Genomic DNA, 117,628 nt, shown 5'->3' on the forward strand with positions numbered 1-117,628 from the left:
AATTTGTTGCACTCATTTCATATAGGCATTTTAGGGTAGTTTTGCATCCATTTTTGCCCTTATATTTTAGTATATTTTATGTTTTTAGCTTTATTTTAGCCTATTTGTCAACTTTAGTTACTTTATATTTGATTTTTGTAATTTGGTTGTTTTTGATAGGTTTTGGTGATAAATTGAGGGCCAATGAGTGCATTAGGAATTGATTTGAAGAAATTTGGAGTCCCTTAAGCATAGAGGAAAGTTGGAGAAATCAAGTCTTAAAAGATCAAGTTAGCCGAAATTTGCTTGAGACTTTGCTTATGATGCTACTCAGGGTATGCCATATTGCTTAACCTTAAGCCGAAAGTCAAGCACAGCTTAAATCCTACACATTCAAGCTTTCATCCCAAAACCTGCCGAGAATTGCTTGAGGTCCTGCTTAGGGTAAGCAGCAGTGCTTAAGATGTAACACAGGTCAAGCTAAAAGTCAAGCATGAGCAGAAAAACTCATTTTATTCTAAACCTGCTGAAATTTGCTAAGGGTCTGCTTAACCTTAAGTAGACAGTGCAACCACAGGCCCAAAATTGCTGAAGAAGCTGCTTAGGGTAAGTAGTACCCTAAGCAGACTGTCCAGAACATGGATAACTCTGCTGACATGGATATTTTTACACCTCATTTCCTATCCACTCCTTGGCTCTTATCTATTTTAAGGGCAACTTTTGGGACCGTATAAAAGCATCATTTTCTAGTTTTTGAGACAAGAAGAAAAGAAGAGAAAACAATAAGAAAGAAAAGGAAAGAAAAATTACAAAGAGAAGGAAGGAGGATGCCATCAATTCTGCAGAAGAGGAGCTACTGCAGCCATTTCTGGAAGCTCCAAGACTCAGAGTTTTAGGTTCTTCTACCTGGGTTTTTCTATTTTTAATCCTCTTATCATGTTTATTTTTACTTTTCCATCAATCTCTCTTATAAATACCAAAATGAGTGAGTAAGCTCTTTGGATTTCAGAGTTGGGAAATATGTTTTAGATTAATTTGTAGATTTGGACTGGTTATTTCCATATTTTATATAAATATGAGTTTTGATTCTTTTCTTGTGTGCGTGATTTACTTGCCTAATGTTGGTACCCATTGGGTATTGTGTTAATCTTTGATTGAAGTACCGAAAGGTGAAGATTATTGATAGATAATCAAGGGTTGAAACTTAAAATTACCTAGATTTAGAAATAAACTAGGGTTTAAAGAGGAATTAATGATTGGTTACAAAACTTAATGGGTTTTAAAGTAATCAAATATCATACGAAAGTAGGTTTGGTTATTTTAGAATACACTTTGGTTTACTTGAAAAAGATATCAAAGGAATTTAAAATTAATTACCTTCAAACTCTATTTTTCCTTAAAATTGGAATAACCAATACAAATTCCAATTAATTTATGCATAAACCCCTAACTCTGGAATTATTTTTATCATAATTAGACTTTGATTTAAATTACCCCGTTATTAATTTAGTTCAATTGCATCTAGATTTAGAATTTATTTGCTTACTCTTTACCCATTCCAATTAGATTCAGTAATTTACTTTGCTCATTTACATTTACCATTTATTCATCAATCATTAGCCCAAATAATCGCTTTATTCATAGTTTGGTACTCAAACGGCAAATCCTCATGGGAACGATACTTGACTCATCACTCTATTATTTGAGACGACCGGTATACTTGTAGAGACACACCATCACTTCATTTCTAAACCACTTCCAATTTATTATGATAATAGTGCTACTGTGTTCTTTTCAAAGAATAATAAGAGTAATAGTGGTTCTAAACATTTAGAGATCAAATATCTCACCGTTACAAATTTAGTGAAAAACGGGGATATAGAGATAAAACATATTGATACTGAGTTAATGCTTATTGATCCACTAACCAACGGTCTTAGACTTCTAATCTTTAAGGGATATGTTAGTAATATGGGTGTGGTGGAGTCTTTTAATGTTTTTGGCTAGTGGGAGCTTGGTTTTGTAACCAACTCTTTTGAGCAATTATATATTATTTTATCCATATAATCAATATTTATTTTAGATGGAAATATGTGATTATTTGATGATCATCATTTGTGATATTATATTTGTTTATATTTGCTCATTAATTGATGGTATGCATGAGATATGTGTTAAATTCTTAAGATATATGTGGCTTAATCTTAAATATTATTTATAGCCAATATGTACTTTTCCATTGGTGTTTCTAGAAATAAGTGGCTTAATATGGATTTTTCTTACTTATTTCTAAGCATTTGTGTTAAAAGAGAAATCATTAAGGACCGACAATAAAATAGCAAATTGATCACACTTAAGTGCTATTTTCTTGCTACACTACCATACTGTAATCTATGTCGATTAAATCATTTATATTTGTAACCGAGGATTGGTCTTATGTCAATAAAGGGCATAATTATCGCTATGATTTGATATTAGCGATTTAATGTGGACGAGATTTGTAGAGGTGTTATTTCTTAAACTGTATGTTTTCAAAATTAATGGCCACATTTGTGATTTACTATTCGGTCTGAGAGTCATTTTTAAATTTTTAATTAAAAAAAACACACAATTAATATTGCCCAACTGGGAGAATGTAAAAATTTATTATATGGGCTACTATTAATAATGAGTTATTTTAGTCTGTGAAAACAGATCAAATAAATACAGTTTAAGAATATGTGTATGGAGCCCAATTTATTATTATTATTATTATTTTGTGATTACTTGTGTAATGAGCTTGAGCACCTCTGTTGGGCCAGTATGGTAAGGTGGTTAAGAATATAGGCCTAATCCTATAAGGACTAGTGATGGGAAGGTTCATAAAATTCTCTATAAAAATAAGCTCGGTCCTCTCTCCATCCTTAAGAGATAATAAATTGCTTGACTAGTCCTATTGAAAAACCACCAACGTGAATAAAGAGAAGAAGAGGAAGATCTAGTTTTCATCGCACAAGATCTAATTTTATTTTGAGAGGTTTTGTAATTGCAGAAATACAATAAATTAAATCACTAACTCTACTACAAATCTGAAATCAGATATATAAAATTGTTTTTGCTTAATTTTGTATATATATATATATATTGGGTGTTTTAAATACATGTACTAAATCCTCATCATTAATTTTACATTTCTTGTTTTTTTGCAATCCAAATCTCACACCAGTTTAGATGTGCATTAATGCCCACTTATTTGGGTTTCCTGCAGCTATGTGGGAAATGGGCATTTTCAGAAGAAATGTCTATTATTAGAAGAATTATTTATATATACTTGGACTTTATTAATTAATTTTATTTCTCAATCATAAATACTTTTTTACAAAAATTTTATAATTAGAAATGATAACCTTTTATGGAGTTCATCCTAGTGTGGGATTGTTTCAACTACTATATAAAATGTTAATCCTAGAGTCTCACGTAGGTTATTAGTTTTTTATTCATAAGTTTAATGTACGAAGGTAGAGGGATTTTGTCATTTAAAGAGGTTTGCTTGTTTATATCTCCTTTGCAACTTTTTACAAATGATTTAGGGAAAATTATTATTTATTCTCCATATTTTAACAAAAATTAATTATTTGATCCTTATATTTTAAAAAATATATTATTTAGTTTCTGTATTTTGATTCCGTTAAATCATTTAGTCTCTTCGTTAATTTATCTATTATTCATGTTTTTCAAACTACTATTTGGTCCTTCTATTTTAAGAAAACTATTGAGTTAATTCTTATATTTTTAAAAATACTATTATTTAGTCTTTCTATTTTAATGAAATTAATTAGTTAGTCTATATATTTTAAAAAATATATTCTTGGATAAAAAATAAAAATTTTACTATGTAAGATTAAATATGAATTTATATATATATATATATATATATATATATATATATATATATATATATATTTTAATTTTTAATTCCTTGGACATTATTTTTTTATTTTCTTTAATGTGAAATAATTTTTCTTGATTATTTAGAAATTTAAGGAAACTAATTAACTTTTTTGTATAGACAGCTTTTGCCATTTTTATCAAGAGATGAAAACAAAGAGAAAATGAAGGGGAGAATGGTGTGGTATAGAGGAGAAGAAATATGAGGAGAGAAGATTACGATAGTTTAAGTATAAAAAATAATTATGAGACTAAATAGTTAATAGCGTCAAATAATAGGGATTAACTAATATATTTTTCTAAAATATAAGAACCAACTAATTAATTTCACTAAAATAAATTAATTAAATATTAGCTTAACTAGTATTAACTAATGGAAATTTTGACAAAGGAATTAAGCAACTTAATGAAAGCAAAATATAAAAATTAAATAGTATATTTTTCAAAATATAAAAATCAAATAATTAATTTTATTAAAATATAATGCATAATTTACCTCATGATTTAAGATATATGTCTTAAAAGTGTTTCAAAATGGTAAACTTTTGCTAGCAGCAGCTAAAGGTGGCAAGTTACTTTTGCTTCAGGTCCTAGTGCTCTTTGGCATTTCAGTAGAGAAGAAAAAGTGGCCAACTACAATTTCTAAAAGTAGCCAACTACTTTCATTTCTGCCTTAAGCAGGCAGCAGGCATAAGCAAAAGTAAAACATACTTCTCCATCATGACAACTCCTTTTTACTTAAAAAAATAAAATAAAGGCTAGTTTTTTTATTCACTTTTTTCAAGGGTCTATTTTATTATTTCAAAAGGACATATACACTCCATATTTTAGCCCTGTTTCTCTATTACAAAAGCCATTCATTTTAATGAGAGTTATTGCTTAACATTTAGGAGTTTTCATCCTTTTTCTTAACTTCAATCTTTCTCTTTTTGGCAAATTATCTATCTCATCTTTAATAGAGCTTCAATTCTATAATTGTGAGTTGATGGTGACTTTAAGTCCAAAAGTAAATGTAGCACTGTGTGAAGGTTGAGAAAAGATTAAGTGTAGGAAAACGATTGTAAGAGACTGATAAGTACCTTTGTGAAACTTGTTGGTGTTAAAAGTTTATCTTGCCAATGAAAAGAGAACACATTTCAAAAATGTTCTTTGAGAAGTGAATGTAGGTTTTGAGAGCAATTTTTTGTTTTGTTTTGTTTTTTTTTTTTTTTTTTTTTTTTTTTTTTTGTTTCCTATTTGTTTTTGGCACTTAAATTTATTTGTAGTGATTTTATATGTGCTAAGTTGCTTGATTGATATTTGGTTAATTATTTGAAATGTTTTTTTTTTCTTCAATTTCATATTGTTTTTCTAGTTTAAATTGGTCTCTTTGTTCAATTTTCGCTCTCCCAAGATTTAAAAGAACAGATTCATTATTGAATCTATTGGTTATCTCCTTCAGCTTGATTCAAGTTATGGTTTCTCTTCTCAACATCACTGACTCTCAATAAGAACCTGTCACAACCCAACCTATGGGCCAGACCGGCACTAGAACCTAGGTCAGCCTAAAGCCCTCAAGGCCCGTAGTAAGCCTAACTATTTCTTAACCCAATCCTAAGGCCCATATTAAGCCCAATTTCAAGAAATCAACTGGACAGAGACCCGCCATAGCATGGACCATCCAACGAAGAGTTTTTTACTCACCCGACCTGTAAACACAATATATATAACAATTTGGGGAGCTCAGCTCACCTTCCACATACTTATAACAATACTATTTTAAATGGGAGCTCAGCTCTCTCATTCAATCCAATAATCATCCATGCATACTCATATATCATGCTTATAATTCCAGTTGATACATATTTTGCACATATTTTGGGGGTATTTGATGCACATATTTTGCATAGTCATTTAGGTCTAATTTCACAATCATTTTATTTGGTTATTAGTCATTTTTAGCTAATTTCATTAGTTATTTAGTTAGTTTTCCATAATTGTCAACTTTGGATTAATTTGTAATTTTTGCTTTGTTTTGTAGGAAAAATGGTGTTTTTGAAGGACTAAAGAGAATTTTGCCATTGAGGAGTGTCTTCTACAGCAAAAAGATGCCAAAAGCAAGTTTTCAAGCTAAAATATGCATAGACCAAACTGTGCATAACTTGCCGCATAAGCTATGCAGTTCTGCATAAGGAGGAAGAACACTGTTCCAGAACCAGCCGAAATGTGCATAAGGAGACTGCATAGCTTATGCACATTCTCACCTCCCTTATGCAGATTCACGAAATTGTGCATAACCTATGCACCAAGTCATGCAGCTTCGCATAAGTGACCCAGAACCAGCCGAAAACTGCATAAAGAGTTCATTAATGAGCTGGCAGGAGATTCCCTCAAATAATTCCTCCTAGAACATACCATTTTAGGGCTCCATGTCAGAAAAATGCTATAAATAGTCCCATTTTCTCATTTTAGAAAGGGGGCAAGGAGCAAAGAAAGAAAGGAGGAGGCTAAGCAGAATTTGAGGAGTCATTTTCACCTTCCACACCATTTTTAACCAAGATTTGCAGATTTCTTCCTTGCTTTACATTTTTCCATATTTCTAGTGTTTAATTTCTTACTTCTTAGCTTAGATTAAAGCTTTATTTCCATTTAAACTCATCATAGCTTGTAAGCATTATGGATAGTGAGTAGTTTACTTTTGATTCTTGAGTAAGGGTTGTAATATTTGAGATATTTTGTGGATTTTGATTGGGTAATCCATATTTTGTGGTCTTAATGAGTTTTATTCATTTCTTGTATGCTTAATGACATGCTTAATGTAGGATCCCATTGAGTAATGTTCTTAATCCATGGTTGAAGCACCGAAAGGAGAAGACCTTGTGATAGATAATCAGGAAATTGGACTTAATTAACTTAGACCTAGAAATAGGCTAAGGATTAAGAGGATTAACATTAATTAAAGAACTTAATGGGTCTTAATTAATTCTAAGTCCACGAAAGTAGGATTAGTTTGATTAAGGCACTCTTTGTCTCACTCGAAAGGGAATTCAAAGGATTTAAGGATTAATCTCCTTAAAACTCATAAGTTTCATAAGATTGGACAACCAATTTAAAATCCCAAAATAGCTCGAATATGAAATCCCGAACTCCGGAATCGCCTTTTTACCATTGTTAATTTCTAATCGAATTTAATCATTTGCCATTTTAAATATTGCCATATTTGAACTTGCTTATTTCAATTTGATGCAAATCTTAGTTTAATTAATACATTGTTGAATAGAATATTAAATTTGCACATTTAGATTTCATACTCCATTACCCATTAATTCATTATTTTAATTTCATAAATACTTCAATTTAGTCAACTTTTATATCGAAAATTCAATCATTAACACAACTCCTCGTGGATCGATATTTTCTATACTACTTATGCGACCGTGCACTTGCGGTTGGGACGCATCAAGTTTTTGGCGCCGTTGCCGGGGAGTTGTTTGTTTAAGATTGAATTCTTGATTATTTTAGTTGTTTTTTTTAGTTTTATCTCTGTTATCTTTTCATTTTGTGTTTGTTTGTTCTTTTTCAGGTACTTTTAATCTTTTATGAGAAGAGCTAGAAGCTCAAGTGACACATCCTTACTGTTTAATCCTGAAATTGAGAAATTTTGTAAGGCCAACAAGAAAGAAACCAGAAGAAGGAAGGAAGCTTCGAGAAACCGAAATTGAAGCAGATATGGCTGATGAAAGAATTAGAATTGGTGTTGGTAATGCTGGAAATGGTCAAAATAATGAAAATGCAGCCCATGGTGAAGAAGTTGTTAATGCTAACGTGCCTAGGGGAAGTATGATGGATCATGCTTTTCCTCGTTTTGATGACTTGAGAGAGAGCATAGCAAGACCAAGGATTGATGCAAATAGTTACAAGATGGATTTTGGAGTCCTTCAAATGATTCAGAATTCTCAATTTGGGGGTCATCCTTCTGAAAATCCACACACACACCTGAAGAAGTTTGCTATGATTTGCGACATGCAAAAACAACCTGGAGTGTCTGATGATGCAGCAAGATTGAAGCTATTCCCATTCTCTTTGAAAGATAGAGCATTGGATTGGCTTGATTCTTTACCTCACAACTCCATTACAAATTGGGAGCAACTAACTGATGCATTTCTTGCACAATATTTTCCACCTGGAAAAACTCAAGAGCTGAGGAATCAAATGACAGCTTTCAGACCAAGAGAAGATGAAACTCTCTATGAATCATGGATGAGATGGAAGGAATTAGAGAGATTATGCCCACATCATGCCATTCCAAAATGGATGATAAATCAGAATTTCTACACAAATGTCACTCCTGCAATCAGAGGAATTATTGATGCTCAAACAGGAGGAGAATTTATTATAAAGCATGAAGATGAAGCTTATGAGTTATTAGAGAAAATTGCAAAGAATACTCATCTTTGGAGTAGTCCAAGAGGACCAGCTCCAACTCAGAAAAGGCAAGCTGCTGGAATGTATGATCTTGATCCATTCAACATGATTAATGCAAAGTTTGATGCACTTACAAATGTCCTTGCTAAGAAGATGGAAGATTTGAGTATGTTGGTTAGTTCAACATCATCACTGGAAGTTCACAACAAGTGGCTTATGCAGGAAACTACCGGTGTGGAGTAGATTATGGAGAACAAGCGACATATGTTGGTAATTATGGAAACAAGCAAATGGGGAATCCTTATTCTCAAACTTACAATCCAAATTGGAGGAATCATCCCAACTTTTCATGGGGCAATCAGCAAAATCAAGTTCAAAATCGAATTTTCAACCACAACAGTGAGTCAAGTACCATATCAGCAAAATAGGCAACCATTGCCCAATTTTCAGTGAGAAAAATATGAACCCTCCACCAAAAGCGGCAAGAACGAAATTCCACCATGAAGCTTTATTGCATGATTCTTGCCAACCAAAATAAGCATGATGAGGAGATGAGAGAGGTGAAAGCAAGGCTGGAACAAATGCAAACACACAACAGAATGCTGGAAAACCAGATTGCACAACAAGCATCTTCCTCAAGTGCCAAATCTTTTGGAAAGCTTCCAAGTCAACCACAAAATCCAAGAGAGCATTGTCAAGCTATTACTTTAAGAAGTGGTAAAGTTATAAATGATGAGAAGAGTGAAAGCAGTGAGAAGAGAGAAATGAAAAAGGAACGTGAGAGTGAAAAACAAGAAAGTGCGAGAAAAATGTAAGGAGAAATTTGAAGAAAAAGAAGAGAAATATATACCTCCACAGGCCCTACAAGCCACAACTTCCCTTTCCACAAAGATTTCACAAAGCCAAGCTTGATAGGCAATTTGGGAAGTTCTTAGAGGTTTTGAAGAAACTTTACATAAATGTGCCTTTTGTTGATGCTCTTTCACAAATGCCCTCTTATGCAAAATTCTTGAAAGAAATTCTCTCAAACAAGAGAAAACTTGAAGATGATGAAACTGTAGCTTTGACAGAAGAATGTAGTGCTATCCTCCAAAGGAAACTTCCTCCAAAGCTTAAGGATCCAGGGAGTTTTTCAATTCCATGCCACATTGGAGAGTCTTGTTCTACAAAAGCTCTATGTGATTTAGGGGCTAGTGTTAGCCTTATGCCCCTTTCTATCTATGAGAAGCTCAACATGGGAGATCTAAAGCCAACCCACATTTCTCTTCAGTTAGCTGACAGAACAATCAAGTATCCTGAAGGGATTTTGGAGAATGTGCCCCTGAAGGTTGGAAAGTTCTATATACCTGTTGACTTTGTCATCTTGGACATGGAGGAAGATTCCAATATTCCAATTATATTGGGGAGACCCTTTCTAGCTACAGCAGGAGCATTGATTGATGTGAAAGGAGAAAAGCTTACTCTTAGGGTTGGTGAAGAGCAATTAATTTTCAATATTAATAACTCTATGAAGAAGCATCATTCTGAAGCTGATACTTGCTTGAGAGTTGATATTATTGATAAGCTGGTTGAAGAACACTTCAGGAAGAAATATCCAGAAGATCCACTTGAAAATTGTTTGGTTCATGGAGGAGGCATAGACTATGACAACCCTCATGAAGCTGCATATACTCAACACTTAGAGGGAAGTCCACCATTCATTTCTGCTCCAGTTTTTCAACTCATACAAAAGGAAAAAGCAGAATTTAAGCAATCATCATTCAAGGAAGAAGATGCACCTAAGGTAGAACTTAAGCAACTTCCTTCTCAGCTCAGGTATGAATTTCTTGGCACTAATAACACTTATCCAGTAATTGTAAATGCAAACTTGAGTACTTTAGAAGTTGATAAGTTGTTAAGAGTGTTGAGACAATTTAGGAAAGTTTTGGGATACACCATAGATGACATTAAGGGAATAAGCCCACACTTTTGCATGCATAGAATCAGTTTGGAAGAAAATTGTAAACCATCTATTGAACATCAAAGGAGGTTAAACCCAAATATGAAAGAAGTTGTTAAAAAGGAAATTTTGAAGTTGCTTGATGCAGGGATCATATATCCCATCTCAGACAGTACTTGGGTGAGCCCAGTACATGTTGTCCCAAAAAAAGGTGGAATGACGGTGGTCAAAAATGAAAATAATGAATTAATTCCCACTAGAACAGTGACTAGTTGGCGAATGTGCATAGATTACAGAAAATTAAATGTTGCCACTAGAAAAGATCATTTTCCACTTCCCTTCATTGATCAAATGTTGGAAAGACTAGCTAGGCATTCTTACTTTTGCTATTTAGATGGATATTCAGGTTTTTTTCAAATCCCTATCCATCCAAATGATCAAGAGAAAACCACTTTTACTTGTCCATATGGAACCTTTGCTTATAGAAGGATGCCATTTGGGTTGTGTAATGCACCAGCCACTTTTCAGAGGTGCATGATGGCAATCTTCTCAGATTTCATTGAAGACATAATGGAGGTTTTTATGGACGATTTTTCTGTTTATGGATCTTCATTTGATATATGCTTGGCTAACCTTTCTAAAATTTTGCGTGATGTGCGAATCGACCTTGTGTTAAACTGGAAAAAGTGTCATTTCATGGTTCAGGAAGGGATAGTGCTTGGACATTTGGTGTCTAACAGAGGAATAGAGGTTGATAAAGCCAAAGTTGAAGTGATAGAGAAGATGGCTCCTCCTACCAATGTCAAGGGAATTCGAAGTTTCCTAGGACATGCCGGGTTCTACAGACGCTTTATTAAGGATTTTTCTAAAATAGCTAAACCTTTGTCTAATTTGTTAAGTAATGACACACCATTTGAATTTGACCAAGAGTGTTTGGATGCCTTTTGCAGGTTGAAGCAAGCTCTCATCACTGCACCAATCATGCAACCACCTGATTGGAGCCTACCTTTTGAAATTATGTGTGATGCTAGCAACTATGCAATTGGGGCTGTTCTTGGTCAAAGAAAGGACAAAAAGGCTTATGCTATTTATTATGCTAGTAGAACACTGGATGAGGCTCAAACAAATTATGCAACAACTGAAAAGGAATTTTTGGCAATTGTCTTTGCATTGGAAAAGTTCAGACCTTACATTATTGACTCAAAGGTGGTTATATTTTCAGATCATGCAGCCATCAGGTATTTGCTCCGTAAAAAGGAGGCCAAACCGAGGCTCATTAGGTGGATTCTGATGCTACAAGAGTTTGATTTGGAGATTAGAGATAAGAAGGGAGCTGAAAATGTAGTTGCTGATAATCTTAGTAGGTTGAAATTGGATGGTGAAGAATTGGATGAAATCCCTATTGATGAGTTTTTCTTGGATGACCAACTTTTCTCTCTTGTTGCTAAACTACCTTGGTATCTGAGACTTTGTGAATTATCTATCTTGTGGAGTTTTACCTCTAGGTATGACATGGCAACAAAAGAAAAGTTCTTGCATGAGGTGAAGTTTTATAGATGGGATGACCCTTTACTCTTTAGGAGATGTTGTGATGGTCTAATTAGAAGATGTATTCTGAAGAGGAAATCCAGTATTTTGCATCATTGCCATGCTTCGATTATGGAGGACATTTTGGCATCTCTAAGACAGCTAGTAAAATTTTGCAAGCTGGTTTCTTTTGGCCAAATCTTTTAAGGATGTGAGGAAATTTGTGTTGGATTGTGATAAATGTCAAAGGAGTGGAAATTTGTCAAAAGAGATCAAATGCCCCTAAATAATATTCTTGAAGTGGAATTATTTGATGTTTGGGAATAGATTTTATGGGGCCATTCCCTCCTTCATATGGTAATAGATACATCTTAGTTGGGGTTGACTATGTGTCAAAGTGGGTGGAAGCTATTGCAACTCCAACTAATGATGCTAGAGTGGTAGTAAAATTTTTGAAGAAATTTGTCTTGAGCAGATTTGGAGCTCCTAGGGCTATAATTAGTGATGGGGGTTCCCATTTTTGTAATAAGCAATTTGAGAGCTTAATGAGGAAGTATGGTGTAGTGCACAAGATAGCTACTCCATACCATCCTCAAACTTCAGACAAGTTGAAATTTCTAACAGAGAGCTCAAGCATATTTTGGAGAAAACAGTGAACAATTCTAGGAAAGATTGGTCTATCAAACTAGATGATGCTTTATGGGCATATAGGACTGCCTACAAAACCCCTATAGGAACTACTCCCTTTAGGTTGGTGTATGGTAAGTCTTGTCATTTACCTGTGGAGCTAGAACATAGAGCATATTGGGCCATTCAAACCTTGAATTTTGATCTTAAGCAAGCTGGTGAGAAAAGGTTGTTACAACTTAATGAGCTTGAGGAATTGAGGATGGATGCTTATGAAAGTGCCCGTATTTATAAAGAAAGAACTAAAGTTTGGCATGATAAGCATCTGAGGAAAAAGGAATTCAAAGAAGGTGATTCAGTTTTGTTGTTCAACTCAAGATTGAAATTGTTCCCTGGAAAACTCAAGTCAAGGTGGACTGGTCCATATAGAGTTTCTAAGGTTTTCCCTTATGGAGCAATAGAAATTTGGAGTGAAAAATCTGGGAATTTTAAGGTCAATGGGCATAGATTGAAACATTACATAACTGGAGACCCAATACTAGGAGCAAGCTGTTACAAGCTCTCCAATCCCTCACCTCTTTTCAGTAAAATTCATGAAGAGTCCAGCTAAGGACTATAAATTAGCTCTCTTGGGAGGCATCCCAAGTCCTTTTATTTTACTTTTGTTGATTTACTTTCATTTTCATTAATTTTGTTTTTATCTTAAATCTCCCCAAATTCAATTTTTGACATTGTTAAATTTTGTCTCTTGTAGATGTAATTCATCGAAGAAAGGCTGGTGAACTGTTGGGAAAGTAATTCTTAACTTGAAAAAAATTTTTGTCCTACAAAAGAATCGATAAGTTTTTCTTTGCATAACTTTGTCACGGGAGGCTGCGATCACAGTTTATGCAGAGGAATGTACATTCTGCAGCAAAATGGCTTATGTTTTTGATGAGGCTGGATGTATTTAAATGGAGGAAGGTTGGTGAACTGCTGAAAGCTGCAATCTGGTTATTGCAAAGGAAAACTAAGTACATTCTCGCAGAGAAAAATAGAATCTGTGCAGATCACTTGTGTTTTTGGTGAGGTTGGGTGAATAATTTTCTAATATTTGTGCTTCAAATGATATTATGGTGGTAAGTGAGTCATTTTTTGCAGTTTCGAGCTCCTTTGGGGTTGTAGGATTCAAGGTAGAAATGTTGCATTTTTCTTGGCAAATCTTGGAGACTTCATTTCATCATGTGTGGTTAGATGCAACTTCATACAGATTTTTTTTTATGGAGTTTTATGTACTGAATGTTGATTTGCAGAATTTGAGTCAAAATGGCATAGCTCTCAAAGGTCTTTTACGTAAAATCCATTTTACATGCTTGTGTGATGCACTTTTGATGAACTTTGAATATATTGATGTGTTTTTGATGAAAATTTCTCATGGTATGTGTTTCCTAGAATTATATTTCATCATTCTCGGGTATTTTTCACACTTGCAATTCATGTTCTATTGCATTCTTGATTTTGTTGAATTGCGCATAAGCAACTGCATAGCTTATGCGATCCTGCATAACCAAAATTCTTGCCATTTTTCACCTTTATTGCAAGTGCATAAGGAGAGTGCATAGCTTATGCAACTCTGCATAACCTCATTTTGTCAAATTTCATATCTGTTAAAACTTGCATAAGGTGAGTGCATGACTTATGCACTTCTGCATAACTTCAAATCCTTCATTTTCTCTCTCTGCCGAAGTTTGCATAAGGTGAGTGCATGACTTATGCACTTCTGCATAACCAAAAATCCAAAACTCCAATTCTGCCGAAGGGTGCATAAGCAGAGTGCATAACCTATGCACATCTGCATGACCAGAAACCCAGAAAAATCACTCTTGCCGAGGGGTGCATAAGGAAGGTGCATAAGTTATGCACTTCCGCATAACTAAGAACTCCAAAAATACAACCTTGCCGAGACCTGCATAAGCAATGTGCATAACCTATGCACTTCTGCATAACCAGAAATCAGAAAATCCCAAAAGTTGCCGAGACCTGCATAAGCAATGTGCATAGCCTATGCACTTCTGCATAACCAAAATTCTGAATTTCAAAACCTGCCGCAGAGTGCATAAGCAGAGTGCATAGCTTATGCACATCTGCATGACCACCAACCAAAATTCAAAAAAAAATTGCCGCAGAGTGCATAAGCAGAGTGCATAGCTTATGCACATCTGCATGACCCAATTTTCTGAAAAACCATTCTTGCCGAGAGATGCATAAGGGGAGTGCATAACTTATGCACTCCCGCATGACTTCGCTCCTCACCATTTCAGGGTCACCGAAACATGCATAAGGACAGTGCATAACCTATGCACTTGTGCATAAGCATTTCTCTGAAATTTAAATCCTTTTGAAACATGTACAAAAGAGTGCACAGGTTATGCATAAATCATTTTCCCCTTATGCAGTCTCCTACAACCCGATTCAAATTCATTTTCAGCAAAGAACATTCCCACCACCTCCACTTCCCGACTCTTGAACCCCACGACCGCCCTTCAACCTTCATTCTTTCCGGCATTCTCGCCGTCTCTCTCCCATCTTCTCCACCAGCGCTCTCATCACGAAAACCCTAAATCCCCCTACATTTCCATTTCCCCCTATCTCTTCTCCAATCGACCATGGATTCCCCTCCACATTCCCGCCCCGCCTCTCCTCTCGAAGTCTCTCCATTGTCTTCGATACACCCCCCTTCCAATCCTCCACCACAAACGACACCACCACCACCTCCACCAACCACATACAAACGCAAAATTAGGTCCAAATCCGTGCGACCCATGTCCTCTGCTCCTCCTCTGTCCAAACGCAAAGACCCACCCACCCCATTTTCGGAGCCACCTCCTAAAAAGCCAAAAGCTCCAGCCTCTACACCTTCTTCCAGTAAAAAGACAATTTCAGCAGCCCCATTTGTATCAAAGCTACCCTGGCCTCTCCCTGATACAATTCAAAAAGCCGCTTTCAAAAGACTCAAAGATAGAAGGGTACAACCTACTAGGTATATATCTGCTGATGCTCTACAATCTCTGGGTTTATTTGACAATGTAGTTGCATTACTTGACGGTATGGGTTGGACAGAATTTGTGCATAAGCAAGAGGTAGTTTATCCAATTCTAGTTTTGGAGTTTATTTCTTCATTCTCTGCTACCCTCAACTTGCATGATGTAGACCATAAGCCAATTATGACATTTAGATGCTTGGGGCAAAATAGAGAGCTGTCATTGGATCAATTTCATAGCATTTTTGGTTTTGCAATTGATGGGTTCTTTAGAGTACCACATACTGGAGTAGAGGTAGCCAATAAGGGCATCTGGAATCCTGCCCAATTTTGGAGAATCATAACAAACCAACCTCAAACCTTCTCTGCTGGTAGGTCCAAAACATCCCAAATCCTTGACCCTGCACTTAGGTTTATTCATAGGCTGATGGCTAGCACCATATTGGGCAGAGGGACTAGTTCTGGTGCTGTGGGCAAATCTGAACTATTTATGTTATGGTGTGCATTTCACAAAGTTAGGGTGTCTCCAGGTTACTTCTTTTGCGAACATGTGCTGCATATTGCCACCAAATCCATTGGTGACATTGTTTTGGGTGGACTCATTACTGTCATAGCCAAGCATTTTGGCTTTAATCCTGCAGAGCACTCAATCCCAGCACTTGAGGACACTTCCTATTTTGATGCTGCACACTTAACCAAAACAGGGTTCCATTTATCATATTTTGATACTGGCCACCCTGCAGCAGAAACTGAGCCTATTGCACAACCAGAAACCCAACCTTTCACACCAGTCCCACAGCACCCTACTACACCTACCCCACCCCTCGGCCTACTCGGGACACTCCGGCTACCTCACTCGGCCCATTCCTCCTACAATTTGAACCTACCTCATCCACACCTCCTCCATTCAACACTAAAGCCTTATTCACCTACCTTGCGGGCTTAGTGATGATATCTACTTTGTGGATAGGAAGCTTGTGATGGTCTTGATACACTAAAGGATCGTCATGATCAACTATTTGACCTTGTCATGGAAACCAGGGACAAACAGAAGAAGCGAAGGAGATGGTGAAGCAACTCATGATCTTTACGGGCATGCCACCCCACCTCCATCACCTCCTCTGCACCATCATTTCGACAGTGAAATGACCCTTAGCAACATCCTTGGACAAAGGAAAAACAATAGACATAGATTAGTGTTTAGTTTACTTTTGTTCAATCTTGTAGGACCTTTTCTTTGTAAATATGTTCAAACATTTATAGTTTGTTTTGGATTTTGTTGATTTGTTCTAAATTAGTTTCTTTTAAATTCTGTTTCCTTTGAAGTTTTATTGAATAGCTATTACATTAGTCTTCTTTGATTTTTATTGCACTTATTGCCTTTTTGTACATATTTGCCCATACTCTGTCTATATTTCCATACTTTTACTGCTGGTTGTACATTTCCCCTTGCAAATTCCCATGCAGCAGCTTTTTGTATACACTGCACAGCTATGAATTTCCTCATGCATAACCTTTGCATAGCCTGTGCAACTCTTTCTGCTACTTCTGCAGAACTGCACAGGTTGTATTTCCCTTATGCAACTGTCCTGCATAGCCTATGCAACATCTATTGCCTCTTATGCAGCACCGCATGGCTTATGCACCTTACCTATGCACATGTTCTTGATGAAGACTTAACTCTGCATAACACATGTGCGACTTTTATGCATCCCTTTAACTTGAATTCTCATACCAGGTAACTCTTTCTTTTTGTTCTTATTTTTACAATTCCTGGTCAATATTATTTGCTTTGAGTTTTGGATATCTACTGTTTGAGACATTGAGGACAATGTCTAATTTTGAGTTTGGGGGTGCACATTTTGATTTTTTAGCTTTATTTTTCACATTTTGAGTATAGGAACATCTCATCCCATTTCATTTACATATATTGTAAATATTTTACATATACATCCATACATACATATACATAACACATTTACACACACATTATATATCACTTAGAAATTATACACTTTGCACACAAATAGACTTCTTCCATTTAGTTAATGCATTGCTCATTTTTAGGAATCATGCATCATGCATTAAAATCTTTTGCCAAATCCCTTGAGTATTGAAAAGTTGCCTATGAGAGTGATTTGACTTACCTTTAGTTGGGTTTGTGGATTGAAAGTTTCCTAAGAGGTGCAAAGTTTTGAAGTGTCTATCCCTTGCCTATATCTTCTTAGCCAAAAAGCCACCCAACTAGTCCTTTAGAGATTGGAGTGTTTAGAGGGAGTTATTGGATATAAGGTAGTCAAATGATGTCTCACCAATCCTAGAACAAATTTTCTAAACCTTTCAAGGCGAAATATCAGCTTATACTTGAAAAGAGAGATGATTAGGCATTCTTTGATTTAAACCTTCTCATTTTAAACCTTTGACCCTTTTTCCTAATTAAAATTGACCTTTGAAAACCCCTTTGAGCCTTTTTATCCCTAATTTTTCTTGAAATCCTTATTGCTACCTAGCCAATGAACCAAACACTCCAACCCTTTTCATGAGAATAATATTGAATATTAGGTACACTTTCTAAAAAAAATAAAAATAAAAATAAAAAAAAAGAAAAAAATATACAAAAAAAAAGGAGAAGAAGTGCTTGTCATCTTGTAAAAGTGCTAGTATATGTGTTTTTCACTATTGCCATTCAAAATGAAAGAAATCCACCCAAAGTATTAAAAGAAATGAGTTTGGGGGTGGCATTTTTAGGGACAATCATCAAAAGAAAATGCAAAATACAAGTCTAAAGTATCAAAATGTCCCTCCATTTTTATGTGTTTTGTAAACTATGCTAGCACTTGACAATTCTCATTGTGTACTTCTCTCCTCCATATACAAAAAAAAAAAAAAAAAAAAAGAAGAAAAAAAATTATAATAAAATAAGAAGTGTACCTTATGTTTAAAAATTGAAAATATTCTCATGCTTTGAATCCTTTTTACCTATCTTTCTTCTTAGTCTCATTTTGAACCCCATGGCCCCACTACATCCCTAAAAAGACCTTTGATCTCTTGATAGTACTAGCTACATTAGTGGAGATAGGAGTAGGGAATTTGCCTATGGGATTGAAAAATTATTCATTCATTCATTCAATTCCATCATTCCATATGGAGACACTTTGACTATTGATTGTTCTAGAATTCCTTTTGAGCATGACTCTCTCTTTTGATTGGTTGGTTTGGGGATTTGAATGATAATTGACTTGATGGCTAAGCGGTGAAAGCTTGGATAAGCATTAAATTCTTTGCATTTTGAAGGATGGGTATATGGATTGTTGGTATGGCTAAAGGTGTGTTAAGTTACCTTAATGAGTGATTTTCATAACTCTTTGGATAAGGCACCCTTAAAAACTTTGCACCACATTTTAAAGTTTGCTTGAGGATAAGCAAAAGCTTGAGTTTGGGGGTATTTGATGCACATATTTTGCATAGTCATTTAGGTCTAATTTCACAATCATTTTATTTGGTTATTAGTCATTTTTAGCTAATTTCATTAGTTATTTAGTTAGTTTTCCATAATTGTCAACTTTGGATTAATTTTTGCTTTGTTTTGTAGGAAAAATGGTGTTTTTGAAGGACTAAAGAGAATTTTGCCATTGAGGAGTGTCTTCTACAGCAAAAAGATGCCAAAAGCAAGTTTTCAAGCTAAAATATGCATAGACCAAACTGTGCATAACTTGCCGCATAAGCTATGCAGTTCTGCATAAGGAGGAAGAACACTGTTCCAGAACCAGCCGAAATGTGCATAAGGAGACTGCATAGCTTATGCACATTCTCACCTCCCTTATGCAGATTCACGAAATTGTGCATAACCTATGCACCAAGTCATGCAGCTTCGCATAAGTGACCCAGAACCAGCCGAAAACTGCATAAGGGACTGCATAACTTATGCAGTCCACTTATGCAGTCCCATAAAGAGTTCATTAATGAGCTGGCAGGAGATTCCCTCAAATAATTCCTCCTAGAACATACCATTTTAGGGCTCCATGTCAGAAAAATGCTATAAATAGTCCCATTTTCTCATTTTAGAAAGGGGGGCAAGGAGCAAAGAAAGAAAGGAGGAGGCTAAGCAGAATTTGAGGAGTCATTTTCACCTTCCACACCATTTTTAACCAAGATTTGCAGATTTCTTCCTTGCTTTACATTTTTCCATATTTCTAGTGTTTAATTTCTTACTTCTTAGCTTAGATTAAAGCTTTATTTCCATTTAAACTCATCATAGCTTGTAAGCATTATGGATAGTGAGTAGTTTACTTTTGATTCTGGAGTAAGGGTTGTAATATTTGAGATATTTTGTGGATTTTGATTGGGTAATCCATATTTTGTGGTCTTAATGAGTTTTATTCATTTCTTGTATGCTTAATGACATGCTTAATGTAGGATCCCATTGAGTAATGTTCTTAATCCATGGTTGAAGCAGAAAGGAGAAGACCTTGTGATAGATAATCAGAAATTGGACTTAATTAACTTAGACCTAGAAATAGGCTAAGGATTAAGAGGATTAACATTAATTAAAGAACTTAATGGGTCTTAATTAATTCTAAGTCCACAAAGTAGGATTAGTTTGATTAAGGCACTCTTTGTCTCACTCGAAAGGGAATTCAAAGGATTTAAGGATTAATCTCCTTAAAACTCATAAGTTTCATAAGATTGGACAACCAATTTAAAATCCCAAAATAGCTCGAATATGAAATCCCGAACTCCGGAATCGCCTTTTTACCATTGTTAATTTCTAATCGAATTTAATCATTTGCCATTTTAAATATTGCCATATTTGAACTTGCTTATTTCAATTTGATGCAAATCTTAGTTTAATTAATACATTGTTGAATAGAATATTAAATTTGCACATTTAGATTTCATACTCCATTACCCATTAATTCATTATTTTAATTTCATAAATACTTCAATTTAGTCAACTTTTATATCAAAAATTCAATCATTAACACAACTCCTTGTGGGATCGATATTTTTCTATACTACTTGTACGACCCGTGCACTTGCGGTTGGGACGCATCAATTAAGATAGTATTTTGCATAAAAAAAAAAAAAAGGTTTCCACCATTGCACTTCGCATGAAAAAGGTTAAAAAAAAAAAATCAAGAATTTTTAGCTAGAAAAGTGACGATCGTATATTCAACGGTCAGTAACCTTTAAATGACGACTATGACAATCTTTATAATTATAAATTTAAAAATTCAGTGGAAAGTTGTTTGAAACCATCGTATCATTAGAGAAAGGGATAAATAATAGATGCAATAATTAAACTGTAAAGGAACGAATAAAATAGTAGGACACTCACTTTGGTATAATTCAAAAGTGAGAATGGATATTTATGCTATAGTCATATGATGGATGAATGTATGGCATTTCTTACAGAATTGTAACAATTGTTCCAAGGTTCGAAAGCCCTACACACACACGCATTTCAAATGAAAGCAATGAAATAGCTAAGGTATGAGTGAAGCAAGAAAATGGAATAAAGAAACAAGAAATCTGCAACTAGTTGAAAATGGCTTTGACTGTAACTGACTATATTGCATTGACCCATTGAGTCTTTAACTCGAATTCCAGTGTGTAAGGTGCCTTGAACTTGTGTATTCTCTACTACTGTTTGAATTAACATTAAGTATCTAGTTGCATCAGAAAGATTCCTGCAAAACATAGCACTATTTCATTATTTCTAGTCCAACTGAATAAAGTGATTTTGATCAGTATAATATATACACACATACCCTACTGAATAGATTTTCACATGATGACGCAAATCTTTTGATTCCATTCAGCCTACAAATAAAGAAAAGACATTTCATTTCAAGATATCTAATTATCATTGTGACAGGCCGATGAAATAAGAAGATAAGAATGAAGAAACATAAGACACAAGGTGAAGCGACGAAATTACCTTTTGCCATTGCGCTCTTGCCCTTGCCATCGTTTCCTCTTTCGTTGAGCAGTCTTCAAATCCAGGTAACTTCCGGACAAGGTAATATGGTAGTGTCTCCAGCTTCAACTTTGGGCATTCGAAAATATTGAAAGAACGAAGACATGGCAGGATCGTTACATTAGCAATATCTTCTTCTCCATCCGTGTTCATTCCATCATCCCACTCTTCCCACTCCTCCAACTTTCTTAACAAAAGTCTTGTCAATTTGGGGAAGGCAACGGCTGATGATGAAATCTCATGTTGATTTGAAGTTTCTATTCCCAAAAACTCAATGCCCAACTTTTTCAGGCGATAATTTCCCACCAAATCAAGTTCTTCAAGGAATGGCAACTTTCCCAAAGGAGGTAATTTCTCACAGTTGGTAAAAGTGACCAGCTTAAGATGCCTCAAATTAATCAATGACATGATCCAACCTGGAAAAACTGTGCCTTCATACCTAACTATATTTAAAACCTCCAAATTAGGGTGTGGTTCTAAGACTTCAAGTAATTCTTCATCGTGATTTATTCTCCAATTCCCTTCTTCTCCATGAAAATATAAATGCATTGTGTCGATTCCTTTCTTTTTCTTGAGATGTGCTTTCTTACCCTCATCCACGTTGCTCACTTTCCCTAGGAACATTAAAGCAAGCAATCCTTGAAGAAGGTTCAGGCTTTCTAGATCGTCAAGAGAGAATGCTTCTTCTCTATCATCACCAGCATTCACCCACTCTAAAGTCCTAAGGCAACTCAGTTTTTTAATTTCTCTCGGCAACAGAGCATCGATTGTATAACTATTATGCAGATGTCTTAAGTTGACTAGTTTTCCAATCCCATCGGGCACCTTTTCCAAATTATTACAATCTCCAATATCTAAGGTCTGCAAATTATATAATTCACACAATGCTTCAGGCAATAGCTTCAGTTCAGAATTCGTAGACAAGTCAAGTTGCCTCAAATGTATCAATTGTCTTATTGTTGGTGGGATTTCTTCGATATCACAACAGCTTAGATCCAACGATCTCAAACAAGTTAATTCACTGAATAAACTAGGTAGCACTGCTTTGATCACCGAACCTCCTTTGGATTGAATTACGAGGCCGCGTAGTTTCTTTACATCATAAAAATAGTCCGGCAACGAGCCTTCTTCTGCAAGCACTATCCTTGAATAACGTGCTTCTTTACGGATGTATTCCGTACTTTGCTCAACAGAACTACGAACCTCCATGCTAAAACATTCATCCCTCGTAATATACTGGGCAAAGTCATGCACTATGTCATGCATCTTACATGTACATGAAATGCCAAACAAAATGGCTTCGAGAGGAATGTTATTATCAACTCTGTTGATATCTTGGAAGAAAGAGCGCGAAGCTAAATGCTTGAAATACTCTTCACCAAGTGTCTCCATGTCCATTCTTGGTGTTTCCTTAAGATAACCATGCGCCATCCATGACTCAATCAATTTTTGTTTGTCTATCAAATGGTCCTTGGGGAAAATGGCACAATAAGAGAAACATTGCCTCAATGGTGGGGACAAGTCATTGTAACTAAGCAATAAATGGGGAAAAAGATCAACTTCAGCCTTTTCTAGTTTCCACACCTCATTATCCATTATGGATTGCCACTCTTTTTTCGATTTTTTACTCTGCAAAAGACTTCCTAAAGTCTTCACTGCAAGAGGCAAACCTTTACACTTACTTGCAATTTTCCTGCCAATGTCTTCTAATTGCTTACGCTCTCCATCGCTCCAACCAAAAAATGCAATTTGACTAAATAATGACCAAGAATCTTCTACGGACAATTGTCCTATTTCGTATATGTCAATGCAACCCATCGCACTTGCAACAATTTCCTTACGCGTGGTCACCAAAATTCTACTTCCTGGTGAACCACAACTGAGACAATCTTTCAATTGTTCCCATTTTGCAGAATTTTCTTCCCACACATCATCAAGTATGAGAAGAAACCTCTTTCCCCCAAGAAATTGTTGTATGTTTTGCAATATGGTTTGCAATTCATGTAAATTTGGGGCCCCATTTGTCAGAGATTCAAGGATTGCCTTGGCAATCTTAATCTCATCAAAGGGATCTGAGACACAAACCCATATTCTCGTTTCAAAATGGGTTTTCAGCTTATCTTCGTTGTAGACTAATTTGGCCAAAGTAGTTTTTCCAATCCCGCCCATACCTACTATAGAGATGATGTGGGGGCTTGGTGTTTGGCTACTCTCAGTCAACAACTTCTCCACTATTGCATTTTTTTCTTGGTCTCTACCTTGGACCTTTGTCATATCGATAAAAGATGCACTTATAGGTCGCTCAACTTCTTGTTTAGTTTCCTTTTGAAAACTAACAAAGTTGAACACACGCTGCTCATCAAAAATGATATCTAATCTTTCACTAAGATCTTTAATCTTGACAGCAATATCATGACGTACACCAACTTCTCTAAAACGAAAGCAAGAGAAGCAGATTAGGCAGCGTACCTTCCACTTATTCTTAGCTGAAACACGTTCATCTCCCATAATTTGGGATTTCTGAATTGCAGTGGTCCACTCGTCTAGCACATCATCCATATCGTAGGAGATGTTTTTGAGCTTCTGCATCCAAAGTTTGACTGCATCATTCTTCAGTTGTTTATTCTCGGCATCCACCAGAACGGCCTTCATGAGCTGGAATTGGGTGGTCAGCATTTGAACTTCTTTCTTCACACCCACAACGAGGCTCACCTCTTGTTCTATCTCACTAGCAATGATTGAGATTAATTCTTCCAAGACTTTGGAAACAAGTGCGTCAGCCATAGTTGAAAGCTGTTGTGTAATTGATTGATCAGAAAGGAGATTTAAAAAAATAAAGGGTGCTTATGTTAGGACAATGCTGCTATGCTTGCACATTTATAGTGCATGAGAAAGTGAAAGAATCCTTTGTTTGTTGTCTGCACGCAAAACCTTGCTTCTGTGCTGGTTTTGGCATCAACCGTACTCTAAGAAATGCCCATATTAATTCTTTCTTTACTTTTCCCAGTTAACAATCATTCCATGTCATATCTTGGAATTGCTTTCTGAATTCAAATCAATATTCGGCAAGAGATCAAGTTTGAGAGACAGATCGAAGACATTAAGGAATTACTTGGAGCTAAAGAGAATAAGTTGTTCCCTACTTGTACATATATATTTATCCCCTCCTATGCCCATAAAAAAAAGGTGGAAATGCTTGCATTACAAGCTCTTTGTTTAGCATAAATGAATTCAATAAGCTTTAGATGTTAAGAGATTTAAAATTTAAGATTTATTTAATTTTTCAATTAGTGCAAACTATATTTAAGAATTAGATTTCAATAAAACATAAAAAATATATGGTTATTCTAAGATTCTGTCTTTGAAATTACATGTTTTTAATAGTTATTCCAAATCCATATTAATTTATTGTCAAATGAATTGTAATAATTAAACATTTTATAAATTTAGTTATTTCCAGCTAGTTAATGGACCTATCTAATAAAAAAAAAATCAAATGTTTTTTTTTTTGGGGTTTGACTCTATTTTTCTTTGTGCTTCATTGTGTTTGTTCTCTTTTTTGGCTTTCGTATCCGCCTTCATCTGCCTCTTCTCTGGCTTGCTGCTTTATCTGTTTCGTAATTTCTGCTGCATGGAAGCTGAAGGTGTTTGTCCTTGTTAGCTGTCTACTGCTCTTTGGACTGATCTGTTTCCTTTGTTGCTGCTATTTTGTTAGCCCTTGTGCTAGCTTTGTTTTGCTGTGCAGTTCCTGCTCCTCCTTGTGGGTCTGTATCTTCTCTTTCATTTGCAATAAAATTTACTTTGCCTTAAAAAAATCAATTATCAACACCAAAACCAATGTACTAATTAAGAGATAAGTTTGTGCGAGGACGACAAAAGGTAAGGAATTGCTTGTGACTGAGGGCAATAAAGCTACGTAAATTAATTTTATTAAATATTTTAAAATTTTTTATTTATATATAATTGCCATCGGGTTAAAATCTCAAATTTTCTCTTATATTATAACTTTTATATTATAACTTTTCATAACTGAAATTAATAATTATTTAAAAGAATATTTATCAACAATTATAAAAAATAATTATATTTATATAAAACAAATAAATAATACATCTTAAAAAAAATTTAATAATAAAATAAGTTCTTAATATATTTTATAATGATTTACTTTTTAATTATAAAAAATATGAATATTTTTTAAATTAAAAAACTGTTTTATATCATTCACAGATGATTTTTTTTTAATTTCTTTTACAAAAAATATAAATTAAAATTAAAAAAAAAACAAAAAAATGAAATTCCATAGTTAAACATGCCCTTATTGATTGAATTGGCCGGCATCAGCTAATCAAATTACTAATTTACGATATTATGCTAATTACTAATCCGTATTGGGGGTGGTGGCGATCAATATACGGAGTGCAATTTTTTTTCTTTTTTTTTTTATATATTGCAATGATATTCACAGTCTAACGAATCAGAATTAATTTATTTATCAGAGCTAAACTAACTCATTAGAGGGTAAAGCGCTCATTTTTATATATGAGAATCGAACACTCAACTTTACTCAAAAGATAAGAGTGCCGAATCACTTATACTAGAGCTGTGCAAGATTTTCGGGGTCCCAAACGAAACTAAAAAAATCATACTAAACCTGAATTGAGAATTGAAATTATATATGTATTTTTTTATATTTTTTTTAAATATATTATACAATTTCAATATAATTATATATATATTACATGTATATATAAATATGCAATAAATATAACTGAATATTATATTTTATTTCTCTCTTTCTTTTAATAATTTTAATTATAAATATATTAAATTATTTTATAATTCTTAATTATAAGCGTACTATTATGCTACATATATTTTTAATCCATAATTATATTTTCATTTTATAATTAAATATTCTATAATGAATAAATAGCTAAAAGGTATGTTATATAATATATTTTTATCATTATATTATATATTTTATGATTAAAATTTATATAATTTAAACATAGCTAAAAGATATATTTTATAATATATTATGTATTAATAACATATTTAAATACTAATTCAATTATGATTTTTCATAGAAATAATGATGCAAAATTATTTTAAGAATCGAGGACCGAATTAGAATCATATTAAACTGAATCGGAATCAAAATAATAAAGAATTAAACTAAAACCGTACCAAAATTTCGATTTAATTCCTGTTCCTAGGCAGACTTTAAACTAGAACCAAAACCACACATTCCTAACTCATACCAAACATCCATTGGCTGGAGGGAAATGTTTTAAATGAGTCCCCTCTTGATTAAAAGGAAGATTTTCAATAACATAGAATTTTTCTTATTCATAGCTTAGTAAGTCGGTTCTCTTGACGTATACTAGGGATTTAGTTTACACAAAAATTTTCATTAAATATAATTTAATATATAAATATTAAATTATAATAAACATATATATCAACTAATAAATATATTATTATTAATTTAAGAGAGAGAATTACCCTATTATTTTCTTTTATAAAAAAAAAATTATTCAATACTCTCAAATATATATACATGTGGATTTATTGTTCATATTTTAAGGAGAATTTATATTTCTTTGAGTATTTGATATATTATTTTTATTTGTATAAAAAATATTATATAATGAATTTCTCTCACGAATAAATTAAAATAATAATTAATTCTCTGTGATTTATCAAAATTCACAACCTAATTTTTTATTTTTAATTCAAAATAATTTAACACTTAAGTTTTATCAATAAATTAGTTATTTCATTTAAATTTGATACAATTTATCATTAATTATGAATTAAATGATTAAAATATTCTTAATTTATAATTTGAAATAATTAATTTCATGAATTTTTGTGTTATTAACAGAATCGTCACTGCATCTAAGTTTTATTTTGAATAGCTAATATATATATATATATATATATATATATATATATAATTATAATTATAATTATAATTTTATATTATATTATGACAAAAATATAATAAATATATTTTATTAAAATATCCCCTATTTATATCATACCGTAAATGCATGTTATATCCATTTTATAATTTATAAACCATTAAATATATGTAGATATGATAAGACACATTTAAAATTATGATGGTTAAGATAATTTTACCATAATTTTTTATGATTCATAGCAAATCTTATGATTAAATATTATATATTTGATCAAATTAATAAATTTCACAATATGATAATTTTTTTATTGTTATAATTTTATAAGAAAATGATCCAAAAACATGATTTTTCCTTTCAAATGGAAATCACACTAATTTTAATTATTACTTAAGATAAAAAAAAAATTAGACTATATTGGACAAATTGGAGTTTCATAAAAAAGTATAAAGACAAAAAAAAAATCATCATGTAGATTAACTTTTATTTCTAATATATTATATTTAATATATATATATATATATAATTAATTTAATTTTGTTATATTATGCAATTTATTAATTTAGTTAATATAATATTTACCCTAAAATTTTGCTATAAATATAAAAATATAATAAATAATTTTAACAATTCTAATTTTAAATGTTTCTTATCACACTAACACATATTTAATGGGTTTATAAATTATAAATACAGAAAGAAAATACATTTACATTACTATATAAATATTTAAGCATATTTATTGTTAATAATTTAAGATATTACACATAGAGGATATTTTAATAAAAATATTTATATTTATTATATTTTAAACATAAACATAATATATATATATATATATATAATAATTTAAATATAAAATGTATTAACTATAATTAAATATAAAGTTTGGACGAAGAGAATATTTTTTAATAAAATAAAATTTCAGGAATTTAATTGTTTTAAAATGAAAGTAAAATTAACGGTATTTCTTTTTTCTCAGAAAAGTTCATGGTATTTTAATTATTTTTAATAATTAATAGTAAATTAGCCAAATTTGATTAGACTGATCAATTTATTACAGAATAAAATTTGAGAAATAAAATTGTTTCAAATTAAAAATAGATGACTAAATTATGAATTTTGACAAAACTCTGAAATTAACTTGCAATTTATTTAAATAATAATGATAAAAATATAAGTGCTTCTGTGTATTGGAGACTCATAACAAAAATAGCATATGGGAGAAGATAAATTAAAGCACTGAAACGAATGGTTCATTACTTTGAAAAATGTTGCCAATAATCTCTTGCATCTAAAGTTGATGATGAGAAGAGAAATTAAAACTTAGATCTAAAAATAAACATATAAGTGATTATCAATTGAAAAAGAGGGACGAAAATAACACATAATTGAAGAAGAGAGAGGAACTATTACTATGTCTAACACAAAATCTTCCCCCTTACATGAAGCTAAAAGAAAAATTGGTAATATTTTGGTTTAAGAGATTGAAGAACAACAACGCATTAATCATATAGCCGTATTTTTAATGCTAAATGAAATCAAACACCTGAAATGTTGAAAGCCTTCTTCTCCATACACATCAAGTCTTCAATTTTTGGCCTCTCTTCTTAAATTTAATTTCAAGAAAAGGAGCTCCCATTGCAGTGATCTAAAAGACCTGTTCGTCTTTTCGATATAAATAAAGTAGAATGGAAAAAGAATGTTTTAACTAATATAAGCCAAAGTGAACAGGAGCCCCCATATCAGTAATCCAATCTCCTTGCAGGAAGGGCTGTACAGTATACTTTTTGGCCTCTTCTTTACTAATCACATGATACCCTTGCCACTTTACCCTAGCTTTAGTTTTTGAACCAGGTCCTTTGTTGTTGAACTCTGCATAGTACAGAGTCTTCAATCCTTTATCTCCTTCCCATGGTAGCCACCCATCAGGGTGAATCAAGTCTTCGATTGTCGATTCCATTATAATGGTTCTTGAATACTCTTTCCAGGGTCTTCCAAGGTAACTCTTCACCTTTGCCTTAGCAGGAACAAGGTCCTTGTGTGGCTCAATGCGACAATTCTGAAGCACGATTCCTGTAGTTTCGTGTGGGTCAATCCTACCCTGGGCTGTAACGATATTCTGTTGGTTTTCCACGGGTTTCCTGACTAGAATTAGGCAGTTCTGTAAGATAGCTGATGCATCGCCAAAGATGAAATCAATAGTTCCAACAACGACGCAGCTTCTGTAATATTGGCGGTGAGCTTGTACGTATAAGGTATCTTGGTAGCCCTCAAAGCGGCAGTTAAGGAATATTGTACGATCTGCTTGGACTCTGACGGCCACTGCCTGATGCTTCTGTGGACCTGCAGTGTTTCTGAATCCTATTGCTTGGGCCATAAACCCTTCTCCTAAAGCGACTGTGCAATACAAAAATATCCCATTTCAGTCCCTCCATCCTTCAGCTGCATACATATAGTAATTGGATAAAATTTCGAGGATCATAGTGACAGCTAAATCAACATACCAAAAGTTGCAGTTCTAAAAGTCTGAACTCCATCTGCATAATTTTTGCTCCCAGTGACAATAGTCTTCTGTGATCCATCTCCAAAGATAGTGACATTCACCATCTTCTTTGTCACTGTCACGGTTTCATCATAAACTCCTGCTTTAACATAGATCACATACCTGCAATGCCATAAGCATGGAAAAAACTAATGAACATTAGTATGGGATCTGATATTTTAAAAAAAAGATGAATTATCTAATTCTTGTGCTAGTTAATGCCATACTAGCTAATGATGTCAAGGTGCATACCGTCCTTCGTATTTTGCCGGCATGGCTGCCAAAGCAGCAGCTATAGTTTTAAAATCTCCGCTACCATCCTTGGCCACGACAGCATTTGGTTTTGGCTTACCAGCATCCGCGCGCGCAGCACCCTTCAACATCCGTCGATCCTCATGGCTGATCCATCTTGGAAGGCCATCTTTATCCATTGAAGATGAGTTGGGTTCCTTTGCCAGAAGGCGACGATTAGATTTTGAAATCTGAAATGATTGAAGTAATGAGGTCAATGCAGAGACCATGGCAAGGGAATTGCTGGTAAGTTCCTTGGCAGCCTTAAAGGTTTTTTCCATATCAGACTTCAATTTCCCTTCGGGGAATCCATCAATACAAGTTTGTTGGTAAGACATCACAGCACTTAGCCAATTGTTCAACTCGGGTTCATTTTTCGTAAGCTTCCTTACATCAACACGAGCATGGGAAATAGAATCGTTCAGCTCTTGTTTAGCATTCTCAATTAGCTCTATACAATCATCAAATGCTGCTTTCTCTCTAGGGGTTTTGAATTTGAAAGACGAGGCCTTATCTAAAACCTTTTCAATCTCATCATTTGTTGCTTCAATAGCTAACTTGAGAATCTCTTTAGGATGAGCTGCAGAAGGGTTCTTTTTCACTTCTTTCTTGAGGGAGCTTAAGCAAGTTTCCTTGTAAGTAGTAGCATTACATACTGATTTAATAACTCTTTGGATATGTGCGACCTGCTTGGCAGACTCTTGAGTTTGAGGTGCTTTCTTTTCTTGTTTGGTGCTGTTTTTGGTGTTATCAGAAACAATGACAAAAATTCCAGCAGCAATTATAACAAGCAAGACGAAAAGTGTAATTACGGCAATGGTAACCCTCTTTTTAAATTTCTGTTCCCTTTCTAATCTTCTCCTCTCAGAAATTTTATCAAAATCCTGAAATACCATTTTGAAAAACCTTTTTAAGAGGCAGAGATAGATCTCTCTGCCTTAGAATGAAGCTAAGGCAGAGAGAATGAGAGAGAGGGAGGCGTCTTAAACCTTATTCTTGTCCTCCTTTCTTCTATGTTGTTTCTGGTTTTCAAATTAGTCTTATTGTTATGCAAATGACAAAAGAAGTTTGGACAGGAGTCTTTCAAGGTTATTCTATTCAAAAGTTCGTTACTCACCTTACAAAATAAGCGCCACTCATTTTTCTCCTCCTAACCGCTTTTCCCTCCACTCCTATAAGCTGCCAAAGTTACACTTTTGCCCCTATTGCACCTTTACTATTTTATTTACTATGTTTACCATTAATTAAATATTTATCTTATATCGCTAACATTGATTGAATTGTGATAAGTATTTGAGCTATATATAAGACTTGAATAAATTTTTTTCTTTTGAATTAATTTTCAGAATAGAGTTGGATTCGATCTATTTTTTTTACATAGTTTACTTGCAAACTTTACGTCCTAAATGTTTATACGTGAGCATAATGTGTGTTATCTTTAGAATAATGTATTTAAGTTATATATAAAACTTGAATAAATCTCTTCTCATTCATCTATTTTTTGAGGTAGAATTAAATCTAATCTATTTTTTTTTATATATTTTTTAATATAATAACATCCCGCCAAGCATTTTTAATTTGTTGTTTTATTAAAAAATTCCCATTCCATTTAAAATTTATCAAATTACCAACCAGCCTGTGGAATATCACTTGTTGAATGACCCTCAATAGAGATGATTTCGTATTCTTGGAGAACTCTTCTCTCAAGTCCACTGAAGCCTTTTATGGGCCAAGTTCCCATACAGCTTCCGAGGCTAAAATGCTGGGTTTCATATTGGAAATTAATGAGACACAGTCTCTAAAATTATAAGATTTTTTAAGTTTAAATAAATTTTTTTTTATAATAGAGGGATTGAATTTATGAAGACTTGAATTTAATTTTATTAATTGAATAATAAATAGATATTTAATTTAAGTATTGGAGGTTAGTTAATAATTTTTTGATAAATTATTATTTGAGGACTCAATAGTGGCTATTTTCTTTAAAAAAATTATTTGTAAAACTTTTTCCTATTAGTTGATAATTGTTTTTATTTTATTTTTTTAATTTGAATTAAAATACCCTGCACAAACTTATTAATAATAAAATTCTAATTATTGAAAATTATTTTTTACATGATGAAATTAAATTTAATTATTGTAAATACTAAATAATGCTTGAAATAATTATAATATTTGTAAATATAGACAAAAAAGTTATTGATTAAAAATATTTACACACAATTAGATATAAAATTTTTAAATTTTATTTTCATTTCCTATCATTTATTTTTTTTAGAAAAATAATACAAAATAATATATATAAAGAGAAGAACAATAACTAGCAAATGTTTCCTTAAGGGGGTGTTTGGTTCATCTGTTGGATGTAGCTGATGCCTAATAGACACCTAAACAGATGAAGTTTAAAAAAATAAAGTTGATAGCTGATGGGTAACTGATATGATACCCATTGGCTGCAATTTGTATCAGCTCTATTTTTAGAGATATTTCTCAATAGTCGATAACTGATTTGATTTTATTTTTTATTTTGATCATATTATCATTTTTTATTTAACTCAAAAATTAATATTATTAATACTTTAATATTTTTTATTTATAATTTTAACATTTTAATTAACGCAGTTCAACTTTATTAAAATATTTTTTATTAATAACATAAAATATAAAATAGTTATTTATATCTAAAAACTTAAAATTAATTATAAATTTTTTCTTTATCAATAATAATAACTACTTTATTATATATCTATATTTTTAAAGTTATTTAATTATTTTTTAAAAAACTTTAATTATTTTCTTATTTTAATAATAAAATAAATGATAGAAGATAATAAATTAATAATTACATATTTATTTTAATAATATAATAAATAATATAAATATTAATTTAATAATTATATATTTAATTTAATAATAAAATAAATAACATAATATAATAAATTTATAATTTTATATTTATTTAAATAATAAAATAAATTATATAATATATACTCTTATTTCATATATCAATAGTTACAGTTAAATATAATTTTACTAAACACGTAGTATAAATCAGCTATTATCAACTACCAACTATTAACTAATAGTTATCAGCTGTATTCAATAGTTAAATAAACAGCTAATCATTATCAGCAACCAAGTTAATCATTAAGCAATATTTTATCAAATTATCAATTAACAACTAAGCTAATTATTAAATTTTAAATTTCAATTAAAATTAAATTTCAACAATTCAATCAAACAGGCATGAATGATTAATCATTATCAGCCAGCAGCCAAGCTAATCATTAAGCAATGTTTTATCAAATTATCAGTCAACAGCTAAGCTAATCATTAAATCTTAAATTTCAGTTGCAATTAAATAATAATAATAACAACAACAGTGAATTAAAATAGATTGAGTTTTAAAATTTTTTATTAAGTATCACTTAATTTGAGTGGAAGGATAAAAAAGAAAATACGACAAAACCTTAAGCACTCTTATTTTTTGAAGTTAGGAAATTTCTCTCAATTTTTTTTAAATTGATGTCAGAGTGTTCTAATTAATATTTAACTCCTGATAAAATTTTGGCTATTTTTTTTAATTAGATTTTGAGAGTAAATTAGGTATTCATTTTCTTTAGAATTTTTTTTTTCTTTTTTCTAATACATAGACTAAACATATGTTCCTTTTTTTAATCTATCAAAAGCTCAGCACCCTAAACTTTACGAGGTGTGGTTAGGGACTGACGGAATAGTTGAATTGGTAATTCTAATTCAGGGTAAGCCATAGTCACAAATATCTGCAGCCGGCAAGTCACAGTCACAAATATCACTTCACTTGGTTCCACAAATATCTTGCAAAATCAACACCTCTTGTCTTGTGTCTTCTTTAAAGTCCATGGAAGTAAAAGATACGCACAGTAGACTTTGAAACCCACCATAATGAAGCAACTTGCGAACAAATGGAACCCCATCATTCTATCTACCCTCTTGAAAATTGACCTTGAGATATAAGACAAAGACTTGACGTTCGTCGAATAATCATACTCCTTAACAATTTCACCATCATCCTACCGACAAATAAAAAATAACTATTATACACAACTTTTTTAAAAATCTGCATTCAATGTTTGATATAGGCGCGCTGGCACCCACCAAATGCCTATCCTTTAACACATATAATGAAGGTGGTATGTCAATCCATGATTTATCTCATTGATACTGTATAACCCTGCTACTGCTTGTGGATAAATTATAATAATCAACCTATTAAGTGGACATTCACCCACGTTATAATAAAGAACATTCTTCCAGTTAAGTTCATCCTTTAATTATATATTATCTATTACTCTTCATTCTTCTTATCTAAAGGCATAACTAATGAAGTATTACTACTAGGTTCTACTTTGATCAGTCTCTTGCTTTTCTCACTTCTTATTGCAGGCCATTCTTTGCATAAAAATCAGTATTTGTCAGTAAGGAAATTCTAATCGTTCTAAAAAATAAATTTTTATTGCTAAAGATACAGTGGAGTTCACTTTCACCCATTGCATAAAGAACATTCCTCGATAAAGATAATCTTTTTCTAACTCCATAATATTTACTTCCTTAATATTCTTGTTAACAAGCACATAAATTTAAGACACACATACAAATCGCATAATTACACAGTATTGAAAAAAAGAATAAGAATAACACAGGATTTAACGTGGTTTAATCGTAAGGTTTATATCCACGGGTAAGACAAGAGAAAAAGTTTCACTATGATGAAAAGAGCAAGATACAATCAATCAGAACTCTCAAACCCTAACTCCAGTGTGTTTCCCGAATATCTCACAACTCTATCACAAATGGTAGAATATTACAATATTTATATTTGTCTATACCGCGGGAGCGTTACCCCCACACTCCCAAAGAGATCAGTGATAGGCTTCAGGCCTGGGCCCACAAATCTCACTTTTTATCCCAATCGGGTCACAGTGCGAAAACTTTCGGGTCGAGTCACAATTTAGGTCCATGAAAAACATATCCAAAATTCAAAGCCACAAATATAACAATTCTTTCCCTTAGCTTGAATTTCTTCTATCATCAACAAAATAACCACAAAACACTCTGTCTTACCATATGCCCTCGCAAGGGCATTACTGAGTATTACAAATGCCAACCAAGTCTACGCAATGCCTAAACTTGTTGACTGGAAGTCCCATGGTCATCATATTTGCTGGATTATCATGTGTAGAGACTTTTTGCACAACTACAGTCCCCTGAGATATAATATCCCGAATGAAGTGATATCTGACATCAATGTGCTTAGTTCGCTTATGATACATCTGATTCTTTGTGAGATGTATTGCACTCTGGTTGTCACAAAACACTGTTGCCTTGTTCTGTATCAACCCAAGATCACCCACCAAACCTTGTAACTATAAAACTTCCTTTACTGCCTCTACTAAGGCCATATATTCAGCCTCTGTGGTAGACAAAGCAACTGTAGCTTGCAATATTGTCTTCCAACTGATAGCACTTCCAAAAAGAGTAAACAAATAATCAGTCAAAGATCTCCTCTTGTCTAAGTCCCCTGCAAAATCTGAATCCACATAGCCAATAACTGAATCACTCATCTTGGCCCTTTCAAATGTCAAACCAACATCTGTAGTACCCTTCAAATACCTCAAAATTTATTTCACTGCCTGCCAATGCTCTTTCACAGGACACACCATGTATCTACTCACAACACTAACTGCATGTGAAATGTCAGGTCGGGTGCATACCATAGCATACATGATGCTACCAATAGCACTCGAATAGGGAACACTAGACATGTGCTCCATCTCCTCATTTGTTTTTGGTGACATGTCTTTAGATAACTTGAAATGGGCAGCAAATGGAACAGTCACAGGCTTAGCATTATTCATGTTGAAATGCTTAAGCACTTTCTCAACATAGGCTTGTCGAGACAAGAAAAGCTTCCCAACACTTCTATCCCTGGTAATTTCCATTCCTAATATCTTCTTTGCAGCACCAAAATCTTTCATCTCAAACTCATCACTCAACTGCTTTTTCAGAATGTTAATTTGTTACATGCTTTTAGCAGCAATAAGCATGTCATCCACATACAACAGCAAATAAACAAAGGGATCATCTGAAAACTTCTTATGATACACACAACTGTCATATGAACTACCATTAAAGCCATTACAAACCATGAATGTATCAAATCTTTTGTACCACTACCTAAGAGACTATTTCAGACCATATAAAGCTTTCTTAAGCAAGCAAACATGATTTTCCATATCTAGAATGACAAATCCCTCAGGCTGACTCATATAAATTTGCTCCTCCAACTCACCATGCAAAAATGTTGTTTTCACTTCTAGTTGCTCAAGCTCTAGATCATGAAGAGCAACCATAGCAAGTAAGACTCTAATAGAACCGTGCTTCACAATTGGAGAAAACACTTCATTAAAGTCAATCAAAGTCATGAAGTACCTGGCACCGCTCTTGGAAGGAATTCTGTTAGGACCCCATAGATCTGAGTGGATATAATCCATCGTTCCTCTAGTCTTGCGCATTGCCTTTTTGTCGAACTTCACGCTATTCTGTTTGCCAAACACATAATGTTCACAAAAGTCCATAGATTCTGTTTTCTGCCCGTCCAACAAAACCCGCTTGCTTAACACATATAATCCTCTTTCACTCATATGACCAAGATGCATATGCCACAATTGAGTCTGATTCTGATTATTGCTTCCAATGCTACTGCAGCTTCCCCTGAAATTGTACTATCCTGAAGAAAATACAATCCTAAAACCAAACTGATATTCATGAGTACCATATAGCCCTTGCACACTTTGAGAACTCCATTCTCTATATGGTATTTGAATCCATGAGAGTCAAGTGTCCCAAGAGAAATCAGGTTCCTCTTTAGTCCTAGAACATGCCAACACTCTATAGTTCTAACAACGCCATCAAACATCCTCAATCTGATGTTACCAATTCCTTCAACAGATAATGCACGATCATTGTCCAGAAATATCTTGCCACTCATCTATTTGTAAGTGACAAACCAGTTTCTGTGTGGACACATGTTATAAGTAGCACCAGTATCAAGAATTCAGGAATTTTGTCCATATTTTGAACTCACGGATAAAATTTCTCTAGCATTGTCATCACCATCAGAATTAATAAAACTATCAACCACATTCGCAGAACTTTCTGGTTGCTTTCTCTTTTTATTTTTCAACTTGGGACAGTCTCTCCTATAGTGACCTTGCTCTCCACACTCAAAATAGTTGGCATTTTTTATTCTTGACTTAGATCTGGCCTTAGATTTCTTCATGCTGTAAGAACCCTCCCTTGAATGTGTTCTTCCCCTGCTCACTAAACCTTCCCCCTCAAATCTTTCTCTATTATCTGGAAATTTCTTTTTCAACTCCTTCGATTTTAGAGAATTACTAACATCGTCTAGTGAAATACTATCTTTCCCATACAATAGAGTATCAACAAAAGTTTCATAGGAGGGTGGCAAAGAACATAACACAATAAGGGCCTGATCCTCACTATCAATCTCAATATCAATATTCTTCAGGTCCATAATGATTGAATTGAATTCATCCAGATATTCTTTAATGGATGTACCTTCGCTTATTCTTAGATTGTCAAGCCTTTTTTTCAGATACAGGCTGTTGGTCAGCGATTTGGCAGAGTACAACTCCTCTAATTTCTTCTATGCCGCAGATGTTGAGCTTTTATCAGTAATCTCGCGTAGGACATTATCAGTTACGCTCATGAAAATCACACTTAAGGCTCTCTCCTTTAGATCAGCCTTCTCCGCTTCTTTCATACATTCTGAAAAGTTATCCTCGATTGCATTCCATAGACCTTGTAGGATCAAGGAAGATTTAATTTTAATATTCCACAGACTGAAACTTGATCCACCATCAAACTTCTCTATCTCATATTTCGTTGAAGACAACGCCATCTATAAACCCTAGGTTTTGTGCACAAAACTCTAATATGAGTTTGTTATAACAAACACGCAAATATAAGGTACACACACAAATCGCACAATCACACAGTGTTGAAAAGAGAAGAAGAATAACACAGGATTTAACGTGGTTCAATCGTAAGGTCTACGTCCACGGGCAAGACAAGAGAAAAAGTTCCACTATGATGAAAAGAGCAAGATACAATCAACCAGAACTCTCAAACCATAACTCCAGTGTGTTTTCCGAATATCTCACAACTCTACCATAAAGGGTAAAACGGCTCGTGCCCTCTGCTACCACCACAGATCTCACTTTTTATCCCAATCGGATCATAACGTAAAATTTTCGGATTGAGTCACAATTCGGGTCCATGAAAAATATATCCAAAATTCAAAGCCACAAATATAACAATTCTCTATTTATATCTCATTCGTCTCCATTCTTGTTATCTCCACTAACTACCTTAAGCATTAGAGTATCCCTTCTAAGTTTCACCTAAATCAATCTTTTGCTTTTTTTTCTTTTTTCTTATTGTAGATCATAGATCGATATTCATTAATTAAAAATATTATTTAACATAATTATCACTATTTTAATTATTTTCATAAATAAAATTATTATTGTCCCACATTAATTTAAGATAAGGTGTTTATACTATACATAAGACTTTGACAAACATTAAACTAATTTTATAGTGGAGTTAGACTCGGTTCATTTTTTACTCTACTTCAATGTTGGGTCACCCACGAATGTATTTATCTACAAACTTGATGCTTCATACACTTGGGTAAACCTCCTTCACTTGAGTTAACTTTTGGGGACTCAGCCTATTTTCATCATAGGTTTTTCTGCAATTTTGCACGAACCATGTTTTTCAAAAGGGATATTATAAATTAGAAAAAAAAAAAGACATAAGTGCAACAATGACATGTAAAGAGAATCTATCATTAATCTTTGCTTTGGAAATATTAGGCTACTTAGTCAGCCAAATTGACAATTAATAAGTAGAAATGTAGTTATCGACGTGAAAATCACCTATGCTTTAAATCCCATCATCATAAGGAAATGAAGTGGAATCCAGCCATTCATCACCAGTGATGAAATATGATACAGTAAAGTTATAGGCATCATAATCATCCATTATATGGTATCCAGGCCAAGCAACTCTATGATCCACAGCAGAACCAGGTCCATAATTATTATACTCTCCATAATATAAAGTGTCTAAGCCTTGATCACCAGACCAATTTGTCCACCCTGTTGGATCAATAAAATCATCAATGTATGACTCAAGAATGACTGTCCTAGAGTACACCCTCCATGGCCTGCCTAGATAGCTTTTATTACTAGTAGAATTAGAGTATAAATCATCTGTAGCCTGAATTGAACAATTCTGTATCGAAATTCCAGTATCTTCATCAGGGTTATCTCGAGATTGGGCAGTAATAACAGTGAATTGGCCAGACAATGGGTTTCTAGATATAATGTTGCAAGCCTGGAAAACTACTGCAGCATTGCCAAATATGTAGTCTATAGTGCCAGAAATGTCACATTCTCGATAAAACTGTCGAAATGAGTGCACATATAATGTGTCTTGGTACCCATTAATGGTGCATCTATACATTGCTGCAAGGTCTGCATTCATGCGAAGAGCAACAGCTTGGTGCTTCTGTGGTCCTGCTGTGTTCTCAATGGTTATATCCCGTGCCAAGAAACCCTCACCAGACACAGCTACAAAAAGTAACATTCAGAAATCAGTATGTGATGATGCAATTACGATCAAATGCGAAAATTTAGTATGGTATCTCTTGGTGGCATGGAAACAGCCTTTATGCCTAAAAAGCAGGTGGAAGGTTGTGTATGATAGACAGCTCTCTCCTAACCCTTGCAAAACAGGAAAGCCTGAGCACTAAGGAATGTTGACTTTATTCTCTTGAGAGGGATCATTAGGTAGATAACATTTTCACCATGAAATTCAAGTGGATTAAAAGTTAAAATGAAGGAGTAATTTGAAAAGATGTTAAACCTTACCAAGAGTTGCAGATCTGAAAGTGGTCCAACCATCATCTACACTTCTGCTACCAGTAATGAATGTAATATCACTTCCATCACCAATCAGAACAATATTTGTCTTATAGCTTGGAATTTCTACATTCTCTTCGTATACCCCTTCTCTAATAAAGATAATGACTCTGTCATAACTATTATTTGGAGCAAAATTTATGGCATCAGAGATGGTACTGAAATTCCCAGTTCCATCAGCAGCTACTGTAAGCACTTCACTAGGGTCATATTCATCAACATCACTCTGCAAAGTCTTACCATCTTTTTTCGAAATCCATTTTGGTAATCCTAAGAGGCGGCGATTCTTGTGAACCTTATTAGAACTTGAACTAGAGAGCATTGAAAGAGAGTTACTCACATGCTTATATGTACTAATCAAGGAATTCACTAGAACAGGCTTCAATGAACCAGTTGCAGAATCTAGTCCTTCTAAGCAAGTGTTCTTGTTTGTGAGTGCTGCACTAAGATAGGCTCTTGCATCAGCTAGTTTTTCAGAGCCGCCTGCTTGGACTCTTGAAACTGATCTTTGCAAAGAAGACAATGTGATTTGATGTAGTTCTTTGCAATCTTGGATTGCCCCTCTTTGTTTCTCAATGATATTTGACCTGCCAGCAGTCGAGAATAGATTTGTAAGTTTTCCAGCCTCTGATATTGCAGTTTGGAGAGAATGGAGGAGAAAGGTGAGGATGTTTGGGTTAATGTTTATAGATACTGAAAGCTTTAACGAGTCAAAACAAGCATCTGGGTAGGGTCTGCTATTGCAGAAGTTTCTTATGGAAGAGAGATGTGTGTCGAGAGAATTTGCAGAAGATTTGTTCAGAGCCAATATGGAAGGGAAGAAGATTGAAGAAAGGAGCTGGAGGAGAAGCAGCAGCTTTAGAATGGAGAGAGCCATTAGCCACAGAGTTGATGCAAAAGGCAGGGGACTTTCTTTATTTAAGACAATACGGGGACATAATAAGTTGCATGGATTTTCGTTAATTTATTGGATTAATGTAATGAAACTATAAGAAATAATTTCCTGACGGTGGTCTTCGAAAAAAAAAAAAAAAAAAAAAACTAAGTCTTTGAATTTGTAGAGTAATGACAATCAGTATACATATAAAAACATAAATTTATATGAATATTCTGTCAATTTCACTCGGGAAAGAGAGTCTGCACTCTGCGGCCATGGCAAGACGTGGGACACCCAACGTGTTGATTAATTTTAATGCCTCCTTTGCCTTTTTCCATGATTCTTGTCTTCTTCCTCCTAGTTGGAAGCTCACTTTTATCCAGAAAAAAAAAAAAAAAAAGAAGGGATAAAAGCACTGTTAATTTTTTTTTTGCAGGCATGGAATGTAAACAAAACCAACAGGAGATGGGCTCTGCTCAACAAATGGGTTAGCCATTTTCATTTCAAGTAGTAATAAATGGAACGATCAATTGATGGTTGGCTCGAAAGACTAGAATCATAGTGTGCAGGAAACTTTGATCACATCCACTTTGGCCGTACCCTGGAGATCTTACTGTAAAGTTTTTTGTCTACATATGTTAAATGATGTCCTTGTATATTTTCACAGGCTACAATCTCGCAAGGACCCCATTAATAATTAAAATGATGCGCAATTACCCTGCGGCCTTCTCTTCTGTTCTGATGATCAATTCTTGGAAAAATTAATTTGTATATGCTGTCATTATTATTGTTAGTAGCTGTGCATTACCAGAATGATGGATGTTAGTGGTATCCTGCTTGCAAACACAAATTTATGCAACTTGAGCTTTGTCTTGTGACAATTCACGAGATAAAGTCAATTTGTGAGTAATTTTTGTTCCTGCGTCTGCCAATCGCTCACATGATGAGATTCTTTAATGATTATGTTATTTTCCAGTGTTTATCTTTTGTTTTAACTGGCCTGCTCCATCCAAATGACTTCTTGCTCTTAAATTTATTTATTTTATAAATATATTTAAAGAATTATATAAAAAAAACATTGAAGTTTAGAATAAGCAAACAAACGATATGGGATGCACATTTTCTGGTGGTTTATACATCAAATTCCCTGGCAACCTCATTCTCAACTGAGTAAAGAACACCAAATATATATAACCACCATATCTTCATCCCAAAAAGAGGTATATAAAAGGGTGGAAAAAATGAACAAGTATAGTTGAAGCTACTTTAAATGAATAAACAGATTATTAGACATCCAAACCTGCAGTGTATCTCACTCCTGTTGATGGCAACCACAAGTTCCCTTCAATGAATTGGGCCACTGTGAAATTGTTGGCCTGATAGGAAGTATTGAAAATATGATACCCAGGCCACCGGACCCTGTTAGTTAGCCCAGATCCTGGCCCATAATTCGAGTACTCACCATAGTACAAAGTGTCCAAATACTGATCGCCATTCCACTCTAGCCATCCCTCTGGCCTTATAGCATTACTTATATAGGATTGCATGAAAACGGTTCTTGAAAAGTTTTTCCAGGGTCTACCAAGGTAAGTGTACGTGGAATTGGCATAAGGTAAGAGATCAATATCTGCTGTGATATTGCAGAATTGGATGGAGTATCCTGTTGGTTGATTTGGGTCCTTGCGGCCATGAGCTGTTATGGTATTCTTTTGGCTTGGTAAGCCTTTCTTGGCTAGAATCTGGCAGTCTTGGAAGACAGCAGTTGCATCACCAAAAATGAAGTCTACGGTCCCACTAATACGACATTCCCGGTAGAATTGTCGCATTGTATGAGTATAGAGTGTGTCTTGATGGCCCCTAACTTCACACCGAAAGAAGACTGATAGATCAGAATCGGATCGTAGAGCTACTGCTTGATGCTTTGCAGCTCCTGCAGTGTTCTCAAAAGTTATGTCTCGAGCTATGAATCCTCTCCCACTAACCGCTGCAGATGTCACGAGGAAAAAAAATGTAAAATTAATCTTGACAGAAGAATAAAACTTGGCTTAAATTTCAGATACTTAATTCAACATATTTTAAATAAGATTCTTTTTAAGCAACACTCAATTAATGATCCAGCATGGTGCACATGGGATTCTGAACCATGAAACCAGAATCTATAATGAGATAATCTATAGTATGTTATCTCCAAGATCATGAAAGAACAGCACAAGGATTTAAAATTTCATTACACCCCATGCCAAAATAAATATCATCCCAATCCTGCAACCCAGATGATAAGGGGACCATCAGAAGCTAGCAGCAAAATTGTTATATTGATGGTAGTATCAACACAGGTCTGTAGTTGTGTGACTAAAATTGAAAACCCTAATTGACCTTGTCATAACCCTAAGGAATTATTGAAAATACTCAAAATCGCGAACATGAAGAGTTGTTTAGAATTTAGCCAAAACTATTATCAGTGCTAGATATCATTTTCCATTGTCCTTGTATGAGCCCTTATTATTAAAAGCCTATAAAATCCAAATACCATTATGTTTACAGGCAAAAGCAAACAAACAAAATACTTCACCATAAGCTTACCAAAGGTTGCTGAGCGAAAAGTGGTCCAGCCATCAATGAAATTCCTGTTGCCAGAAATTACTGTGGCACCCATTCCATCACCAACCATCATTAGGTTCCATTTCTTCTTCTTGATCTCCACATATTCAGTATATAAACCATTCTTAATATATATGACATATCGTCGCATGCTATAATCAGGTGCTGCTGATACTGCATCCATTATCTTTGTGAAATTTCCAGTTCCATCTGCTGCAACTATAGCATCAGGGGTCACTCCATTTATCACTAACAATTTACGGTCCTCGTGCTTAATCCATGAAGGGAATTTATCATTTTTGGCACTTTTGCTGCCAGTGAAGGCAACTCCATTGGTTTTAGAATTACGTTTTGAGTCCACCTTACTGAGAAGCTCCTGGACTAATGAAGTGATCTGGTTAAGACCACCTGCCGCTAGGCTTTTGAGAATGCTACTGGTGCCTTCAAATCCATCAATGCATGTGTCCTGATTAACAAGTGCAGCACTTAACCATGTCCTTAAATCAGAATTAAGATCACCAGTGCTGTTATTTTTACCTGCAAATTAAATGAAAATGAATATCTCTTTTTTATGGTAATTGAATTGATGTGTCTGATGAATTGTCAAATTAGATAAAGGCAGCACTAGTAGGCTACTGTCTGGTATGGATTGGGACAAATCAAAGAAGAGAAACAGGATTTATGGTGTGTGTGTATGTATATATATATAAAACGTGACGTGTAAATCAAAGTTGTGGGACAACTAAAGCTGAGGTCCCCTGTATTTTAATGGAGCAAGTACAAATAAATATTGGGAAAGAATTGATCAACTTTAATGGGAAATACATTTTTAACATTGAAGTACAAGTGCAATTAAGCATTCAACCCAAGCATGTTCATAGATCATTAACCCATGCACATCACAAGCAAAATTGCAAACCCCATCATTATCTCCCTTGAAAATTATGAATAAACATAACTCAAAAATGAACAAGTTGGTTGCTTTACCCTTAGGATTCTGGGAGGCAGACATGGTCCAGCTCAACTCATCAGCGGAGAAGTCCAGTAAGTCTAGACAATCAGTTATAGCATTGGAGAGACGAAAGTCACCAAAGAAATTACCAAAATTTGAGATTGTAGAGGTGACATCTTGTATAATATCAATAGCGGTTTTCAAAGAGCCCACGAATTCAGAGATGGGCACTTTCAAGAACTCATTTCGCAAATACTCACTCCTAGTCCTAGATGAGGCAGCACAAGGAGTAGAAACCAAAATCAAGACTACAAACAAGGAAAGCAAGAGTGAAGGAAGTGAAAATCTTGACATTCTTGCGGGAAACCAAAGGGGTGAACTGAAGTCCCTGAGGAATGCACAATAGTGTAATGAGGAGTAGTGGGACTGAAGCTTGTAATGAAGGAAGGTGCATGCAATTGCAACATATAAGGCGGGGAAAGAGGTAGATGTCAGACGGGCAGGTGGGGCATTTAAGAAGGAAGTGGTGAAATGAGTCAAATCCTGAATGCGTTATGGTGTGGGCTTTTATTATTATTATTATTATTATTATTATCTTTCATTGTCGGCGTTGGCCATGGTTTAGAATGGCTGTGTTTTTCAAAAACTCCCAAGTAAGCGATTGGGCGGGGGGCATCTTGGTATTTTGTGCTGGCTGGCCCATTGCTTTTTCTTTCTCGTCCTTGAAACACAGCAAAAGCCTAACCCTTTTGAATAGCTTCTTCTCTTTGCTTTTTCTGGTGGTGAAATAAATGATGGATTTAGGCTTTCGCTATTATGGTTCTGAGCACAGGGACCTAAATGCCATGTTCTTGTGTGACAGTGATAATAATAATTAGTTTGAAAAGGGCATTAAATGCTTATTTGACATTATGTTTAAAATATTAAAATTATTATTTCAATCAAAATATTATTAAAAAAATAATTTTAAAAAATATTTTATTATTTTTATAATTAAAATTTATAAAATTTAATTTTAAATTATTTTTTAATATTTTTAATTATTATATTTAAATAAATAATTTTTTCAATAATAATTTCAACGTTCGCTTAGCCTCTTCTTGCTTCTCAAGCTTATGTGATTCAAATGGCCCACCTTCAGAAAAGTTTACTTCTGGTAAATTAATTTAACTGTGGTAAAATAATGATGGAGAAATTGACACTAAATTGGAAAAACTTTTAAAAGTAGTTTTGTTGTTTAATAAGATGGAATCTTAATACCACAATATGAACAGACATAAAATTAATGCTGCTACTATTTTGAGCAAGGAGATTCCAAATTTTTAACCAATTAAACCTACCCCACCAATTTAATAATTAACAATTAAATTGATCCCTTTTGTTCTTTACCAAATGCATGCAGTTCAAACTTCAATTTTATAGAGAAATATCAAGGGATTAAATAGATTATGATTTTAATATTTTTACATTAAAATTTATAAATTTTCTTTTTTTTTTTTTTATAAGACCCATCAAGTCATTATAGCAACGAAATTTTCTATTATATTAATGAATAAACAGTTGATGATGATGATTCTATTCTTATATTTTAAAGAGATTTTATAAAATTAATAAGCTTTAATTTAATAGTATCAGAATAATTATTAAAATTATAATATTATAAATTTAAATCTCATCAAAATTAATTATATATATAAAATATTAAAAAAAGAAAATTTCTTTTTTAAAATTTTAATTACGTAATTTTCCACACTAAGCTAAGACTAGTATTAAGATAAAGCTGATTTGAATCCCTATAGCTGATTCAGGTGAGAAAGAAAGGGTTTTAAAATAAATTTAAAAGTTTAATTTCATTTCTGTATTTATCAAAAAAGTTTAATTTAGTTTATTTTCAATTTTTTATTTAAATTATTTTAAAATTTTTAATTTAAATTTAATTTAATTTTTAATTTTTTATTTAAATTAAGAAATTTAATATATATTTTTTAATTTTTTAATTAAAATAAACTTAAATTAAAATTTATGTATAAATTTTAAAAAAATTAAGAATATATTAAATTAAACCATCCTAATAAATACAAGTCACAAGTTGAAGATTTTGCTGATTTAAAATGTTCTTTGAATTCTTTAATATTAGATGGAAAGTCAACAAACAGCAATAATGTAGAAGATAGGATGGCAGCATCAGGGAATTTCTTTAGAATCCTAGAGAACTAAAGTGACCGCTTTTAATACGGCGACGCGAAACGCGTTTTGACAGCTTGCACTTGCAGCATGACATAAAACCACGCGTTCGCCTCGAATCCTTTTTTTTCCCTTTTATTATTACATTTTTTTAATTAATTATAAAAAAAATATTTATAGAATATACTTTTTTAAAAAAATAAAATATTCTTAATATTATATATAAAAATGATACATTATATACTCATAAATTTATGAACTTTTTAAAAATATAAATAATAGTTGTTACATAAATATGAAAGCAAAGCAAAATACATATTTATATCAAATCATTTTTAAATGATATAAATTTTAGTAAAATATTTAATTTTATCTCTATTTATTAGAAAATTTTAATTTATTTAATTTTCAATTTTTTATTTAAATTAATTTTAAATTTTAAATTTAAATTTAATTTAACTCAAAAATTAAAAATTTTAATTTCTTGATTTTAATAAAAAATTAAAAATTTAAATTTCTTGATTTAAACCTAAAAATTAAGAAACTCAATTTCTCTATTTTCTTAATTTTTAAACTAAATTAAGTTTAAATTAAAATTTATTAACTAATTTAAAAAAATTAAATATAAGTTAAATTGAACTTTTCCCATAGGTGTGAAATTGAGCTTTAAGCTTATAAATTTTATATTTATAAATTTTATATTGAAAAGTATTTTTTTTATTATTGGTAATAGTGATGATATTTATCATGTATTTATAAATAGATTAATTGCAATAGTGTATCCAAAATTAAATCATTGTTTGATATATTAATTGATCTTGAAAATTTTTAATATAATAATTATTTACGTCTAAACTTTAATAAAAATACTAAGTACTACCATCCATTTATATTATAACTTATTTAATTAAATAAAATTTTTATTTATCTATTACATATATGTATGTTCATATAATAAAAATATTGTTACAATTTTTATTAAATTTAAACTTATTTTTCATTATATTTCTCACTCTAAAAAATAATTATTGTTTAAATCAATAATATTAAAAATAAATTATATTATTAAATATAAAATTAAAAAATTAATGCAATTATATTTTTCAGTAAAAAAAAAAAAACTTTTTTCCATTTATTTTTCTGGTTTGGCATTAATTATGAGAAGATTAGATCGAGAAGTTCCCCATAAGGAAAGAAATAAATAAAAGGTTAGCTTGAGACCCACATTATTAATGCGGTATGTACTTTGCATTTTCTTTAAATTTCATTGCATGTGCATTGAGTAATTATATATATATATATATATATATATATATATATATATATATATATATATATATATATAAATGGACTCTACAAAATTATAATTGTCAAATAATTACAAGTAGTTTTTATATTATTAACTAATAAAAGATCCTAACGAACAAATTAATTAATCATATTATTGATTTGAATTTATATTTTTTTATTAAAAAAAAAGAAAAAAAATGAAGAAAGTGGGCAGAAGTCTCGCATGAGGGGAATCCACCACCGGCGACCAAATCTTTGCTTGGTGATATTTGCGAATGATTAGTGATATTTGTGAATGATCTTTTGATTTGAAGGTCTCTTCATTTTTTCATGAGGCTAAAAAAGGCCACCAAAATCACAACCCATTCTCTTAGTGCATGTTTACCATTTAACTACCCTAAAAATGCCTGCAGGAATTATTATTATTGATCCAATTAATCGGACACATTGAGCCGGTTTATGAAGCAGCTTGTAGCTCATATGTCAACATGATTTGAATGAGACGTCTTAGGCTGCTCATGCCCGCAATTGAGGCATGAAATTTAATGCTGTCCAAATAATAGAGAGACAATACATCAGGCATGAAAATTAGATAGGTATTTATAAGTTAATTTGAATTTATAAAATTTTAAAATTTGAAGTAATGATGTATTTGATTAAAGTGTCTATACGTGATTAATAGATAATTAATATGTTTTGTAAAAAATAATTTATAAACACATTTATTAAAATAATTAAAAAGAATATTAAATGAGATTTATAATGAGATAATAAAAATTAAATAAGAATAATATAAGTAAAATATTTGGTCAAACTAAATAAGCATCAAAATAAAAAATTAGTTCCCCAACTTATTTTTTTTAGATTATAAACTTAATTTTTGAAAAAAATTATTATAAATAAATAGTTCAGCCTATTTTTAAATATTATAAACTGATCAGATAAGATAAATATTCTCTAAAAATGATTAACTTATATATAACTAAAGAGATCATGGTTTTTTGGACTATCATTTAATAAATTTTCTCTTTTGTTCTAATTTATTTTAGTTTCGTAGTTATTTAATTGTAATGTTATTATATTAATTTGTAAATATATTATTTTTATATATTTTAAAAATACATATCATTAATTTATGAAATTTAAATATTATTTTACATAAAAATATGAAATAAAATATATAAATTTTATAAAATTTGAATTTTATATAAAATAATTATTTTATTTAAAATGAAGTAATAATAAAAGTTTCAACCCTCCTTTAACGAGCATAATTCCAATCATTAAAAATGTGCATTTCATGCGCTATTGTAAATATACAAAACATTATTTTAATTTATAAAACATGAATGTGATATCCTTTTATTTAAAATTCAGCATGTTTTTTTATTCTATATGATGCTAAAAAATAAAATTTAATCCACGAAATGGAGCTATCTTTTTTATATAAATTTTAATTTAATAAAGAAATTATCACAATGCATTTTATCAAATTTTATTTTGATTAAAAAAATTTTAAAAGTATACTCTTTCACATCAGTCCAATACATCATTTAAAGAAAGAGATAACCATATTCATTAATTCGAAGAACTTTTGAATAATCTTTCATGTATTTTTTTTTTATAAGATGAAAGAGAAAATTAAGAATTTAAATTATTGTTCGTTATAAATAGCTTGAATGTGGGTATACTAAATATTGAAATAATATAATAAAATTAATTTAAATTAATTATAAGCTTAAAAATAATTAATGAACTAATTTAATTATTTTTTTTAAAGATTTTTCTTACGTTTATCGTTCGCTCAAGATATAAAATATATAATAAGATTCAATGTCTTCAATCCATGATAAACCGTCTAGGTAAAAACTTCTCTTTGTGTAAATAATTATTTCTTTATTTCTATGAGATAATTAATCAATCATATTACAAGTAGTATAGTTTAATACTATTGGCAATATCCTTCACTTCTGTCTCATCTTTCTCATCCCTTGATTTCCCAAAGCCAAATAGTCCTAACCATCTTCCTCCTTCCTTTTCCAGCGCCATCGACCATCTTCCTTGAATTATGAAATAGCCTCTAGTTTCAGTCAAGCGTCGTCGACCACTTTCGGTTCTTATCTGTGATGATTTGATGAAATATGAGATTCTGCCATTGTGATTTGATTTACTTGATCTCTTAAAGTCTTAATTTTTTTTTTGTTTTGATTTTTTTGGGTAATTATGTGTTGATGAATCAATATATACAAATACAAAAATTTGTTCTTTGTTTATGGGTCTTAAATTTCTTTAATTGTCTTTAATTGTGCAAACACAGAATCCAATTTCATTAGATGTCGAGAAGCGGGAATAAATTAAGTAATAAATTTCTTCTTGGTCTAAATCCTTATTCATTACAGATAACTTACACGAGATAGAGAATAGATCACCATGCTTTTATCTTATGTTAAACAGAAGCATATTCAGCTATGAATTTATAGACCAAGTAAGTAAGGAAAACCAGTGGAAGGTAACCACTTACTTCCACCAACGAAATTTTCTGCAGTAAATGGCAGTGCCTCGGATGCACTAGTCATCACCTTGAACCCCTTCCAAGTCACCCTATTTGCAGTGTTAGCACCTGCTCCAGTATTTTGATACTCTCTATAGAACAATGTGTCAAGAGCAAAATCTCCATCCCACTCATGCCATCCTGCTGGGTTAATAATATCACTTATATCAGTTCGCATTATGACAGTCCTGGAGTATTGCTTCCAGGGTCTACCTAAATAAGATTGAAAACTGCCTTTTGCAGCTTGTAAATCCTGAGTTGCACCAATCCTGCAATTTTGGATCGCTATGCCCGTGTTCTGATTAGGGTCTTCCCGTCCTTGAGCTGTGACCATATTCCTTTGGCCTGGATTGGGGCGGCGGGCATGGATGTCGCAGTTTTGGAAGACTGCTGCAGCATTTCCAAATATGAAATCGACAGAGCCGACAATTATGCAGCTGACATAGAATTGGCGAAGTGTATGTACATAGAGTGTGTCTTGGTAAGCAAGCATATCACATCTATAAAATGCTGATTGGTCTGATCCCACACGCAATGCAACAGCTTGGTGCTTGGATGGTCCAGCAGTGTTTTGAAAGGTTATATCCCTGGCCATGAATCCATCCCCAACTACAGCTGCAATGGATACAGGCAACGAAACAATCCTTATGTATAAACAATTCAATTGAATAGTTGCAGCTGAGGCTTCAGGATTCAGGAATTAATGTTCAATGCTTGTAATATTGTGTTGAACAGAAACATGCTCAAGTATAATGACAGCAGCAATGGATAAGGATCGTGTCTAGTGTCCTGATGCACCAAAATTTATACACAGTACAAATTAAAGAGGCAGATGCATGCATTGTTAGTATCCCCACTTCGGCAAAGCTATTTTTTTGCAGGGCTACTATTGCCATAGACTTTTCCTTACATAAATTGTAAACCCACCACTGTCAGAAGTCATATGTCTAAATCATCCAAAGTAATAATTAAGGTCACATGTATAGGAATCAACTATTTATACAGCTGGCTTATCCAGTTTCTAGCGAGGAGCTAGTGCGATCAATTGAGTCACACAAATAAAATTGAAACTTTCAACCATCTTGGGTAGCCCGGATGGTTAATCCTTGGGCGTGGAAAGGAGATCGAGAATTGAGACCCGCTCAGCCAGACATGGGATTTTCTCCTGTTTAGGCTCCGTTTCATTTTCTCTTGCCCCCTCTCCTGCTACCCACACCCACTATCTTCCTCTCAGCCTGCTACAACTTTTTTTTTTTGTAATGGATGCTACTGTTTATATTTATCAATTGTTATGGGGAAAAAGAGGGTCTGCAATTATTGCAGAGTACAAGTGTTTATTATCAGGCAGCTGGCATCAATAAAAAGATGCAACTAGACTGAGACTGTACGTGCATATTTATATTAGGCAGTACCCAAATTTGTATACACTACCTTGGGGATACGATTAGTTGTGGTTTCATTGTTTTGAAGATATCTTGGACCGTTGCGCTTTGTTTGGATATGTAATAGGGAAGAGAAAAAATAATAGAAGATAAATATTTTTTATTTTTTACTTTTTTCTCTTTGTTTAGAATGGGAGAAAATTTTTTCACGTTTGAAAAGAAATAAAAGGAAGAAATAAAAAGAAAAATAAAGTAGTTTCTTTTTTTTAAAATTACTATTTTTCTCTCAATTTTATAAATTAAAAAGTTAAAATGAAAAAAAAAAGATATACATGTAATTTCATATTTTTCTTTTAGTTACTCTATTTTCTCTCTTCCTTTTATTTTTTATCATTTTTAAGTAAAAAAAATAATAATTTTAATTTATTTTTCTTTATTTATTTTTTTACTTCTCTTTTTTTCCTATACCCAAACAGAGCGTTGATTTCTAGCTAAGCCAGCTTTCGCAAAAATACAGCAAGCCTTATCTCATCAAATGACCTTGTCAGTCTCACCGCCACGTTTTTAGATATTGAAACTTTCACAAGCTTGACCTACTTTGACGTAGCCAATCTGAAAACTGTAAGTAAATGCTAGAGCCAAGCTTAAGCCAAGCATGTTCATAAAAAATTCTAGATTTAGGAATCTATTTGTCTTGTCTTTGAAAGCTATAATAGTAAACCAAATTAGATGAGAAAAGGACTGAGCACAATTTTAATAAACATCATTTGCCAATAATTAATTGATTGATTGCTATTGGAATTGACAATTATAACCACTAAATCATGTGTATTTGCATTTAGATTAGAATATAGAAAAGGCAAGCCAATAAATATATAGTCAAATATAAATAAATGAAAAAAATCTGAACTTACCAACAGTTGCAGACCTGAATGTGGTGCTGCCATCAACGACGTTCCTATTACCAGTGATGACGGTGGTCGTCCTCCCATCACCCACAAACATGATGTTAGTCTTTCTACTTGGCACTTCCACATTTTCTCTGTAAGCCCCTGCTTTAATTCTTATAATGTACCTCGAACTACTGCCCGCTGGTGCAGCTGCCACCGCCTCCCCTACGGTCTGGTAGTTTCCACTCCCATCAGCTGCCACAACAACATTGGGAGTTACATCTCTGGCCTGCAGCAGCCTACGGTCCCCAGCCGACATCCACTGTGGCCATTCTATTCCATTCTCCTCTTCTAGCTTCCTCCCTGATGATGATGATGCCAAATGCTTCTCCTTAGCCATATCTGCGTCAGTCATGTTCTTGATCATGGCCAAGGTATTGCTACACAGGTGATGCGCATGCTTTTCATCACTTAAAAATAATTTACGAACCTGTAACAAGAAAATCCGTGGCTAGTCTGAAAATGGGAACAGAAACATATACACAATAGCTTGGCTTATATAGTCTAATTAAAAGAGTTAATAGAAAGTAGGGGAACCTTTTCATCTGCTTTTTCATAATAGAAACCTTCAACGCAAGTTTCTTGGTTAGTCATTGCAGCACTGAGCAGTATCTTGAGGTCATCAGCGTGTTCCGCTAAGGACTTTTTCAAAGATGGATAGCTTCGGAGGTCCTGCAAAGCCTTCTTAATCTCATCTAAAGTTTCGTTCAGCATTTCTAGACAATCACTGAGGGCAGTCTTTTCGCGCTTTGTGAAGTTACTCTGCCTAAAAGTGAGTTTCTTGATCTTGAGATAAGTTCGTTCGACAGAAGTCTTGCTTAGATTCAGTGACAAATCGATTACATCCTTGGTGTTCTTTATCTTGCTGGAAGCATCAGGTAGAGTTGAGATTGCTGAGAAGCATAGGTCAGGGTACAATGTGGCACTGCAGGATGATTTCAGAATGGCATGAGCTGCTTGATGGTCATGCTCAATGATGGCGTTGGCTGAGCTCTTTCTTCTTGAGGCTACACCAGCAATGATGCTAATAACGGCTGTAACCAGAAGGACTGAGGCAAAAAGACCCAAGAAGAGCCTTTTCTTGTTCTTGTTCTTGGATGAGGTAATGCCATTGCTGGAGTTTGATAGTGGAGGAAAGTCTTCCTTCATGTTTTTGGTTTTTGTCGGTGCTGATATGCTTGCAAAGGAAAGGAAGGAAAAAGAAAAGGTTCAAGTATGGATAAACATTGCATTTGGCACCTCTTGTATGATGCATTGGGTATGGGAAGATATTGTCGTATTTGTCATTTTATGTGATAAGGGAAAAAAAATATATTTTTATTTAAATTTAATTTTTTATAATTTAAAATATAAAATATCATTATTAAATACATAAATTTGACATGATTAAAATTTCCATCACTCCCATCACACTTCGCTTCTGCGTGACCTACTCGCTTTTCCTCCTTTCCTTGTCAGTTTCCCTCTCTATCACCTTAAAACCATCACATCACCATAGATTCTCTAATACAATCCGATCGCAACCCTTAATTTTCCCTCCCTATCACCCATACAAACCCTTAGAAACCAAAAAATTGCTAACCAAGAGGAAATGGCCACCACTACAGCCATTAGTCTTGGCGGTGATGCCGATGATCTGGTCATAACTATAACGCCATAGATTGTCGAGAGCCTTAACACACTCAAGAATGTCAGGGAAGATATGCTTCTTATCCTCTCTAACTTTAATAGCCGCTTATCCAATATAACCGATCTGATCAAAGACGAATCTAATTCGCAATTCCGATTGGAAATGTGGCTAAGAAGGTCCTTTTGTGTTGGGATTCCTTCCGCTACTCTGCCCCATCCAAGGATGAAGCACTCGATGAGGCCATTGAATATCCAAGTGCCATCGATGAAATTATTGAATTGTTGGATTATTTTTGTCTTTGCTATAATTCCAAACACTGTACCCATACATAAGCATCAAGATTCAACATATAGTAGTGGTATTGCACAAGCTACAAAAGGATCTGATTCGGCCGTGATTGCAGAGCAGATGATTCATTTAGGCTATGAAAAGGAATGCATCCAAGTTTATAGTAATGTTAGCAAAAATGCTTTGGATGAGAGTTTGGTGGTTTTGGGTGTTGAGAAACTCAAGATAGAAGAGGTGCATAAAATTGATTGGAAAAATTTGGACGAGAAAATGAAATACAATAAGTGTTCATGGAATTGAGATGTTTGCAACAAGAAGCCCCTGTAACAGAGAGAAATTGAGAGAAAGAGAGAGAGATGGTTCAGGGGGGATAAATTATTTAATGTTAAAGGGTGAAAATTTTATAATTTTTTTAATTCTGAAAAATGAATGATTACTTTCAATTAAAGAAGAAATAAAAGTTTCCAAATCTTAAAAATAATTTTTTATATAAATAATTTTTTTTATGATGTTAACTTATTAATTTTGCTAATTTAAATTTTTCTATAACATATATTGTTAAAAAGTAATAAATTTTTTCATCAATTTATCTATCTATTTATACTTAATAAAAATCTTATAAATGAAATTATCAATTTTAATTGTGAAATAGAATGAAAAGGAAAAAGTAGAGAATGGTAACAGAGAATATATGAGAAAGAAAGTTGAGTAATGGCAGACAGTAAGTCACTGCAAGTTTGCAGCAATAACAAAATTTTCACTAATTTTATGTTAATTGTGATTTGAGTCTTGAACTTCTAAGTTTTTAAGATATATAAAAGCATAAGTAATTTTGATTTATTATTTTAATGAGCTGAAATATTTATTTAATTATAAGTTTGTCCAATGAAATGGCCAACATAAAATTATAAAGAATAATTGGACTTAAATATTGAAAAAAGAAAATTTTGGATTGAGTTACTTTTTTTTATATTTCTATTAATTCACTTATGAAATTTTTTTTTATTATAATTCTCTTTACCTTTCCTTTTCCTTACTACTTCTTATCTTTTTATTACTTACTCATTTCCACCCTCATCCAAACAGATCCTTAGGGATGGATTATAGAGTAAATCAAATAAAGTATAAATTGTAAGTTATTATCTCTTATTAGACTATATATTTTAGTCTCTTGATTAATGAAAAGACCTAATATAAACAGAACTAATAATAATAATAATAATATATATTGCCTAAATAATAATTTTTTTCCTTTTTGCCATGAGCATCTTAGGCATTTTTTTTATTGGATGGAAGATGGAATGCCATTTTTAGGTTCAAGCATTACAAAAAATGTGAGCCTAGAACACAAATAAGAAAAGTGAAGAACCAAGAGCCTCATCATTCAACCTAATACAGAGACCAACTCAAACACAAAAAAGCAGTCCAAATGCAAGCTCAACCCTATTTCAGAAACTCTAGGTTGCTAGAAGTACACAGCAATCGAGCCGAAGCTGCACCTCCGTCCATCATTTTGTATCAAGCATGACTGTCAACTGGATAGAGGGTCTCATCATCTTCCAAAACAAGGGATCAAAATGAGTTAGCATAGGAACCAATCGGCACTTGACCTCTAAGTTCTAACAAACCATAACAAGGAACAAGACTCTGGGGGATTTTTCAATTGTGAAAATTGTGTCAATTTGGTCTGTATTCGATGACCTGGGCTGAACAATATACCAATGATCTCAAATTTTAAATTAGATAATCCATTTCTTCGGAATCAAGCCGAAACGATCTATAGGCCCGAAACTTGCAGAGCTTGATTTGCAAACTAAAAAAGACAGTGCACAAAAATAGTCATGAATCAAAGCCCAATAGGAGACAACCCATCTAGCCCGAGAATCGACGTTGAGTTAGTTGGAGGAGGAAATTCTAGTAGGTTTTTGTCTTCAGCGCCATTGGGCATCTCACCCAATTTCCTAACGTGTTTCATAATGAAGTAATTATGTTTTGTATGAAACCATAGAAAATATTTATTTTTTTATTATTTTTGCATCATATATGGATAAGATAATTTAAATTTATTGTGCTAACTAATATTATTCTAATATAATTCTTTATTGGTTGCTAAACTTAATTTTTTCATGTTTTGCTTTAATAAAACTTTGAGCATTTTGAAATGTTGCATTAAAAGCTCAATTGAGAAAATCCTCTGTGACTGATGACTTATTAAATATGCTTCATATATTGACTTATTATATATATAATTATTGCATATATCAATTTTAAAATTTATTTTTATATGAAGAAATAAATACTCGTTTATTAGACTATTGAATTAATCAATCATATTATTGATGTTTGAATTTAAAGAAAAAAGGCTCGGTGCACTAAAAAATAGTGCTCCCTCTCTCACAGGAAGTAGATCCTTCCTATTATATAGGAAGTGAATCCCACGTGATTGTGGAGAAAGGTGTATGTGCACCGAGTGCGCAGATAATTCCTCAAGAAAAAGTGGGCAGAACTCTCGCATCATGGGAAACCACCGCCGGCAACCAAATCTTTGCTTTCTCTGTAATTAGTGATCTTTTAAAGGTCTCTTTCTTTTTGCATGAAGCTGAAAAAGGCCACCAAAATCACAACCCATCATCATAGTGCTCGTTTACCAATTACATACCATAATAGTAACTGCAAGAATTATTATTATTATTATTATTATTATTATTGATGCAATAATTAATAGGACAGATGGAGCCAATTTATGTGGGACCTGGTGGCTCATATGTCCACCTATTTCAAATGCAACGTCTTAGGCTGCTTAGGGTCAATAATATCACTTATATCAGTCCGCATTATGACAGTCCTGGAGTATTGCTTCTAGGGACTGCCTAAATAAGATTGAACACTATCTTGTACAGCTAGTAAATCCTGAGTTGCACCAATCCTACAATTTTGGATCACTATGCCCGGGTTCTGAATTGGGTCCTCCCGGCCTTGAGCAGTGACTGGATTGGGGCGCCTGGCATGGATATCGCAGTCTTGGAAGACTGCTGCTGCGTTTCCAAATATGAAATCTACAGAGCCGATAATTATGCATTTGACATAGAATTGGCGAAGCGTAAGTACATAGAGGGTGTCTTGGTATGCAATCATATCACATCTATAAAATGCTGATTGGCCTGATCCCACACGCAATGCAACAGCTTGGTTCTTTGATGGTCCAGCAGTGTTTTCAAAGGTTATAACCCTGGCCATGTATCCATCTCCAACAACAGCTGCAATGAAACAATCCTCATGTATAAACAATTCAATAATTAGTTGCAGATGAAGCTTCAGGGTCCAGGAATTAATGTTTCAATGCTTTTAATTTTGTGATGAACAGAAACATGATAAAGTATAATAACAGCAGAAGCGGATAAACAGTGTCCTGATGCATAAAAGTTTATACGTGTACTACTAAAATTATAAACAAAGTAGGAAATAAAATACATATGTCACAGGACGATTTTAAAAGTACAATAATTAAAATTCTTAGATTTTAAATATAAAAAATTTTTTTAAAATAAATGTTTAAATTTATAAATAATTTTTTAGTGAATAATTATTTAAATATGTATTAATATAATTTTATAAAAAAAATTAATCATCATTCTACTCCAACAAAAAAATTTAACTAAAAATATTATTTTTTTTTTAGATATATAATAGCATAAATAAAATTTTATAATATCTAAAATTATAAACTTGAGAATTTTAAAAATTTTAAAAGATGTGGTAAAAAAAATTTAAAAAACTTTTATTTTTGATATGATATAATATTTTAGTAATTAAAATTTGAAAACATTTAAATAAAAATTATTGATTAATATGATAAGTTCATTTTTTATATAAAAAAATAAAATAAAGAATGAGCTTAGCTTTAATATATATATATATATATATATATATATATATATATATATATATATATATATGATTTTTTTATTATTATGAATGTTTTATATCACCAACGTCTTGTAGTTTAATCTATTTTTAAGTCTAAATAGATTAGCAACTGTAGCAAGTAAACAACTTGTGAACCACCTTAAAAAAAATTGTGAATCAAATTAAAAAAAAAAAAAATATATTAGCAAAACTTTAGATTAATAATTAAGTAATTAAAATATTTAAAATTATACTTTGAAAATTCTAGTGACGTTTTTAAAATTAAAGGTCAAGCACGCCCCTCCTCTCCTTGGCTCCCTCCACCTTGGGTTACTTCAAATGGAATGTTGATGGATCATTATTGGGCGAGCCGAGTATAAGTGCCATTGGAGGTGTTCTACGCAATTGTCAAGGTACTTTTATATGTTTTTTTTTCTTGTCCTTCTGGCATTGATGACTCGAATTCTGCAGAATTTAAAGCTATACAAAAGGCTCTTCAGCTATCTATATCCATGCCACAATTGACTGCTCCTGCTTCTTCCATTATTTTTGAATCAAACTCCCAAATTGCGATATCTTGGGTCTTGCATTTGGATAGTGTTCCATGGCACCTTGTATCCGTGTTAAACTCAATTATTGAGTGCATAAATCCGCTGGAAAACATGCCTTTTACTCATAATTATCGAGATGCCAACTCAATTGCTGATAGCCTAGCAAAGCAAGGCTTAAATCATAGTGATAACTTTTTTGAATTTCTCTAACTTTGTTGTGCCTCGCCTAGAAGAGGATTGGTAGAGACAACTCATTACTCTTGCCTTCACTGCCAGGTTAATGATGGAGAATGGAGAGACGGGGCATTGATTTGAATTTTATCCATTTTTAATGTTAGAAACTTAGAATCATGCGAATCTCTTATCATCTGTTGGAGGCGTTGATTCAATTTTTATTTAAATTTTAGTTTACAGCATTTTATATGATGATTGAATTTTGATGTCCCAAAATATGTCCAAGAGGGGGGTGAATTGGACTTTAAAAACAATTTTCGGTTCTTGCTCAAAACCTTTGAAAATTGCAGCTAAGTTCAACTTAATTAACTAATGCTAAATATGAACAATATAACTCAATTAACAAGTTGATTCAAGGTTAACTTATATGCAATCAGTATACTGATATAGCAGACTATATAAGCATTCAGTAAATATATCAGTAAACTGAATACGTTTTTATCACAGCAACTAGAGCGATATACGGATATCCTATCCGACAAAGACAACAGATAACCAACAGAATATATCAGATATCAGCAGATTTTGCAGTAAACTATTTTTCTCAGATAGCAGCAAGATCAACAGCATATGATATCAATTTTCATATCAGCAAAAGCATATCATTCATAAAGCTAAATTGCAAAAATGTAAAGAGCAAGGGTTGAGAAAATGAACACTGGAATTTTTATAGTGGTTCGGCTTTAACTAGCCTACATCCACTCTCTCAAAGATCCCACTTTGAGTCTTCACTCCACTATTCTTCTCTTTTCAAGGCAAGAGACAAAGCCATTTACAAATCTTCTCAACAAAGCTTTTACAAGTAGCTTCACACTTCTACCAAGTGTTATCCCAAACACTTATCACAACCAAGCTTCAATAGGTGCTTGAATGACCTCTCACAAATGATAATAATGTGTTTAAAAAACTCACTCTCACCCAATACAACAGAATCTATAAAGAAGAGTTGAGTAAATAAGCCAATGATGAGCAATAAATCACTTTGAGCACTTTGAATGAAAGCTTTAAAGATTTTGAACAGTAGAGGGACTTTCATTAAGTGCAAAATGGCCAAAGGAAGGTGTATTTATAGCTTTGGAACGTTTTTTACCGTTGCAGAACTCATTTGAACGTTCTGAATACGAATTTCAAGAAAATAGCCGTTATTTTGTCGTTTCTGCGATGTTGTGCAGAGTTGAAACGATTAAGCGTACTTGAGAAAATAGCAAACCAGTTAGCATACTAAAATCAGTAGCAAACCAGTTAGCATACCAGGAAAACTTTTCTGCATAACTTTCAAAACTATAAAACTTTACACCAAATCATAGTCAAATACTTTTTAGGCCAATAATAATGATATTTAAAAAAGGAAAACTTTTGAGGGATAAAAAATAAGCATCATTGACTTTTACTCCTCAATTCTTTTCACATGTAATTCTAGAAATTAAAACTAATTTCTATACTAGATGTACCTTCAATTTTGATTTTCAATGCAGCCTTGGAAGGTAACCTTTTCTTCTTTTATCTCTTTTGCTTCGTCTTGTGTTATCCTTAGAATGTCATCCTTTCTTCATAAGCATGAATCCATCATGAAATCCTTTTGTCCTTTTTCTTTGAGATACACAACACTTAAAACAATGTTAGTTTGATTCTAGTTGAGTTTTGGTATCATCAAAATCTATGCTCCTTTGAGCTTGTGGGGTCAACAATCTCCCCCTTTTTGATGATGACAAAACTCAATTGAATCACCATGTAAATGTAAGTAAGTGTGAGTATGTGTATGTGAGAATAACTCCCCCTATGTATGTGCTTATATCAACAATTAATCACAAATAACTCCCCCTTAATAATTTCAATAAAACATCCATAAGCATTTTCTTAAGGAGTCAAGTGTGACTAAATATACTAACTAAATATGCACAATATACACACTAATCACAAACTGTATATATCATTCACAAGTGATATCAACAATATGCACACCATAAAATTATATCAACAATATACTATTCACAAACTATATCATGCACCATTAATCACAAACTATATCAAGTATCAAGATTACCATTCATTACTTTTCTCCCCCTTTTTGTCAGCATCAAAAGAATATGGGAGAAATCATGCATGTGTGAATAAGTCAAAATTCAGTTTAAGTGCAGTGAATAAACAGTCAAAATAGTAACTGATATAGCAAACTAATTTAAAGTTCAGAAAAACCAAAAGTAGCAAACTAAGTAGCAAACTAACAGACAGACTGTTAGACAAAATTCAATTAAAATTCAGTTCATCCTTTCAGCCTAGAACTTCTTCTGATTGGTTTTGGAGCACCCATTTTCAGCTTTTTGGGCTTGATAGGTTTGTCACTCAAAGTTTGAAGAATTGCAGCAGCCAATTCAGTCCCGGGTGTCAAAGGAACAATAGGCCCAGCTGTTAACTCAGTAGTGCCAGACTCAGCTGCAGACTTTTTGCCAGTTTTAGTCTTTTTGCCAGAGGGTTTACCAGTTTCCTCTTTCTGTTTGCGTCTTTGTTCTTGTTGAGCTGTTTTGCCCTTTCCTTTTGCAGGAGCAGCAGGAGCAGGTGTCTCAGGTTCTGCTTCAGACTCTGAGTCACTCATATCTTTCCCACTACCTTCTTTGCTGCCTCCATTACCATTTTCATCAGAATCATCATCATCTTTTTCTGCTTCAGCTTCTTCCTCTTCTTCCTTTTCTTCCTCTTTCTCTTCTTCTTCTTCAGTTTCTTTCTCTTCCTCTTCTTCTGTTTCTTCTTCCTCTTCCTCTTCTGTTTCTTCTTCTTCTTCTGTTTCTTTTTCTTTCTCCTTTTCTTTCACTTTCTCGGCTAGAGGAACAGAACCAGTAGCAACCTTACTGGTTTCTCCAAATTTCGATGGTTGAGATACCCAAATGGACTTTGATTTTAAACAACTCTTCAACAATCTTGTACATCAACATCAAAGATCCATCAACTTTAGAGTCTAGAGCATTCATAAGAATGGTTTGAAAACTTCTAAACTTTTGTAGCTCTCCAAGTTCCATTTCAACAAATTCTCTCAAATTGTTTACTTCCTCCAAAATACCTTCAACATTGAAAGTACCACTTGCACTATCTTTGGAGCTAGCACCTTGCTCAAATCTAAGCTTTCTACCATCATCATCTTTTTGCAAGCTAGTGATTAGGATCATATTGGTCCTAAGTTTCTCGCCTAAATGTATCCCAAAGTCTCTAAATAGACCATTTAGAAGATGAGCATAGGGTAGCTTATAGGGTGGCTTCCATTTCATGATTTGTTTCAGCATAAAATAGGCAAGATTAAACTCAATTTGGTTCACTATATGCCAAATTATGCAGAGGTCAAGGGTACTCAAATAGTTGGGACTGCCGGTTCTAGGATTCAACACATAAATGATAAAACTATGAAGAATTTTAATGTGTTGATGAGCATGGCTAATGCTAGTCTTATCCTTCACTTCTCCTTTAAACACTTCACCCTCAAAATCCCGTTTGTTAAATCCACCAACAGCAAAAACATCTTTGTGGGAGCAGATTTTGTTCCCACTGTTTGGAATTCCTAGGGCTTTAGCTAATCTAGCTACTGTCACTTCATAAATTGTCCCTTTCATTTTCACTTTAAAAGACTCATCTTTGTCAGAATCATCAACCCTCAAATTTTTATAGAATTCTTGCACTAAGTCCACATACACTCCTTCAGTATCAGAACACAGTTTATCCCATTTTTGATACTCAAACAAAGATTGCAAAGGAACGGAAATTTCAACAAAAGCAGGCCAGTGAATGTACCTTGGCTCATGAATAGCCCTCTCCATATGCACAACTGGAGCTTTTGAAATCTTTTTCTTTTTGGTTCCCTTTTCTTGGACTGGCTCGCTTGTTCTTTTCTTGGTTGTTTCTTTTGGTTTACCAATTATCAGAGGAGCATCCTTTTGTGGAGGTGGTGACGCAGGGATACTTGCGTCAGTTGAGTTTGATGATGAGTATGTGGTGATTTTGGCTTTCCCTTTTCCTTTGTCTCGTGCCATAACCAATCTTAGAAATAAATTGGGCCGAAATGACAGAAAGAACTGAGATTATAAAATCAGTGATGTGAGCAGCCAATATATATATATTTATATATATAATCAATTTTAACCATATCAACATCCATTTTTCACAACAGAGCGCAATGACAGAAAAAATTAGAACAGACAGCAAGAAAAAAAAAAATTCGGGTTCTTACGAATCCATGGCAGTCGATTTATTATTATATACCACATTTCACGAAGTGTTAATGCCCAAAAAAAAATTAACAACTGAGCGCTAAAACAGAACAAACAGGCGAGAGCAAATCAAGCAGAAAAAAAAATTATCAGCATATTACGAAAGCAGATAAAACAAGCATAGACAAGATGTAAAACATGATTCCATTAAGTTTTAGATTTTATACCTGAAATATACTGAAACAGAGTGTGCGAATCGACAAAGAAAAATAACCAACAGCAAATGATTTCTTTCGGCAGATTAGAGAAATAACGGAAACGAAAAATTTTGGGAATTTTCTATCTGCAAACAATCGATTTAATCGATTCACTAACACTAGGTTTCGGAAGAATTTAAAAATGATGAAGGAAAACGATTGCTTGAAGGGGTGCGACCGAAATGGTTTTGTGAATGGAAAAAGAAAGGCAGCCGTTCGGGTTCTGGGAAACGAGGCGACGGAAAGAAGGGTTTTGAATTTTAAAACTTGAAAGGACACAACTGTAGGTTTTGCAGGGAATAAGTAGCGTGTAGCAGAGGAGAGACGGCGAGAAGACTGATGGTTCAGAAGAAAAAATTAAATCCCGCGCAAATCAAAGTGTTAAAAAGTCCATTTTGCCCTTAAATGCTTAATGATGCAATACTTTAAGTAGAGGGGTATTTAAGTCATATGGGCTTTAAGCATGCAGAATAGGCGCTTAAAAAAAAAAATAATTTTAGAGTTTTAGAGCAATCAGACCTGACTTCCAGTTTGCCAACGAAAAAGTAGGAGCAGTGGTAAAGCGTTTAGCAAACAAGAAAATTAGCAAACGGATTAGTATGCCACTGAGAGCAAATTCTGCAGATTACTGTTCATATCTGATATAATCCAGAATTTTTCAAATTGCACCAAAAATATTAGAATGCATTTTCAACACTACAAACCAACATATATCACTTCATTTTCATATGGAAACATGAGAATGCATCAAAACTTAATCAAAAGCATCAATCATACCAAGTTCTCTTCTTATTTTGCAAAAAATTTCCTCACTAAGTGGCTTTGTGAAAATGTCAGCAAGCTGTTTTTCAGAAGGGACAAATTCGATTTGAATATCACCATTTTGAACATGATCCCTAATAAAATGATGTCTAATTTCAATATGCTTGCTTCTAGAGTGTTGAACAGGATTTTTTGATAGGTTTATAGCACTAGTATTGTCACATCTTATGGGAATGTGATCAAATTTAATTTCAAAGTCTTCAAGCTGTTGTTTCATCCACAAAATCTGTGCAACACAACTTCCAGCTGCAATATATTCACAGCGATGAGAAAGTGCAACAGAAGTTTGCTTTTTACTGTGCCATGAAACTAATGCATGACCTAGAAATTGACAAGTTCCAGAAGTGCTTTTTCTATCCAATCTACTACCAGCAAAATCTGAATCACTATAACCAATAAGATCAAATGATTCACATTTTGGATACCACAAGCCAATATTGTGAGTGCCAATAAGGTATTTAAAAATTCTCTTAACTGCTACAAAATGAGATTCTTTTGGACATGACTGAAATCTTGCACATAAACATACACTAAAATGAATATCTAGTCTAGATGCTGTTAAGTAGAGTAAAGAACCAATCATACCTCTATAAAATTTGTTATCTACCTCTTTACCTTTTTCATCTTTCTCCAATTTAATTGTTGAGCTCATGGGAGTTCCAATACTCTTCATATCCTCCATTTTGAACTTCTTTAGCATATCCTTTATATACTTGGACTGATTTATAAAAATTCCATCTTTCATTTGCTTAATTTGCAATCCAAGAAAGAAAGTAAGTTCACCCATCATACTCATTTCAAATTCACTTTTCATCATGTTGGAAAATTTCTTACAAAGAGAATGGTTAGTAGCACCAAAAATAATATCATCTACATAAATTTGCACAATAAGCATGTCTTTTCCAATTTTCTTAATGAAAAGAGTAGTATCCACTTTTCCTCTTTTAAAATCATTTTGAAGCAAGAATTTACTAAGTCTCTCATACCATGCTCTAGGAGCTTGCTTTAAACCATAGAGAGCTTTAGTAAGCTTGTAAACATGATTAGGAAAGTGAGGGTCTTCAAAACCAGGAGGTTGAGCTACATAAACTTCTTCATCAATATATCCATTTAAAAATGCACTTTTAACATCCATTTGATAAAGCATGAAATTCTTAAAACATGCAAATGCATACAACATTCTAATAGCTTCAATTCTAGCAACCGGAGCAAAGGTTTCATCAAAATCAATACCTTCCTCTTGGTTGTATCCTTGAGCTACTAGTCTAGCTTTATTTCTAACTACATGTCCTTTTTCATCCATCTTATTCCTAAATACCCATTTAGTTCCAATAACAGAATGCTTTTTAGGTTTAGGAACAAGTTTCTAAACTTTGTTTCTTTTAAATTGATTTAATTCCTCTTGCATAGCAAAAAGCCAATTTTCATCATTTTGAGCATCATCATATGTTTTGGGTTCAAATTGAGAAACAAAAGCAACATTACCAAAGTATCTTCTAAGTTGAGCTCTTGTCATCATTCTTTGTGATGGACTATCAAGAATGTCATCTTTGGCATGATTTCTATGGTATCTCCATTCTTGTGGAATATCTTGATGTTGAGGTTCCTCAATTTGTAGTTCTTCCACATTTGGTTGGGAGTCTTCTTGAATTTCAATATTTGTGGAGCAAGGGAGTTCTTCTTCTTTATCATTTTGATCATCCTCCACTTGTTCTTTTGATTCAAGCTCATCATTGTTCGACTTCTTTGAATTCAGAATCTGCTCAATTTCATCATCACAAGAATCTTTCCTTTGCAAGGAAGTGTTAGCATCATCAAAAAGTATATGCATTGATTCTTCCATGGTCATTGTTTTTCTATTGAAGATCCTATATGCTTTGCTATTTGTTGAATACCCTAGAAATATTCCTTCACAAGATTTAGCATCAAATTTCTTGAGATTGCTGTCTTTGTTATTCAAAATGTAACATTTGCAACCAAAGACATGAAAATATGCAATATTGGGTTTTCTTCCTTTCCAAAGTTCATAAGGAGTTTTCTTTAAAATAGCTCTAATGGAAACTCTGTTCAAAATGTAGCATGCTGTATTTACAGCTTTCACTTGAAATATTTTGGTAAACTGTTTTCATTCAGCATTGTTCTTGCCATTTCTTGCAAAGATCTATTTTTCCTTTCAACAACTCCATTTTGTTGTGGAGTTCTAGGAGCTGAAAATGTATGATAAATACCATTTTGAGAGCAGAAATTTTCAAACAAATTATTTTCAAATTCTTTTCCATGATCACTCCTCAAAGATGTAATGCAATATCCTTTTTCATTTTGAGTTCTTTTGCAAAAAGCTTCAAATATATCAAAGGTTTCATCTTTATGAACAAGAAAGAAAGTCCATGTGAATCTTGAAAAATCATCAACAATTACAAATGCATATGCCTTGCCTCCTAGACTTCTAGGTGTGATTGGACCAAAAAGATCAAGATGTAACAATTCCAATGGTCTAGACGTAGTTACAACATTTTTTGATTTAAAAGATGATTTTGTATGCTTACCAAGTGCACAAGCTTTGCATTGAAATTCTTTTTCAAATCTTAGCTTTGGAAGTCCTCTAACAAGGTTCTTTCTAGAAAGTTTAGCAAGTGTACTCATGCTAGCATGTCTTAATTTTCTATGCCATAACCATGCACTATCATCTGAAGTCATAAAACATGTTTCACAATTTTCTTCAAGACTTGTTAAATCAAGTAGGTAAATATTATCTATTCTAGCACCAGCAAACATAACATTATTTCCATGAATCTCACAATGTGTAGAAGTAAAAATCACTTTAAAACCATTATCACAAAGTTGACTAACACTTAAAAGATTATACTTTAACCCTTGAACTAATGCAACATTCTCAATGCAAGGATTTTTACCAATAGTTCCACATCCAAAAATTTTAGCTTTGCTTTTATCACCAAATTTCACATAACCTTCTTCTTTCAAGGTAAGAGAGGAAAACTTGCCTTTATTTCCTGTCATGTGCCTAGAGCAGCCACTATCAATGTACCAATGTTCTGTTTTCAGAATACTCCTTAGCGGACACTGAAATCGCTTAATCGTTCTTAGGTACCCAAGCAACTTTGGGTCCTTGAATGTTAGTAACATTAGGTAGGGTTCCTTTAGGCACCCATACTTTCTTTGCCTTAAAGGTTCCTTTCCTAATAGGACAAGCATTAATCATATGACCATTGTGATTGCAATAAAAGCATGTAATACTTGGTTGAGAAAAGAATGTAGCTTTAACAAAAAATTGTTTGTATTTTCCATACTTCATAAATCATTCATATCCAATTCCAGATTTTTCATTTGTAAATCTTTGATTCCCAAGAAGTATATCAAGTGTTTCTTTTCCTTTTGTAAATTTAGATAAATCTCTTGTCAAAGATTCAACTTTTTCCTCAAGAATTCTGTTTTTCTCAAGAAGTTGTTCACATACTTCTTTTGATCTTTGAAGCTCATCATTAACTTCCTTAAATAATTTCATTTGAGATTTATAAAATTCATTTTCCTTTGAAACCATACTCAATGAAATATTTTCTGATCTTAAAGCACAATTTTCATGAACTAAAATTTTGCATTTCTTTTTAAAAGTTCTATACTTATCATATGTCTTCACAAATGCAAGTTCTAATTCATCAACATTAGAAAGTTTAAGATTTACCTCATTTTCACTATCTTCGATGTGTGAGCTTTCACCTTTTTCTTCAATTGCCATCATACAAGTGTTTGCAGCCTCTTTGTCACTTGTTTCATCATTTGATGAAGAATCACTGTCACTCCAAGTTGCTGCCGTTGCCTTTTTGCTTTTGTCCTTTCTAAACTTATTTTTCTTCTTCAATGTAGGACATTTTGGCTTAAAGTGGCCTGGTTTGTTACACTCATAACAAACTATTTCACTTGAATGATTTGGAGTCTTTGGAGCATATTTCTTTGTGAACTTCTTGTATTTGCTTCCACCTTTTCTAAATGCTCTTTTGAATCTTTTGACTATCATAGCCATATCTTCATCATCATCACTTGAATTAGCTTTAAGAGCAACATTTTTCTTTTTCTCATCTACTTTTTCGGATATGAAAGCTATCCCTTTCTTTTTCTTTTGATCACCTTCATTCTCATCTTTCTTATAAATCATCTCATGTGCAATGAGAGAACCAATCAGCTCATCATAGGTGTATTTTCTGAAATCCTTGGTGTCTTGAATAACAGTAGTTTTTGCTTCCCACGTCTTTGGAAGAGACCTCAGAATTTTCTTTACAAGTTCTTGTTCTTCAAATCTCTTTCCAAGAGCTTTAAGTAGATTTACAAGGTCTGTAAATCTGGTACTCATCTCAGCAATAGTTTCACTAGGTTTCATCTCAAATAATTCATAATCCCGGATGAGGAGGTTTTCCTTTGACTCTTTTACCACATCAGTACCTTCATATGTGACTTCTAGTTTGTCCCATATCTCTTTTGCAGTTTGACATCCTGAAACACGATTATACTCATTAATATCAAGAGCACAATGAAGAATATTAATAGCCTTGGCATTTGTAGAAATTTTCTTCCAATCATTATCATCAAATTCAACTTCAGCTTTAGGAATTTGTACAGTTCCTTCACTGGTTTTATAAGGAATATAAGGACCATCTTTAACTATTCTCCAAGCATCAATGTCAACAGATTGTATAAAGTTTCTCATTCTAGTTTTCCAAAAGGAGTAATTTGTGCCATTAAAAAGTGGTGGTCTAGTGATGGAATAACCTTCACTAAGGGCGGAGTATACCAGAAATTTCTAGATGAACTAGCCAGGTGTGTGGATCACTCTAAGGGGTTTAATCCTCAAGCAAGAGAGACAAGCTCTGATCCCAAATTGATGTCCCAAAATATGTCCAAGAGGGGGGTGAATTGGACTTTAAAAACAATTTTCGATAGTTTCTCATAACCTTTGAAAATTGCAGCTAAGTTCAACTTAATTGACTAATGCTGAATATGAACAATATAGCTCAATTAACAAGTTGATTCAAAGTTAACCTATATGCAATCAGTATACTGATATGACAGACTATATTAACATTCAGTAAATATATCGATGGCGAATACGTTTTTATCACAAAGAACTAGAGCAAGATACCGGATATCCTATCCGGCTGACAACAGATAACCAACAGAATATATCGGATATCGCAGATTTTGCAAGAAACTATTTTTCTCGGATAGCGGCAAGATCAACAAAGATATGATATCAATTTTCATATCAGCAAAAGCATATCATTCATAAAGCTAAATTGCAAAAATGTAAAGAGCAAGGGTTGAGAAAATGAACACTGGAATTTTTATAGTGGTTCGGCTTTAACTAGCCTACATCCACTCTCTCAAAGATCCCACTTTGAGTCTTCACTCCACTATTCTTCTCTTTTCAAGGCAAGAGACAAAGCCCTTTACAAATCTTCTCAACAAAGCTTTTACAAGTAGCTTCACACTTCTACCAAGTGTTATCCCAAACACTTATCACAACCAAGCTTCAATAGGTGCTTGAATGACCTCTCACAAATGATAATAATGTGTTTAAAAAACTCACTCTCACCCAATACAACAGAATCTATAAAGAAGAGTTGAGTAAATAAGCCAATGATGAGCAATAAATCACTTTGAGCACTTTGAATGAAAGCTTTAAAGATTTTGAACAGTAGAGGGACTTTCATTAAGTGCAAAATGGCCAAAGGAAGGTGTATTTATAGCTTTGGAACGTTTTTTACCGTTGCAGAACTCATTTGAACGTTACAGATACGAATTTCAAGAAAATAGCCGTTATTTTGTCGTTTTCTGCGATGTTGTGCAAAGTTGAAACAGTTAGCGTACTTGAGAAAATAGCAAACCAGTTAGCATACTAAAATCAGTAGCAAACCAGTTAGCATACCAGGAAAACTTTTCTGCATAACTTTCAAAACTATAAAACTTTACACCAAATCATAGTCAAATACTTTTTAGGCCAATAATAATGATATTTAAAAAAGGAAAACTTTTGAGGGATTAAAAATAAGCATCATTGACTTTTACTCCTCAATTCTTTTCACATGTAATTCTAGAAATTAAAACTAATTTCTATACTAGATGTACCTTCAATTTTGATTTTCAATGCAGCCTTGGAAGGTAACCTTTTCTTCTTTTATCTCTTTTGCTTCGTCTTGTGTTATCCTTAGAATGTCATCCTTTCTTCATAAGCATGAATCCATCATGAAATCCTTTTGTCCTTTTTCTTTGAGATACACAACACTTAAAACAATGTTAGTTTGATTCTAGTTGAGTTTTGGTATCATCAAAATCTATGCTTCTTTGAGCTTGTGGGGTCAACAAATTTTTAATTCAAACTTTAGGCTTTTTTTTAATAAAAAATTTAATAATTTATTAATAAAAATTATAAGATAAATATAATATAACCTTAAAGAATTATAAATATAAACGATTAAATCTTAATGATTTGAGCAAATGAGGATAATATTTCAAATAATAATTGATTTTTTTTTATTTTGGGCTATTTAAAAAAAAAACCTTTTTCTAACACTATCGCTTTATAAATTTATTATCTCCGTAGCTCATAAAAAATATTAAATAATTAAATATCAATTAAGGAATGTATACTATATTATCAAATTTTATTGATAGAAAATCATTACACGTACATAAAGATTCAAAGTTTTAAATTAAAAAAAATTAATGATCTATATTATATTTTTAACAGCCATAAAGCTCCTTTAAAATATTATAAAAACAAAATCTTATTCGGAGAAGAAAATAACACCCTAATAAATAGGGAGAATAGGACTTAATATTAGGAAGATAATATTAGATATATTCCTAATAAATATAAATATAAAAAGAGAAGCTTAGATATGTTCGAAACATATGCAGATATAAAAATTTATTAAAAAAATATAAAAAAAATTTAATAAATAAAGAAAATAGATTTGAGGGTATCCGCCGGTGAGGCTGCCCAAGAAAGAGAATTAAAGGAGAAAAAGGGAGAATCAATTTGTATGTTAAAAATTAAATTGGATAAAAATTTTCAGTGCAGTTCTCATACTAAAATTGAAATAATGTACATTTCTAATGAGTTTCATATTTTGAACATAAATAACTTATATATCATTTTATTTTACTAAAAAATCTAATTTTATCATAATAAGAAAATAACAATTATGATAAATTTTTTTTTTTCTTGTGAGACTAGATCATAATTATTATTAAATCTTGTTATTGAAATTAGCTAGTTTAATATTTTATTTTGTTAATAATTTATTATTTTTAAGTGTATTTTATAGCAATAAAAATATTATTTTATTGAACAATTTTTAGCATTTAAAGCAAACTAATTAATGATAATTCAAAACATAATATATATATATATATATATATATATATATATATATATATTAAAAGTCTTTATATGTAAAATTCATATATTTATATTTTAGATTTATAATAAATTAAATTGAAATAAATTTTATTCTCTAATTTTAATTTTATTAACAATATCTTTTCGATATTTTTCCGGGTATGGGGATATCCCAAATCCCACAAAATGTAATATCAATAATGCTATAATACAATAATAATAAAGAATTTCAAAAAGGTTTATAAAAATTATTATAATTTGAATTTTAATCTTTATGAACAAAAGGGTAGAGTTTATAGTTTTGTTGTGCAATCTTTCGAAAAGAGCCACTTAAGGACTCAAGCAGATTTTATAATCATGAACAGTCACGATAGTAGATTTGGACACGTGTCATGATCTTAAAAATATATTTTCTCATGTCAATATTCATCTATAAAAATATAATTATATCGATAAACTAATACACTTTACATAAAATAGTGCTATGCAAGCTCCACGTAATTGCTATATTAAGCCATTTTAAGACGTCTATGAAAAAGAAAAAAAAAAAAACTCATATCAAAAATTTTTTAATATTATTTGATTTATTATTAATAATTGATAGGTAATAGCACTAAAATTATCTATATGAATGGTTAATCATCTTCATGATTCTTTTCTTTAAGAAGCATTTTTCTTTTTTTCTTTTTAATTTTATGCGTAATAGCGTTAGGTTAGGTATATGTGTTTGTGGGATATATAAATTACACATTCGGGAACTGCCTGCAAATGGTCAAACAATGCCCTATAGCATTAGATACATGTGTTGTGTTCTATAATATTTGCATAAATTATTATTGCGAGTTGTTGTTTTCAAATTTATTGCTTGTTTTGTGGGAAAAAAAAAAAGTGAAAAATAGTAGCAAAAGGAAAAAAAAAAGTAATTTCTTTGTTTTGTTGGAAGGAAAATGGAAGAATATAAAATAAAAAATTTACTTTTCCTATTTTGTTGGAAGGAAAATGGAAAAATATAAAATTAAAAATTTAATTCTTCTGTTTTGTAAGAGGAAAAAGGGAAAAGGAAAAAGATTATGAGAATTTAGGTGGAAAATGCTCAACCATTTTCTTTTCCATTCAAATTAAACTGAAAAGAGTGGAAAACAATGTTAAAATATTTTTCCCTCTACAACCTTATTTCCCTCTAATAATTATTTTTTAATATAATCTTAATTATTTTTACGAGCATCTCTACTCACTTTTCTTTTCATAAAAATATAGAAAATAAATAAATCACTTACTTTCTTTTCATTTCTCTATGGATAAGATTTGTAAGGAAAATAATTTTCCTTTTAATAGAAATTTTACTTTCTTTATAATTTGATTTGTTTTTCCTTCCTATGCTATGCTTAATTACTATATTAAGCCAAAACTTAATTTTAATATCTTTAAACAAGTACAATTACACAATTATAAATATCTAATCAATCAATCTAAGTAAAATATTCATAACAAATCCAATGAAGATTTTTTTTTTTTAATGAAAGTTTAGGTGAGGGGAGGCTCTCTCAATCCAGGATCATGACATAGCACCAACTTCTTTAAGAGATTAGAGTTGAGTTTACAGATTGCCTATTAAGAGAGACAGTTGGTAAGATTCGAACTCTCAACTTAATAGGAGTACTGAATGAGTCTTACTAACAAAACCAACATTCTTGACAATCTCATGAAGAGTTAAAAAACTCCATATAGAAGTATTGAAAAAAAAAAAAAAAAACCCTATATAGAAGAAGTAAGACTTTCATGAAAAATTATTTATCATCAATCATTTTTAGGTAATAGTACTAAAATTATCTATTTGAATTTATAATCATCTTCATGATTTTTTCCTTCAAGAAGTATTTATTTTTCTAATTTTACAATGCATAATAGCATTATGTATATGTGTTTGTGGGATATAAAAATTGCACAAGTCATTCGGCAACTACCTACAAAAGGGACAAACAATGCATCATAGCATTAGGTACATGTGTTGTGTTTTATAATATTTGCATTAGTCATTATTTTGAGTTTGTGGTTTTCAAATTAAGGGCCTGTTTTATAGACAGAAAAATGATTGGGAAAGAAAAAAAATAATTCTTTTATTTTATTGGAAGGAAAAAGGAAGAAGAAAAAAATTAGAAGTTTAATTCTCTTGTTCTGTAAGAAGAAACAGGGAAAGAAAAAAATTGAGAGGAATTATATGCAATTATTTTGTTTTCCATCTAAATTGGGCAAAAAAGAATAAAAAATAATGTTAAATTTTTTTTTCCTCTTTGCCCTTATTTCTCTTTAATAGTTTTTTTTTTAATATAATCTTATTAATTTATGTGGGCATCTCTCCTCACTTTTCTTTTCCTTAATATATATATATATATATATATATATATATATATGAAAAAAATTTGTTAAAAAAATAAGAGTTTTCCTTTCTATAAAAATTTTACCTTTTTATAATTTCATTCATTTTTCCTTTGCCATGCTTCACTTAATTATTGATATTATTATGTCAAAACTTGATTTTAATATATATCTTTAAACAAGTCTAATTGCACAATTATAAATATCTAATCAATCAATCTAAGTAAAATATTCATAACTCATCCCATTAGGAGTTAATAACCTCTATTATGAGAAGTAACACTTTAATGAAAAATGAAAAAATAAAAAAACTTCTATCAAAATTTTTTTAATATTAGTTGAGATATCAATAATTTTTAGGTAATAGTACTAAAATTATCTATTTGAATTGTTAATCAACTTTATGATTTTTTTTTTCTTTAAGAAGTATTTATTTTTTGAACTTTACAATGCATAATAGCATTAGGTAAGGTTGATGAGTCGGTTTGGATGTGTTCACTATATTTTATCAAATCAAATCGATAAACTCAATTTTAACAGTATTTAAACTGAAATCAACAAATTAAATTACAAAATAACATATGTTTCAATTTTCACATTAAACGAGTTAGGTTTGATTTTTATGATTTTTACTCTACTTTTTAAACTTTTATAATTCAATAAGGTTTGATTTTTATGATTTTTACTCCTTTACTTTTTAAACTTTTATAATTCAACTCTTATCAAACCATTTGTATGTATATATACAAATTTTTATTATGTTAACCTAAACCGAAAATTCAATTTATATTTATTTTTAAACTATAACCATTATTCAACTACCTACAAAAGGGCCAAACAATTATACCATTAGGTACATGTGTTGTGTTCTATAAGATTTGCATAAGTCATTATTGTGAGTTTGTAATTTTCAAATTTAGAGCTTGTTTATTTATATAGGAACTCTCCTCAATTTTCTTTCCATCAAAATATAAAAAATAAATAATCAATTACTTTCCTTTCACTATAGACAAGATTTGTAACTTATAATATATCCCATTCACTTTTTCTTCTCCATGCTCCACTTACTTGCTACATCAAGTCAAAACTTGATTTTAATATCTTTAAACAAGTCCAATTACACAATTATAAATATCTAATCTATCAATATAATAAAAATATCCATAACTAATCCCATGAGAGTTAATAACCTCAATGTAGAAGAAATATAACTTTTATGAAAAAGGAAAAGAAAAACTCCTATCAATTTTTTAAAATACTAATTGAGTTATTATCAATAATTTTTAGGTGATGGTACTAAAACTATCCATTTGAATTGTTAGTCATCTTCATGATTTTTTTTTTATTTAAGAATCATTTATTTTCCTAATTTTACAATGCATGATAGCATTAGGTAAATGTGTTTGTCGGATATAAGAATTGCACATGTCATTTGGCAACTACCTAGAAAAGGCCCAAACAATGCATTACAGCATTAGGTTCATGTGTTGTGTTCTATAATATTTGCATAAGTCACCAACAGGTACATTAAGTTCATGTGTTGTGTTCTATAATATTTACATAAGTCACCAATAGGTGCATGTGTTGTGTTCTATAATATTTACATGAGTTACCATTAGGTACATGTGCTGTGTTCTGTAATATTTGTATAAGTCATCATTGTTAGTTTGTAGTTTTCAAATTTAGGATTTATTTTTGTTATGACAGTCAGGTAAATTTAAGAGGCACTTAAGCTTGTATAATCACACAATTACACAGTACAAGGAAAGATAATAAGAATAACACAAGTAAAACAAAAGAAAAAATTTTACTATGATAAAAAAAGTAAGATACAATCATTCAGAACTCTCAAACCCTAACTCAGTATGTTTTTCAAATATTTTATAACTTTATCGCAAAGGGTAAAATATTATAATATTTATACTAGTCCATATCATTACCACTATAGACCTCACTTTTTATCTAATTGGGTTGTAGCGCAAAATTTTTGGATCGAATTATAATTCGAGTCTATAAAAGACTTATCTAAAATTTAAGTCACATAAATAAATAACAATTTTGTGGCATGAAAAAAAAAAAAGAAAAAAATGATAGAGAGAGAAAAAAAAGTAATTTCCTTATTTTCTTGTGAGACTAGATGATAATCATTATTAAATATTTTTATTGGAATTAATTAATTTAATATTTTATTTTGTTAATAATTTATTATTTTTTTAAGTTTATTTTATAGGAATAAAAATATTATTTTATGTTACAATTTTAGCATACTAAGCAAATATGTGAGCTATAGGATTATAAATTATACATGGCTTCCATACTATTTTCAAAAGTTATAAAATCCTGAAAAGTTATTTAATTTGAAAAAAATATAAACCAATGAATTTAACTTATTAAAAATAAGATATTTTCTGAATTAGTCCTTATTAAAATATACAAGTCAATTCTCATATTTTTAAAACATAATAATTATATTTTCAAAGTTTCATTTTATTAATAAGTTGTTCTCTCTGTTGAAAATCAACTCCTTCTTCCTATTTCACTTTAAATATCCTTAAATTATTTTCTCAAACACAAAGACACTTGATATTATTTTACACAAATCAATTATTTTTTAAGGGTGTGAAACTCTTGCATAAAATATAAAAATTTATATGATCTCATCTGAGTAAGCTACATATTTAAAATGATTTTTAATAGCTATTTATTAATACTATTTATATATACAAAATTGTAATTATTTTTCTATGAGTCATTTTATTTTCAATTATATTAAATATATTTTCTCAATACATTTGGTAAAGCAATCAAAATTTTAATTTTAATTCAAATATTGTTACATTTATATTATAATTAAATTTATTATTTTCTTTTATTTTAATTTGTATTTCCTCTTCTTTTTCGCACATTTCACCTTTTGTATTTTAGTAGTGTATAAATTTTTATTCATTTAATATAATTAATTAAAATCTTAAAAAATTATATTTTTATAATAGAACATTCCATCTATTATAAGCTAAATGAAATAGTAAATCAATAATGAATATATAAATATATATAGTGGGTCTTCAAATATTGTAACAACCAAGTAATTGATCTTTTTTTAATTTTAGTAAATTTATTTATATATTTATCAATATCTTATTGTTCTGCCATTTCATGTAACGTGTATCACCGCTTCATTATATAATAACGATACCCATTCTGTTTTGCTGATCGTGCATGAAATGATTGATGTGCTCAGCTTCTTCACATGTACACAGTAGTTCTTGTTTTTCATAAACTTATCACCAAATCCTCTCTCTCTCTGTCTCTCTCACCTTCTCTCCCTCTCTCAGGACCAAATACCTTCTCTCCCTCTCTCTTTCGGCGAAGTCCAGGAATCTTGAATTTAAATCATGTATAATACTTGAATTAATGAAGAACTAGATTTTTTTTTTTTGGAGAAAGGTAATTGTTGTTTAATCTTGTATTGCACGATAATCAAGCGCGCATTTTATTTTAAAAGGTTGTTTTTCGTTTGGTCGGATTTGCAGGTTCTTGCCACTGTAAGTTTTCAGCACTGTGGTTCGTATTGTTTTCTTTTTTTAATTGTCTGATCCTTTCAATTTAATATAATTTTATCGTTGATTGATTTGAAATAATGGATAATGACTCTAAGAAATGATTTGAATCATTAAGCCAATCATCCTTTCAAAGTACGTTTACTGTTGGAATATTATAATGGGAACCCATATCATATAATTGATTGCTCGTCCGTTTGGTTGTTTTCTTCTATTTTTTTAAAGATTTTTTTCTAATGTTTTTCTTGTTTGGAATAATGGGTAGTTAGAAAATCATGCATATTAGCCATTACGTTCATCTTTAACGGTTTGTGTTTGATTTTATCCAGCTCTGTATTTTACTCTGCAATGTGTTTATTAGAATGCGATCTGAATTGCTAATGATTTCTTTATGTTTGCTTGAATCTGGAAGTTGAAAATTTAGTAGAACGCATAATTAAAGATACAGAATGCTTGGGAATGGAGTTGTTGGAATCCTCTCAGAGTCTTTCAACAAGTGGGAAAGAAGGGTGCCTCTGACCCCATCACAATGTGCACGGCTTCTTCACGGTGGCAGGGATAGGACTGGTGTGGCCCGCATAATTGTGCAGCCATCCACCAAGCGAATCCATCATGATGCAATGTACGAGGATGTTGGCTGTGAAATATCAGAGGACTTGTCTGAGTGTGGCCTCATTCTGGGCATAAAAAAACCAAAGGTGTTGTTGATTTTAGGGTTTTTTTTTTAATTTTTTTTTTATTTTTTTTTAAGCAAGAAGCTTTACAAAATTTGACTAGAGTTGTGCATGATTTTGAGATTTCAAATCAAACCAAAGAACCATGTTAAATTGAATTTATTTTAATACTTTAGTTTGATTTTGATTTTTCACTAAGAATTAAATTGAAACCGTACTAAACTGGATTGAATTGAATTAAAAATAAAATTTATGTATATATTTTTTTATGATTTTTTAAATATATTGTATACTTTAAAATATATATATATATATATATATATATGGACTAAACCAAATTTTGAAACGGATTAATATTGATTTCTAATTTGAAACCGATTTTCAACAGAAATTGAGTAGGAGAAGTCAAATATATTTATTTTTAGCCTTTAAACTGTATCAAATTGTCAAAATGAGATATAATATTATGATATATTTAATTCATTATTATATATTACATATTTAATCATGTTTAAATATATAATTATATTGAAATTACATAATATATTTTAAAAAATGAAAAATATACGTACAAAATCAATTTTTTCTTCATTCTTTTATTTGGTATAATTTAATACTGTTTTCAATTCAAATATTGATAAAAAAAAAAATCAAAGTCATATTAAAATAACAAAATAAGTTTGAAGGGATGTGGTTTATTTTTTACAATATATATTTCTTTTCATTTATGACTCTTATCAATGTGATTTGGTTTTTAAAATATAGATTTATATTTAATAATAAGAAATATAAGATTAAAAAATGCTAATAATAATAATAATAATATTTAATTAATTAATTAATATATAATACTTAACTCTATAGTGGCAACTTTTAGGAAATTATAATTGCAAAATAAATATAATATATATGTATAGTATAATAAATTAATTAGATTTAGTTTTTGTTTATATTAATGATTTTTTATTATTTCGTTTTTTTATTAAAATCTAATAAAATAACTTTTAAATTTTACATTAACTAGTTCTTAAGATTAATGTTGGTCATTGGTTGATTTATTTTTTTATTTTGTTTAATTTTTTATAATTTGAAGTCTTAAAATTTAAATATTTAGCTTTTATGCAATATTCTTAATTTTATAACCGTTGTTGTTATTTTAGTTTAAATTATTATAAAATTTTTATTTTAATTTATTTTTTAATATATTTTATTGCTCTTTAAGTTTTATATGATATTTAATTGTAGCAATGCTAATAATAAATCTCTTATTTAAAAAATTATAAGAAATCAAAGAATATGTAAAATGAAAAAGAATTTCTAATTGCAATTTCAATACATAATTTATTATATTGAAATGAATATATAATGTATTATATTATAAAATTTTTAATTCTAATTTTTATTAATATTATAGTAGAATTGCAAAAAAAAATTATAAAAAATATTTTTTAATTTTTTTCTTTTACATAATCTTTTTTTTTCTTTTCTAAGTTGGAACAGTACTTCAATTTTTCTTCCTTTTATAGTAATTATTTATAACAATTTTTTTATTATTTATCTTATTATTGTTATTTATTATTATTATTATTATTATTATTATTATTATTATTATTTTCTAGTCACATTTTATTTTTATTTTTTTTAAATTTATAATATTGTAAATAATCTGAATTTATAAAAATATATTATAACAAGGTCAATGATAAGGAAACTGTAAATATTTATTGAATTGTAATTATATTATATTTTTAATATATTTTTTAATAAATATTTTTAAGATACGGATCGAAAATTTCACATTATTATTATTATTATTATTATTATTATTATTATTATTATTATTATTATTATTATTATTATTATTATTATTATTATAAAATTTCGTAAAATAATATAATTAATAAAATTTAATAACTGCTGATGCCACTATCATTATTTATATTTTACATGTCACCTATATAGCTAGACCTTCCAAACTCAATTTAATTTCTTATACCATAATTAAGGTGTGTTACAATAATTATTAGCCATTAATGGTGGGATGGTAAATAAATTTGAGATAAAATAATAAAAAATATGTATATTAAATGTATAACAAAAAAAAAGAGAAAAAAATTAAAATTAACATAACAATTAAGTATATTATTTAATTATTATATTTTTTATTAATAGAAATTTTATTAAAATTAATTAAAATATTATATTTATTGAACAAATTAATAAAATTAAACATATTAGCTAAAATTAAAGATACATAAACGAAAAAGATTTGAATATATAATTTGTCAATGAATGAGTTTAATTGTACAAAACTGTTAAAAAATTGAGAATTGAACTAAAATGAAAAAAAATAAAGAAACCTATCAAACTTGAATTGAAAGAAAAACAACCAATAACCAAACTAAACTCATACCGAAATTTAGATTTGATTCTAATTCTTAGGCAAACCCAAACCGAAACTAGAACAGTTTTAACGTAATTGTTTGGCTCTCTTGCAGCTGGAGATGATTCTTCCTGATAGAGCGTATGCCTTCTTTTCCCATACTCACAAGGCACAAAAAGAAAACATGCCTTTACTTGATAAGGTATATGCCTCCTCATTCACATCATTGTAGATGGCAATAAATTGATAATTTTAAGTTTGGTTGTTCCAACTTCTCTGTGCTATCTAGATCCTGGCTGAAAGGGTGTCGTTGTATGACTATGAACTTATCCCTGGGGACCATGAGAAAAGGTTGCTGGCTTTTGGAAAATATGCTGGCATAGCAGGACTCGTTGATTTATTGCATGGGTTAGGACAGCGTATGCTTCGCTCCTTATAATCCTTTTACTGAATCTTTTATTTAATAATATGGTTTGATTTCTCATTTTTGATAGAGGTTGGTGGGCATCCTCTTCTGCCATATTTGGAGTATACTGACAGGAGCAGATCTTCACACAGCATTTTTTTTTTTATTTTAATTTCAGGGTATCTGAGCCTTGGGTATTCTACACCGTTCCTCTCATTGGGTTCATCTTACATGTATTCTTCATTGGCTGCTGCCAAAGCTGCCGTAATTTCTGTAGCTGAAGAGATATCAACCCTGGGATTGCCATCAGCAATCTGCCCATTAGTTTTCATATTCATTTCTTCAGGAAAGGGTATGGTAAATTGCAACTTTACATTCCGTTTTTCAGCTATGCATGATGTACCTTGTTAATAAATTGGTACCATGAATATCAAAGATGTAGATTGTGTTGCTAAAATGGCTATGAAAGTACTATTTATTTCTTGATGATGTTAAGTATATTTTGCAAGTTTGTTACATGCTTTTGAGTAAACCTTTGACTTCCAATTACTAATGGCAACAAATTCTAGATTTTTATATTCATAGCTTTTATTCTGCTTTGCTTTAATTCTATAGCTTGATTTCTATTTCAAATTTTTAACATTGTAAAGAAGTATAATTCTTATATACATTACATGCTTTTATTTTCAATTTTCCCCTGTAGCTTCACAAGGTGCACAAGAAATTTTTAAGCTTCTGCCTCATACTTTTGTCGATCCAAGCAGACTTCCGGAACTATTTGCACAAGTAAGTTCAGAAAAGCATTATTCCTTCACATGTATATATCCAATTGAGAGGCTTTGCTATGATTGCCCTATTTGATTCACGAAACATTAATTGTTAGTTGATGAATATGGACCGCGCCTAACTCCAGCTCAAAAGGCCCCTTTTGGGAGGAGGATTGCCTAAGTCATATGTGAAGCATTTTTCTCCAATATCCAGCTGATGTGGGATTTAACACAACCCTCACGCCAAGGACTGGACATATGAAACGTGAAGTTTGCAAAACTAAATATCTGCATCTAGATTAGGGTCGGCTCTAATACCATGTTGATAAAATGGATCAGGAATAACTCCTCTCCCTAATTTGTCTTTTAAGGTAGAGTTAGGCCTAAGTCTATTTTATCAACATTGATAACTACTTTTTCTTTCTTTCCTATTGGTTTAGTGTTATTTGAGCAAGTGATAAAGTCTACATATTTCTCTTTTAGAGTCATAACCCCCAAACATTGTCTCAACATGACATCCATCCCAGCACATTCCTAGTTCTTTAATTATAATTTTCTTATAATTTCTTGCTGCTATATGTACTTTGAATTTATGTATCGTTGCTGGTCCTGGGAATTTCATTCTACAATATTCTTCTAATGTTCCTGTCACTTGCATTCATGTTTTTGCGTAGGCCAAGGATGACAGCCCACCTTCAAGGACATCAAAGAGAGTATACCAACTATATGGTTGTGTTGTGACTAGTCAAGACATGTTCAAACACATGAATCCTTCCAAAACATTTGATAAAGTAAGTAACTCAAAACAGAAATCTATTTAGTTGTCAAACTACTTGATACTTTTCTGTTTGTTGCATGGCCTATATCTACTTGTCCAAATTTTTTCAATTAAAAGTGAGCTTATAGGTTTTCTAATTTTTGAGATTGCAACTATATTAAAAAAATTATGGTAATTTAAAACATTTGCTTTACGTTTCAGGCTGACTATTATGCACATCCAGAATATTACAAACCTGTCTTCCATGAAAAGATAGCCCCATATGCATCTATCATCGGTATGTGATTTGTTTTGCTTTTAACATATTTTCAGGAAATTTATGTGGAGATCTTATAATTAAAAATGAGTCTGTAAGATTATCTTCCAAGTTGGCCCCAGTCTCAGGCCTTAACTATTCAAAAAAAAAAAAAAAACTTATGAATTTGGTTTGAGAGCCCTCACATATACTTGAAAATTGGGTCTAATTCATATTTAAGCTACTATTTTTGTTCTTTTCAGTTTATGAATTCCTTTGTGCACATTTAGCAACTCCAGTATTGCATTTTTTTTTTTTTTGATGTTCTCTGTTATCGCATAATAAGTACCTTGGTATATGATATTGAAAAATAAAAAAATGGAACACTTCACTTTCAGCTGTAAAACTTTTAGTGCAAACTGTCTACTACATCTTCCCTCTGTTCTTTTCTAGCTTTTTCTCCTTTCCCTTATTTATTTATTTATTTTTCATTTGAGCACCATATTTTTGCTTTGTTCTCTTGCAGTGAATTGCATGTACTGGGAGAAAAGATTTCCTCGGTTGTTGAGTAATCAGCAGCTTCAAGATCTAACAAGGAAAGGGTGCCCACTTGTTGGAATTGTTGATTTAACTTGTGATATTGGAGGCTCTATAGAGTTTATTAACCAAACCACATCAATTGATAGTCCATTCTTCAGGTACAATGTTAGTGGCCTCTCATTCTTTGTGAAATGTATCCTACACTGACTGTTTTATGGTCTTACACTTAACTGAGGAGGTTTGTTTCACTGAATATGAGAGGGAGTTGGTCAAGCATTTTACCTTTCTTGGTTGCTTGCACAAATATTGGTCAATAATATCATAATTATATTTGTTTTAATACCGAAACAAATAAAGATTATATCTACGAGAAAGATGGAATCTAACAACAAAAGTTTGAGAAATCTAACAATGATCCATCCCCAACCCTCCCTTCTTCTTCTTCTTCTTTTTATTTTTTTTCAAAAGATAGAGACCAGCCCTCCCATCACAACTGATAAAGAGAAAAATGGAAATTTAACTTTGATATTTCCCCTAAGGAGAAGAAACTATTATGGCCTATGTGCTTGGACTGTGTATCTTAGTTGGTTTTAACATGTTTTCTTGATGGCATGTTTTATGTCCTAATTTCTGTTTCCAGCAACAGAGTGCAAATTTCATCTCCCTATTTTGATGTTTATTTGTCTACACTGATTGTCAGATACGATCCTTTAAATGATTCATACCATCATGACATGGAGGGTAATGGTGTGATTTGTTCTTCTGTTGATAATCTTCCCACACAGTTTGCAAAGGAGGTTTGTTATTCTGATCCATTCTTTTAAAATCCATTCTTTTAAAATCACAATCCTTCCTTTTCTTTGTGGGTGATAGATCTAGGTTTCTATAACCTCTAATATTGTTATGTAACTAACATTTATGGTGACATGAATTTTCCAATCCAATCATGGAAAGGCTTCTCGACATTTTGGAGCTATACTATCCCAATTTATTGGCAGTCTTGCTTCTACAACTGACATTACCAAGCTACCTTCACATCTAAGGAAAGGTTGCATAGCCCATGGAGGAGAAATTACTCCCTTGTTTGAATATATTCCACGCATGCGAAACTCTAATACAGAGTAAGCTTCTCTTTCAAGTTTGTAATTCTGTACCTTTTTATTGATATTCTTTATATGCATCGGCAATATTTACTGAGATATCTCGAGAACCTAAACAACAAATTTCAAGCTTGGTATATATATATATATTAACTAAGAATCCCAAGAAGTGAAAAATTTTTGGAATGGTAAATTGTGGTGGATCCCTTTGTAGGTGCGACGAGGCCCAGCAACAAGTCCAAGTCAAGAAGGGAGAATGATTTTTCGGCGGCTGCTGTTATTGGATTTGCTTTTTATTTCCTATTTTTATTCATGTATTCTTAATTAGCCAAGTCTCATAGCTATGCCTTGTTGGATTGTAAGACTCTTCCAAGTAATGGAATAATACAAGCAGAATTTTACAATCAAATCTTCACATTGATAGCTCTCTCATTCAATTGAGTTCTAAGATATACAAGTTCCCTTTGACGAATTTGTAACTCCACCATAGATTCTTCGTGCAGGGGCAGGAACAATAACAAAGGGAAGTCTTCCATTCTTGAGGAGATTACCTTATCCATAGACCCACGACGATATCCGTAACTCATGAATATAACACATTGATATTAGAGCCTAGCTTCATGGTGATCAATCTAATTTGCAGCAGAGATTGGAATTTTATATCCAATTATCCGAGAAACATTATCAGCAGCAGTGTAACGGACAAAAAGAAATTCATGAATTGCTCGAAGGAATTGCGAGGCAGATGTTCGTCAGTTCAAACAATGAAGTGGGGTCCAGTAGTAGCAATCAACAAAGCTTACTGCCTCGAACAGAAAACAGAAACGAAACTAGGCCAGGGACAGCAATAGTGTTGCATTGCACTAACCTTGACTTCCCAACATATGATGGCATGGAAGATCCTCTTAGATGGTTGAATCGTTGTGATCAAATTCTTATTGAAGAAATTCGGCATCGCCTCTTGTCTTTCTAGAATTTTCTTCCTTAATTATCAAGTATACACCGCCATTGAAGAAGCTTGATGAAGCTTCATTACCGGCTTGGCGAAGCCTATCATTGACGTTCAAGAAACTTGAAGGACCGACCATAGAAAAGCATCCAGAGCTTCTCATCACCGCCCTACATCAACTATAAATGTATGCTGTGTTGGTAACAACTAAGTTAAAATCGATATGAGCTGAGAGAAACTCTCAAGTGTGAGCGTGTGAGAGTGTCCTAGTGTCTAAGTGAAATTAAAGACACATATGAGTAAGAGTGTCTTGTGTGCATATGAGAGTATTTGTTAGTGGTTTTAAGTGTGGTGAAAGTGGTGTGCACATATGTGAAAGAAGTGTGAGTGAGTAATTCTCTTGAGTTGTAGCATTTCAATTTAGTCCTCATAATAAAATTTTTATTTAAGTCCATCCTTCTCATCCTCCAATTTTCAATAAGTGGTATTAGAGCATAAAGATACCTAATAAGTGGTACTAGAGCCTGACAGTTTGGGACTGTTAATAGTGGCATTAATCAAGGTGCTGCTCGACGTTTTGCTCGTGGTCAAGGACCAGCATTAGAGCCAATGGTTAGGGACCGTGAAAATTAAAGTACTATAAGAGAAGACTCTATCGGACATAGCCAGGCTATGAAATGCATTAATCTAGGACTAGGTCTTCTAAAAAGCCGAAAGTCAAGATTGTGTCAAGTTGCGAAGGGGTGGCACTATCAGTCATTGATCAAAGATCGAAGGAGATTCTGCTCATGAACAATCTGGGATTGTAAAGCTTATTGGTCAGGGACCAAACTTGATTAATTAATTGGAGAAAATAACTAAGTCAATATGGTGGATATGTCGACTCCAGTAAACACTCTAGAAAAACTCAATAATTATAATTATAATTATAGTAGTTAGAATACTCGTATGTAGTTTGATCTGTTTGGTCGAGATTATGGGAGATCATTGGAGGAGCTAAAACGTCGCCCCAACAAATTTCGACGACCTCAAGAAATGGAAGGTCAGGGCTAGTAAAGCTATGTACACTTTGTTAATATCTGTGGAGATGAATTATTGCAATGCATCAAGGATGCAAAGACCCCCAATGAGACGTGAGACACTCTTGCTAAGTTATTTGCTCAGACAAATGATGCAAAACTGCAACAACTCAAGAATGAGTTGTTATCAATCTTACAACAAGACATGAAGGTAAGTGAATATTTTACTAAAGTTAATTCTTTATGTCAAGATATTTCAAAATTGGATCCTCAAAATCAAATTACTGAGACTAAAATGAGGAGAATTGTAATTCATGGAATGCACCCCAAGTTCAATGCTCTTGTCGCAATAACCGTGGATGGGCTAAAGAGCCAAATTTAAACGAGTTAGAAAATATTTTAGCTAACCAAGAGGCTTTAGACAATTAAATGTCTAAAATCTCGGTTAAAGAGAATGAAAAGTCTATCTTCAATAAAAAGAAGAGCAAGGAGAAGGATCCAAAAGTTGCGAGATCAAGAATTGAGGGAAGATCAAAACAAGAAGGATGGCAGAGTTGTCAACCAAGAAGGAGTTAGCAAAAAGATGGAGCTCACCACTACCAGCACAACTACAATTAGATAGAGGACAGAACAAGTTGTCGCAATAATAATCAGTGTTATGTTTGTGGCAAAATAGGCCATTATGCTCAAGATTGCTAGCATAAAAGGGTAAAAGGGAATGTTGTGACTACCTCACAGTCCAATTCTGTAATTAAAGAAGAATGGGATTTTCAAACTACTTGTACCATTGTAGAGTCAAACGATGTTGATGCGTCCATTTAGTAAGAAGAGATTACAAAATTCAATAGCGTGAAATTGCAGAGGGAGATTGCATTCACTAACATGGGAGAAAGTTGGTTCAACAAGAAGTCAATGCTAGGAAATATGGCTACTTCAAAAAGTAATGAAGTGCAATATGACAACAAGGAAGAATGGGATATGGAAGCATCCTTCACTACAAAAAAGTGTGAAAGTGAATAAAAATGGGACTTGACAACAATAAACTTCTTTGAAAAAGTTCCATTGGAAGAAGAAATTGAGTTTAAAGAAGCAAGAACTCATTAGCTAGATTCAAGTCCTCTAAGCCTATTTATGAAAGAAGACAAGGAATTCACTCTACAGTGACATTAATAAGAGAATTTTATTACGCAGAAGAGACTGAAGTACTAGTAGAAAGATTTGAGGAGAAAATGTAAGAAATGCACTATAGTCAAAACTCAGTGGAGGAGTTTTCATGGTCTGTAAGTAAAGAAGAAACTACGGATGGAGTTACGAAACAAACACAGGGACATGCTGAAGTTAATGAAGTGGTAGTAGTTCAAGAAGAAAAGGAAATTCTAAGTCAGGTAGACAAGTTAAAATCAAATATTATAATTAAGGGTTCAAATAAACATAAAGGATATGAGAAAATATCTCGATATAGTAATCAACAAAAAGAACATGAAAATGCATCACAACACATAAGGGCGAAAGACAACTATATAAGAATTGAAAATTATTGTGATTAAGATGGATGTGAAGTTCTGAAACAAGAGAATGATAGTGGAGTCATAAAGAGTCGGTGCTAAGGGGAAGTATTGAAAAAATTCAGCAGTGCCTCTTGTAGAAAGAGATGATTCTCATTAATTTCAATTAATCTGTACATGGGTATATATATACAATTGATTCCTATAATTGTGTTCTACTAATTAGGAAGAAATCCTAAATAAGAAATCCTAAATAGGAATACTGATGCATACATTTTGCATAGTCATTTAGGTCTAATTTTATAGCCATTTTATTCTATTATTAGTTATCTTTAGCTAATTTCATTAGTAAATTAGTTAGTTTTTCATAATTGTCAATTTTGGATTAATTTGTAATTTTTACTTTGTTTTGTAGGAAAAATGGTGTTTTTGAAGGACTGAAGAGAATTTTTCCATTGAGGAGTGTCTTCTACAGCCAAAGATGTCAAAAACAAGTTTTCAAGCTGAAATATGCATTGACCAAATTGTGCATAACTTGCCGCATAAGCTATGCAGATCTGCATAAGGAGAAAGATCACTGTTCCAGAACCAGTAAATGTGCATAAGGAGACAAAGATAGCTTATGCACATTCTCGCCTCCCTTATGCAGCTTCAAGTTATTGTGCTTAACCTATGCACCAAGTCATGCGCTTTTGCATAAGTGGCCCAGAACGGTAAAGCGCATAAGGGACTGCATAACTTATGCAGTCCACTTATGCAGTCCCATAAAGAGTTCATTAATGAGCTGGCAGAAGATTCCCTTAATGTATTCCTCCTAGAACATACTATTTTAGGGCTCCATGTCAGAAAAATGCTATATATAGTCTCATTTTCCCATTTTAGAAGGAGACAAGGAGCAAAGAAGAAAAGGAGAGGGGCTGAGCAGAATTTGAAGAGCCATCTTCACCTTTCACACCATTTTCAACCAAGATTTGCAGATTTCTTTCTTTCTTTACACATTTCTACATTTCTAGTGTTTAATTCCTTACTTCTTAGTTTAGATTAAAGCTTTATTTCCATTTAAACTCATCATATTTTGTAAGCATTATGGATAGTGAGTAGTTTACTTTTGATTCTGGAGTAAGGGTTGTAATATAAGAGATATTTTGTGGATCTTGATTGGGTAATCCATATTTTGTGGTCTTAATGAGTTTTATTCATTTCTTGTATGCTTAATGACATGCTTAGTGTAGGATCCCATTAAGTGATGTTCTTAATCCATGGTTGAAGCACCGAAAGGAGAAGGCCTTGTGATAGATAATCAAGAAATTGGACTTAATTAACTTAGACCTAGAAATAGGCTAAGGATTAAGAGGATTCACAGATTAATTAAAGAACTTAATGGGTCTTAATTAATTCTAACTCCACGAAAGTAGGATTAGTTTGATTAAGGCACTCTTTGTCTCACTCGAAAGGGAATTCAAAGGATTTAAGAATTAATCTCCTTAAAACCCATTAGTTTCATAAGATTGGATAACCAATTTAAAATCCCAAAATAGCTCGAATATGAAATCCCGAACTCCGGAATCACCTTTTTACCATTGTTAATTTCTAATCGAATTTAATTACTTGCCATTTTAAATATTGCCATATTTGAACTTGCTTATTTCAATTTGATGCAATTTTAGTTTAATTAATACATTGTTGAATAGAATATTAATTTTGCACATTTAGATTTCATACTCCATTACCCATTAATTCATTATTTTAATTTCATAAATACTTCAATTTAGTCAACTTTTATATCGAAAATTCAATCATTAACACAACTCCTCGTGGGATCGATATTTTTCTATACTACTTGTACGACCCGTGCACTTGCGGTTGGGACGCATCAAGTTTTTGGCGCCGTTGCCGGGGAGTTGTTTGTTTAAGATTGAATTCTTGATCATTTTAGTTGTTTTTAGTTTTATCTTTGTTATCTTTTCATTTTTGTGTTTGTTTGTTCTTTTTCAGGTACTTTTAATCTTTTATGAGAAGAGCTAGAAGCTCAAGTGATACATCCTTATTGTTCAATCCTGAAATAGAGAAATTTTGTAAGGCCAACAAGAAAGAAACCAGAAGAAGGAAGGAAGCTTTGAGAGAGACTGAATTAGAAGCAGACATGGCTGATGAAAGAATTAGAATTGGTGTTGGTAATGCTGGAAATGGTCAAAACAATGAAAATGAAGCCCAAGGGGAAGAAGTTGTTAATGCTAACGTGCCTAGGGGAAGTATGATGGATCATGCTTTTCCTCGTTTTGATGACTTGAGAGAGAGCATAGCAAGACCAAGAATTGATGCAAATAGTTACAAGATGGATTTTGGAGTTCTTCAAATGATTCAAAATTCTCAATTTGGAGGTCATCCTTCTGAAAATCCACACACACACCTGAAGAAGTTTGCTATGATTTGTGACATGCAAAAACAACCTGGAGTGTCTGATGATGCAGCAAGATTGAAGCTATTCCCATTCTCTTTGAAAGATAGAGCATTGGATTGGCTTGATTCTTTACCTCACAACTCCATTACAAATTGGGAGCAACTCATCGATGCATTTCTTGCACAATATTTTCCACTGAAAACTCAAGAGTTGAGGAATCAAATGACAGCTTTCAGACCAAGAGAAGATGAAACTTTATATGAGTCATGGATGAGATGGAAGGAATTAGAGAGATTATGCCCACATCATGCCATTCCAAAATGGATGATAAATCAGAATTTTTACACAAATGTCACTCCTGCAATCAGAGGAATTATTGATGCTCAAACAGGAGGAGAATTTATTATTAAGCATGAAGATGAAGCTTATGAGCTATTGGAGAAAATTGCAAAGAATACTCATCTTTGGAGTAGTCCAAGAGGACCACTCCAACTCGTAAAAGGCAAGTCACTGGAATGTATGATCTTGATCCATTCAACATGATTAATGCAAAGTTTGATGCACTTACAAATGTCCTTGCTAAGAAGATGGAAGATTTGAGTATGTTGGTTAGTTCATCATCATCAGCTGGAAGTTCACAACAAGTGGCTTATGCAGAGGAAACTACCAGCTGTGGAGTAGATTATGGAGAACAAGCAGCATATGTTGGTAATTATGGAAACAAGCAAATGGGGAATCCTTACTCTCAAACTTACAATCCAAATTGGAGGAATCATCCCAACTTTTCATGGGGAAATCAGCAAAATCAAGTTCAAAATCAGAATTTTCAACCACAACAATGAGTCAAGTTCCATATCAAGAAATAGACAACCACCGCCCAATTTTCACAGAAAAATATGAACCCTCTACCAAAACAAAGAAGAACGAAATTCCACCATCAAGCTTTATTGCAACAGATACTTGCTAACCAAAATAAGCATGATGAGGAGATGAGAGAGGTGAAAGCAAGGTGGAGCAGATGCAAACACACAATGAATCTTTGGAAAACCAGATTGCACAACAAGCATCCTCCTCAAGTGCTAAGTCTTTTGGAAAGCTTCCAAGTCAACCAGAAAATCCAAGAGAGCAGTGTCAAGCTATTACTTTAAGAAGTGGAAAAGTTATAAATGATGAGAAGAGTGAAAACAGTGAGAAGAGAGAAAATGAAAAAGGGATGATGAGAGTGAAAAACAAGAGAGTGCAGAAAAATGTAAGGAGAAATTTGAAGAAAAAGAAGAGAAATATATACCTCCTGAACCCTACAAGCCACAGCTTCCCTTTCCACAAAGATTTCACAAAGCCAAGCTTGATAGGCAATTTGGGAAGTTCTTAGAGGTTTTGAAGAAACTTTACATAAATGTGCCTTTTGTTGATGCTCTTTCACAAATGCCCTCTTATGCAAAATTCTTGAAAGAAATTCTCTCAAACAAGAGGAAACTTGAAGATGATAAAGCGTAGCTTTGTGAGTAAGAATGTAGTGCTATCCTCCAAAGGAAACTTCCTCCAAAGCTTAAGGATCCAGGGAGTTTTTCAATTCCATGCCACATTGGAGAGTCTTGTTCTACAAAAGCTCTATGTGATTTAGGGGCTAGTGTTAGCCTTATGCCCCTTTCCATCTATGAGAAGCTCAACATGGGAGATCTAAAGCCAACCTACATTTCTCTTCAGTTAGCTGACAGAACAATCAAGTATCCTGAAGGGATTTTGGAGAATGTGCCCCTGAAGGTTGGAAAGTTCTATATACCTGTTGACTTTGTCATCTTGGACATGGAGGAAGATTCTAATATTCCAATCATCTTGGGAAGACCCTTTCTAGCTACAGCAGGAGCATTGATTGATGTTAAGGGAGAAAAGCTTACTCTTAGAGTTGGTGAAGAGCAATTGGTTTTCAATATTAATAACACTATGAAAAAGCATCATTCTGAAGTTGATACTTGCTTGAGAGTTGATATCATTGATCAGCTGGTTGAAGAACACTTCAGAAAGAAATATCCAGAAGATCCACTCGAAAATTGTTTGGTTCATGGAGGAGGCATAGATTATGACAACCCTCATGTAGCTGCATATGCTCAACACTTAGAGGGAAGTCCACCATTCACTTCTGCTCCAGTTTTTCAACTCACACAAAAGGAAAAAGTCGAATTTAAGCAACCATCATTCAAGGAAGAAGATGCACCTAAGGTAGAACTTAAGCAACTTCCTTCTCAGCTCAGGTATGAATTTCTTGGCACTAATAACACTTATCCAGTAATTGTAAATGCAAACTTGAGTACTTTAGAAGCTGATAAGTTGTTAAGAGTGTTGAGAAAATTTAGGAAAGTCTTAGGATACACCATAGATGACATTAAGGGAATAAGCCCACACTTTTGCATGCATAGAATCATTTTGGAAGAAAATTGTAAACCATCTATTGAACATCAAAGGAGGTTGAACCCAAATATGAAAGAAGTTGTTAAAAAGGAAATTTTGAAGTTGCTTAATGCAGGGATCATTTACCCTATCTCAGATAGTACTTGGGTGAGCCCAGTACATGTTGTTCCAAAAAAAGGTGGAATGATAGTTGTCAAAAATGAAAATAATGAATTAATTCCCACTAGAACAGTGACTAGTTGGCGAATGTGCATAGATTATAGAAAATTAAATATTGCCACTAGAAAAGATCATTTTCCACTTCCCTTCATTGATCAGATGTTGGAAAGACTAGCTAGGCATTCTTACTTTTGCTATTTAGATGGATATTCAGGTTTTTTTCAAATCCCTATCCATCCAAATGATCAAGAGAAAATCACTTTTACTTGTCCATATGGAACCTTTGCTTATAGAAGGATGCCATTTGGGTTATGTAATGCACCAGCCACTTTTCAAAGGTGCATGATGGCAATCTTCTCAGATTTCATTGAAGACATAATGGAGGTTTTTATGGACGATTTTTCTGTTTATGGATCTTCATTTGATATATGCTTGGCTAACCTTTCTAAAATTTTGCAACGATGTGCAGATACTGACCTTGTGTTAAACTGGGAAAAGTGTCATTTCATGGTTCAGGAAGGGATAGTGCTTGGACATTTGGTGTCTAACAAAGGAATAGAGGTTGATAAAGCCAAAGTTGAAGTGATAGAGAAGATGGCTCCTCCTACCAATGTCAAGGGAATTCGAAGTTTCCTAGGACACGCCGGGTTCTACAGACGCTTTATCAAGGATTTTTCTAAAATAGCTAAACCTTTGTCTAATTTGTTAAGTAATGACACACCATTTGTATTTGACCAAGAGTGTTTGGATGCCTTTTGCAGGTTGAAGCAAGCTCTTATCACTGCACCAATCATGCAACCACCTGATTGGAGCCTACCTTTTGAAATTATGTGTGATGCTAGCAACTATGTAATTGGGGCTGTTCTTGGTCAAAGAAAGGACAAAAAGGCTTATGCTATTTATTATGCTAGTAGAACCCTGGATGAGGCTCAAACAAATTATGCAACAACTGAAAAGGAATTTTTAGCAATTGTCTTTGCATTGGAAAAGTTCAGACCTTACATTATTGACTCAAAGGTGGTTATATTTTCAGATCATGCAGCCATCAGGTATTTACTCCGTAAAAAGGAGGCCAAACCTAGGCTCATTAGGTGGATTCTGATGTTACAAGAATTTGATTTGGAGATTAGAGATAAGAAAGGAGCTGAAAATGTAGTTGCTGATAATTTTAGTAGGTTGAAATTGGATGGTGAAGAATTAGATGAAATCCCTATTGATGAGTTTTTCTTGGATGAACAACTTTTCTCTCTTGTTGCTAAACTACCTTGGTATGCAGACTTTGTGAATTATCTATCTTGTGGAGTTTTACCTCTAGGTATGACATGGCAACAAAAGAAAAAGTTTTTGTATGAGGTAAAATTTTATAGGTGGGATGATCCTTTACTCTTTAGGAGATGTTGTGATGGTCTAATTAGAAGATGTATTCTTGAAGAGGAGGTTCAGAGTATTTTGCATCATTGCCATGCTTCTGATTATGGAGGTCATTTTGGAATCTCTAAAACAGCTAGTAAAATTTTGCAAGCTGGTTTCTTTTGGCCAAATCTTTTTAAGGATGTGAGGAAATTTGTGTTGAATTGTGATAAATGTCAAAGGGGTGGCAATTTGTCAAAAAGAGATCAAATGCCCCTAAATAATATTCTTGAAGTGGAATTATTTGATGTTTGGGGAATAGATTTTATGGGGCCATTCCCTCCTTCATATGGTAATAGATACATCTTAGTTGGGGTTGACTATGTGTCAAAGTGGGTGGAAGCTATTGCAACTCCAACTAATGATGCTAGAGTGGTAGTGAAATTCTTGAAGAAATTTGTCTTGAGCAGATTTGGAGCTCCTAGGGCTATAATTAGTGATGGGGGTTCCCATTTTTGTAATAAGCAATTTGAGAGCTTAATGAGGAAGTATGGTGTAGTGCACAAGATAGCTACCCCATACCATCCTCAAACTTCAGGACAAGTTGAAATTTCTAACAGAGAGCTCAAGCATATTTTGGAGAAAACAAAGGAACAATTCTCGAAAGATTGGTCTATCAAACTAGATGATGCTTTATGGGCATATAGGACTGCCTACAAAACCCCTATAGGAACTACTCCCTTTAGGTTGGTGTATGGTAAGTCTTGTCATTTACCTGTGGAGCTAGAACATAGAGCATATTGGGCCATTCAGACCTTGAATTTTGATCTTAAGCAAGCTGGTGAAAAAAGTTGTTACAACTTAATGAGCTTGAGGAATTGAGGATGGATGCTTATGAAAGTGCCCGTATTTACAAAGAAAGAACTAAAGTTTGGCATGATAAGCATCTGAGAAAAAAAGAATTCAAAGAAGGTGATTTAGTTTTATTGTTCAACTCAAGATTGAAATTGTTCCCTGAAAAACTCAAGTCAAGGTGGACTGGTCCATATAGAATTTCTAAGGTTTTCCCTTATGGAGCAATTGAAATTTGGAGTGAAAAATCTGGGAATTTTAAGGTCAATGGGCATAGATTGAAACATTACATAACTGGAGACCCAATAATAAGAGCAAGTTACAAGCTCTCCAATCCCTCACCTCTTTTCAGTGAAATTCATGAAGAGTCCAGCTAAGGACTATAAAATAGCCCTCTTGGGAGGCATCCCAAGTCCTTTTATTTTGCTTTTGTTGATTTACTTTCATTTTCATTAATTTTGTTTTTATCTTAAATCTCCCCAAATTAAATTTTTGACATTGTTAAATCTTGTCCCTTGTAGATATAATTCAATGAAGAAAGGCTGGTAAACTGATGGGGAAGTGATTCTTAACTTGAAAATTTTGTCCTTCAAGATTGAAATTGTTCCCTGGAAAACTCAAGTCAAGGTGGACTGGTCCATATAGAATTTCTAAGGTTTTCCCTTATGGAGCAATTGAAATTTGGAGTGAAAAATCTGGGAATTTTAAGGTCAATGGGCATAGATTGAAACATTACATAACTGGAGACCCAATAATAAGAGCAAGCTGTTACAAGCTCTCCAATCCCTCACCTCTTTTCAGTGAAATTCATGAAGAGTCCAGCTAAGGACTATAAAATAGCCCTCTTGGGAGGCATCCCAAGTCCTTTTATTTTGCTTTTGTTGATTTACTTTCATTTTCATTAATTTTGTTTTTATCTTAAATCTCCCCAAATTAAATTTTTGACATTGTTAAATCTTGTCCCTTGTAGATATAATTCAATGAAGAAAGGCTGGTAAACTGATGGGGAAGTGATTCTTAACTTGAAAATTTTGTCCTTCAAATTTTCCCAAAAACTGATTGGTTTTTGCTGCATAACCTGTGCAGGAGCTGCAATCTGGTTTATGCAGAGGAAAAGTACATTCTGCAGCAAAAAGGGTGTCTGCAGCAAATGGCTCATGTTTTTGATGAGGTTGGATGTATTTAAATGGAGGAAGGTTGGTGAACTGCTGAAAGCTGCAATCTGGTTATTGCAGAGGAAAACTAAGTACATTCTGCAGCAAAAAGAGTGTCTACAGCTAATGACTTGTGCTTTTGGTGAGGTTGGGTATGTAACTTTTTAATACTTGTGCTTATAATGTTAATATGGTGGTAAGTGAGTTATTTTTGCAGTTTTGAGCTTATTTGGGTTGTAGAATTCAAAGTAGAAATGCTGCATTTTCTTGGCAAATCTTGGAGATTTCATTTCTCATTTGTGGTTAGATGCAACTTTATGCAGATTTTTATGGAGTTTTATGTGCTGAATGTTGATTTGCAGAATTTGAGTCAAAATGGCATAGCTCTCAAAGGTCTTTTATGTAGGATCAATGTCTACATGCCTGTGTGATGCCTTTTTGATATACTTTGTATATATTGATGTGTTTTTAGTGAAAAATTCTCATGGTTTATGCTTCATGGAATTATATTTCCTCATTCTAGGGTATTTTTCACACTTGCAATCCATGTTCTATTGCATTCTTGATCTTGTTAAATTGTGCATAAGCAACTGCATAGCTTATGCAATCCTGCATAACCACAATTCTTGCCATTTTTCACCTTTATTGCAAGTGCATAAGGAAAGTGCATAGCTTATGCAACTCTGCATAGCCTAATTTTGTCAAATTTCATATCTGTCAAAACTTGCATAAGGTGAGTGCATGACTTATGCACATTTGCACAACTTCAAATTCTGCATTTTCTCTCTCTGCCGAAGTCTGCATAAGCAGAGTGCATAACCTATGCACTTCTGCATAACCAAAAACTCTGAATTTCCAATTCTGCCGAGGGGTGCATAAGCAGAGTGCATAACCTATGCACTTCTGCATGACCAGAAACCCAGAAAAATCAAACTTGCCGAGGGGTGCATAAGGAAGGTGCATAAGTTATGCACTTCCGCATAACCAAGAACTCCAAAAATTCAAACTTGCCGAGGGGTGCATAAGCAGAGTGCATAACCTATGCACTTCTGCATGACCAGAAACCCAGAAAAACCAAAGTTGCCGAGACCTGCATAAGCAGAGTGCATAACTTATGCACTTCTGCATGACCTCATTCTCTGAATTTCAAAACCCACCGCAGAGTGCATAAGCAGAGTGCATAGCTTATGCACATCTGCATGACCACCAACCAAAATTCCAAAAATTGCCGAACAGTGCATGAGCAGAGTGCATAACCTATGCACTTCTGCATGACCCGATTTTCTGAAACACCACTTCTGCCGAGAGATGCATAAGGGGAGTGCATAACTTATGCACTCCCGCATGACTTCGCTCCTCAACATTTCAAGGGTCACCGAAACATGCATAAGGACAGTGCATGACCTATGCACTTGTGCATAAGCATTTCTCTGAAGTTTAAATCATTCTGAAACATGTACAAAAGAGTGCACAGGTTATGCATAAATCATTTTCCCCTTATGCAGTCTCTTACAAACCCGATTCAAATTTATTTTCGGCAAACAAAACTTCCCACCTCCACTTCCCGACTCTTCACCCCACGACCGCCCTTCAACCTCATTCCTTCCGGCATTCTCGCTCTCTCCCATCTTCTCCACTAGCACTCTCATCACGAAAACCCTAAATTCCCCCCTACATTTTCATTTCCCCCTATCTCTTCTCCATCGGCAATGGATTCCCCTCCACATTCCCGCCCCGCCTCTCCTCTCGAAGTCTCTCCATTGTCATCGATACACCCCACTTCCAATCCTCCACCACAAACGACACCCCCACCACCTCCCCCAACCACATACAAACGCAAAATCCGGTCCAAATCTGTGCGACCCATGTCCTCTGCTCCTCCTCTGTCCAAACGCAAAGACCCACCCACCCCATTGTCGGAACCGCCTCCCAAAAAGCCAAAAGCTCCAGCCTCTACACCCTCTTCCAAAGAAAAGACAATTTCGGCAACCTCATTTGTATCAAAGCTACCCTGGCCTCTCCCTGATACAATTCAAAAAGCAGCTTTTAAGCGCCTTAAGGATAGGAAGGTACAACCCACTAGGTATATATCTGCTGATGCTTTACAATCTCTTGGCTTATTTGACAATGTAGTTACATTTCTTGATGGTATGGGTTGGACAGAATTTGTGCATAAGCAAGAGGTAGTTTATCCAATTCTAGTTTTGGAGTTTATTTCTTCATTCTCTGCTACCCTCAATTTGCATGATGTAGACCATAAGCCAATTATGAAATTTAGATGCTTGGGGCAAAATAGAGAACTGTCATTAGACCAATTTCATAGCATTTTTGGTTTTGCAATTGATGGGTTATTTAGAGTACCACATACTGGAGTAGAGGTAGCCAACAAGGGCATTTGGAATCCTGCCCAATTTTGGAGAATCATAACAAACCAACCTCAAACTTTCTCTGCTGGAAGATCCAAAACATCCCAAATCCTTGACCCTGCACTTAGGTTTATTCATAGGCTGATGGCTAGCACCATATTGGGCAGAGGGACTAGTTCTGGTGCTGTGGGAAAATCTGAACTATTTATGTTATGGTGTGCATTTCACAAAGTTAAGGTATCTCCTGGTTACTTCTTTTGTGAACATGTGCTGCATATTGCCACCAAATCCATAGGTGACATTGTTTTGGGTGGGCTCATCACTGTCATAGCCAAGTATTTTGGTTTTAATCCTGCAGAGCACTCAATACCAGCACTTGAGGACACTTCATATTTTGATACTGCACACTTAACCAAAACAGGGTTCAATTTGTCATATTTTGATACTGTCCACCCTGCAGCAGAAACCGAGCCTATTGCACAACCAGAAACCCAACCTTTCACACCAGTCCCACAGCACCCTACTACACCTACCCCACCCCCTCAGCCTGCTCAGGACATTCCAGCTACCTCTGCTCAACCCATACCTCCTACAGATGAACCTTCCTCATCCACAGCACCTCCTGCATTCAACACTAAAGCCTTATTCACCTACCTTGACAGGCTTAGTGATGATATCTACTTTGTGGATAGGAAGCTTGACACTGGTCTTGATACACTCAAGGATCGTCATGATCACCTATTTGACCTTGTCATGGAAACCAGGGACAAGCAGAAAGAACTGAAGGAGATGGTGAAGCAACTCATGATCTGTTTGGGCATGCCACCCCACCTCCATCACCTCCTCCAAAGACCATCCTTTCGTGACCAGCGGCCACCTTTCTTAGCAACATCCTTGGACAAAGGCAAAACAATAGACATAGATTAGTGTTTGTTTTACTTTTGTTCAATCTTGTAGGACCTTTTCTTTGTAAATATGTTCAAACATTTCTAGTTTGTTTCAAATTATGTTTGTTTGTTTTGAATTAGTTTGTTTTAAATTCTGTTTTTCTTGAAGTTTTATTGAATAGCTATTACATTAGTCTTCTTTAATTTTCATTACACTTATTGCCCTTTTGTACATATTCGACCATACTCTGTATATATTTCAATACTTCTACTACTGGTTGTACATTTCCCTTGCCAATTCCCATGCAGCAGCTTTTGTATACACTGCACAGGCTATGAATTTCCTCATGCAACTGTTTTGCACAGCCTGTACAACCCTTTCTGCTACTTATGCAGCACTGCACAGGTTGTATTCCCCTTATGCAACTGTCCTGCATAGCCTATGCAACTGTCCTGCATAGCCTATGCAACATATATTGCCTCTTATGCAGCACCGCACGGCTTATGCACCTTACTTATGCACATGTCCTGCACAGCTCTTAACTCTGCATGACCTATGCAGTTTCTTATGCATCCCTTTATCTTGAATTCTCATCTGCTACATACCAGGTAACACTTTCTTCTTGCTCTTAATCTTTACAATTCCTGGTAATTACTATTTGCTTTGACTTTTGCTAATACATTGCTTGAGACATTGAGGACAATGTCCAATTTTGAGTTTGGGGGTGCACATTCTGATTTTTGCTTAATTTTTGCTTCATTTTTCACATTTTGAGTATAAGAGCATCTCATCCCATTTCATTTACATATATTGTAAATATTTTACATATACATCCATACATACATATTCATTACACATTTACACACACATTATACATCACTTAGAAATTGTACAAATTGCATACAAATAGACTCCTTCCACTTAGTTAATGCATTACTCATTTTAGGAATCATGCATCATGCATTAAAATCTTTTGCCAAATCCCTTGAGTATTGAAAATGTGCCTATGAGAGTGATTTGACTCACCCTTTAGTTGGGTTTGTGGATTGAAAGTTTCCTAAAAGGTGCAAGGTTTTGAAGTGTCTATCCCTTGCCTATATCTTCTTAGCCAAAAAGCCACCCAACTAGTCATTTGGAGGTGGAAGTGTTTAGAGGGAGTTATTGGATATAAGGTAGTCAAATGATGTCTCACCAATCCTAGAACAAATTTTCTAAATCTTTCAAGGCGAAATACTAGCTTATACTTGAAAAGAGAGATGATTAGGCATTCTTTGATTTAAACCTTCTTATTTTAAACCTTTGGCCTTTTTCCTAATTAAAATTAACCCTTGCAAACCCCTTTGAACCTTTTTATTCCTAATTTTTCTTGAAACCCTTATTGCTACCTAGCCAATGAACCAAACACTCCAACCCTTTTCATGAGGATAATTATTCATAATATTAGGTACATAAAAAAAATAAATAAAAAAATAAAAAAAGAAAAAAAGAAAAAAATACAATAAAAAGGAGAAGAAGTGCTTGTCATCTTGTAAAAGTGCTAGTATATGTGCTTTTCATTATTGCCATTCAAAATGAAAGAAATCCACCCAAAGTATTAAAAGAAATGAGTTTGGGGGTGGCATTTTTTTTTTTAGGGACAATTATCAAAAGAAAATGCAAAATACAAGTTAAAGTATCAAAATGTCCCTCTATTTTTATGTGTTTTGTAAACTATGCTAGCACTTGACAATCCTCATTGTGTATTTCTCTCTCCCATATAAAAAAAGAAAAAAAAAATATAATAAAATGTACCTTATGTTTCAAAATTGCAACATATTCTCATGCTTTGAATACTTTTTACCCATTCTTCTTCTTAGCCTCATTTTGAACCCCATGGCCCCATTACATCCCTAAAAAGACCTTTGATCTCTTGAAAGTACTTGCTACATTAGTGGAGATAGGAGTGGGGAATTTGCCTATGGGATTGGAAAACTATTCATTCATTCATTCAATTCCATCATTCCATATAGAGACACTTTGACTATTGATTGTTCTAGAATTCCTTTTGAGCATGACCCTCTCTTTTGATTGGTTGGTTTGGAGATTTTGAATGATAATTGACTTGATGGCTAAGCGGTGAAAGCTTGGATAAGCATTAAATTCTTTGCATTTTGAAGGATGGGTATATGGATTGTTGGTATGGCTAAAGGTGTGTTAAGTTACCTTAATGGGTGATTTTCATAACTCTTTGGATAAGGCACCCCTAAAAACTTTGCACCATATTTTAAAGTTTGCTTGAGGACAAGCAAAAGCTTGAGTTTGGGGGTATTTGATGCATACATTTTGCATAGTCATTTAGGTCTAATTTTATAGCCATTTTATTCTATTATTAGTTATCTTTAGCTAATTTCATTAGTAAATTAGTTAGTTTTTCATAATTGTTAATTTTGGATTAATTTGTAATTTTTACTTTGTTTTGTAGGAAAAATGGTGTTTTTGAAGGACTGAAGAGAATTTTGCCATTGAGGAGTGTCTTCTACAGCCAAAGATGTCAAAAACAAGTTTTCAAGCTGAAATATGCATTGACCAAATTGTGCATAACTTGCCGCATAAGCTATGCAGATCTGCATAAGGAGAAAGATCATCGTTTCCGAACCAAATGAAATGTGCATAAGGAGACAAAGATAGCTTATGCACATTCTCGCCTCCTTATGCACCTTCACGGAATTGTGCATAACCTATGCACCAAGTCATGCGCTTTTGCATAAGTGGCCCAGAACTAAAATCGCATAAGGGATCAGATAACTTATGCAGTCCACTTATGCAGTCCCATAAAGAGTTCATTAATGAGCTGGCAGAAGATTCCCTTAATGTATTCCTCCTAGAACATACTATTTTAGGGCTCCATGTCAGAAAAATACTATATATAGTCTCATTTTCCCATTTTAGAAGGAGACAAGGAGCAAAGAAGAAAAGGAGAGGGGCTGAGCAGAATTTGAAGAGCCATCTTCACCTTCCACACCATTTTCAACCAAGATTTGCAGATTTCTTTCTTTCTTTACACTTTTCTATATTTCTAGTGTTTAATTCCTTACTTCTTAGCTTAGATTAAAGCTTTATTTCCATTTAAACTCATCATATTTTGTAAGCATTATGGATAGTGAGTAGTTTACTTTTTATTCTGGAGTAAGGGTTGTAATATTTGAGATATTTTGTGGATCTTGATTGGGTAATCCATATTTTGTGGTCTTAATGAGTTTTATTCATTTCTTGTATGCTTAATGACATGCTTAGTGTAGGATCCCATTAAGTGATGTTCTTAATCCATGGTTGAAGCACCGAAAGGAGAAGGCCTTGTGATAGATAATCAAGAAATTGGACTTAATTAACTTAGACCTAGAAATAGGCTAAGGATTAAGAGGATTCACAGATTAATTAAAGAACTTAATGGGTCTTAATTAATTCTAACTCCACGAAAGTAGGATTAGTTTGATTAAGGCACTCTTTGTCTCACTCGAAAGGGAATTCAAAGGATTTAAGAATTAATCTCCTTAAAACCCATTAGTTTCATAAGATTGGATAACCAATTTAAAATCCCAAAATAGCTCGAATATGAAATCCCGAACTCCGGAATCACCTTTTTACCATTGTTAATTTCTAATCGAATTTAATTACTTGCCATTTTAAATCTTGCCATATTTGAACTTGCTTATTTCAATTTGATGCAATTTTAGTTTAATTAATACATTGTTGAATAGAATATTAATTTTGCACATTTAGATTTCATACTCCATTACCCATTAGTTCATTATTTTAATTTCATAAATACTTCAATTTAGTCAACTTTTATATCGAAAATTCAATCATTAACACAACTCCTCGTGGGATCGATATTTTTCTATACTACTTGTACGACCCGTGCACTTGCGGTTGGAACGCATCAAATACAGAATACAAAATATACAGAGAAATAATATAGTGATTGACTTTCTATAACATAGTGATTGACTTTCCATAACACTCCCCCTCAAGTTGGAGCATAGATGTTAATCATGCCCAACTTGTTACAAATGTAGTCAATTCTAGCTCCATTCAGAGCTTTTGTGAAAATATCTCTTAACTGCTCTCCAGTTTTGATGTGTCCTGTTGAGATGATCTGTTGTTGAATCTTTTCACGAATAAAGTGACAATCAATCTCAATATGTTTGGTCCGCTCATGAAACACCGGATTAGAAGCAATATGAAGCGACTTGATTATCACACCACAATTTCAGCGAGGAGGTCTTAAAACCTGTCTCATCTAGTAATTGAAGTATCCACATTACCTCAAATACTGATTGTGCCATGGCTCTGTATTCGGATTCAGCACTAGATCGAGAAACTACACTCTGCTTCTTGCTTCTCCAAGACACCAAATTTCCTCCAATAAAAACACAATATCCAGTAGTTGACCTCCTGTCAACCTTAGATCCAGCCCAGTCGGCATCTGAAAAACATTCAACATTCAAATGCCCATGATTACCATATAGCAAACCTCTTCCTGGAGCGCCCTTCAGATAACACAAGATTTGTTCCAAGGCTTCCCAATGAGCAACAGTTGGGGAAGACATAAACTGACTTACCACACTAACGGCATAAGCAATGTCAGGACGAGTGACTGTAAGGTAGTTCAATTTTCCTACCAGTCTCCTGTATCTCTCTAGATCTTCAAACAACTCACTATCCCCTGCTAACAATTGTAAAGTTGGAGTCATTGGTGCGCTACAAGGCTTAGCACCTAATTTTCCTGTCTCTGTCAATAGATCGAGGACATATTTTTTTTTGAGACAAGAAAATACCCTTCTTACTTCTCATAACTTCGATACCCAAGAAATACTTTAAGAATCCCAAGTCTTTGGTATGAAACTGAGTTTGGAGGAAGGTTTTAAGAGATGAAATACCTGCAGAGTCACTCCCAGTGATGACAATGTCATCCACATAGACTATTAAGAGAATTAGACCAGCCTCAGATTGCCTATAAAATACTGAGTGATCACACTTACTCTTTTGCATACCAAATTCCTGTACTGCTTCACTGAATCTCCCAAACCATGCCCTAGGACTTTGTGTCAAGCCATAAGAGACTTCCGAAGCCTACAAACTTTACCCAACTCCCCCTGAGCAACAAACCCAGGTGGTTGCTCCATATACACCTCCTCCTGAAGATCACCATGAAGGAAAGCATTCTTGATATCCAATTGATGCAGGGGCCAATCATATGTAGCTGCTAAAGAGATAAACAAGCGAATAGAAGTAAGTTTAGCTACAGGAGAAAAAGTATCAGAGTAATCAACCCCATATGTCTGAGCATATCCTTTTGCTACAAGGCGTGCTTTTAACCTAGCCACATAACCATCAGGATTTACCTTTACTGTATATACCCATTTGCAACCAATAGCTTTCTTACCAGTGGGCAAAGGCAATAGTTCCCATGTACCATTAACATCTAAAGCCTCCATTTCCTCTTTCATAGCATCACACCAGCCAGGATGAGACAGTGCCTCATCAACAGTATTAGGGATAGGAACAGAGTCTAAAGAAGTAACAAAACACCGAGAACAAGAAGACAATTGATTATAAGAAACAAAAGAAGAGATAGGGTAAGTACATGAATGTTTACCTTTACGAAGAGCAATGGGTAAGTCTAGATCAGAATCATGATCAGTATGAGGTACAGGATCTCCCAACGAAGTAGCTGGTGGAGGATCTGAGTCAGGAATCTCCAATCTCCTGGAATAAACATGAACAATGGGAGGTCGAGTAGGTCTAGAGACAGAAAGAACAGGATGTGGGAGAGGACTAGACATTGGTTGGACAGTATATATTAAGAGATCATCCTCCTCCCCCTGACTTTCATACACAGATGATGGAGAAAAAAATGGAGTGGACTCAAAAAATGTGACATCTGCAGAAACAAGATAACGATTAAGAGTAGGAGAGAAACAACGGTACCCTTTTTGGAGCCGGGAGTACCCAAGGAAGACACATTTGAGAGATTTTGGATCCAATTTAGTAACCTGTGGATGAACATCACGCACAAAACAGGTACAACAAAAAATACGGGGTTCAATAGGGAACAAAGATTTTGTAGGAAACAAAGTAGTATAAAGAATATCCCCATTAAGGACAGAAGACGGCATACGATTGATCAAAAAATATGCCGTAGAAACTGCATCCGCCCAAAAGTGTTTAGGTACTTTCATCTGAAAAAGAAGAGCACGAGTTACCTCAAGAAGATGACGATTTTTTCTTTCGGCCACGCCATTTTGGGATGGGGTATCCACACAGGAAGACTGATGAAGAATGCCATTTTGTGTCATATAAGGCTGAAATTGTCTTTGAAAAGTATTCTTTGGCATTGTCACTTCTTAATATGCGCATGAAATATTAAATTGAGTTTTGATTTCATTACAAAAGCACAAAAGATAAAAACAACTCGTAACGATTCTTCATTAAATATAACCAGGTAACACGAGTAATCATCAACAAAAGTAACAAAATAACGAAATCCAGTTTTAGATGTAACAGAACAAGGACCCCAAACATCAGAATGAACTACCTCAAAAGGAGATGAAGCCCGTTTATTGACTCTAGACACAGAAGGCAAACGATGATGTTTTGCAAACTGACACGACTCACATTCTAGTACTGATAAAGACTGAAATTGAGGACACAGCTTCTTCATGGTAGACAAAGAAGGATGACCCAATCTACAATGAGCTTCAAGAGGTGTTAAGGTACTGGAGCAAACAAGCGACCGCGGTACATGATTTTCCAGAATGTAGAGACCACCTGACTCGCGTCCTCTACCAATAATCTGCTTCGTCGTAAGATCCTGAAACAAACACTGGTCAGGAAAAAAGGAAACAGAACAATTTAAGGTACGAGTAAGTTTACTAACAGAAACTAGATTAAAAGAGAATTTTGGTAGACACAAAACAGAAGACAAAGAAATTGACGAAGTCGGGTTCGCAGTTCCAGAACCCATGACACAAGAAGTAGAACCATCAGCTAAAGTAACAGTAGAGGAAGTGAGATTAGACTGAAAAGTAGATAGAAGACTAGAATTACCTGTCATGTGATCTGTCGCACCAGAATCAATAACCCATTTGGATGAAGAAGACACAAGGCATGTAGTGGATTTACCTGACTCAGCGATCGCAGTGACAGGGGAACTGGTAGGCTTTAGAGATGCCTGATACTGGGAAAATTGTGCAAAATCCTCTGCAGATACCAAAATAGTTTTCTCAGAGGAAGATACTGTAGAATTCTCTGCTGCCATATTTGCCATCTGTGATCGCTGATTTTTTCTCTAAAGTTGCGAACAATTATATTTTGTATGGCCAGGCTCATGGCAATAATAACAAATGACTCCTCTTGAGTCCTGATTAGAACTAGCCTCTCCATTACGCTGATTACTTCTGTTGCCTGTAATTCCTCCTCTACTTCCTCTTCTATTACCCTGTTGTCCATTTGGATTATGGCTAATAAGAGCACTACTGGCAGGCTGTGAAGATTGAGTACTCTCTGTACGAAGGACCCGTGTGAACGTTTCATGCAAAGAGGAAATCTCAGAACTGGAGAGGATCTGAGATTTAGCAGTCTCATACTCTGAAGGAAGGCCTGCAAGAAAACTCATAACAGCCAGTTGCTCCCGTTGGGCCTGCTGAACTTTCACATCAGGACTAAAAGGCAACAATAAATTAAGTTCCTCATATACCCGTTTAAAATCCATAAAATAAGCCGTGAGAGACTTATCCTCTTTCTCAGCACGGTAGAATGCCTTACAAACATCATAAATACGGGAGATATTCCCTTTACCAGAATACAGAAAATCTAAGTAATCCATCAATTCCTTAACAAATTCACAGTGATTAATTAAACTAATTACCTCACTATGAATCGAGTTCCGAAGCTGCAAAAACAACCGAGCATCCTCCCTTAGCCAAGTTTGTATGTATCATCAGTGGGTGGATCTTTATTAAGGTGATCATCCTTATCAATGCTACGCAAATAGACCCTAACAGTCTTACTCCACTCCAGGTAATTAGAACCATTAAGTTTGTGTTCTGTGATCTTAGTCATCACCGGAATCACATCAGAAATAACATTCTTATTGTCTGCCATTTGTTGAGACAAAGAAAACTAACCGAAACGCTAATCCAAAGTGCTTATAGTAGCAAAATAACCCAAAATTACAAATCAAGCAAATACCAAAATAGGATCTGAGAGCCAAACCTCAGAAGTCCTTTAATGGTTATACTGGATCAGGCAACAGCACACAGTGGTGGAATGAGGGGGTTGAGACGACGTCGGCGATGTTGATCGGGGTTGAAACGGCCGGTCGGCGGCCAAGGTCTCTCCTGAGCTGGGTAGTGAGAACAAATAGTCACCTTAGATTGATAACCTGCTCTGATACCATGTAGAAAGAGATGATTCTCATTAATTTCAATTAATCTATACATGGGTATATATATACAATTGATTCCTATAATTGTGTTCTACTAATTAGGAAGAAATCCTAAATAAGAAATCCTAAATAGGAATACAAAATACAAAATATACAGAGAAATAATATAGTGATTGACTTTCCATAACATAGTGATTGACTTTCCATAACAACTCTCATCTTTTCTAGAATTGTCTTCCTTAATTATAAAGTATACACCGCCATTGAAGAAGCTTGATGAAGCTTCATTCTTGCAAAAGCCAATCATCGACGTTCAGGAAACTTAAAGGATCGACTATAGAAAAGCATATGAAGCTTCTCATCACCGCCTACATCAACTATAAATGTGTGCTGTGTTGGGAACAAGTGAAAATGGATATGAGCTGAGAGAAACTCTCAAGTGTGAGTGTGTGAGAGTGTCCTAGTGTCTAAGTGAGATTATAGACACATATAAGTGAGAGTGTCTTTTGTGCATACAAGAGTATGTGTGAGTGGTTGTTAGTGTGGTGAAAGTGGTGTGCACGTGTGTAAGAGAAGTGTGAGTGAGTAATACTATTGGGTTGTAAAATTTCAATTTAGTCCTAATAATAAAAGTTTCATTTTTAAATCCATCTTTTTCATCCTTTAATTTTCAACAAGTGATATCAAAACGTAAAGATACTCGACAATTCTTCCATAATCTAAAAATAGAGGAAGCGAACAAAGTGGGACTAGTAGCATTCCATATGATCAAAGAGGCACAACTATGGGTGTTCAAATTAGAACAGGAGAAGCCAAGATTATCATGGGAAGCTTTAAAAAATTATTGCCACCTGCGTTTTGGTCCTCTGCTGAAAGGTAATCCCTTGGGGGAATTGGTAAACTTAAAACAAACAAGAACAGTGAAAGAGTACCAAGGCAAACTTTAGACGCTTCTGGCAAGAGTTAATTCAATTTGGGCTGATCAACAAGTTGAGATTTTTATGTCAAATTTAACCGAAATGATCAGAGTGGATGTAGAATTGCAAAATCGCCTATTTTGGTTAGAGGTGAAGGATTGGGAGGACCCTTCAAAAGATGAACCACTAGATAAAATGGAGGACCCAGAAATATCCTTGTACGCCATTAACAGACTCAGGAAGCTCAAACAATGCAATTGCAAGCAAAAGTAGGGGGAAATACGTACTGCGGGTACTACTGGATTCAGATAGTACTCCTCCTTTTATTAATGAAACAGCAGTCAGAAGATTGCAACTCCCAATCCTTCAACACTTCAAACTCCAGGTGTCTGTCACTAATAGTATGGGCATTAGTGAAGCAGTAACCTTATCCGTTGATTCTGAATTATAACTGATCAAGGCTTTATGTTGTTCAATGATTTTTTGTCCTCATGCAGGTTGACGTTGTTGTCAGCTTACTTCCCCCTAGTTGCCACATTATCATAGCAGATGCATGCATCAAGGTAGCCACCGCTTTCTTGATATTATTATTTTTAGTATTATAGAACTTTGTTTTCAGCCTGAGAATAAACTGCGAATAATCCATTCTTGGTAAACAAATGATTTGAATTCTGAGAAAGATACAACGCGATGTGTAATAGTCAGCTCTAAGTTATTTATAAAAGATACTCAAAACGCTATGTTTAGTAAAAGGAAATTAAGAAAGCAAGCTCTCAGGTTCATAGTAATGAAGAATAAAGAAAATGGCGGGAGAGGTTGTTATCAAATTGTCACAGCTGTCATAGATGCTTCTAGACGTAGTTTTCACATATATGGTTGTACTTGTATAGACCTTCTCTACATACTGTAATTTAGTTTTTTTTTTTTTCATATGGATGAATTCAATTTTCCTCTCTAAAGATCTCTGTTTTGATTTGAGTTTTCCTTTAGATTTGTTCATGGTATCAGAGCAAACGATCGCAACCTGTGATTTAATTTGAGTTTTTGTGATTTTGTTTTCTAAAAAATAACTACTATGGCTGATGTTAGAGAATCTGGTGTAGATCATGTTAGTAGTATGCCCTAGAGCATATCATTTAATATGTATATTGTACATAATTTTATTAATAAAAGGCATTTTCACTTTTCCGTTTACATAATATATTTATGTGTAATAGAAAAGGTCTATTGATATTTTATTAGAAATATTATTCTTAAGTTGTTAAGAATATGAGTGACAATATTTCTAGCACAAAGTATCATAAATAGGTTCACAATCGAGGATACTTCATAATAAGGACATGACTTATCCAGAAAGATTATATTCATATTTATTCACAAGTTATTTATATAAGATATAAATAAGATGGAATGGTGAGTCTCACGCCATATAACAAACATGATAGACACTTATAAATGATAAGTAGGCTGAACCAGTGACACTTATGACAAGCACATGGAGTTTACTCTTGTCAATGTTTTGTCATAAATCATATCAGTGCATATAATCTTTAGACCTGAGATAGCATAGTTATCTTGTATATAGGTAGTTTGAGTTTGATACTGCTTTCATACTTGTACTATGTATGGGTATATGGGCATGTGTTGGCTCCTACTAGTTATATATGGAGGTAGGTGTTGATCAAGATGGAATCTGTTCCTCTAAGTAAATAGAGATAAAATCCTATGTTTATTTAATTGTTCTTGATATTTCAAGTACCTGGCCAGGACAGATAGATTTATTCAGAAAAGAGTTTCTGATGAGAAAATCTTTTTAATCAAGAACTGGAATTAAAAGAGAACATAATATTCATAGCAAATGGAGTTTTAAATAAACCATTACTACAGCTTGAGTTGGGATTTTGTAACAGAGAGATTCTAGTGCATGGTAACATATGATTATAGGTTCATTTAAGGTAAACCTTATTACTAATTGGGTGGCCATGGCATGCTATGCTAGGTGTTAACCATGGTCTATGAGGTTCATAAAATGATTTAGAGAAATCATTTATGGTAAGAAAGAGTTCTGATGATATTAAGAGTTGATATCATGTCTCATTGCCAATTAGTGATGAGCCTAGTAAGTCACACACATACACAAGTTATCACCTATTTAAATATGATTTAATTAATTAATTAAAGAGTTTAATTGATTAATTAAATAGGTTTGGTTTGTAATTAAATTGCAAAGTCCCTAGCATGACTTGAAACCAAATCTAGATTATTGGATATGTAGTATAAATTAAATTTATATTTAAAGTGTTTAAATATGAATTTAATTAATGAGAAATTAATTAATAGAGATTAATTAATTAATTTATATTTGATATAAATTAATTAGAAGAAGAAAAATAATTCTTTTGGGTTAAGAACTCAAAATTAAGACACAGGGGCATTTTGGTCATTTCACAGTGTGACACGTGGCACCATGAGATGGTGACACATGGGATTACACATAAGCTTGCCAAATGTTTTTTAATCATGTAAGATGATTAAAATCAAGATTAAATATAGGTTTGACACTTGGCACAATGTGATTGGGTCACTTAAACCTAGAGCTAATCAAAGGGTGACATGTGGTAAGGGTTTAATGTGTTAACCTAGCTATTTAAGTGTGGTTATGAAAAGAAAAAATAACTAGCAGCCACTCCTCTCCTTTGTCACGCCACCTTGAGGCTTTTCATCTATTCTTCTTCATCTCTCATCAATTCAAAGAGATTAGCCATCAATCTCTTGAATTAAGAACACTAGAAATTGTTTCTAGTGTCCTGTTTACATCTCTAATCTCTTAAAAGGCAGAACATGAATTTCTAATTAATAGAAAAAGCTTTAGAAGCTGTTCAAGGGCTGCCATAGGTGTTCTTGGTGTGGACAAGCTAGAGGGACAACATCTGATGTCCTGAAGACGAATCTCAAAGGCGCAGACACTGCGATTGCATCAAGAGGTTAGTGTAATCGTTCTTGATTTAATCTAGGGTTCTAAAATTAATCTGATTAATTTTAAAATCTTAAATGGCAAATACAGATCCAAAAACATATTAAAAGAGTTTTAATATGTTGTTTGTCATTGAAATCAAATAGATAAAAATAAATCTTGCATAATGCATGTGACCCTAGGTGAAAATTTTTGAATTCAATGGTATAAACTTGTGTTTTTCACGCTTCCATTCCTTCAGATCAACGCCAAAAAGATCATCACAGAATTCTGATTCTCCAGGCATGATTCTTGTGAGTTCTCCACTGATTGGAGAGAATTACTTGATGTGGAGCAGATCAATGATGATTGCTCTTAGGGCCAAGGATAAGCTGAGTTTTATAACAGGAAAATGTGAAAAACCAGAAGAAAATTCTCCTGACTTTGAGAAGTGGATCAAAGCTGATAGCATGGTTATTTCTTGGATTCTTAATTCAATTTCGAAAGAAATTGTTGAAGCATTCATCTATACCACGTCAGCTAAGGAACTTTGGGATGATTTGTCTCAAAGGTTTGGGCAAAGCAATGGTCCTCACATCTATAAGATCAAGCATGAAATTGGATCTTTTCAGCAAGGTAATCAGTCAATTACAGTTTATTTTACTAAACTGAAGAAGTTATGGGATGAATTAGCATGTTTGAAACCTTTACCTACATGTACGTGTGGTGCCTCTAAGGAAATGAGTGATATTATTGATATTGACAAACTGATGCAGTTTTTGCCTGGATTAAATAGTTCATATGAACATGTGAGAAATCAGTTGTTACTCACAGATCCTTTTCCATCTGTTGCTAAAGCTTACTCAATGGTACTTCAAATAGAGAAGTAAAAGGAAATAAATACTTTTGTGATAGAAGTACCTGAGAACTCTATGGCTATGGTGGCTAAAACTCAGTATCTCAAGAAGGAGAATGTGAATCCTTTGAATAAATCAAAGTATAAGAAGAAGGATGGTGGTAGGAAAGATGATAGGTACTGTGAATATTGTAAGGCCACAGGACATGTTAAGGATTCGTGTTTCAAATTAACTGGCTATCTAGATTGGTATAAACCGAAGAGGAGTAATCAAGCAGCAAATCTGACTATTCAATCTACTGATGGATCCGTCAAATCTAATTCACCTAACTCTTCCACTAATAAGGAAGACTTGGCTGCTACTATCACTTCTATAGTTCAACAGGAGTTATTTAAAATGATGAAAGGGAAGAATATCCAGGAGGCAGGGTGTGTTGAGTATACTGGATTTGCAGGTAACATCTCAACTGATATATCAGTTTCTGATTACTCTTGTGACAAGGTAGATTGGATTATAGACAGTGGAGCTACATCTCATATGTGTTCACCTAAAACCATTATACAGGAACCTAAATCTATCAAATCCATAACTCCAGTTTTTTTACCTGATGGAACTATCAAATTTGTTAAGTCCATAGGAAATGTTATTCTACATTCTTCACTCACTTTACATAATGTGCTCCAAATACCTAGATTTAAACACAATCTTTTATCTGTACATCAATTAGCCAAAGATTCACATATCATGGTTATTTTTTACCCTGACCATTGCATCTTGCAGGACCTCTGGACTAAGGAGTTGATTACTGTGGGACAGTTGGAAAAAGGATTATATAGACTTAGTTCTAGTTCTTTTTCTATACTGAAATTGAAGTATAGGCATGAAATTCCTCTTATGAATCTTTCAAACTCCAATTTGTGTAATGCTGCTGATTCTGTAAATAGTAATAAAATTAGTACCTCTCTGTGGCATACAAGATTGGGACATGCTTCAACTTCCAAACTCAGACATATTTCACAACTCCATTATACTGAACCTACCACAATATGTGAAATTTGTCCACTAGCCAAGCAACACAGATTACCTTTTCCTACAAGCATCATATCCAGTCCTAGTATTTTTCATCTCATTGACCTAGCCATATGGGGACCATACTCACTTCAAACTTTTACTGGAGCTTCCTATTTTTTAACCATAGTTGATGATTGTAACAGAACAACATGGACTTATCTTCTTCAAAACAAACACCAAGTTTGTCATACCATTTATGTATTTCTTAAAATGATTCATAACCATTTTCATACCTCAATTAAATATGTTAGAATAGACAATGGGTCAGAATTTTTGAGTTTAGACACCAACAAGCTATTCCAAGAAAATGGTATTATACACTAGAAAGCCACAACTTACACTCCCCAACAAAATGGGGTGGTGGAGATGAAGCATAAACACTTACTCTAAGTAGCTAGAGCACTCATGTTTCAATCAGGGTTACCTTCTAATTTTTGGGGGGAATCCATTCTACATGCTACATATTTGGTTAATAAACTTCCCAGTTCTGTCCTTCATTGGAAATCCCCATATGAAATGTTACACAACAAGCCTCCTGACTATAATCTTTTAAGAAATTTTGGATGTCTTTGCTTTGCCACAAATGTTAGATCTCACAAAGCCAAATTTGATGTAAGAGCCATTAAATGTGTTTTCCTAGGATTTGCTTCTGGATATAAAGCCTACAAGTTGTATGGTCTAGTAGCTAAAACTATTTGTGTCTCATGTGATGTTATTTTTCATGAGTTCCAATTTCCATTTTCACAAACTCATCCACATTCTATTCAACCTACAATTCCTTTACCTATACCAGAAGATGATTTTCCCTTAGTACCTCACGTTTCTGATCCATCAATAACTACCTCCCAATCCATGTCTCCTACTTTTATTTCTCCTATTCATTCTACTCCTACAGTAAGGAGAAGTTCTAGAACTATTCATAAGCCTTCTTTGCTAAATGACTTTGTGGCAAATGTGCAAGTTGATAATTCATTTTCAACTATTTCCACTGACTCTATTAGTCCAGAGGCACATTCAAGTATCTTACCTACCCCTTATTCATTATCAAACATATCTTTTCATCCCTCACATATGAGTTTTGTAGCTTCAATTTCTGTGGTTCATGAACCTAGTTCATATGAGCATGCGAGAACTAATGATAAATGGGTAGCAGCAATGCAATTGAAACTTGATGCTTTGGAAAAAAATCACACATGGGATTTAGTTCCCTTTTCTACTCACAAGAAACCTATTGCATCTAAGTGGGTATATAAGATAAAGCACAAACCAGATGGGTCTGTGGATCGATATAAAGCCAGGTTAGTTGCAAAGGGGTTCAATCGGTTAGAAGGTGTTGACTACACTGAAAGTTTCACCCCGATGGCAAAAGTAGTCACTGTGAGATTATTTTTAGCTATCGCATCAGCCAAGAATTGGCCCATTCACCAATTGGACATCAATAATGCCTATTTACATGGATTTATTAGTGAGAAACTTTACATGTTACCCCCTCAAGGGTATGCAAAGGCTCAATCTAATCAAGTATGTCAACTCAGGAAGTCCTTATATGGCCTTAAACAAGCTGGTCGACAATGGAGTAAGGAACTTACCTCAAAATTGGTAGAGTTTAGGTTTATTCAATCAGCTCATGAACACTGTTTGTTTACCAAAAGCACTTTTACTTCTTTTCTAGTGCTTATTGTATATGTTGAAGATGTACTTATCACCGGTAACTACGAGTCTGACATTGTTTCCACCAAATAGTACTTGCATCACAAGTTCACAATTAAAGACTTGGGGTATGCTAAATTTTTTCTTGGACTGGAGATAGCTCGTTCCACTTCTGGGATGTATATTAATCAACATAAATACATCCAAGACATACTTACTGATACTGGTCTTCAAGGGGCTAAATCTGCTCAAGTCCCTCTTCCCCGAGGTTTCAAACTCACAGCTAATGATGGTCCTTTATTATCTGATCCTGCTCAATATCGTAGACTTGTGGGACGTCTTTTATATCTCAATTTGTCGAGGCCAGATATCACTTTCTCGATTCAACAGCTGAGCCAATTTATGCAGGCCCCTCAACAGCCACACTGGGATGCTGTCATTCATGTCCTTCGTTACTTAAAAGGTTTTCCTGATAAAGGTTTATTTTTCCCAGCTGATAATTCTTTTTATCTTCATGCCTATTGTGATGCTGATTGGGCTGCCTGCACTGAAACTCACAAATCTGTCACTGGCTTCTGCATTTTCCTTGGAAATTCCTTAATTTTATAGAAATCAAAAAAACAGGCAACAGTGATTCAGTCTTCTGCTGAAGTAGAGTATCGCAGCATGGCATCTACAATGTGCGAACTTCAATGGTTATCTTATGTTCTCTTAGATTTTCGTATCTCTTTCCCCACTCCTATTCCTCTTCATTGTGACAATAAGGCTGCTCTTCACATTGCAGCAAATCCTGTCTTCCATGAAAGGACCAAACACTTAGACATTGACTGCCACATTGTTCGTAATCAATTGCTCAATGGTTTTGTTAAACTGATGCATCTTTCTTCCAAGCTTCAGTTAGCTGACATTTTCACAAAATGCTTGGGGAGTCCATTGTTTTCTGATTTCATTTCCAAGTTGGGATTGGTCTCTCTTCTCAAATTCCAGCTTGAGGGGGGGATGAGAAAGATACAACATGGTGTGTAATAGTCAGCTCTAAGTTATTTAGAGAAGATACTCAAAACGTTGCGTTTAGTAAAAGGAAATCAAGAAAGCAAGCTCTCAGGTTCATAGTAATGAAGAATGAAGAAAATGGCAGGAGAGTTTGTTATCAAATTGTCACAGCTGTCATAGATGCTTCTAGACGTAGTTTTCACATATATAGTTTTACCTGTATAGACCTTCTCTACATACTGTAATTCAGTTTTTTTTTTCATATTGATGAATTCAATTTTCCTCTCCAGATATCTCTGTTTTGATTTGAGTTTTCTTTTAGATTTGTTCAAATTCTGATTTGTAACACTTAAAGGGTGCTCAACTTGCAATCTGGTAATTGGTAAGTTTGTTGAATTGTTGTGAAAAAAAAAAAAAAACAAAAACAAAAAAGTTTCTCAACAAATTCTTGAGATTCAATGTCATTTTTCAGTCTTTTTTGAAATTCAAATATGTTTTTCATTTGTATGTTCTTCTAGCTAAGGACATAACTATGTCTCTTGATTTCAGCTTAAAAAGCATCTCGTCACTGCTAGCTATGTTGATG

General features: G+C 33.1%; 7 protein-coding genes and 2 non-coding genes across 14 annotated transcripts; 1 reads left to right on the forward strand and 8 right to left on the reverse strand.

Moving 5' to 3' along the window:
• Positions 1-8,082: 8,082 nt before the first annotated feature.
• On the reverse strand, positions 8,083-8,189 carry LOC131170811 (small nucleolar RNA R71). The gene has a single exon (XR_009141578.1). It is a non-coding gene; the product is annotated as a small nucleolar RNA R71 (small nucleolar RNA).
• Positions 8,190-20,660: 12,471 nt separating this feature from the next.
• Positions 20,661-24,231, reverse strand: LOC110636536 (putative disease resistance protein RGA4). Its single transcript, XM_058129799.1, has 3 exons — positions 21,364-24,231; positions 21,194-21,245; positions 20,661-21,112 (listed from the first exon to the last, which is right to left on the reverse strand). The coding sequence occupies exons 1-2, from the start codon at positions 24,184-24,186 to the stop codon at positions 21,210-21,212; spliced, it is 2,859 nt and encodes a 952-aa protein (XP_057985782.1). The 5' UTR covers positions 24,187-24,231; the 3' UTR covers positions 20,661-21,112; positions 21,194-21,209.
• Positions 24,232-28,665: 4,434 nt separating this feature from the next.
• Positions 28,666-31,161, reverse strand: LOC110636549 (putative pectinesterase/pectinesterase inhibitor 45). Its single transcript, XM_021786303.2, has 3 exons — positions 30,130-31,161; positions 29,840-30,000; positions 28,666-29,732 (listed from the first exon to the last, which is right to left on the reverse strand). The coding sequence occupies exons 1-3, from the start codon at positions 31,062-31,064 to the stop codon at positions 29,044-29,046; spliced, it is 1,785 nt and encodes a 594-aa protein (XP_021641995.2). The 5' UTR covers positions 31,065-31,161; the 3' UTR covers positions 28,666-29,043.
• A 7,901-nt stretch (positions 31,162-39,062) lies between these two features.
• On the reverse strand, positions 39,063-41,243 carry LOC110636529 (probable pectinesterase/pectinesterase inhibitor 12). Its single transcript, XM_021786272.2, has 2 exons — positions 40,170-41,243; positions 39,063-39,869 (listed from the first exon to the last, which is right to left on the reverse strand). The coding sequence occupies exons 1-2, from the start codon at positions 41,095-41,097 to the stop codon at positions 39,181-39,183; spliced, it is 1,617 nt and encodes a 538-aa protein (XP_021641964.2). The 5' UTR covers positions 41,098-41,243; the 3' UTR covers positions 39,063-39,180.
• Positions 41,244-42,165: 922 nt separating this feature from the next.
• LOC110636528 (pectinesterase/pectinesterase inhibitor PPE8B) lies at positions 42,166-45,150 on the reverse strand. 2 transcript variants are annotated; one of them, XM_058129800.1, is made up of 3 exons: positions 44,686-45,150; positions 43,681-44,235; positions 42,166-43,027 (listed from the first exon to the last, which is right to left on the reverse strand). In XM_058129800.1, the coding sequence occupies exons 1-3, from the start codon at positions 45,002-45,004 to the stop codon at positions 42,384-42,386; spliced, it is 1,518 nt and encodes a 505-aa protein (XP_057985783.1). In that variant the 5' UTR covers positions 45,005-45,150; the 3' UTR covers positions 42,166-42,383. The 2 variants fall into 2 exon arrangements, with proteins under 2 accessions (XP_057985783.1, XP_021641963.2); XM_021786271.2 differs by having other exon boundaries at positions 42,166-43,081; positions 44,686-45,146.
• Positions 45,151-50,474: 5,324 nt separating this feature from the next.
• Positions 50,475-54,264, reverse strand: LOC110636550 (pectinesterase). Its single transcript, XM_021786305.2, has 3 exons — positions 53,545-54,264; positions 52,972-53,437; positions 50,475-51,290 (listed from the first exon to the last, which is right to left on the reverse strand). Exons 1-3 carry the CDS (start codon positions 54,154-54,156, stop codon positions 50,599-50,601), a joined length of 1,770 nt encoding a protein of 589 aa, XP_021641997.2. The 5' UTR covers positions 54,157-54,264; the 3' UTR covers positions 50,475-50,598.
• Positions 54,265-78,088: 23,824 nt separating this feature from the next.
• Positions 78,089-86,522, forward strand: LOC110636542 (alpha-aminoadipic semialdehyde synthase-like). Of its 3 annotated transcripts, none has more exons than XM_058129803.1 (12): positions 78,089-78,223; positions 78,651-78,936; positions 81,411-81,497; positions 81,585-81,714; positions 81,880-82,053; positions 82,405-82,487; positions 83,143-83,259; positions 83,448-83,523; positions 84,008-84,179; positions 84,722-84,818; positions 84,976-85,142; positions 85,612-86,522. In XM_058129803.1, the coding sequence occupies exons 2-12, from the start codon at positions 78,688-78,690 to the stop codon at positions 85,637-85,639; spliced, it is 1,380 nt and encodes a 459-aa protein (XP_057985786.1). In that variant the 5' UTR covers positions 78,089-78,223; positions 78,651-78,687; the 3' UTR covers positions 85,640-86,522. The 3 variants fall into 3 exon arrangements, with proteins under 3 accessions (XP_057985786.1, XP_057985784.1, XP_057985785.1); XM_058129801.1 differs by lacking the exon at positions 85,612-86,522 and adding an exon at positions 85,336-85,530; XM_058129802.1 differs by lacking the exons at positions 78,089-78,223; positions 85,612-86,522 and adding exons at positions 78,224-78,242; positions 85,336-85,530.
• A 4,679-nt stretch (positions 86,523-91,201) lies between these two features.
• On the reverse strand, positions 91,202-91,309 carry LOC131170858 (small nucleolar RNA R71). Its single transcript, XR_009141623.1, has one exon. It is a non-coding gene; the product is annotated as a small nucleolar RNA R71 (small nucleolar RNA).
• Positions 91,310-106,660: 15,351 nt separating this feature from the next.
• LOC131170560 (uncharacterized) lies at positions 106,661-108,159 on the reverse strand. Of its 3 annotated transcripts, none has more exons than XM_058129804.1 (2): positions 107,263-108,159; positions 106,661-107,026 (listed from the first exon to the last, which is right to left on the reverse strand). In XM_058129804.1, exons 1-2 carry the CDS (start codon positions 107,480-107,482, stop codon positions 106,998-107,000), a joined length of 249 nt encoding a protein of 82 aa, XP_057985787.1. In that variant the 5' UTR covers positions 107,483-108,159; the 3' UTR covers positions 106,661-106,997. The 3 variants fall into 2 exon arrangements, 1 of the variants encoding a protein (XP_057985787.1); XR_009141340.1 differs by having other exon boundaries at positions 107,338-108,159.
• Positions 108,160-117,628: the final 9,469 nt, after the last annotated feature.

Source organism: Hevea brasiliensis, chromosome 11, assembly GCF_030052815.1.
Source record: "Hevea brasiliensis isolate MT/VB/25A 57/8 chromosome 11, ASM3005281v1, whole genome shotgun sequence".
NCBI lineage: Eukaryota > Viridiplantae > Streptophyta > Magnoliopsida > Malpighiales > Euphorbiaceae > Hevea > Hevea brasiliensis.

Bases quoted from the DNA above. Each gene is read 5' to 3' on its own strand.
- LOC110636536 (XM_058129799.1), bottom strand. From the start codon at position 24,186: ATGGCTGACGCACTTGTTTCCAAAGTCTTGGAAGAATTAATCTCAATC. The intron at 21,246-21,363 runs GTAATTTCGTCG...CTTTATTTGTAG, and splicing joins CAAGAGCGCAATGGCAAAAG to GCTGAATGGAATCAAAAGAT.
- LOC110636549 (XM_021786303.2), bottom strand. From the start codon at position 31,064: ATGGTATTTCAGGATTTTGATAAAATTTCTGAGAGGAGAAGATTAGAA. The intron at 30,001-30,129 runs GTATGCACCTTG...ATGGCATTGCAG, and splicing joins CCGGCAAAATACGAAGGACG to GTATGTGATCTATGTTAAAG. The intron at 29,733-29,839 runs GTATGTTGATTT...TGTATTGCACAG, and splicing joins TTTTAGAACTGCAACTTTTG to TCGCTTTAGGAGAAGGGTTT.
- LOC110636529 (XM_021786272.2), bottom strand. From the start codon at position 41,097: ATGGCTCTCTCCATTCTAAAGCTGCTGCTTCTCCTCCAGCTCCTTTCT. The intron at 39,870-40,169 runs GTAAGGTTTAAC...TACTTTTTGTAG, and splicing joins TTTCAGATCTGCAACTCTTG to CTGTGTCTGGTGAGGGTTTC.
- LOC110636528 (XM_021786271.2), bottom strand. From the start codon at position 45,004: ATGTCAAGATTTTCACTTCCTTCACTCTTGCTTTCCTTGTTTGTAGTC. The intron at 44,236-44,685 runs GTAAAGCAACCA...TTTAATTTGCAG, and splicing joins TGCCTCCCAGAATCCTAAGG to GTAAAAATAACAGCACTGGT. The intron at 43,082-43,680 runs GTAAGCTTATGG...TGACATCTGCAG, and splicing joins TTTTCGCTCAGCAACCTTTG to CGGTTAGTGGGAGAGGATTC.
- LOC110636550 (XM_021786305.2), bottom strand. From the start codon at position 54,156: ATGAAGGAAGACTTTCCTCCACTATCAAACTCCAGCAATGGCATTACC. The intron at 53,438-53,544 runs GTTCCCCTACTT...TTCTTGTTACAG, and splicing joins ATGAAAAAGCAGATGAAAAG to GTTCGTAAATTATTTTTAAG. The intron at 51,291-52,971 runs GTAAGTTCAGAT...TATCCATTGCAG, and splicing joins ATTCAGGTCTGCAACTGTTG to CTGTAGTTGGGGATGGATTC.
- LOC110636542 (XM_058129801.1), top strand. From the start codon at position 78,688: ATGCTTGGGAATGGAGTTGTTGGAATCCTCTCAGAGTCTTTCAACAAG. The intron at 82,054-82,404 runs GTATGGTAAATT...TTTCCCCTGTAG, and splicing joins ATTCATTTCTTCAGGAAAGG to CTTCACAAGGTGCACAAGAA. The intron at 83,524-84,007 runs GTATGTGATTTG...GTTCTCTTGCAG, and splicing joins CCCATATGCATCTATCATCG to TGAATTGCATGTACTGGGAG.
- LOC131170560 (XM_058129804.1), bottom strand. From the start codon at position 107,482: ATGGCAAATATGGCAGCAGAGAATTCTACAGTATCTTCCTCTGAGAAA. The intron at 107,027-107,262 runs GTAATTCTAGTC...TGTTTGTTTCAG, and splicing joins TGCGACAGATCACATGACAG to GATCTTACGACGAAGCAGAT.